This window comes from Trematomus bernacchii, unplaced genomic scaffold, assembly GCF_902827165.1.
Source record: "Trematomus bernacchii unplaced genomic scaffold, fTreBer1.1, whole genome shotgun sequence".
In the NCBI taxonomy this organism is placed as follows: Eukaryota; Metazoa; Chordata; class Actinopteri; order Perciformes; family Nototheniidae; genus Trematomus; species Trematomus bernacchii.
This window is the reverse complement of record NW_022987840.1, coordinates 703,382-829,529: the sequence shown is the minus strand read 5'-3', so window position 1 is coordinate 829,529 and position 126,148 is coordinate 703,382. Positions and strand designations below refer to the sequence as shown.

Here is a 126,148-nt window from a genome sequence, read left to right as displayed (position 1 = left end):
TCTGGTGTAACAGTCTTTTAATGGATGTGTTCACATGTATTGTATACAACACATCTGAATGGTAAGGTAAAGTATATGTTTGATAACCTCCATGCCGTCAAGAAAGTTAGCAGCTCCAACTATAATTTAAAACAGCCATTTCCCTTTGTTGTGTTATTGGATTGATGACATTTGAAATTAATTCATTGAGCATCAGGTCCTAAAACAAAAGTCTCCCTAAACATTTTGGTCAGGATTCTCACAGTGAAGAGGAAAATCCTAAATTACCTCTGAAATAATCTAGAACGCTGAACAAATCCGAAGGTACAGAGCCAATAAATCATGCGAGACATCCTCCTCCGTCCTTGGAAGGTGACAGACAGGAAATTAATAGTCTGATATTATCAACTAAATTCAATTTGGCATTACGCTGTCTCTTCACGCCACTACCCTGCCTCCTTGTTATTTATGTTGTAAATTAATCTTGTGATGAATACTCCAAGAAATATCCTCTGGATACATGACATTGGAAAGGTTGTTCCAGTTTATACATGCTAATGGTAAGCATAGTGGAAATGATCAGACATTATAGTTTTTTAATATACTCGTGTGTTACTGACTGCTGCATGTGTTTCTCTTAAAAACGACAGCCGATATCGTAACTTCTGATTCCTTCTTCCTCTCTGATTAAAACTAAGTTAGATACTCATTCATGGAATTCACATGGCTCTCTTCTGTGGTCATGTTTGGCATGCTAACGTGCTACGTTAAAGGTAGGGTAGGTAAGTTTGAGAAACCGGCTCGAGATCGCTAGAAATTGAAAATACACAACCGGAGAAAATCTGCCACTTCCTTACAGAGCCCCTCCTCCAACACACACGAACGCGCACATGACCAATGAGGGCACGAGATAAGTTTGTGCACAGATGGAAGGCTGACAGGCAGGTAGGCCATCCAGTTATTTTAGACGGGCCGGCTAAAATGATTGGTTGTACTTTTTACAGTACTACGGCTTCCACAGATGACATTTTTTTATGGATTTTTTGTCAAAGCACTTAAGATATTCATTGCTATCGGGATGTTAAGAGCATTCCATGGAATATAACAAAAAGTGTATCTCGAGCCGGTTTCTCAAACTTACCTACCCTACCTTTAAGTGTGAGTCACAGTGCCTTACAGCTACAATACAAGCAGCAGCTGACACGTTAAACTCATTTCCTAATTCAGATAATTGAATGTAATGTGAGTGCAACCCCCTGAGTCCCCTTTTTCTAATGAGCTTTATAACACAATAGCTTTAGGATTGTCCGGCTAATAGGATGCAAACTTTTAGCTTTGATCAGACATAATGGTGCACACCACTCAGTCAGTGTCAACGTGGCTCATGTAGGAAACTGATCTATTTATAATAGTGAGAGGACTGTCAAGGTTACAGTGTCTTGTCATTGTTCACACTAGCAATGGAAATGTTATCCACAGTTCCCATTTATTCTATTATTATGTATTCATTGTTTACACTAGCAATTGAAATGTTATCCTAAAGCTCTCTTTTATTCTATTATCATAAAGAAATGTTTTAACTTCTCAGAGACATTACATTCTCTAGTCTTATTCATATGGCTGGGGGATTTATGTATCTCTATATAAGGAATGTATGTTTGTGTTGTCCTTAGTGTTTCTCTGTTCGTACTCTCTTGTATTCTACAGTAAATCCCTCTCTGTTCTGTCTGGGGGTGAGGCTAAGCCACTGATAGGCAAATAACGAGGACTGCTGTCGGGGGATTTTGGCAGACTCTTGGGGGGGATTGAGGACGCCACACAGGGAGGCCCAGAACCTCGGAGATTACTAATCTCATCCTCTCTTCCTTGCCAGCTCCCATAGGACGGGTCACCCCACTGTCCTGGTCTCAACTTGCGGCAACACGCATAGCCATTTCTTGCTTGATTTGATCAAAAATGCAGAGGTGAGGTTGCAGCATGAATCAGACTTTTATTTCCACTCTGATACTGTACATCAAAAGTGGCTCTAGTCTTGAGTGCACCACCACTTCGAGTGCTTTTTCATTTCTTCTTTGATGTTTCTTTCAAAATGTAAAATAAAAAACCGAACTGACAAGGTGGTTGCTGTGTTTCTAAAACTGAGGTCGGTATGAAGTGTGTACTCACATGTGTAAATGCCTGCAGGTAATCACGTTTACTAGATACACACATATCAGGTCATTGCCATTCTCCTCATTATGTTCTTGCTTTAATTCTTCTCCCTGCCATACAGTTTTTTGACACTACAGTACAAGTGTGCAACATGATCACAGAGCCGATAATGAGAGTATTCTTTGCATTGCTGTCACTCCCCTGAGCGTCGATGACACTGATACTGTGTTGGAATTTCGACATGTACATAAATAGTATGAATTAGTCTTGGATTACCTCACAGGGGCTTCAGACTGATCAGGATTTGTTTACATAGAGTAGTTGTCATTCACAGATGTTTTTAGGAAATGTTTTGCCAAATACATGGCTGCGGTATTTGTCTCCCTCAGGACACAGAGGAATTTTGTTATCTTTATCACTCTCAGATGGAGCAAGGAATTACCTTTAAGAGATAAACTGCAAGCCATTAATGTCATGTTATCTCTTTTGTTCCACTAAACCTTTGAAAAAATAATGGCCTTTAAATAGCAGCCAAAGGCGATACACCACTGACACAATTAATGGAGAGCTTTAATGGTCACAGCTGGACAGAAATATTCCCTCACAAGTGCTGAGGCATATAGCATTAATCCTGTAATCCAGGGAGGTGAATTAAAACAACTAATCTTATGCGTGTGTGCATGTGTAAAGAGCATGTGTGTACGTGTGTGTGACAAAGCTTCACTGCAGCATGACCTCAAGACCTTTCACCCCTTTTTGTTATCTCTGTTGTGTTTCTGACACTCTGAAGAGAACCCATCCATAGGACACTGAATCAATGTTTTTTATCACAGAGGGCTGAACTTTGACTTTGTAGCATTATTGAGACCTTTCCAAAGGTAACAAAAGTTTATGAATTTGCACCCATGTATTAGAAGTGGAAAGTATATTGCATTATATAACTTTATAATATTTTATGAATCTTTGTCCCCCGTTCCAAATTGTTCCGGATTGACATACCTCAACAACTATTGGATAGATTGCCATACAAGTTTGAGGAGATAAGCATGTTACAGAGAGGATGAAAACTACAGAGTTTGGTAACCCTATCACTTTCCCACTAGTGCCACTATGAGGTTTACATTTTTGTGTTTTTAACAAAATATTATAGCCAGTACAACAATGTAATTACTATTACAAAGTGCCATCGTCTCGTGTATCGAAAACATTGGCCAGATTTCCATGAAATTTGGTCCAGGCAAACACATCCCACTTGGTCTAATTTCTTGAAAATACTAGCTGTGCGCATTATGCTTAATGCAAATTAACCAATGTTACTATACTAATATGCTCAACTAAGATCATGGTATGCGTTATACATAATTTTAGCAGATTAGCATTGTCACTGTTAGCATGATGACATGCTGAAATAAGCATTTTTTCTGCCTTAAAGGTGGGATAGGTAAGTTTGAGAAACCGGCTCGAGATCGCTAGAATTTGAAAATACACAACCGGAGAAAATCTGCCACTTCCTTACAGAGCCCCTCCTCCAACACACACGAACGCGCACATGACCAATGAGGGCACGAGATAAGTTTGTGCACAGATGGAAGGCTGACAGGCAGGTAGGCCATCCAGTTATTTTAGCCGGGCCGGCTAAAATGATTGGTCGTGCTTTTTACAGTATTACGGCTTCCACAGATGATATTTTTTGTCAAAGCACTTAAGATGTTCATTGCTATCGGGATGTTAAGAGCATTCCATGGAATATAACAAAAAGTGTATCTCGAGCCGGTTTCTCAAACGTACCTACCCCACCTTTAATACAACCAGAGAAAGTTTAGAAACTTAGCAACAAAGCATCTGTGAGAAAGCCATGCTGCAGACTTGAAGTTGTTTTATTCCTCTTTTATTTCCTTTTCCCCCCTGTAAAGCACTTTGATACTTATTTTTTGAGCACTGAGTTAACTTGCTTGCTCAAGAGCACGGTGGCTCATGATAACTGAGCAGTGCTGCTGGTGCTCTCTTGTTTGGCCAGTTTAACCTCACTGAAACTTTGTCTGTTGTAGTGAAGGTTTCCCTCCTTACAAATGGACACAGAGGTCAAGGGAAGGCACTACCCTCTCATTCCAACTCATTCACATTTTTTCTAGCTCCGCTATTTCCCTCCTCTCTCTCTCTCTCTCGGTCTCTCTGTCTCTCTGTCTCTCTGTCTCTCTCTCTCTCTCTCTCTCTATCCTCATTGTGAGTTGTCATGGAAATGAAAGCACAGGGAGGGGGGACTTCTATTATTGAAGCAGTTGTGGGATTGGTAGTGGGCTGGGAGTTGGGTATAGTGAAATGGAGCGATTCATGCACTCATAAACAGAGAGTGCGGTGGAGCAGAAGGGAGGTGGAGGGGCTGGGGGTGCGGGAGAGAGAGACGAGAAAAAGGAGAATAGAGAGGGGCCCCGGGGGTGAGCGGAGAGAGGAGCCAACTCCACGTGTTTTGGCCCTGCTTCTAACTGATAGCACGTTTTTAGACCATTACGTCATGGTCTGCCAGGCTCTCCGCTGTTTGAGACATACTGCTGCAGAATCACATTCCTCATACAAGACGGCGGAATAAGCCCCTGGCAATGCCACCTGTTGTTGGAGAGGCCAGGAAAAAAATGTTCAAGGAAGATCCGTGCAAGAGGCGTTTATGATCAGTGGTGGGCTGTGTTAATTACCGTCTACATTGTATGCCGTATGGAGGAGAGCAGTTTAAAGTAATTAACCTTAAAATTAGACCTGACATATCCACGAACAGACCCAGTTACGTAATGGGTTGACCTTGGACACAGCAAATGCTTTCTGCTGTTTAATCGACCATTTTGGGATTGTAAGTTGCCTTAAATAAAAACAATTGTACATTAACAATGTCGTTATTTAAAAGCCATTGAATTGCTTTAACAAATATTATATTGGTGTTTTTTTCAAATAAGTTGTTTTTGAACATCAAAGTCCGTTTATGTGTGAGTAATATTTAGTATGTGAGAACAATATAATGTCTCATTTGGCGTTGGTAGGAGCTCTACAACAATTGAAAAATAACCCAAATGATTTAATTATGGATGCATGATGTAATGGATGCATGGATATAAAAAAAACATTGGGGCGCTTGACCCATAATGACCCTCTGCTGCTTCGGTTTTGACCATTATTTTCAATTTGTCCCCCAGAATATAGTACAAAACTGCTGGAGGAATTGGTTAATGATCTTTTACTTGTGTTTTTTGATAGTTCCAACATGAGAGACAGAAGTGGAATGAAAGATACTTAATCAGATTAAATCCTCCGGTCTTCACAAAACAATGTAGAAGAAGTCTCCACATACAGTGCTTTATCTGCAGTACAACATTTTATAAGGCTCTTTGATGTTACACTTACAATACATCAATACCTCCCAGCTCAAGACAAAATCCCAGTCCACAATGAGAGGCGGTCTAAATTCATATGATTCAGACTAAACACTGCTCTTTTTCCCAGCACCCTAGAGAGAAACACAAAGAAACAGTGAACGCTCCCACACTCTGTCTTTCCCTACCTCTCTGTCCGTGCTTACACACACACTTTTTCAGTGTGACATGTGATTTAATCACACGACAGGAAACAAAAGGCATGACGATCGTTAATTATAAGACTCTGAAGCCTCCCTACAGGTGCAGTTGGCCTTTGACCCCTGCTGAGTTGAGACACTGACGTAACCAAAATAGTGTTTTGCTTTCTGAAACCGGACAAACTGAACCAGCAACTGTACTGTAACACAGGTCATTGAAATGTTATGTGCAAACCCGTCGTTGCTGAGTGTCTTCGCTATAGATGAAGCAAGTGCAAACAATCATTTTTCTGCAGTAAATCCATCAGAGTTAATTAGCCTTGTATCCACCCGTCCCTGATGCTACACCACCCTTGCTACCTCAATGCTACCATTTGCTAAAGGCAGTGATAGTGTATTCTGAAGTCTATAACATAGGCTGGGTCTATGTTCTCTAGGGACACTCAGAACATTCCTGCTATTGTTGTTTCATTAGCAGGCTGAGGGTTACCCTTGCTATTCACAGTGGCTGACCTCTAGACTCACTGGCAAAGCTGTTGATGACCATGCTCCTTGGAATAGAACAACAAGAGTTTTTCTTTTGTAAAGTGATGGTGCAAAATGTTCTGGTAGCTGCTAAAACAATGCTAGCAAGTCTTGTTGGTGCAGATTAGCTGCTTGTCCTTTTTCTTTTGAAGAGTCACCGTCAGAATTGTTTTTGAAACTACGCATTGCCCTTTAATGAGGTGGAGCTCCGACATGCCAATGGCTGTGAGCACACTTGCAAAGGCTTTTCCTATTGGTAGTGGAAAAGAGACACAAAAGACGACGCATTAATGTGTATCTTTATCACAAACTGTTTCATTCTGCAAAACTCTGAAAGCACATGCACCATCTCAGCACAACATGTTGCTAATGGAGGATGACTGTGTTATTTTCTCCTATTTGAATCCACCTTACCTTGAAGGGCTCATTAGCACAGCACAGTGATGTTCAAGACTTTGAGGCATGCTTTTATCTAGAGCCATTTCATTTTCCTATCAGACTGCTAGCTCAAGCACCTGCTCCCATAGTTGAATAGTAATGCGTTATGTAACACTTGCACATGTTTTTGAAAAATCTTCTTTTTGGTAAGATATAAATTATAAAGAAACTCATTAGCTATATAGATGTTTGGTTTGGTATTTGCCTTGACCGCTCAATCATATCAAATCCCTTCCATTTTCAAATCAAACTATAGTTGTTTATTGTGTAAGATCAGTATGCTCAAAAAATTATATAAATCATGTTGACATTTTTCTTTATTAATTTTGCTATGAATTTTATTGTGCAAATGTGTTGCATTTTTTATATTTTGCAGAAAGTAAACATAATTGTTTGTGCCTAATATAATTATGGACCTAATATTAAAATAAACAAGACATCAAGCTCACAACAGTAGTATGCATGTGTGCACAGGTGTTCATGTGCAAGTGTGTGCACGTGTTGGCTCAAGAGCTGGATATAGAGATGAGTATAAAAAGGATGAATGGATGGGGGGTTTCAATGCATTTGCTTAAGATGCAGCACAAAAGGTCTAAAAACATGCGTCTGCAGAGCACTTGAAAGGTTAAGGAGATGTTAATGACCTCTGCATTTGTGCATTTACCTAAAATGTGAGCAAAATTATTTATAAAAAGCAATAGAATCATTTCTAAGAGCAATCAAGTTTAATCTTTCTTAATTAAAGTTTATTTTCCTATGGGTATTGGCTGTACTGTATGCGTACATCACTGTTTACCACATTTCAGCCCTCTTATCATAAGCTCAAATTGGTTCTTCTTTCTTTTTTTCACAATACAACAGATTAAGTTTTTGATAAGATATGAAGCCATCGATCTTTTGTTTGCACTCAAAGACGCTTCCTGTTCTTCTTCAATCTTTTCGAGTTGAAAGGAATGGAAATGTACTTTTAACTGCTATTTTTAAAAGTAGATTAAGTACCATGCTGGACTGTGATTAAATTACAGATAGATCTTGAATCAACAGCCCATAATTATTTTAGGGGGACTGGGATCTTTGAAAGAACATTGATTTGAATCATAGTGTGAATTGATCAAGGTCAATTAAGAAGAATGTCATAACAATCCAACGTAGGCTTTGATTTAAACATTAAACAATCACTATTTCGGGTTTTAATTATGCCAACAACTTTCAACCACACACTCCAGGATACACCCAACCCCCCACCTCCTTCAACATCCCCCACTTTCCAGTTGCAGTGACAGGTGGCTCTTGGGGGTTTGGGGGAACACGACTCAACAGCTGCACAAAAGAGCTCCACTGGGGTCCTTTTGACAGGGTGTCCCCTCTCAAGCGTGCCGATCAGCCCCTGGCCCAGCCCCCACCTCGGCAGATGCTCTAAGAAATCTACAGGTGGTAGACGAGAGACACTGTGATACTTTTTAACTGGGTCGAGAAAAAAATACTAATTTGACGACTCAATTGTAGCTTTATCTTGGGTGGAGTAACTTGTTTAACACATCCATCATACAAAAGATAAAACCTGGCTGACAGGAAAATCTAGTGTTCTCGTTATACTGAAATAACATCCAGTAACATATTGAGTATCAGTTGTAGAGAGTGGGAAACTCAAACTAAAAGCATTTCAACATACATACAGCAGACATACATTTCAAACATGCCTGTAGGCTAGAGAGTAATACTTGTTCTGCTGACACATTGCATCCACTTTTAAAAATAACTTTTGAATGTTAAAAGTTCAACAAAAGTAGGATACAGACAGTGATATGATTTATCTTTCAGATACTAAAATCTCAACTTCTTCCCATGCTAAATAAAACTGAAGAGAACAGCTTGGTGTAGGATGTCCTGGACAAACGTCTACTTAATGCAATTTAGACTATTGTTGCAGACAATATAACAAGCAAACTGGTCAAATCTATGTTTTTCAAGGGGAAGATTTATATTGAATGTGAACTATGAACTGGCTGGGTGTGAGAGCATTGTAGTTTTTTGTAGGTGTGGAGGAACCGATTAAAACAGAGGGGAACAAGTATTCTTTTCACATACAATATCTGTTTATATCAATGCAGTCTTCCATAATATAATAATGTAAGCAAGCCAGTAGTTAGTAATTACTGTAACCGTCTTCCACAATGTCTATTCTAGTTAGTATTGACTATGTATGTTAAAGGTATGTCCCGCTCCCCCCTCTCGGTAATGGTACAGTCCGACTCTGAGGCCAGTGAGGGACCATACGTGCGAGCAGAGCATCAGCTGTGGTGTGTTGGAGAGTGAGAAACTTCCCTCACTCCTCCTCCCCTGCTTTCTTTCTCCTAAATTCCCCTCGACACCTTTTTATGTAACTTCTCTCAGCGGCAGCCACAGCCACCACCAGTGCCTCCATTAACAGGTGGGTACTGGCTGTGTTTTTGTTTTTTGTGTCGTATCGTTGGTTTAACCGGACGCTTTGGAGAGGTTTCCTGCTGGTTCGTTCAGGACTTCGGGTGCAGCTGGAGCGACTCCACCAAGTTTCCCCCCCATTCTGCCTGAGGAATGATAGCACTGCTGGAGAGGACGAACCGAAACTCGCATGTTTGAATGAACAAAAGAACAGAAAGCGAGGATATTGCAGCCGAAATGGAGGAACTTACCCTACAAGGAGCAACATGTAAGTCTTATTTCACTGTAGTTACATTTAACAATAGTTGCATCTGGAATAAGAGTCACGAGTGCATTGTCATTCATGTCCTTTGTCACATTGTAACAAACATGTTGTGTCTTACTAGTTAACTTCACAGTTGCCTGGCTCATTGAGAGGTTGATAAACAGTGTTGCGGTTAAGATAAATGAAGAGAGTTCCGGGATGAATTTATCTGATGCATTATGAATAATCCATTAGGAGGTGCGGATGCAGACAGTCCACACACCATAAAGCTAATGCAACCTTGCTGTTGTCCACAAGTTTAACACCAAAACCTCAAACCAGCTTTTAATCTGAGTGACACTGAAGTATTAATGATGATGAAGAACAGTTTGCTGACCGATTTGACGAAGAAACACAACACCGGTTTGGTGATAAACTGATCACTGATGGCTGTCTCTTACAGAAAATGTTGCCATTTGTTTGCACTGAGCTCAGCCTTCAGGGTTATAACAACACAATTTGCACTAGATGAGGTAATCTGACTTGGACCACCCCATCCCCCTCCGTATGTTTAGCTCACTACTAACATGATGCAGTTATAGGCGGTCTTGCATCCCTTCCACTCTCCTCTTTGCTGCTACTTTACCTGAGGCTGTTTTTTTCCAAATGCAGTGACTAGTTGTTGTAGCACAGGTGCAGTCATACAGCTGGTGCAGAGATGCATCAACAAAAAACAAATGTTGATGTGATGCTCAGCTCAGTATCAAAGTGCAGAATATAAAGTCTAACTCACACTCTGGACAAATCTGGTTCAGTTACTGTTTTATATGTGCAATATACAAAAATGTGATCCTGTGATCAAGGCCAATGCCAAGTCTGCTCCACCCAGTAAAACAAATGTCTCAGTTTGAGACTAAATGAAATACCCATGGTGGAAACCTGCCAAGTTGTTCTTACACCCAACATTGGTTCAGAAGTTTGACTCTCCATGCAGGCATTGTGTAATGACAAGCATCTAGAAATAGAAGAGGACACACAATGTGACCTCCTCCTTCTGACAACACCAAACTTCCTTCCTGCTGACAGGGGGCTTCATGGAGGGAGGTCAGCTTGTTTTGGCTCTGCATCAAGCAGCAAGAGAGACCGTCTCCACCCCTTTTCGTGGGAATCTTGACCAGTCGACTGTAACGTCTTTAAAACAGCCATATTCTAAATAACATAACATATGCATGACCATAAAGCGGGGAGGGGCTGTCAGTGTTGTGACTCATGGCAGAGGCACTGACATGGCTTTTGTTTCATGTCATGTAGAGAATGTCAGCTAGACCGTTGTGCTTCCCATGTTTACTGAAAATTGTCAAAAGATGTTCTCATCAGTGGTCAAAAGGTGTTTTTATCAGTGGTCAAAAGGTGTTTTTATCAGTGGTCAAAAGGTGTTTTTATCAGTGGTCAAAAGGTGTTTTTATCAGTGGTCAAATGGTCATCAGCGTTCCAACACTCCTTGTGCGTACCTCAAAGATCAACATTTGTCTCCAGCTGGGTGTTTCCCCCAGCTGTACATATATAATAATAATGACATTCTGAAATGAATATCCCTTTATCTCATTATTTGCTCTTGACGAAGATTTTAAACTTTTTATAATACCAGGGCATTATGCACATATACAAAGCGGAAGGAAGAGTGCATCCCATCACTACACATCTCTGTTAAAAGACATGTTTTCTTGAATATTCTTCACTTTTGAAGACATTTCAGGCATTAGAGGAAGCTAACTTGATCTGTCCCGCTTAAAAAAAAAAAAAGCCCTCTGACTGGAGCTGCTGAAAGCCAGGCCCAGCATCGGGGAAATCTGCTGTCAGGATGTATGGAGAAGATCTTCTAATCCCTCTTTTCTTAATGCAGGCTTTCTTCTGTCCGTGCTCTCCACTCTGCCACTCTGTTATGTCGCACTCTTTAATCTCCGTACCTGAACAGATAAGCTGCGACCAGCTGAGAGGAATAGAAACTTTCCTTTTTCCTTCTTAAGATTTCCCTTTTCTTACATAATAAGACACTAGGCGTATATAACACTACTCATATTTTTTTATTTCTTAAATCAGGATGTGTAGAAGAGACTGAGGCTATGTTTTATATTGTTAATGTTCCATTATGCAAACTTGCTTTTTTCAACAATAAAAAGACTTCACCACGGCAATATTGTGGATATAGAACCTCAGCAGGCTGACATGGGAACATATCACAGTGTAGGTTGTCTATTGTGTGGGATATGGGAGAATTCTGCAGCCTTTGTTTTCAAGCCTTCACTGTAATGAACAGAAACTGCTACACATCTTCAACTGCAGAATTTGTTATGTAATCTGGCACATACATGCAACCGCGTCCCATTTTTGGAGAGAGGGCTGTTTGTCTTTTGTAAATTAGCAGTGGGCAGGATCCCATGGGTCCTCCTAGATTCACTGACTTGTGACGAAACCTGATAACGGCACAAACAAACATTGTTTTTGCTCAGGATTAGTTATGAGCAATGCACTGGTTAAGTGTTTGCTGAGAGGTTCTACAGAAATATATTTTGTATGTTAATGACGTCTGAAACCACTCACGTTTGGAATTTTTAATGAAAATTGAATATGAGCGGGGTTATTTACTTCCATGGAGTGCAAAATTGTTGCACACCGTCAGTAACTCCATAGATATGAGTCTTTCTGTACAGGTCAAGCAACACTCTTGGTTATGCCAACAAGATGTACTGTTCTCTGGGCTGGAAGATTTGAAGCTTCGAGACATTTATCCAGTGACATTTAGCATTGAATATCTCTGTGTCAAATGGAAGAAATCTTAATAATAATAATAAATTCAATTTATAAAGCACCTTTCATTGCTAGCAGCAATCCCAAGGTCTTCACACAAATGAAATTCATCCCACTGTTCCTGCTGTTTTTTAATCTCATTCATATAACTGGTTGGTGAACACAAAGGGAGACCAACCAATGTGTGGGCTCCATCCTGCATAATCCATTTAATTCAGTGTTTGTTGCTGCAATCAGAAATTACTTTGTCAGTCAAATGGCTTTTCAAGGCAAGCATGGCTAAAAGGATTAAAGTGGCAAATTGAATATCCACAGTTACCACACCCTTTCAACTTTTCTTTGACTGTGTAGATTAATTGATTATTCGTCTAAAGCCATTTCAGGCTTCCCAGTTCCTGCATGTTCAGATTTGTTCAAAGCCCACATTCAGCACATGTTATAGAAGGGACTTGCCTTGTACCTTGAAGAAAGAAGGGGAAAGAAACATCTGAGTCACAACGAATCGACTGAAGTCATGCCATCACTGCTGCGGTGTGGTCTGCTTGAAACCACAGTGCAGTTTTTCGACAGTGTCACATTTTTCAGTCGTTTTTTCTCCTCTGTACTACAGCTCATTAGATTACAAATAAAACACTTGGGCTGAAGAGCTGAGTTGCAGCTTTCAGGATGTTTGAGGGTTTTAGGCTGTTCATATTAGATTGAACTGTGTTGATGACAGTCATAGAACTGCAGTCCCAATCACTCAGTATTTTAAAGTGGAAATGAAAACGCATAGTCACTGTTCTATTCAAATCCAATATTTTTTAATACAGAGCTAAAACTCATGTCACTAACCATTACCCAAAGCAGACAATTGATATGCAAGTATGTTCATATCACTCATGCTTATAATGAGATTATATTGTGTATAGATAAGACTTCATATTGGATTATGCACATATTTGCAAGCTTTTTTGCATACATGTTTATTACCAGAATCATTATGTAAAGCCCTACAAAATGTATTAGTCCTACTTTGCTGTTCAGTCCGAGGAAATATGAAATACAAACGAGAGAAGACTGAAGTTATATAGAAACAGACGAACACCAGAAGAAGGTGACATGCTGTAAAGTTACAGGTGAATACAAATGATTGAACTGCCTTCTCCATATTTCAACTCCCCACATAAAGGAGGCATCATGTCAGTGCCGCTCCACTTTGTAGCACCCAGATGGTGTAAATCACACCGCCCAGACACTGACCTCTCATGAGGTAGTCTAGAGATCTCTAAACCAGCACTCTGGAAAGGCTAATAATGTAGAGAGCCTTCCCATTAACCAGCACTCAACGTGAGCTAACTCTCAAGCCTCTGCATTATGCTAACAGGAAATGGCTACTATGAGAAGTCAATGTGTGCATGCATCTTCTGAAATGATGTGTGAGGTCCTTTAACAATAACAGTGTTTACTCTGAAAACATGGATTAAGTTAGGATTAGAGTTGAACTTGTCTACCCTTGAACCACCGCTAACCAACTCAAACCACATGGTAGCTCAAACGAGTAATGTTTGCATGGTTTTGCCATAAAGGTTTTGTATCGTGTCGCTCAAATGCTGATGAATGACAATTCATTGCTATAATCTCATGTTCTCTATGACTTGTTCATTATGCATTGTGATGCTGACTATAGTCATTCACTCACTTTCTATAGACCGATTTACACGTGTAATTAGTCACACTGAAAATGACCGGGGGCTACAGTCGCCTCTAAAATAGGCCAAAGACATTTGTAACTTCAGATTTTCCCCAAAGAACGTGTCTGGCTTTTTAAAAAATGTGTTTGAAAAATGTATTAGTGATGTATGACCTGTCTTCATCTCTTCAGCTCCTTTGGTCTTTTCCTTTATAACAAGACCATTTGATATTTAATACAGTAGATCATTCAGAAAGCCATGACTTATCAAGGACCACCTGTGATCACTTTGAACTGAGGGACTATTGTAAGTGTGTGTTATCAAATGTGTTTGGTGCAAAACATATTACCTCTCCGAATAGCCCAGTCGGCACAAAAGGGATTCAAAGAGTAGCGGGATATTTTCGGATGCTTTGGATATGAGATATAAGTTCTAAGTGAGCATAAGATGTGCTGTTGGGCAGATGCTGTTACCTTTTAGACAGTTCCAAGCTAGCTAGATGTTAGGGCTGCTCAATTAATCGTATTTTAATCGCAATTACGATTTTGGCTTGCAACAATTTTTATTTATTTAAACATTTTTTTTTTTTTAATTGTTTTTTCAGTTGAATTATACTTAAAGTTCAGGGTAATCAACTGTTAAAAACATACTGTTCACATTTTTTTTTTCAATAAATTGATTTTTTCAAAGTAAATGGATAATCGTTTTTAATAATCGTGATATCAATTATTGACCCAAATAATCGAGATTATGATTTTTGCCATAATCGAGCGGCCCTACTAGATGTTACTGCCTGTTTCCACTCTTTATGCCAAACTTACTTGTTTCTCAATAAACTCTTAACAAGCAAGCGAGTAAGCATAATCCCCAAATGACAAACTATTCCGTTAATAATTTAAATGGCCAGATTCCTTCAAAGACAAACTAACAGATCAATAAATTGACTGCACTACAACATAATGAAGCCAGATAGATGTGAAGGTTGTTCAAATCATTGGAACATGGAAAGGAATGGCAAGCTTATTTTGTTCACTTTACGCGAATGAAATTGTTTTACATAATGCATTAAATACAAATAGAGATTGAGACAGTGGGACAATAATGAAAAGGGTAGAATAAAGGCATTTGATGCTGCACAGCTGCAGCAGCTGGGAAATTATATAGTCACTGATTGCCCGAGAAACATGCCGTTCTTACTTCTAATCCCTCCTCTTTTTTTATAAAACATGAGAAGCCCATGAAATCTTCACATGTGCTATTTGGGAGGAATCTGTTTTCCTTACCCCTTTCTGTCTTTTTTCTTCACTGTGTCACACGAAAGGAAGGCCTCGATGCAGTGTTTTAGCCTAAATATATATTCAGTCAGCTGTACTGCCCTTCTCCCTGGGACATTAGAGGAAGGACAAGAAGAGGGAAGTCTGGATTTGGACCATGTCGCTTGTTCCTTCAACCTCCACCAAGTCTGTAAATATCCCAGTCTGGCTGCTCTGCGTTACAGTTACTGTCACCAGACCTATCGGCTAATATTAGACCAGTCCCTGTTCAGCTAAAGGGCATTTAACACTTTGATCTCATGACACATTCCCTGGCAGGTGTACCATAGACCTATGTCTCTATCTATTGTGTGACCCATTTCATTTGAGTTACTATGCCTGGTTTCTAAGATATGTTACGATCATGGCATATAGGACATGTCTTGTTGTTGATGGGTTGGAACTCAGGGAGTGAGGGTGAACATTTGGCATCGTCATAGTCACCTATGATTATGAAACCTATGATTGGACCCTGCAGCCAGCAGAGAGGTTCTGGGTTTTTGAGTGGGGAGACACAAATCCAGTTAATGATAACCGTTGGGTGTAATTGTATGTTGAACAGACACACAATTACAGCATGGGCCTCATTTTTTTTTGCTTAAGGCAATTTTTACGAAAACAACCATATTGAAGCAAAAATGACAGCTCTGTTAGCTACCTCAGACAAGGACACACACACACACACACACACACACACACACACACACAGTCACTGCTCTTCAAGAAATATTCCCATTTATTTTACCTATTTTTACTAATTAATTCCAATTATGCAGAAAAGGATCACTTCACTCCTTTGCACCAGATTTATTGTCATTTTTGCAACATAGTGTTACATTCTGTAGTCCTGTACAAAAATGAAATTAAACTAGGTTAATAGGGGATTAGTGTTGCTTTGGAGTTGCATTGCTTAACATTCATCATTGGGAGTGCTTACCTGGCTAATCAAAGGACATTGAAACCCATTGTTTGTATGCAGAATATTTCAGTTGATGATGGTGCATCTGTGAAACATTGTTCTTTTTGTCAAGCAAAGTCGGCATATTTTGAGGAAACTAACTAGCCTTACATTTAAATCAAAGGGTTTAAATTATTCTGACAACAATTGGTCCTTGATAGAGCCCCAGTAAACCCCACCATTGAGACCAGTGAAAATTAGATCATGCTGTCACTTCCCAACCCCCAAAGGGGATATGAAAAAGGTTGCCAGGAGCGACTGTCTGGTATGTCTGTATACCCATTCCAGTTATGAATGGCAACTTGTGCGGCCCAGACATCCCTCTTCTTCCTGTGATGTCATTGAGAAAAGCTTGAATCTGTCTGTCCTTGACACATGGCCACTGGCCCGGCTGTCTAGGATACTTACAGTATGCATTTATGTTGGGGCATGTTCGTAGCCGCAGCAGAAGCAGGGTCCCAGGGGAGCTGCTGCTGCTAGGTCAGATAAACGAAGGCTTTCATCAGCGCGGGGGCTTCGGTGCTTACGCCGCTGCAGGAGAGAGCAGCAGCTAAATGCCAGGCATTGTTTCAGCCCGGACCAGGTGATAGGATGGAAGCTGTAGCCTTCACTGACAGAGACATCGGTATTCATCGGCCGATTGGCATGCAGTGAAGGAATGCAGTCGTTCTGAGTGACTTCAACTATGTTGTTTGTTGTGCAGAAGTACTGTTGACATTTATTATGAATCAGACATCAGCTGTAGCCTGATGAGACGCTTCACCAGTCTGACTCAGATATCCTTGACCCGTTCTTAATTCATCCGGCCTGCAATCGATAAGTCTTTTGAAAAAGAATGAAGAATTTGAAGAACTGATGAGTGGTTCAAATCAATGTTGTTGAAGTTGTGTTCATGTGATAGTACATTGAAAAAGTTAGGGTTGTAGGACTATTCATCAAACACATTTCTTTTCTTGAAGACTTATCTTTTAATTCTGGGATGTTGTTGCAGACCTTCTTTAAAATATTAATATTGTTAAATCAAGTAAATAAGTAGACCGACCAACAACTAAGATAAGTCATGTGTTTTCTCAGTTGTATCATAACATCATCTCAATGGCTTTTAAATCAATCAATCATTTTGATAAGCAACTAATAATTGAAGTAGTTAGAGCCCTTCGCTTCCAGCTTCTGATTTGTGAGGTCTACTTTTCTATTTTTTATTAAGCTGTTAAATTTGAACTGTTTACTTTCTCTCATGATCACTTTTCAAAACATTTTGTACATCAAAAGTACTACTTTGAAACCTAATAAATAGAATAATGTATAATTAAAAGGATAATTTTAAGCCCTAGTTAAAAGTAGCATGGTGTTATTAAAGTGCGGTTTGTGTGCTTAATTTAATGATGTTTATCTCGGTCCCCCTCTAAAGTTGTAGTCCTCAGTTGTTTTCACATCTAATGAAAACTTTGCTCTTTAAACACACACGCAGGGCCTGGTTTGGCACAGAGTCAGTGCTTGTTGTTTACACTGCGCTTCCTGTGTGTCTGGGCCCTCTTACATCATCCCGTTGGGTGCAGGAGGGACACAACGGGGTGAAGGGGTGACGGGTTAGAGGGGTAAGCGATGAGGTAGTTCATTAGTCCTCTGGCCCATCCCAAATGAGATGCAGATCCATTCTCTGTGTGTTTCCAGAGTTCCTCTTTTCTTTTTACGGGTTGCCGCCCTTTTCCCTTTCCACTCTTTTCATTTCCCATTCTGGGTCCCCACACTGCTTCCTCGCCTCTTGTTTGCCTCATTTCCATTTTTCAAGAGAATGTGCTGCATTTCCTCCCTGCTCACCAAGATTGGTTTGTAAGATTAGGCCTACTTAGATTTAGCATTTAGTATGAATGATTGCATTATAAACCTTTATTTATGTGCAATATATATATATATATATATATATATATATATATATATATATATATATATATATATATATATATATATATATATATATATATATATATATATATATATATATATATATATATATATATATATATATATATATATGCCGTTAATAACTAAGCAATATATACCTGGCTGCTAAATACTAACGCAGCGTCCACACGGCGGCGTGCGTTGAAGCTTGCCGGTGGGCGTGTCTGAAACTCGACCAACAACCAATCACATGAATCTCCCGCCCCGGACACACAAGCACGCGGTTTGATTGGCTAGTGCTTGTACTGGCATATGATTTGATTGGCTGACGCTTCCGTCATTCAAAGTGAATGGGCAGAAGCGTTGAAGCTTCAACGCACGCCGCCGTGTGGACGGGCCGTCAGAACTGTTACAGGATGTGTGTTTTGTAAATTGTGTAACTTTCTATTTTTAATATATTTCTTATTATATCATAACTTTTTTTTTAGCTTTAATACTTTTTAATGCATGCACCATATGTAACATATGTAACATTAAGCTGTCTGTGGCTCTTTTTCTGCTGTAACAACGTACATTTCCCCTCTGTGGGACTAATAAAGGGATTCTGATTCTGCTTGTTGGTGGTCTTTGCATTCACTACTTAGCATCGTCTCATGTCTTTGGTAGGAGACAGAGACGGTTGTGCTTAAGAGAGAAGCTTTTAGCTTCATAAATATTCAATGTCATGCCCTATATTTTGTACTCTGCACTGTGGCGAGACATTGGCGGTCCTCTGGATGTTGCATTGGGAATGAGCAGCAGTTGTGAGTTGTATCCATTATGACACATTACTATCATACCATCAAGATCATTTTAAATCCTCTTTGTATTTACTTCACACTGAGATATGCTTGTTTTTGTGTCAAGCGGTTTCACAATGATGTTGCTTTTTGGAGCTCGTCTCACCCGAAAGTATCCTCCCTGAGCTGTGCACACTATCATAAGAATGTGCTGTCATAGTTTGCTGGTTCTGTCATACAGTGAGTCATGTGTTTTGCTGTGCTGTGGCAGACACAAGCTTTTCTTACCCTGACTCCGTGTCCTGTGAGGTGGAATGATCAGGTAGAAAAATAGCAGCGGGTTATATTGTCTGAACCTTGTCTGATCCTTTAGTCTGTATAGCTGTGTGTCGATAAAAGTGCTTCCTATTATTTTTGCCTCATGCTGTTCCAAGGACATATCCTCCCGTATCTATGCTTCCTTATGCGTTCGTTAAACAAATATATGTCTTATTTCTTGGACATACATATTCATACCCTTCCTAAGATAAGTAACGGCAAAGCCTCTGGTGCCCTGCAGTTTGGGGGGTGACTAAGTCTTTTGAAGTGGCACTGGGGCAGAAGTGTGGCTATTTATAACCTGCTCTAACAAAATAATATGCTGTGAAATTGGATTTGAGCTAAATCACATTTTGTGTGGCAGAATTACCAGTTGTCCCAGTTTTAAAGTGGCTCTTTACTCACAGTGTCATCAGCCTTACTGTAAAGTACCAAATCCCTTTGTGCTTGCGCTCTGAAAAGTGAATGTGCAATGGGCTTTGCAGAGCCTGGGGTATTTTTCCAAGCCAACATTTGAAATTGCAGACCAATTTTTTACCCGACATGCTTTCTCACTGGGAAATGTGCTGTGAATCTGTGCTAATTACCTGCTGATTCTCAACCTGCCATTCTGCTCCCACACTGTGCTCATGCATGCATGCAAACACCCACTTCAGCAGGGGTTCCTTTACCATGTCTGCTTACTTTTACATATATCTTATTCCATTGTATGACTTTTGCATTTAAAAGGGCTCAACTGAGTGCCTGAGGCTTTGTTTAAAACCTAGAGGGGCCCCATAAAGAGACATTATGGGGTTAACCAAGCAGTGGTGCAAGGTGACAGTGTGATGTTCAATCAATGATCACGCACAGCATGGAAAGATCCTGAACCTCCTCTGACCCACTTTGAGAGGGCTCAAAGCTGTCACATACCCCTCTTCTATAGGAAGATAAAACAAAGCAACCATGCGATGACATCACTGCTTTTAGCGGCTCTACATGTTGATTTACTTACTACCCTCATACTAGTACAATCTCATACTAATACAAAGCTTGACAATAAGGATTGCCAAGTAAAATGCCACGTCAGGCTAGCAAATTAAGCCACCAACTTGCCCAAACATTTTTTAAACACATCCCTTTTCCTGGAGCTGGCGATAGAAGTAGCTAAGGAATGAACCGTGAAAAACCTTCAAAGTCCCTCAAAATAAATGTTAGCTTTTGAAATGCTGACCAGTGTCTGTCTTGTGTTTCTCCTTTGCCTTCTATATATATAATAAGCTCCAGCAAAGTGTTTTTCCATGTTCAGGCTTGATGGAGACTCAAGCGTCTCAGGGGAAGTAGGTATGCATTGGATTATGAATATGAATAATGTAAGTGATGCGACAAAAGGGTGGCCTAATGGCTTTTGGCCGGAGTCGTCCCCTCTTTATTGCCTCTGGGAGGCTGGGGTGTAAATATGGAAAGAAGGTGATACAAGTGTTACACTGATAGACCCCTCTGCCTTAGGGTCGTATTAATATAGTAATGGAATAAGGCTTACATCCCTGTTTCTGCAACCAAGTAATTGTATTTGTCATGTGTACAGTGTAGTTATGACAATGAAAATCGTAGGTCACAGGCTCCTCCAACAGTGCAACACAATAAAACAGATTCAATAGTAAATACAATAAAATAGAATATAATAGAAACGGAATGATTACAGACATAAACACTTTGTAAAATGCTAACTAGATTATGTTATCAGCTTGTCTGAAGTATTGCTCATCGTGTTTTTCTCCATGACAACAGGCAGACCTCAGAGTTCATGGAGTCCTGAACAGATGTTGTCATTGCATTCTGTAAATCTGTGCAAATATTACTTAAGCATTCTCCTCAAATCCCAAATGACAATGTCCAAATCTTGTTTGCTGTAAGAGGTCACTGTGTACACTTGATTCTGTAATGACTTTTCCAAATATACTCGTTCCCATCACTTTATGTCAGCCCAGGACAGGCACAAGTCCCCGAATCAGAGCCACTAAACTTAGCAAACTTTGTTCTTTTATGCTGAAGTAGCTCCATGGAGGTTTCCCCAAGTCATGTTTACATTCAGTGTTCTTCATCTTGTAATTGTTGAGGTCTGAAAATGTGTTGAATGTATTCATTTTCCCAGAAACAATGTTGGTTTTCTATTCCAAATGGTGCTTTGTTTACACCCTTGTTTTCTGTCTTACAGTCTTCTTACTCCCTGCCGTTGTTGCCACATTGTTGGGGCCTGTGAAACATACCGGCACTTCACAGGGTACCTTTAAGTACAAACTGAGGTTGAAACTAATTCAAGAATAATTTGTTAAATATTTAATGAATTATGTCATCAGAAAATAACTGCACGATAATAGTTATGATAATCAAAAAATATTGTTTATCAAGCAAAAATGCCAAATATGCACAGGTTGCTGAATCTGAAAGGTGATCATTTGCTGCTTTTTGTATCCAAGTAAGTTCATTTTCTTTAGATGTTGGACTGTAGGTTGGATAGAGAGTATTTGAAGAACTCACCTTGGGCTTTGGAAACTCATGGCAGTGTTTTTACGATTACTTCTTTTGCAGTTTATTTAGCTCAGATTCTATGATTCCTTGCCATTTAACTTTCCTTCATATATCGTACACTCTGTTCTCCCAGCGGTCTCGTAGCCCAGACAGTCGGGGGCTGCATCAATCAGCCCTTGTTTGGGTCCCTTGCTACGCAGCAGCAGTCCTCTCCCTCAGCTCCCATCCCATTTTCCTCCAGAGAGCTTCAGGTTTCATTGGTATTCATAGACAGTGCCACCAACATACCAGAGTATGTTACATTCCCATTCTCTCCATCATTGACAGTATAGATCACAGTGATTGTCTGACTAGTCGCCCACAGTGCTGACAGCCAGCTAATTCTTCGTGGCTCGACTTCTCAGGTGCATGAGGAACTTTCACTGAATGTATGTGAAGCAAGACAAAACCCATCTGTCAGAACTGCACTTTCTCCCATCTCATCTAGCCCTCAGGGATTTGTAAAAAGAAATGGTATAAAATGGCATCACCTGGGCAGTAGCCCAAGCATAACGTTTTCTTAGTAAGGATTTACTCAGTAACATGGACAAATATGTCAGCAGTTTAACAGGATTTACTAGTTGGCTGCAAACCCTGGGTGCTGTGATGTTTTTTTTTCAGTCGTAAACAATTTTAATTCAAATGTAATCCCTGAATACATTACTGGCTCCTGCTCACACTCCCCACAAAGTCCTGTTACAGAACTGCACCTCCTCTGCTTTCTGTTTATCTCGCTACATTCCCCCTCCTTCCTCCCCTCCTCTTGCTGTCATTGCAGTGTTTTGGCCTCTGTCCCGTTGCCATGAAGAGACCACAACAATGCCCCCTCTCTGTCGAAGCACATCGCTGCCCGAGGAATGCTTGTTTAATAGTGGCATGCTTCGGCAGGGGAAACACAATGTCTTGCCTCCCAGCTGCACTGGTTTATAGACTCATACTGCTGTTCCCTCTGATCATCAGGCTGCGTCCAACTCAGCCTCATCAGTAGCCATTTCTTTTGCCATGAGACCTGATATCACACTGAATATTACTAAGCATTGTAGTTGTCGAAGCGAGATGTTGACCTGTTTATTTGGCATCAGCATATCTTTCTCTCAAGAGAGCAAAAAAAAAAGTTTTGCTTGTTGTTCTCAAGAAGATATTTATGGCTTAACAGGCACCCTGTACAGTTGCATACTCTCTAGAAAGCTATACTCAATTGTCTTTTAAGTTGCACGGCATTGGTCTCGCTGCTCATTGGTTCTCTTCTACGCAAACTTTTGAATAGCGCAGCATTTGAAGAGTAAATCTTCCGTGCATTCACTGCCTCAGTGTGACAGCCCCCTACTGTCTGTGTTGTTTTTAGCCACAGTCTGAATAATTTACAGCGTGTTGCCCCCGTGTTTACCTTCAGAGACTATGCAGAAGAAACCGTACTCCAACATGGGTGTACAGGGAGCGCAGGGGTACAGTGCTGAGTGGACAAAGCCAAGAGTCCCTCCCATGAGGGTCTTTGTCTGGCCGTCAAAGCCTGGGCAAACTAATGTTTGAGTAGGAGATTCAAGTTTAGCAGCGTGCCAAATGTGAGTCATGGTGCTGTGAGTGAAGCTGCTGTCCCAACAAACTAGCCCAGCTATTCTTTTATTAAAACAACTTGAACAGGACCTGAACAGACTCCCATCAAGTAGTTTTCATCAAAAAGAAGTGGGACTATTTCTGGGAAGATGATCACTCTGATTTATTTTACTAATCAATTCATTTCATCTTAATAAAATCACCAGGATGCCAAAAAGCAATTACTGTGCTTTGTTCCGCCAGGGAGTCAGGGCATTTGCTCAGGCCAGTCTGTCGATAAATCAGTCGCGCAGAGTACAAAATGGTATTAGGCGTAGAGTTTGAGGGGCTGACTTAAGGCTTATTATCTTGTGCTTCTGAGCAAATGATGTAATCCCTGCAGCAGATAATGTTGCTTAACAACTGAAAGACACATTGTACAGAAACACAGGAGCTTAGATTGTTTGTTTGGAAGTGGTCTGTTTCATTATGTGTCACAGTTCTAATGTGAGTTATTAAAATGAGCAATTTCTAAAAGAAAACTGTATCCACCTTGTAGCCATGGACTCCACCCCGCACACTTGATCCATCTATGGCGGAAGTTTACGTCACGAAAATACTTCACAGGCCTTGTTGTGAAAGGAATGAAGACTGACTGGTTGGCTTCTGTCTCTGCGCTTGTCTTACCTTTTACCCTGACTCACTTGTTTTTCTTCTTTGTCTTTCTCTTTCAACAGCTCCCCTCTCAGATCTTAACACAAACCCAACCAGGCCTGACCCGGAGGGCGAGAGCAGCCCCCCGATGATGGACACCGAGAGAATGGAGTGTCCGGTTAAGAAAGAAACAGACCCTAGATTGACTACCCCGACAAAATCTGACGTCATCCCTCGAACACCTGGGTCACCTGCGTCTCCTATGTCCAGGTTGAAAAGTCCTAAAGGTAAATAGAAATGTCTCTACTTGTTTGACTCGTATACAGATCAGTTGCTTAAAGTTGAAAGCTACATTTGGCCTGACAAGAAGCAGTGCTCTTATAACGATACATTTACATCTGCAATGGGATTGAGTTAGGTCAGGTCTCTTGAGGTAAAGTAATGCTTCAGTATCTGAGGTATAGTGACCACATGCTTTCAGACGTGAAGTCAAATTCAATAGTGTTGCTGCAGTTGTTGGAAAAAGCATGGAACAGAAGCTGTTACGTGAGAACATCTCTGCTTTGGGCTCCAAGATTTTAGTCTAGAATACAATTTGTTTATGGACAAATGAGCTTTCTTTGTAAGTGGATAGCTAATACTGCAACACAGTGGTCTGTAATTAAAGGTGGGCTTAATGACTAGCCAAGTGTCCCATTTAGTTTGACCTGTCTGTTGCACCCTAGCCTTTCCAAAATGCCATCACTTAAAGTCCTTGGAGCCTCTAGCCAACAGCCCATGCAAACTCTAAGGAGCATGTTTGAGGGGTTTTGGAGTTTAAGCCTCTTTTCTCTGTCCCCTTTATTCTTTATCCATTAATCCATTCAGTGTGGTCATGGTCTTTAGTCCCTTAGAGAGAGGTGATGTGGATAAACCCCCCCCCCAACAACTCCCAATACTTCCAGTTTGGAATGCTATCAAGACTTGTATGATATACTATTGTATTTGTATATTCTCTAATTAAGAGAGATATGCAATAAGTCCATATTCTGCTGATTCCAAAGTTGACCTACATTTCCCTTTTGTTCTTCCAAGTTCATTTTCCAATGATTTTGTAAAGCGCTTTACTTGTGAGGTTTTACACAGCCCAGCGCAGTATAATGATGATTAAAAGCAATTTGTTGCCCCTAATTAGTCAACAGTAAATTCTAGGAAAGGTCTGCTAAGGTATTTCAAACATTGCTTTGTGATAGCAGAGATTTGTTTGTGTCCATGAGAACCTGCTGAAGTCATTGAAAATGTGAAAATGAAAGAAATCTTGTTCTTTATTATATCTTAACCGTGTCTATTGAATTTGCACAGGAGAGTTGTACGTCACATTATACAGTGTACCCTGCACTGCTCCTATTGTACTGCAATTTAGAGGAATTACACAGAGCTGTCATTTTGAGTGTGTGCACAGTCTGGAGCCCAAACATTGCACCTCACAGTATTTACTGGGCCAGTCTGTTTTTGTCTCGAAACCTTTGTGCATGTGACGTTATGATTAACATGGTGGTGAGTTACAAACAGGAGCACATCACACCCACCAACATCGTGCACATGGGCCACAGTCCTATAAATATCAAGTGGGTCAGAGGTTGTTCTTAGGGAGAGCTGCATGGCAGATTGTTTTCTTGTTTGTGAATCACGCCTCCTGCTGTAAGACATCGCTGAAGGATGAGTTCCTTTGTTTGATGTTGAACATCTGGTCTGAGAAGATTGAGGGGGATGATTGAAGGCTCAAGAAAGATCAAGCCAGTGCCAGTGTATACCAGTGTTATTGGTTGTAGTACACAATACACTGAATATACCATATATGATTTAACATGGTAGATAAATGTTTTTTTTTAGTTAACCCTTTTCAAGCTAATTTAATTTTTTTGGGCTACAGAAATTAGTTGAAATAATTGACAAGACTTGCATAAATGGGGAAACACTTTTATAAAAGCATGCTTTGGTTAAAACATTTCTGGCTAATTTTGATTAAAATCTACTTTTTAAAGATTCAGAAATGTTCGAAAAATTGCTGAAACTAGACGTGTAGAATTTGAATTGGATACAAATTCCACACGTCTAGTTTCAGCAATTTCTTCTACTGAATGAAATATTTGTGTCAACTTTAGTAGTAAATATTTATTTTTGTTTATTCTTTGGAGGGTGAACAAAGGCACAGTTCACCTTTGTCAAGTCAAAATGAACCTGAACCTGTTATCACCGAAGGTTGCATTTTGAATTCTTGAAATGGTACAGTTCAGTGTTTGATTGCATTGCTGTTTCCTATGAGTGGATCCATTGCGTAGGAATGTAATGTGTGAGCTGTGAGCACACCTCAAGGATGTCACAGAGAGATATATGTAAGTGCCCCCCTGCAGTCATAACATATCACATTCAAACATACACCCACCCACATACATATGGCATAGGAGATACTGTATATGGGCCCTGCCACATGCTGCAGCTTTTATTTGGATAAGATCGTATTTCATAAGAATTTTTTCCCCAAGCAGTTGTTCTTTGTGCCTTTTTCCAATCCAGAGAATAAGGCACACAGCGTCATCCTTTGCTGAACATCAGTGGAGAACATGTTGACATTGCCACTTTCCTGTCATTGTCTTGTGGCATGCATTTCCTACTGGTGACATGTAATAGTTAAAAGCTTCTGTCCTGCTGATTTGCAGCTTTGAAGAAAAAAAATGTATTCTTATTCTTAAATGTTTGTCGGTGGGCAGGAATCACTGTGGACTCAGGTCGGTTTTGAGTTGAGGGCGATTGTAAAGGCAACATAGATACGTTGTTTAAAACATATTTTAGTAGCTTTCTGGGAGTTAAAGGTGGGGTAGGTAAGTTTGAGAAACCGGCTCGAGATACACTTTTTGTTATATTCCATGGAATGCTCTTAACATCCCGATAGCAATGAATATCTTAAGTGCTTTGACAAAAAATCCATAAAAAAATGTCATCTGTGGAAGCCGTAATACTGTAAAAAGCACGACCAATCATTTTAGCCGGCCTGGCTAAAATAACTGGATGGCCTACCTGCCTGTCAGCCTTCCATCTGTGCACAAACTTATCTCGTGCCCTCATTGGTCATGTGCGCGTTCGTGTGTGTTGGAGGAGGGGCTCTGTAAGGAAGTGGCAGATTTTCTCCAGTTGTGTATTTTCAAATTCTAGCGATCTCGAGCCGGTTTCTCAAACTTACCTACCCCACCTTTAAGTAGCTCATGTGTTAAATGGGTGTATGTATTCGTATGCCCCTGAATTGAATTGATTCTATATTGTATTCCAAACAATGGATATAATACTGTATCTGTGGTAAAACTTGTGATTTACAGCCCTAGTATACTATTCTCTATTCTCTTTTCACCCCATAGTAGTTATGTAGCTTTGTGGTAACTTACTAACTTTGATATTTTCTGCATAACATAAGTCATCCTCAAGGACTGGTTCCAATTAGGGTGAGCTTAACTAACCTGCTTTAATTTAGTTCTTAGTAAGAGCTTTTGAATCTTCTTAATTGCTCATTTATATGGAAGTATGTCATGAATCTCACTCGGTGAGGCAAAACATCCTGAGATATTGAATTTCTCTCAGGATGTGATGGTGTTGCAGATCATATGGTACTCTGTTTGTTTTGACCTGCTAGGAAACATGAAGATATGTAAATATGTGTTAACTATTCCAAATCAAATGCTGTGTGACTGTGATCTGATGTGGCTAAATGAATTTGACTCGATGTAAGTTTACAGTATGACTCTTTACATATCCTCTTCTTATTTCTCCTTCCCCATCCATCTCTTCCCAGACATCATGAAGTCAGAGGACAGGCAGAAGCTTGCCAAGGAGCGGAGAGAGGAGAAGGCCAAATATCTTGGTAAGTGGAAACTTTGGGTGGAAGGAGAAGTCTGTTTTAAAAGGAAGAGAGCTCCCCCTAGTGTTGGGGTGAAAGTGGTTGTTTTATATCTGCAGTTGTATTTCTACTGTGCTGCTAAAGGCTGCAGATGGCATGCACACACATAGCACAGAGAGAAGAAAATGGTAGTTTGGGCTAGTGCACAAAAGTGACTGAAATCTGAAAAATCCAAACCACAAATGTTATACAAGACGAGCGAGCTTCCAATTTCTACATGCATGCTGAATTTCAATAAGCTGTTTCAAAATGTTTGCTAATTTTATGCTTTTTTGACACATTATTGCAGTATCCTGGATCAACATATATTTATACAATTTGACTTAAATGGAGATATTCCTCACATTGACAAAGATTACATTATTTTATCCAATTGAATTAATAAAGTGAACTATTTTTGCAACTTTTTGCTGTGTGAGGAAAATCTCCTATGACTTTAATATCTGTTTAGTCATCACAGCAAAGCACATTTTATCACAACTTGAATTGATGTAGTTATATCAATTGGTGCAAACGTTCCTTTAGTGCCTTTCCCTTGAGCGTCTTAACACGGCTGTACTCTTTTGCATCAGATGATATTGCATCTCTCTGCCCAAGTCTTTATTTTCTGTTGAACACACGGCTGTCACTTTGTCACCTGGCCACACGCTGGTCGTGCACTGCTTTGCATGTCTGACAGTTGCCTCTGCCTTCTCTCTCTCACTCCTTTCCCTCCTGCAGACGAGCTCAGCATGTTACAAGGTAAGCCACTCACCTATATGTATGTGGTGGTGGTGGTGGTGGTGGTGGTGGTGGTGGTGGTGGTGGTGGTGGTGGTGATGGTGACCCATTTTAATCATTGTGTTACATTTGGATGTCTCCGTTTGATTAGGTTTAGTAGTTATAACTAGAGTTGGGCAATAAACCTTAGTACCAATATACAGACATTTGGATCAATTAACAAACTTGCTTATGTCGGTATTTTTGTTAATGTCTTTCCATAATTGCTGTAAGATGCATTTGTTAAAAAACACATAATACCACCTTTTTTTTTAAATAGCAAAGCAGCAGGCAAAATAATGAGTACTAATGCTTCATTAGTTAGGCGAAGTTGTGGCTTATTCATAATATGAGCTTAGAGAACAGATATTGCATACTTGCTGTAATCAGTGAACCCCTATAGAAGGCCACAAAAACGTTAAAAAAAGTAAATAAATTGAGTCACAATATTGAGTTATGTTAATATTGCCCAGCTCTAGGTTTCATTCATTTAATCCCCTTGGTGTTCCTTCCTTCAAAATCATGAACATCATGGTTGTTTATTTTTCATAATCATACAAATGTCCACTAATTGCAACCTTTTTTCTCTCTTAACATCATTGGAGTGTCTGTAAGATGAATCATCTAAACATAGAATGATGACGTAACCATCTGTTCATAAATGTTATATGATGTTATTTAGCAATAGGGACTAATCTCAGAAAGAAAAGAAGTGTGCCCGGAGATTGAACTTTGAACGTTTCAACTTCATCCACATGTTCCATCTGCAGACACCACAGAACTCCTTGGATTGTGTGTTTAAAGATAACACGTTTGAACCACATGCCGCAAACCTACTATGATTACTATCTAACTGAAGAAATTGGAGGTTTAAAGACACGTGCATCCAGTTTTATCCTGGCTGCGAACTTACATCTAAAACCACTTTATATTGCCAAACACAAAATCACACAGTTCAGAATGTTCTGAAATAGGAAAGAAAATCTTAATTATTGTTCACTTGTTTAGACACTACATTTTGGCTTGGCTAAAGTATTTTCACAATTTTTGCGCAGATGTTTCTACTGTGTATTTATGGTAGTCTTAGTTATAGAGTTATAGACCAGACTAAAATAGATTCCAAAAGTTTATTTTAGTTTGGGTAAAAATTGTTAAAATAGAGTCAATACATAATATATAGAGTTTAATTGGGTTTACTGAAAGTTATATGAACATTTTCAGAGACACTTAAGGTCACATTATTTATATTATCTATATTATAATGCACAATAGCTGCCCACTGCTCCTAGTACTAGAATCCTGGTACTAGGATGGGTTAAATGCAGAGAACGTGCTCTGCATGTGTGACTATTAAAGGTCCCATGTCATGGCCATTTCTACTGATCATAATTCCATTGTTGAGGTCTACTAAAATGTATATTGTGCAATTTTCCAAACTCACATTGGTTTCTCATACAGCATCTCTGTATAGTATGTGTGTTCACTCTCTGTCCTAAACGGCTTGTTGGAGCTCCTGCCCCCCCCCCCCTTCCTGTGAGCCCAGTGGCCGTCTGCGAGACAGCGAAACCCAGCCCGAAACCAGCCCGAGCACACACACACACACACACCCGCAGCCTGGCTGGGAGTTTGTGTGTGTGCTCACACACAGACTCATAGCCTCGCCACGTCCCGCCATCTCAGGCTGAGAAATCGGCGGAGCTGCAGCTGAGAAAAGATTGAGTGTGTGTGTGCGGACTTAACGTAACGGATCTGCGGACGTAACGTAACGGCTGGACCAATCCGCAGAGCCGTTACGTCACTATACCCAAATACGTCACTGTACCCAGGAAGAAAAAGAGAAATCTCCAACGAGGCGTTCTGGGGCAGCATAGACAGGTCTTTTCTGTGTGAGAGTTTTACTCTCTACAGGGTGTACTTTGAGGGTTTGTGACTCTGCAGTCACATGCATAAAAAGCTACATAACACACAAGGGGACGGGTAATAACCAGAAAAGCATGACATGGGACCTTTAAAGAGGGTTTCATCCCTCCGATTCTATCTATCTATTATTATTACTATCATTATCATATTTCTGCATAAAACTGAATTAACTCATCATAATGATATCCAGTATATCCTCACATTACACTGATTTCTTTGAACTCGTACATTGAGCAATGCTTCATTGTGTAATCCAGCGCTGTACTGGACAGCAGAGAGATGAGTTTGACACACTTCAGCGTGGATCAGTCTAATTGGGCGATCACTGGGGCACGCCAGATGGCACGGGTCGGATCTAATACACTCAGTCAGACCAGGATATAAGACAAGATCCTGCCAAAGCTTGTGTTTACAATATCAGCTTTAAAGAAATCCTGGTCAGTAAGACTTGGCTTATCAACGATCACCTGTGGTATAAATAGTTTAATAGTAAAAGTGGTCAAATTAGAAACAGCCTTATATCTTTTGGTACATTAGTGCGAAGCTTGGGAGGACATGTATCAGTGAACTGGCTGTGACTGCACAGCAGCTTCTCTCCTGCCTTGACAGTCTAGTGGGATGATATAAATACTTAATGTACCCGGGACAGAGCAGCACTCTGCTTATGACTATTTCATCATCTTACTATAGTTGGTCCCGATACTACTTGTCAGCACTGATCACTGTCTGAAGAAACTTGAGGAGGGAATTTTTAAAGCGATGCTAGTTTAAGATATTCAGGATTGGACATCTGTTTATCAATGAACACCCCTGGTATAGATGCATAAATTACTGATGAAACATGGCGCTGAAATGATTTAGACTTCCTCTCTTAAGCCCCAAAGCACCCAAACAATTTCTACCTAATTTTCCTCTCTTCAACCAGCACTCACGAAAAAGTTGAAGGAGTACAATTCAAGTATTCAATCAGCGAGTGTCAAAATGTAAATGTTGTGGATGTTGACAACAGTAATCCATCCCAGCCTTTAACATTGCATGTGTGTGCAGTGGAAGCAGTTTCCTCCTCCCTCTGCTCTCATCACAGCACAAGTAAATAATGAAGCAATTTCCACAGCCTTCTACTTCCAAGATTGTATCACTGGAAGGTAACGTTTAGGCTTTTCTCATATTGAGGCCATTGGGCTGAGATGAGCTGAGATACGCACTGCAGCAAATGTATTTTTTAGCTGCAAGGTACTGGCAAGCAGTGCGTCAGTAAAACTCAGCTACCACCCCCCCTCCTCTCAGATAAAAGCCGATCTGTGCGCCTCCCAATAAATGTTAACTCCGCTAGCCTCCAGCATCTCTGCAATGATCCGTCACCGTAATCTGAAATCCACAACCAGTTGCTTTTGTTGCATCAAGTGCTTGAGAGAAATAAGCCTCGCCTCCTTGCAGGGGCTGATTCTTCATGGAGGTTTTGCTTTGTAGTTTAAAGAAATATGGTGAGTTGTGTACAGAGAGGCAGCTGCAAAAGCCTCCTTTACGCCTTCTTTGAATGGCTCAGGGACAACAGGACGATTTCCATATCAAAGTGTTTGGTTTATTGAAACTGACGCGGAGGCTTGATGCGATTAGTGAAGTATAAAAGTGTCACTTCAGAAGTGCTGTATCTATCACACTTGGCTTTATGCAGTCTTCTGTGGAGAAGTCAAGTAATTGAATTTATTTTTTCCTAACACAAAGTGAGATTCAGGTGAAGGGCGACATATTTGATAAAGAAAGCTTTAGATGACTTGACTCTTTGGGTATATTCTGAAAGCGTCAAACTGGATTGTCCTTGAAACCCCTCAACCTCTCAAAAGATGCTTTCAACAGATTTCACACTGCTCTTTTAAGTCACAACTGTAACACACCCTTCAAAGAGAATGTGTGCTATACCTACAGTATTCTGAAAAGGCAGGGTAGAGAGACAGACGGCTCCTTTGTCCAGCGCGCTTTTGACAAAATGTGACTCTCCTGACCACCTTTTTCTGCCCCATCTTAGCTGCTAAACAGAACCAGTGGCTGGAGAAGGAGGAGAAGGCCCGGCAGCTGAGGGACCAGCAGCTGGAGGAGCGCCGCAGGAGGCTCGAGGAACAGCGGATCAAAGCGGAAAAACGACGGGCCGCCCTGGAGGAGAGACAGAAACTAAAACTGGAGAAGAATAAAGTAAGTTTACACCAGATTATTGAATATAATCAATTTGTATAAGACATTGTTGTATTAATGGTGACTAATTGATACCCAGAGGTGTCATTTCAATGCCATCCCTCACTGGAATGGGTGCGGATCGGGGTCAGTTGCAGATGAGAGGATTTAGATTCAAGGACACCTAAGCCAAACTGGGTGCTTGAATCCAGGCTTTTATAAGATGAAGGATAAGCTGTTCCTCCCACTTGCCTTTGATGCTTTAGACATTTCAAATAACTGATATCTGTCCCCGTTTCTTTTCCAGGAGCGCTATGAAGCGGCCATCCACAGGTCAACCAAGAAGACGTGGGCAGAAATCCGCCAGCAGAGATGGTCCTGGGCCGGAGCGCTGAGCCAGAACTCCAGCCAGAAAGAAAGTGAGTACACTCAAATATACTTGGAGGACATGCTTTTAATCACTGAAGAAGATCTGACACATTTTAGCTAATGTGAGGCAGTGGATGGAAGTTATCCTGCTAGTATCGCTGCAATGTAGGATTTTTAACGTACACCTAATCTGTCTGTTGGGCTATTATTTGTCCAGTCACACTCCTCTGCCTTAAGACACCATGGTCTGGCTGCCACAGCTCTTTCCTAGCAAGCGAGTAGCTCCTTAAACATTACTTGACTATTGATCGCATAAAGTGAAACATTTATTGAGCTGCTTTATTGCATCAGTTGCAGTAAGCATGGTTGGAGCAGCAAATTGAATATGTTGTCTAATAATTCAGTGACTGCAGAGGTGAGGTAATCCTGTAGAAAATATGTTTGAACAGTTAAGCTTGATGGATGCTTCTGCCCTTTGTGCCATCCCCCCCGACTTGAAGCGCTAAGTCTGAAGAGTCCTGACTTCTATTTTATGTTACGCAATCTCCTCTGCCATATGCCAGGGGAATTATTGACACTCTAATCAAACTCTCTCTCCCGGCCTCCCTCAGCAGCAGGCCGTGTGTGGGATGATGAAAGTAAACAAGCGTGTGATGAAATGGTTTTAGACCGCTGGATGTTATTTAGGAAATGTTCAGTTCCCGAAAAGAGCTTACTGCCTTATTGTCTGTTTAAATGGAGACATGGAAAAAGCGATGGGTTAATGCTTTAATACAAAACCTCCATTACAGTGATGTTCTCTGAATCATGTCTGACGACATTTGGAAAAAGAAGAGTTTTCATTTGATTGCAGTGTATTAAAGGGTTATATAATTGGGATAGATGCAAGTATTGCACAAGGATGTTCTCGAGGGTTCAAGGTTTTGCCAGCTTACATCCCCCACCATCAAATGAGTTTCATTTTCCAATGACTGGTTTGGTTGTTATGGTTATTTGGAGTTTTATTCTCCCTAGTGCGTGTGTTGATAGCTTAGAAAGGTGGACATAAAACGTTCTCTTTAGCGTGATTGATATGTTTTTGGGAATTAGTGTTTTTGTGAAGTTGGTAAAGGTCTTTGTTAATGTTTCAAGTGGGAGTTTGAAAAGAACCTTGAAGGGTAATTGCACACAAATTACATAAAAGCTATAATACATAAAATGTTGCTTGGTGTGCTCAGATCTCTTAAATTGACAATGAGCTCATTTAAAAAAAAAAAAAAAAAAGTTGCCCTCGTTACTCCTGATAACGATACAAATGTATTTTAATCGAACATTTCCAAAGTTGCAGGTACCAAAAACTAAACTACATTGACATCAGTTGTATTTAAGGTGTTGCAAAAAAAAACACTTTGTTATTGTTAATTCTATATAAATAAAGTATAGAGTTTATTCGGTAAATATCAAAAATGGTAACTGATAAAGTGTGTTTGTTGATGAACTGTCCCTTTAAAAATAGCTTTTGAGGCATTTAGAAACATTAGAAATAATCTTTGACAGGTTTTGTGTCATAGATGCCTGACTTCCCCTTAAGGCTAACTGCAGAGAACATATGGTGTACCGTGTGCGTGTGCAGTGGAAGTCATTACACACACAGTGAGCACACAGGAATCTGCTTGAATGGGGGTTGCTCTGGAAAGCTCACATTACAATTACTGTTGCCTTTACAGTGTGTGGGTGTATGTTTGTCGAGGCATCATTCGAGCGTTACACGTGACGCCACAGAAGTCCCCCCCCCCCCCTCTTCCTCTCAACCATGTGTGAACATCTGTGTGGCGCTCTCTTGGCTTCCTAGGCAGATGCTCACTGTCAACGGTCAACCTGCCCAAACACGTGGACTCTGTTATAAACAAGCGACTGTCCAAGTCCTCCGCCACGCTCTGGAACTCGCCCAGCAGAAGTAAGAAAAACATCTGGAACGCCCTCCCTCCCGTTTAATGTGTCCATCACACCGCCAACGCCAACACCTCCGAACCCGTCCATCATTGTCCTTTCAGTTCTTCCCCTTCCTGTGCTTGATGGTTGACAGCTGACCCATTTTCATCTTCCCAAACCTCTATGAGTTCTTGTTCCTTTGGGTCGTGTTGGTTTTTTGTTATGCATGGTCATTATGGGTTTTGTGCAATTTTCGTATTTTGTCCTGCTGTCTTTTTGACTATCCTTTGGTTGGTTCATTGTGTGGTTATGGTCATTTCATGTCTTTGTGCAATCAAATGGATCCGTTTGTGCTCATTTTCATCAAACAAACTGGTTATGGCATGTATTTTATATTGTCTTGAATGCTATATAAGTTGATGTTATGGAGGTGGGTGTGATTCCTTGTTGACACATTTCTTTGATTCAAATTTGCCTCTCTCAATCAACCTTCTCTTCATGCTACGGATGAGTGCAGCTCTTTTTTTTTTATAGCTCTTAAGTTAACCAGGTCACAGTGTACTCCTGCAAATAAGGAGAAACTTGGGGGCTTGAAAAAAGTAAAGTCAGTGAGTGAGTCAGCATTTTCAAGAGATAATGCATTCTAAAAACTCCCTGGAGCAGGTACTGTTCCTCTGTGCTGCTGGAGAAATACAGATAGACAAATAATATTTCTCTCTTGTCGCTCCCTTCTCTTCCCAAATTAAATGACACACCATGTCATTGCAGAATCATCTTTATTCTACACCCTAAAGCCAGAGAGGGATCTTTATACCCCAAATAAATACTGATGAGTCTCCACTGCTCTTGCTCTCATGCTCAAGGCTGTGGTTATAAATAACTGACTCAGTGTCTAGACAAGCATGTCAAATAAGTCTCTCTCTTGGGTGGTAATAATACGTTATAGTAGACACATTTACTGCGCTCACTTTCTCTCTCCTATAATCTGTTTGGGTGGTGATGAGATGTCTTATTGGGGTTTCTTTTGTAATTGATTGGGTCGTTATGGCTTGTAGATATACTGCTGCATCAGCTATAACAGGATTAACCATTTCTTTTCACTTCATTTTGGTGATATTCTTTGGACTTAATCACTGTGTCTGGGTAATGAAGGAGATCTCTGCATTTTTCAGAACAGAGGACTTCAAGTAAAGAGATGTATTAAAAAAAAAACATGCATTTATCAATCTTTTTCTCTACCTGCAGCACGTAGCCTTGCACTGAGTCCCTGGGAGAGCAGTATAGTGGACCGGCTGATGACTCCAACGCTGTCTTTCCTCGCCAGGAGCCGCAGTGCTGCCAGTGTCCTCACTAACGACAAAGATGGTAGTAAGTTGAACAAAAAGATAGGAACATTAGCTTAATATCTGTCTTACTGTTAAAGGTCACCTATTATGCAAAATCAAATTTTCCATGTGTCTTATACATAAACATGTGTCCCCTCTGTGTATAGAGATTCTGAAAGTTTCAGGAAAAAAGATTGGCTCACTTTTTGTCCTGATCCATTTATATAAAAACCTGTCTGAAAATGAGCTGATCAGATTTTGGCCACTTTATGATGTCATAACGATGTTTTGGCTTGTGTGACCATTAGCCAATCACCAACCAAGGTACTCCCCCCCCCACCTTATCACCTGAATCTCCTCCTAGAGCACCATTGTGTTCTTTTTAACCACATTTCTCTCAGAGGGGCGTGGGGAGGGGCTCCTTATTTTCATCTAAAGTAACAGACAGAGAATCAGCACTTTTGAAACAGGGCTGAAACGGAGGGGATTATGGGATGCTACAATGCATGATCTGTTTGGTATTTCGAGTCAAACACTTCAGAGACATGTTTTGTATATATATCTGACACCTATAATATATTGATGAAAAACAGTATAATAGGGAACCTTTAATGTTTAAATAGAGCTCATTATGTGGAGGTGAGCAAGCTTTAATTATACATCATTCTCCTCCACAGACTCTCCTCTTTGCCCTCGTTCGGCCTCAGCCAGTCCCCTCACCCTGTGCGCCCACCAGCCCCACCGCCGCTGCTCCGACCGCTGGAGAGTGACGTCCAGCACCCCCGACATCACCCAGCGCCAACACAGACGGAGCTCCACACCTGTACGTTTGCCTATCTAGCTTTTGCCATGTGGTTTCATTCAGTATTACGACTTACAAGAGTGCTGTTATCTATCAAGAGTCTCGGGAAATGGAAGCCATTTTCCAGTATAAAAGCATAACAGTCATAACATTTATAACAGCACATTATGTTTCTACGAGTGGTTTTACTATTCACCTGGATCTCACTGGAAGTTTAACAGCGAGATTGTTGGATCGTTGTTAAGAAACTATTGCCAAGAGAGTAAAACATGGCCCCGGATCAGACTTCCTCTTTTCCTGTACTCAGTGTATAAAAACCTAAAGTGTACAGTATCTTCTCTTATTTGATTTTTTATAATAATTTCATGTGTTTTATAAACGCACATTTAAAGATTAAAATGTGTTAACCCTTTTTTCTTTTTCATCCTTTTGTCATACAGATGGATAAAAACAAGAAAGAAAAGAAAGACAAGGAACGGGAGAATGAGAAGGAGAAAAGTGCTCTCAGTAAAGTGCTTAAAAAGAGACAGTCTCTACCAAGCATGAGACACAGAGCTGATCCAAGGTAAACATACCGTTTATTTCTACTTATTTATACAATTCATCTTTGCTTGTAGTTCATTTCAGTTTAAAATCTGGCAATTCATCCATATGTTTAAAGTTGCATGTGCAGTAAATCAATTGTGAGATCAATTGCAAATGTCTGGTTACTTTGCATAGCCTTAAAACCATTCTAATAATCAGATGAATGATTCTCTGCTGTTTTAATATTTTACACAGAGAGGGTCAGTCAAACGGTTGTAAACAAGGCTAACCTTACGTCCCCCTGACCCACAGCTTGTTTGTGTCCAACAGCTGGTTCAGCCATGTTTACGTCTGCATTATAATGACTTCATATTTCATGCACTGTTTGAGCAAAGGCATTGAGTGAAGGATCCCAAGACGAGTGGTCACTTCCTCTCCTATCCCCAGGGCACTGAACTAAATGACATCCATGACAGAAGGGATGGCAGAGGAGAGAAAAGTTCCTTTGACTCAACAAGAAGACAACAATGAGCTTGTCAGAGCTGTCAATGGCCTCAGTGCCAAAGGGCTCGAGGACAGAAACCTCTCTTTCAGCGTAAAGGACATGTTTCCCTCCAAGTGTTGCATGGCCAGTCTATAGCTGGGTTACTGACTCTGAATGCCCTTAAAGGACGATGACGCAATGTTTTGAGAGCTTTGCTGCTAATAACCCGTGTACTGATGTCATGTTTCTCCAGGACATGCGTCAAACAACCTTTTAGCCCATATCTAGAGGACTTATGCGTCCAACCCGGTGTCAATTCATTAGAGAATAACTGTTGATACATTTTCCATCATTCTTACAGTCCCAGTCCTTTATCAAGACAAAGACCATCATCCCCCGCCACGCCTAAGGGCAGAGCCGGCTCTCCCAGCCCGGCTGCCTCTCCCAAGCCTCCCGCAACACGTGGAAATCCGTCGACTCCTAAAAGTCGGCCCAAAAGAGCCAGGACCCCTGCCAGGGTAGACCACCGCACCTCCTCTCCCGCCCCCCTTGAGAGAGTGAGGGAGCCTCGCAGGCCCTCTACTCCTGAACACAGAAAGAGTGAGTACAAAAGAGTTTTGATGGCGGTTATTTGACTGATTAGATTAAAAAGCTCAACAAGCTTGCTGTTCATGCTCAGGAACTAAACCTGCGTTTTGATTGAATGTGTTTGATAGTTTTAGGTGTATAAAAGTCCCTGCTCAGATAGTTGTACTTTATGATGGCTCAGGTACTTTGTGAATGAAACAGAGTACTGTATTGTTGTTGTTGTTGTTGCTGTTAACCCTTATTGTCTGACTTAGTCTCTTTCTGTGAGTGGCCAGATGAATGAATCTAATGGGAAAAGTGATCAAGCCTCGAGAACATTTCTTTGAAGAAGCATTAGGAAAAGATGACTATCAAGCAGGCCATGAATATAAAGGGGATATAATGAGTGAGCCACACACAGCTCCATGGTCTGGATCATCATCACAGCCTTATTATGTAAATTACCCAGGCTGAAGCTGTGGCTGTTTACCATTTCCAGTTGCTTGAGACAGAAGGTTTCACAGTGCATGTGAAGAGTGAAGGCTGTGGTTGCATGTGTTATTTATAATGATATTTATTTTTTAAGTCATTCATTGTAGGGAAGCATCAATAATGGGATCAAAGCGTGTGTTAGGTTAGGTTACACATCATAAGATCGGAGTATAACAATCATTTCCCCCTGTTTTAGGCTCCCCTGTGGTTCCTGCCATCACAGTAGCCTCAGCTTCTGTCTCCCCCCATGTGTCTGGCACGCCAGTTCCAACCACAGCAGCCTCACCGTCACCGGAGCCGCTCCATTCTGCTCCGTCTGTCTCTACGTCATCGCCTTCACCCTCTCCATCACCCAAGCCCATGGCAGGCACCAACGACGCAGAGGAGGCGGGTCGCATCCTGGCCGAGAGACGCAGAGAGGCCCGAAAGCAGAGGGAGAGGGAGGAGCAGGAGCGCCGCGAGCAGGAGGAGAAGGAGAGGTCAGCGGGTTTAAATATGACTCCAAACACAACTGAACACAGTGCTGACTTTGCATAGTCAAATCTCTTTCAATGACTCTCACTTTACAAAAGATAAATTACATTTTATGGCCTACATTAGGTTTAATCCCAAAGCTGTGTTCCCACTTACGGTTTGGGTCTCTTAACTACACTCCACAGTTCTGAGAAACTAACTAAATAACCATTATTAAAATTCACATTTGCCATATAATCCTCTAATATAGGGCTTTTGGACAAATGCTGTCCAAGGTCTTTGCTGTGGTTGTAACTAAATATTTGTAAAAGAGATTTATTGGTGTAGAATATTCTGCTGTAGCTGTTTTTATCCTACTAAACAAACCTCACTGAGTACATATAAGTATTTCCCGTGTAAAAATGAAAACACGTGTGCAAAACTAAACAGGAAGGCTCCATGCACTAACACAGCACACGTATGTCAGAATGAGAGCTCACTCAATACTGGCTGTGATGTGTGAGAGCATGAAGAATTGGATAGCCTGTTGGCTGATTCTAACCACAGCAAGTCCCTATTTACAGCTTGAGAACTGATGCGATCTGTCGTTGGCGCTCATACTTCCAATTGATTCCATCTCTGGAAACGGTTTGGTCTCCGGTGGCTTCTGCTTTAATGCCAACTTAGCAGAGATGTAAACTAAAGAGGTCATCAGTACACGTCAATGGAATCATTTACATTTTCTGATTGTTTACCCCATTCGAAGGGTTTGGCACAGGATCTAGTGGAAAATACTTACCCTCAGCGTTATGCCCACATTCCTTAGGATCCTGAGAGAGGAGAGAATGGCGAGGGAGGTAGAGGAGAATCGACTCAGGGAGGAGGAGTCCCGCGCCATGGCCGTGGAGCAGCGAAAGAGGGACGAAGCTCAGCAGCTGCTGGACGAGAAGGAGGCTGAGGAGAGGGCCAAAGCCGAGCAGGAGGAGAACCTGCGTCTGCAGAAACAGGTATATTGTTGACTGTCAACACTTAGCATGCAGAGAAAGCTGGAAACAAATGTGAGGTTACTGAGGTGTAAACTTGGTTCAGTGGTCTAGTTAGTCAGATAAGAAGGACAATGCAAGTACATAAAGCCCATACTTAAAGCGACAAGCACCACTACTGTGACATTTATTACCACCTTTTGAGTAAAGGTCAACATCTACATCATTACAAGGCACTTTGCCCATCACACCACTGAATGATACGCTCTGCTATCTTTGGCAAACAACGTTAGTGGTGTTTTTAAGAGTATTTACCGTTTCAGTTCAGCTGCTCACCTCACTCGGACCTTTTTAGAACAGGGTGCTCCTGTCCAGTATTCTCTACGTCAGCGGGATGTTGTATTCCTTTAACGGCAAATATTACTCAGAACTAATGAGCAGGTAGCTTCAAAGAAAGGGCCCTTTTTATTTCTCAGTTTGTCAAATAGCCATTATAAACAATATTGACTCTGTGTGTTGGTGTTGCCAGGAAGATTGAGGAGGAGATTGATGCTTAATTAGTTGAAACTGATATCCACTGAAAAATAAATTGGCAGTTCATCACAGCATTTGTTTATCCTGTAACATGATCAGCGCTGGCACTGTCTTATCTCTGTGGTATCTAGCGCTTACGCTTTACCACCCCCTTGTGGTTTTTCACAATAATAGCATTTGTGGTTAAACATGATCTGATTATAATTATGCAAAGGCCCAAGTATTGTGTTTCGCTTTGAATTGTCCTCACCAGGCTGTAAATGTTGGAAATAGATCTTTTTTGGCTCGAAGGTATAGGAAAATATCCCCCTTGTGGTTGTAAACAATAATTGCAGAGAGCAACCACACCCTTGTTACGTTAAAGGCATGTCATTTTGGCTGAGTTTTTTTCCCCCCTTCTGCCGGCATTAAAAATGTGGTTGGAATCTCGCCTGTGTGCTTCAGAAAGAAGAGGCTGAAGCTAAAGCCCGGGAGGAGGCGGAGAAGCAGCGTCTGGAGAGGGAGAAACACTTCCAGAAGGAGGAGCAGGAGAGGCTGGAGAGGAAAAAGGTAGGGCAACACATCTGGCCTGCCATCATTGTCTATCTGCAAGGTTTTGAAGTCACCCATGGCAAAAAAAAGCAACTTTCAAATATTTTAACCTTTTGGGAAAACTGCCTCATTACTGCTCTCAGAGTAACACACCATTAGAAGGAGAGCTTATTAAATGATGGATTACATAATCAGAGGTATTATATTCTGGGGTATGTTCATTCTGTAGTCTGCCTTTTGACATGATAAAAGCCGTCTTGAAATGCGATTCTCTGAAACCGAGATGAATGATGTTTCTGGCTTATGCTGGAATGGTTGTCTGCGTGCCATGATTTAATAGAGCTTAGACTGTGTGTCGAGCATGGAGCTATATATAAACACTAATAACAATGAAGAACTCCCTGTGCCAGTCATCAGGGTGTGGATGTGTGCTGATGACCATCTACTCAAGTATGCCACCCACATCTCCAGAAGGCCTCTGCATGCGGGCTAAGCCTTTCTTTCCCCCCCTCCTCATCTTCTCTCCATGTGAGAGCGACTCTTATCGAGGCGTGCCAGATCTAGCTCAGCCATCCTGAGCCTGGCTCTGAGCTGGAATAAACCCACAGGAACAGCATGTCCTCTGTCCCAAAAGACTGCTTTGTACTGTACCACACTGTGCTACCACCAAAACGGACTAGCCCACTCTTATTATCGCCTCGACAAAAAAACGAGTTTGCTATCACCAGGCACATGTGGTTTAAAGTATCCTGAGAGGCAACTCGGCACATTTTTTGACAAAGAAGAACCTTTAGTTCTCAGTTTTGCAGCCCAACTAGATGCCAAAGCCATGAATGCGAGCTGTCCATGAATCTTGGATCGACAACATTTTTCACTTTTATGACTGGCAGCTGCAGTTATGGTGTCCCAAGCTAACTGTGTTCTCAGATGAGGGTCGCATCAAACTTCTGCGTTCTGTGAATACAAATGATCTGCATACAGTGCTTTTGATAAACCTCCTCCATTCTACTGTTCACTGCTGGACCTTCACGCTGTTGTTCCAGCTGAATACACACGTGCTGCCTCATAATTATTGACACAGCCCTCCACCTACACAAGAGCCTCAGGTTTTACTTGTTGCATTAAATTCAAGCATAGATAATAGAAGCAATGCACAACGAAATGTGAAACAAGGTGTGTGTGCTCAGTCTAGTCCACTTGACCTAAAATAACACATTTGTAACAACTTAAAGTGGACCTATCATGCTATATTTGAAAAATATATTGTAGGGCCATACCTATATAAAACATGTCTTTGAAGTTTTTTTTTCAAAATACCAAACAGATCATGCATTTTAGCCATGCCTCATTTCGCTCTATTTGCTCTTTTCCAGCCCTGTTTTTGCAAGGGCTGATTCTGCTTTTGTGGCAGACTACAGCGCCACTTACAGACCTGGCATATGTACTACAGCGTCTCCAGCGCTTTCGAGTGGTCTCTCATTCCCCTGATAGGTGGAGAGTTGCCCATATAGGCAGAGCACCCCTTTTCTGACGTCAGAAAAATTCAAATAATAATCAGCTCCGTTGCAGCCCCGTTTTTAGAGATTTGGGTATGGAGGAAAAGAGAGAGGGTTGTGTTTTCTGACACTTGGTGAGTTCACCGGGGACACATATTCATGTATAAAAGACGTACTAAAGTGCATTTTGCATGATAGGTCCCCTTTAAAGTGTTTTTCTCTACATTTTAAAACACATCTGTCCTGATCCCTTGGTGTCCCGAGTCCCCATAACAAAATGTTTTACAAAAATACAAAACAGTTCTGTTATTGGCTTTCTTTCTATGTTGCATTTCCCTGAGACTTATTCCTTCCTCTCTTTTTTTGTATTCATCAGCGTCTGGACGAGATCATGAAGAGGACACGCAAGACAGATGGAGGCGACAAGGTACATTAGTCTTTTCTTTTTTTTAACCAAAACAACTTGCCATAACTGGACTTAACAATAGAAATGACTGACATGATCCCCCATCTTCACAGAAGGAGACAAAGTCCTCGCCTCCCACAAACGTCAATGACAAAGAGGCAGAGAGCAGCAAAGGTAAGCAGAGCATCAGTCAGCAACCACTCCACCCTCTTAAGAAAAATCCTTAAGTAATGGAGGGAAATCATTACCCACTACAAGCCTTTCATCTGAAGCAATCGTCTACAGTAATTGCCTCAAGTGATTTCCCATTAGTGTGTACACTGTGAAGGGGAGAGTGGATGCTTTGAAGCCGGACTAAGAAGTGCATTTCTAAAAGTTGAACTCTACAGCAAGCATATAATAATTATTTTAGATGAACATTTTTCATATCCCACGTATATGATAGTTCTTCATGACACATAACAGCCGATTGTCTCCTTTTATCTGTTCCTTATGTTAAGATAAACAAAATCACAGGTACTTGTGTTCTCATCTCCCATGTGAGTCATCCACGCATCTGAACTTTTGGTACAGAATTTGATTATATCACTGCCTCATATCCTGCACAGCTGCAGTTTAAGTTCTTCTTCTCTGCACAATAGGACCCATGTGTTAGCCTGTTGTCCAAGCAGTGGGACTGAGGGAGTAAGAGAGGATGAGTGGGATCATGGCTCAACAGCCTGCTGCAGTTATCAGACATTTACTCTGGACACAAGTGTTAATATAAGGAAGCTGAGGCATAATTCCTACAACTACCAGTTATGGAAAATTAGTTTTTCTTTAAGGCAAGGCAAGTTTATTTATATAGCACCTTTCAACACAAGGCAATTCAAGGTGCTTTACCAAAATGAAAGACATTAAGAAATAGTGCAGTAGAAACTTATTATAAAATGGCATTTAAAAGCAAAGATAATAATACATGAATAACAAAGGTACATGAATAAAAGTTACAGTGCAGTGTGAGATATGAATATATCAATTTGTCGTGTGTGTGAGAGTGTTGCCAGTTTGGGAAGGGAGACACGTGGGAGGGGGGAGGGGAGGTTGTCAGTGTTTTGAAAAAAATGAGTGGGGAGGAAGTATGAATTGGTACTATCTCATTTAAGTCAAATTGTGTTGCCAATTAATGTATTGGTGTCATGAAATATTGAATGTAATGTAATTCTACCCTCACTCATCCTGTTGAAAAAATTAAATTATGATTACATTATGAGTATATCAATTTCAAAGCAGCTGCAAACAGAAAGGTCTTCAGCCTTGATTTAAAAGTATCAAGGCTTAACACAACTATATAAAGAAGAATATCACTTGCACATCATCCTTTTGTTAGCTTCCATGTCACATACAGGATATTAGTAAGAAGAAGGGAATCAATGTGGTCTGGGATATATGCTGTTTGTGGCAGGAAGACATTAGCGAGCCACTGATGTGGTCGGAGGCCTGGCAGGCGGGCCTTAATCCAGTCAGGGGTGTAGAAACTCTCCCAACCACAGCCATGTCCTCAGTAGAGCAGGGTTAAGGGGGATCAGGAACACACAGGAAGGATACCCCAGGAACATTTGGCATCCCTTTCCTTCCTTTCAACATTAGCCTGACACAGTTTAGGCCTGATCCTGCAGGGTATTGTTGGATGCTAAATAGCTGTTTTACTTTGTTTCCCCTCTAGCATCTGCTGAGTATCAGCCAAAGCCAGAGGTCAACCTGTCCAATAACAAGACAGAAAATGGACAGACCAACATCAAAGAAAGGTAAACTAGTGATATTCTTTGTGGATTTAAACGTTTATTTGTGCTCAAGTTGATACAAGACCACCACGAACAGTATACAACTTGAGTGCCAGAGAAATCCCCATTCAAGTTTGCAGGAAATGTTGTAAACTTCAAGGTAACACACGAGCAGCCACACGATTCAGAGCACAGTAAACAGTTGAAATACTGGGAGATATTTAGTTTCTTAAAGTGTTTACTCTTTGTATTTTAACGACGCATCTCGGGGTAGCTTCCAAGACTCCTGTGAAGGGTTCGGTGGTGGAATGACTCATTTGTTGCATGAGTCACTCCCACCCATCATAACCAAAACCATATTGTGCTTTGTGTGTCCCCTCTCCAGCAGCCCCTCAGTGCAAGTGGTCAATGGGGTCCAGCCCTCGAGACATGAAAATGGTCTGTCCTCAAAAGGAGACGCTGCCCATTATGAAGATATCATCCAGCTCGCAAATCATGGCAACTCCACCAATGGAGCTCGGGATAACTCTGAGAGCAGCATGGCCCCCGAGCCCATCCTCACGTTTGATAGTGAGGAGTCATTCATGAAGAAGACCGGCCCCATGAAGCCACAGCATGTTGCAGGTACAAACTGCTTTACGACACACAAGACAGGCCATAATACAAACATGATGTCAAGTCATAAAACATTTTTTTAATTTACATTATGTTTTTCCACGGTTCATAGGTTTAAAAATAAAATGAAAGTCAACTTTATTGTCAACCTTTCAGTTTGTGTGAACAGACAGAGAGATCGAAATACCGTTTCCCACAATTCCGAATACAAAAACAAATATATATAAAAATATATGTATGCAAATATGTATATACCTATATATACACAATCAAAGACACATTTATACACATGCACACATTAAGACCTAAATAAAAGCACAACAAAAATAACAGTCACTTCAATATCTTTGAGAATGTACATTAGTGCAAGACTGTCCATAGCAGCGTAACATGTTCATTATTTAAATGTATGGTTGCTTTCCAATGAATTCTGGCCAATAAAGCTGTTTTCAGTTTTATGCTAAGCTAAGCGGCTTTACACTTGAACTTGTTATCGATCTCACTTTCACTTTGAGAAAAAAGTCAAATTTACAGAACTGGCAAAGAACTTGAAAAAAATAATAATCTAGCAACAGTATTTTAGACTAACTAGATTAGCATAAACTTCTAACAGAACTTTAATAACGTGCTTTCAGTAGCCTCAAAGAGAATAAAGGCATAGCTTGTTCAAGGTACAGCTTAGAAAGGGTCTTGCTTTGGCTATCATCCAAGGTGTCAGAAAACAGAAAAGGGCTTCATTGATCTACTAAGGGGCAAATTCCCAAAACATGATTAAAATACAAAATTCGCACAAAAACTTGATAACATTCTGTGTCCTTACTGTAAGTATTCCGACAGCCACATTTTGAGTTGAAGGGTCTGGTTTAGCAAGTACACGTGCGCACTACATTTAAAGAAGCAGCAGATGAAGCCCCGGCTTATTTAAAAACCACGTGGGGTCTTATTTGCCCTGCGGTGATTTTAATGCTTGGCCATGTTAACATTACCTAATAAAGACTGCGGGACAAGGCACCAAACTAAGTGCTGTTGTCTTTGGTACAACGACAGCGAACCTGAACTTGTGCTGCGTGGACGTGCAGGTCGTCTCCCCAGAGAGGGGGGGGGGGGTCCGCCCTGGTGTGGCATGGACACTCCATTTTCACTCCAGGGCGTTGGAGATGAGATGGTAGAAATAGTGTAAGGAAGGGTGAGGAGAAGCGGGGTATCTTTATACTGGTGACAGCTTTTATTCAGCAGCCCCACTGACTTTGGCTTGAACCCAGTGAGGAATTCCTAGAATAGCCGAGGCAATGAGGAGACCCTATCCACAAGTGCTACACTGCTAGAGGTTAGAAACAGGACCCCGGAGCAATTAAGCAGCAAATCGCTCTTCACTCAACCCCGCGTCAGCAGCACCCTTCCCCCCCCCTCCTCTACAGCACCCTTCCCCCCCTCCTCTACATCTTAACCTTCACCTGTTGGCCTGAACACCAGCCAGCAGCCATGAATACTACCTAAAGCAAACAGAGGACGTTACCTTTCCTAGCCCTCTGACGTCTTCCTAGATCTTACTATGTCTCTCGCATTAAGGCCAACTCTTCCATAAGAACTGTTCCCTCTTCTCATTTTCACTCTTGTAAATGTTTGATACGTGAGACGCCTTTGACCCGGGGGTACATTTATGATGAGGGTTACGATGAAGTTTTATTGAAATGCGAGACTGATTTAATGTAATTCCTTGAGTCGTCAATTTATTTTAAGATATACTTCTTGGGTTTATTTGAATGTTCAGACTGAAGAGGATGGCCCTGCTTGCCTCACATGTGGCGCTGTCAGTCAAATAAATCTGTTACAATTAGCGTCATCACATGGGCTGCATTAGACTAAACAACTTAAGGCCTTTCCATTACCCACATGTAAACATACAGCCACTGTTGATGAGTTCATGCAGCATGTTAGACATCCTTTAGCATTTCGTATTGTCACCAGGTCTGAGGTTTACAGACTCGTATCAAACTGTGTTACTCTGTTAGCATGTGTTGATAAATCCTCATATAATGCTGACCTTTAACCCTTTCCTCTGTGTCCCCATCAGAGGTTCTGTGATATGCTCCAGTGTGGAAGTGCTCGTCGCTAAGGCCGCTGACCTTTCCGTCGCCCCGGCCAACGCTCGCATGGGGGAGCCCTGTGACCTGTGCCAAACCTTTTCTACGCCCCTAAAACAAACACATCCTCTCTGAAGACGAAGAGGGCCACAGAAGACGACGACCACGCATTGGGGTGCGAAAGCAAAAGACTAAATGGGATGAAAGGAGTTGCCGCATGCAACACAGGTGCATCACTGTTTGCTAAATATCTTATGTGGCACCCATTCCCTCAACTGTATCACCCTATGTACAGTAAAGTACAGCTGAGTAATGATTACTATAGGCTGAAGTGTTTTTTCTTTCTTTGTTCTTTAGTTATTTAACTGAAAGAGAAATATAAAAGACTGGGTACATTCTTGTGAATAATGTAAATTAACTTTGTGTGATGGACTAAGGAGGGACTCTGTAGATTAAAGTCATTGTAATGCTACTCCGCTCTGAGTAGCTCTTTAAGCGAAGCCCAGGTGTCATGCATCCTGGTCTGTAAAAAGCCACCTGTAACCGTTTTTGTAAAGTTAAAATGAAAAATCTGGAAAAGATTTGAAAATGCAAGTTCACATGCAACAGCTTCTTACTGTGTGTAGTAATACTGTCTGTGCAAACCTCAGCTATGATTGATTGTACACAGAACTGGATGTAAAAATGTGTGCAACCCTCACTATGAAGTAACCAGAAGTCATCTAAGGTCAAATCCCTATGAATCTACTCCACTCTTAAAAACAGTTAAATCTGTTTTCTTTTCTCATGTACAAAATGACAACGTTTTCTCTCATTCTACATTGAGATTTCATGGAGTCGTGTATTTGAAATGCTGGTGCGTGTATATGCTATAATTATTTTTGATGTGCGTTACAAGGTCAGTGGGAGCTCTCTTAAGTCTTATTAAAGACTAACTGTCCAGTCTGCCGTCTCTCGATTTGTTTTGAATAACATCTGATGGATTCAGAGATTATTTGTGGTACAAAATAACAGGATACAGATGTTCTGAATTCAGTGTCAAATCTCAATGTGAACCATGTCCTGTCATCTAAAACAGGTGTGGGTATTGATCATCATTTGTTATTCATTTGACAGTGTGGGAATGTTTTGCACTACATTTTGCCTCGTTTACTCTCAAGGCTCAATAATAATGTGACTTTTCAATGTGAAAAACTCTCACGGATAGTCTCGGACGGTGCATTCTAAAAGCAGGAAAACCAATTTAGAGATGGTACCAGAGGGCCTTTCAGTTAATGGACAAGGCATGTGAGTTGGCTCAGATGTCCATTTCACTTTGGGTCTCTTTTTACAGAATCTCTACAGGGGGTAGATGTTTCTCTCACTGCTGACCCCTTTTACTATATACCAGTTTGCCAGAAGGAGACCTGGCATACAGTTTCAAGCCTTCCAGGCAGCTCAAGTGCATTACACACGACGATTTATGTCATGCCACACTGATCATCATGTACAAATTATGTGATTGAAGTGACTTATAGCCGCTTGTAAAATGTAACAGTTATGGAGCCCAATAGGACGAGGGGGCTACAGTTTGTTACTTTAGACCTGTGATGTACACACACACTCCCAATGGGCTACATAACATTTAAGCACCATGCAAAAGCTCTGTGTGCAAACTGTGTTTTAGCTAACTAGCTTTGAGAGGAAATGCTTCCATCAAAATGAAACGGAGACGGAAAAGGATGACTTGCTAAGCTTCATTAATGAGGAGACTTTACAAGCGTGTGAGAACGTTTTAAAGTAAGTGAGAACTGCATTTTCTTAAGTTGTTAACGTGATGAAAATTGTGTTATTTTATTTATTTCTACAATGCTATTTTCCCTACAAATTAGCCTTCAAATGCTGGCTAGGTTTTGCTGAACCACCAGGCTTATTTTGCAGACTGCCTTACTGGAAATGATGTGTAAAATGTAAAAATATTGGGGAATTATGACCATAAGATTTACAAATATATCAACACATATCGCTCACAGTTTGAATTAGGCAACAGCCAAATGTATTTCAAAGCTTCCATGTAACGATGTAAACCCCCGCTGACACATTTGCCATTTTTAACCACCTGATCTCACTGCTACTTTGCTACTACATATGTACACATGCTGTTAAAAGCTGTATTCATCAACCCCACCAGAGGGTGCAGCCCTGCAGGGTGCTGGTGATCGACGTATTAAATATCTCTGGATTCATGCCTACTCTGAAGTCTGATACAGCGGCCATTGCTCACAGGAAAATGTAAATGCCTAAATAAAAAAAAATATATTTATTTAAAATTCACATTCTCTGTAGATTGTGATGCTGTCGAGGTGCTAGTCAAGCCTTGGTAATGTGCGGTACTTCTCCGAGGGGACTTGAGGATTAGTGGGCACTATTTTTAGGGAGGTGTCGGCCAGGCAGTGCACAGTTACAGGCAGATTATTGCCAAGAGTCTGAAAAAAAAAAAATCACACAGGATTGGAAGAAAATGTTACATTTGTGGTTGGGAAGGGTGATCCAAAAGCTGCTACTGGCCAGTTATTATAGACTCTTTATGGCAGTTAATGTTACTGGTGGCAGTCCTGGGGTAGCCTAGCTTACGTAGAAGGGCCCCCCCTCCTGTTTTCATGCCACTTTGATTGATAGAGTATTATCTCCTCAGTCTGGAAGTGTGCTGATGTGACATTGGAGGTGTCACTATCCACGACTATTCTTACTCTCCTCTTTAAAGGTGAATAACTTCTTGTTAAGGGTCACATAAAAAAAAAAAACAGAACTAACCACATCTTGTTGAGGGTGGTGGGCACGCTGTCAGTCCTTTGTGTTAATGTAATGCAGCCAGCCTCACTGTTGTTTCAGACGTACATCTCAGCACTAGAAGACTCCGAGGAATCTTCCAAATGTTTCAGAATGGCAAGTGAGCCCGCTCCACCTCCTTTTAAAGATAGGGGGGGGGGGTCAACACTGGGTCACACTTGGGAGCCCCACACCAGATAAGACTACCACCGCCACAGTTATACATACACTACAACCATCAAAGCGCAACCTCTGCTCAGTGTTTATGCTCACACACACCCCCTCCTCTCACATTGAGCCATCGTTATCTGCTCGGCAACAGGCTCACTTCACACAGCTGCTCTCGTATGGCAGTACATTAATGAAAGGCCATGTAACAAACCCACAGCAAAGACTGTTTCTTGTCCCCCCCCCCGGAGCTGTCAAAGCCAGGCAACCTCTAAGCTATTCCGACGGGAGATGACAAGATTTAGGAGCGACCCCCATCAAAAAAGGGCCTTGATGCCACAGCGCTGCCCTCAGAGGTTGCTCAGAGAACCCGAGGCCTCACATCCCATCAGGGTGGTCGCCGGGGAGCAGCTGAGTCTAAAGAGGCAGCTGCTGGATCATTGTCACTAGCAGTCTCTGGTGTGGTGGCTCTTTGATGAGGGCCTTCCCCAGTGTCTGATGTTCCACCGAACCTCAAGTAGCCTATTTAACGAGTCTGACCTTAGTGCCGTCACATTACTGTTATCTGAAGGCATGCCATGTTTTCTTTGGGTACATAAAATCATGTTCAGAGAAAGTGGGAAGACATTTATTGGGAAAGCAAGCATCTACTTTATGGGTGCATGTGCTCGGCGGTTGATAGGTATTACGATTCTTTTGTTAACAGCTATTGCAAAAGTCGTAAATACATACGTGACAGGGGAACGCAGCATTGTGTTAAATGTTAGCTATTCAAAGTGAAAGTATTCAAATGTATTGAAGATGATTAATATACAAATGGTATAACATAATAAAAATGTAATATTTAGTTTTAAAAAACTGTTGAACAAACTCACAGAATAATTTATATATTATGTCAAAACATTTTTAGACAACATTTTATATGACTTTTTATTTTTTTGACATTCTTTACTATGACTTTTAAAAATGTTTTTTGACAAACTATGTTATGACTTGTTATGATATTTTCTCATGATAGTTTATGAATTTTAAGCATTTTTTTCTACATACTAAACTACTTTTATCATGATATTTGTGACAAACTATATAATGAATTTTCGATATAATTTTTTTGACTTCTTTTTTGGATACACTTTGCTGTGCCTTCTTTTAACGTTAATGACAAACTATACATTGACTTTGACATATTTTAAAATGTTACAAAAATTGATATTAATACACTACACTATGATTTATTTTCATACTTTCAAAATACGATACTATCATTTTTTATCGGCATACATACTCAACAAATAGACACTTATCGTGCAAAGGTATTACCAATATGCCATAAACAAAAGCATAAAAATTCATTAAAATGTCTCTATGCTCAATTAAATTGTAAAGTGTAGTTCGCCATGTAATGTCATAAAAATGTCATATATAAAGAAAAAAGGAAGTACGTTTATACAGAGTGTCACAGAAATGTAATAAAAACAAGTCACAGTATATTATGTTCTTATAAAAACATAGTATTGTATGTCATAAAATGTCATTTTAGATCACAAAAAGAATTCACCCTGACATGTATAATTCACTGGATAAATAAAAAAAGTTTGATCCGTGGAGATAGTTGAAATAAAAAGAACAGGAATTAATTCAACTTTAGCACAAAACTCCAAGACAATCCATTCAATAGTTGTTCAGATATTTAACTTAAAAAACAAAAATGTCAACCTCATGGTGGTGCTAGAGGTAAATTCAGTGTCTCCAGTTTCAGTAGTCCTTATCATCTGGGGACCATGAATGTCTGTAAAAACATGTCAGGGCAACCTATCGAAGAGTAGGGACGACATTTCAGACCAAACTGTGGACCAACGGACCATTCAACATTGCCTCCGAAGATCAGCGCCATTGCTTCGGCTACTGGCTAAAAAGCCGAATAGCAGACTGCACCCAAGAGGTTTCACATTTAGACCACGACGCGGTTTTAATTTCACAGATCTGTTGTCTCTTCATCTTGCAGCTGACAGTTTTATAGCATCACTGCCAATCAGCACACAGAGGACAAGCGGCTTCAATTTTGCCAGCTTGCACTCTTGGTTATTTTCAGTTCATGGGATAACTCAGAATTAATCCCGGTTGCACGCTAGCTGCCAGTAAGGGCCTTTGGATTGCTCAATTTTCTTTTTGTTCCATTTGGAAAGAAAAATATTAAAAACAGGGGTGGGCTCATTACGAATAAGGAGCCAAATATGTGTAAAGCAGAAAGGAGATCTACTCTGGCGTTGGCCCGTGTTAGTATTGGCTCAGTAAAGTAGAACTCCTATATGATTTCTGTCACTGCTGGACTGGCACCACCTGTAGTGTCTGATGTCTCTGAGAAGTATATCCTCTCTACACTAATATGTTGTGCCTTGGTTGCTGTGACACTGTGGAACATCACAGCTACAGGAGTCGGCCACACACACTTAGATTTTTCCATTGGGAATTTCTGTCCGTCTGATTTAAAGTCGGTAGCCTTTCTTGAATATAAAGTAGCTTTGGAATTCGAAAGCATTTTTCTCACACTCTCTCAAGTACAAAAGCTATGAACCTCAATATAGCAACATCACATATTGTGTGAAAATGTATGACTAAGGCACTGAATTAAAAAAAAAACATGGGTGGCATTGCCGCTCTTTTTCAGATTGCATCCATTTGTCACATTGTATGCGGGTGTCTGGATGTTTATCTGTGTGAGTGTGATAGACTAACATCCAGAGGGAGAATGTGTTTGAATTTGTGTTTGCATTCCCACATATCTGTTTGCATGTGGCTTTATGTGTGCGTGTACATACCAAATGTGTTGTCTTTGTGTGTGTGTTAGAAAAAGGTAGCCAGTGAGTGTGTTTGCACGACACATGAGAGCAGCCCTCTGGGACCCTGGAGAGCTGAGGGAGAGGAGAGGGGGGGGGGAGGGAGAGGGGGGTGAGGGGTGAGGGGAGAGGGGGAGAGGGACAGTGGCCCTGAGATGTCAACACTATCAGCGTGAAAGCATTCTAGTAGTGGAAGGAAAGTAGAAAAAAACAAAACAGTGACACATTTGTTTCACACCACACTGGGTCAGAGATCAGTCTCACTTAAGCGAAGTGATAGGGGCGTTAGTGAAAAAGGAGAGTGAGAATTAAAAGACATTTACATAAACTGCCAAAAAACACCAGGTGAGAAAATGTGTTTGACTTTTGGATGCTCTTGATAAAAGCACCGTTCAATAAGCGACCAACAAACAAACATTTGTTCATGCATTTGTATGTCTTTAAAATGTAGACAAGGTGTGGCTGTTTGCTTTTCACCAGTATTTTTCAGTAACTGGTTCTCTCAGGGAAACAAAAATAGCGATGCCTGAGTGAGTGTGAATAGACGTGTTAGGGCACCTGCACAGTTGTTTTTAGCGCCATCAGTACTAATGCTTCCAGTAATTGTTAAAGAAATGTGCCAGAAATACACAGAGTATTTTCATAAAAGAAATTGCAAATTCAGAACGTCAAAGAATAAACAAATGATGTGTTTTGTGATGTTTTGCGTGGTGATTATAAATCCATAACACAAATGAATAATTCAAGTATTATTCATAACACAGTAACAAAGAACAGTTCTTAGTTCAATTGTAATTGTTATTCATGTGTTGCTCTGAAAGTAGAGTGACACTTGCTGTATTAACTCTACTGGGGGAAAATATACAACCTTAGGGGAATGATTAAGGTTATTGATATTTTCCTTCATTTTTCAAACTAAGCAGTCTGCGTAAAACAGGAAATAGTTACCAGCTGTGTTACTGCGAGACTTATACTGTATAAAAAAAGAGAGCATGTGTGTACCTGTGTGATTCAGCTGCATTGAATGATGACAAATATGATCAAGCTAATATGCACACGTTTAACAGACACTAAATAATGTTCTAATCAAGTGTTTATGGCGCTATCATGAGTTGACATTTGAGTCTTTTTACGTGACTGATCTGTGAAGAAACCAATCATTGTCCCGATTTATGGAACATCTTCCCAGCTGGGACGTCAGACACAGCTGTTTCTCGCTCTGAGCAGTGGAAAGTCCCCGTCTGCGCATCATTGTGCTCATCTCTTTCTCAGTTTCTTGCTCTTTCCTGCTGACACGCGAGAGGAAGCAGCTCCCCACCAGTGTTAACTGTCTGGGTCTCTGGTTGGTGTGGCAGCGTGCGACTGAGCGTTTTACTGCCGACCTGTCTCTGGGCCGATAACTCAGAGTGATTCATGGTGTCTGGAGGTGTCTGCACTGACCTACAGTAAAAAAATGACGGGCTTCCTCTCAGAAGGACAAAAAAGGAAATTGCATTATCTCATATCCTAAAAATATATAATGTAAAAAATGATGCATTAGGCCTTTACGTCCCCTAACCCTGTATGCCCTCACTCTGCATGTCCCTTCACAACATGTCTTTGACTTTAGGAGGAAATCCCGTTCAAAATTAGCAGTTCGGAGCGCGAACTAAAGACACCTTTGAACTGGAAATAAAGAGGTAAATCAAAATGGTTCCAGACATATCGTGAGCACACAGGATATATGGATATCACGGTACAACAACACATATCTTAACCACATGGTGCTGTATCTGAAATGCTTAAGACATACAAGCTGTGAAGTTAACTGCCATGTATTCCTCACTATCCCAGCTGCACGTACTCCACAATTAGACCACAGCAGAGACATTTAAAGCAACGTATACTGATGCTAGCAGCTCTGTGAGTAGACTTTAAAATGGCTCATTAGCAATTAACACCAAGTATGGTTAATAGGAATGTAATTAGTTTTGCAAGTATAAAACATACTATATTTGTTTCCAACACACATTTGCCAATATTATCACTTTGTATTGTATCATATGACCAGATGTTGACGCTACATGAAAAGTCAGCAGATAGTAGTAGAACTATCCTTAGGGAGACAATTTGATTGTAATAAACCTCATGGCAATCCATCCAATTACTGTTGAGACATTTCACTATAGTTGTGATATTATAAAATAAATTGACTTGACTCAACTCTAAATCAACACATGAGAACCAATTTAAGCTCAGTGTGTAAGACTCTGGAATCCATGATTTTCTGCATGTACAACATTTCAGAATCAGAATACCTTTTTTTGCCTTTATTTACACAGGTGAATCTCATTGAGACACAAGGCCTAATTCTCAAGAGAGACCTGTTCAGTGGTAACACCGCCACACAAAGTTACAGACAGACAGGACACTAAACACAGAGGCAACAATCAAATAAAACATTGTAAAAAGTAGTCAGATATAGCAGGTGCAAACACCCACAGATGATTTCTCCAGCTTTTTAAAAATGTGTTTAAAATCTGTGATGGGTATCAAACTGGTCAGCTTAAGTTCCTGCTGAAGTGTGTTCCAGGTCGAGGGAGCAGAGTATGATATGGCTTTTTTCCCAAGCACCGTGCGTACTGACAGAGTGATGTAATTTTGAGATCGTAGGCTATAGCTGTACTGTTTGTGTGATATGCAAGTGGATATGTAGAGGGGCAGCAGTCCAAGCATAGCGGTATAGATGAGTTTGTACCAGTGCAGTGATCTGCGCATTGATAGTGATGTCCAGTTGACTAAAGAGTACAGCGTGCAATGGTGTGTGAGGGGTTTACAGTTGGTTATGAACCTCAGAGCCCCATGGGAAACAGCGTCCAGCAGATGAAGGGAGTGAGCTGAGGCGTTCATGTACACAACATCCCCGTAGTCCAAGAGCGGCTGTGAACATGTGGCAGCTACAAGCCGTTTCCTAGCACCGTTTCCTAGCACAGGCCTTGTTTCTAAAAAAAGAATCCCAGTTTTACTTTCAGTTTCCTTAAAGGGGACCTATCATGCAAAATGCACTTTTGTACGTCTTTTATACCTGAATATGTGTCCCCGGTGTTCCAGGGAACTCACCAAGTGTCAGAAAACACAACCCTCTCTATTTTCCTCCATACCCAAATCTCTAAAAAAGGGGCTGCAACGGATCTGATAAAAACTGATCCAGATTTGAACACTGTCCTGACATCAGGACGGTGGCGCTACGGCTATTGGGCCAACTCCACCAATCAGGAGGAGACAGCCACGGCCATTGCCGTTCGAAAGCGCTGGAGACGCAGTAGTACATATGCCAGGCCAATAGATGGTGCTGTTCTCACAGAATCAGCCCTTGCAAAAACAGGGCTAAAAAAGTGCAAATTGAGCGAAATGAGGCATGGCTAAAATGCATGATCTGTTTGGTATTTTGAAAAGAAAAAAGTATAAATATGCCTTATATAGGTATGGTCCTACACTATATTATTATAATATAGCATGATAGGTCCACTTTAAGAGATTGTCAATATGAGGTTTAAAGCAGAGGCTTTCATCCATAGTGATGCCGAAGTATCTGTAGGTTTTAACAGCTTCAATGGGGTTATGCTGTGCAGACATGATGCCTTTAATCGTCCCACAGAGGGGAAATGTACGATTCTTAGCAAAGAGCCAAAGGTAGCTTAATATCTAAATATGATAACAAAGTAGAAACTACTCAGCGATGAGTAGGAGCACTGTAACAAGGCTGCCACTCACGCGGTGCCGGAAGCAGAAAGCACATCACAATCAATCTGAAAGCTGATGAGATATTCATGTCTGGACATAAGTGGTGGAATGATTGACAGACCATTGGCATCCCATATCATGAAGATAGCAATATTATAAATGCCTCAGAGTTAGAGCTCTTCAGTTTGGACAAAGCTCTCTCAGTGAAACCTGAGGTATTTTGTCTCCTCCATCCTCTCAGACCAGCACTAATGAAAAACAAACAGCAGCTGTCCATCAGGGTCATGGGTCCTTTTATACCATCAGGAAGGAAACAAAATGCCTGCCCCCTCATTTCATATTTGAAAGCAAACTAGTAGAGGCCTGTTTTAGTTTCTTAAAAACATTAGCCACACTAGGACTTTGACCTGGAGTCATCCATTTGCTCAGCACCTCTGTCAGCACCCTGACCATGTGCCCTCTGATCTCACATTCACATTCTCATTATTGGAGTTTGTGTAGCAGCTGACCAAAAGTCTACAGAAAACGATGTCTCCTGCTCCACCATGTTTAAGCAATAAGGCTCCATTTTGCATAGTAAAGTAGTGTAAGGTTGCATACTGCCTAATCACTTCCAGTGGCTACAGACTGCTTTGGTTTAAAGAGTCCTGTTTTTGTCCTCACGCTGAAAATGCCAAACAAGGAAACAGTGGCTGATTGTTGGCATCAATAAAGCCCTGAGGTTGGTATGGAGGGGGCAAGCTAGTTTCTTTTTAATTTGCTTAGGACTTGATTTTATTCATGATCTTGTATAACTCGGAACCAAAAACAATCGGTTCAGCCAAGACGGACCGCAGTGTGCCAGAGAACTGGTGCCACACACACCTATATACAATACATACTATATACACACACACACCTATACACACATGTTCTTATAGAGGCATCCTTAACACAGGGGTACATAAGCTATTCAGAGAATCGGGCATTATGAGCATTGTGTTTTGCTTTGTCAAAAAGTGAAGGGATGGCTGTCAACATCTTTTGTGTAGACCGTGCACATTGCAGTGATTCACGAGGAGCACAGTGTGTTCCCATGTGATAAGGCCAACACCAAATTCAAAGCAAGAAGTAGGGGATTCAAGTTTATGCAAGCTTCTAGCATGTTCCTACCCTGGGTGCAGAATAGAATCGTTTTATTTTTAACTAAGCCAACTATTACCAACACACTCGCATGGCATCCTTCATCAAAGTCAGGAGGATGCAGGAATTGATTTAGCACCCTGTTGTGTCTGTTAGAAATCAGTCCAAATAACTTGAATTGTTGTTTATTTATTCCCCTTTTAATGGATGATAAAGCTATTTCTCCGTTTTGCACCAAAGATAATTGTCCTTTTCTGTCTATTCATTATTTCCCTTTAAAAAGACATAGAAAGAGGAAACCAGAACCAAGTCCTCTACATGTGTTCTTCATCTGGTGTGAAAAACGCACAAAATCAAAGTTTTTTTTAAATATGACAATCACAGTAGGAGCTTAGGGATGGTGGAAAAACAACAACTATGAGAACACTTTGATGGGTCCGTTGCCAGGGTACTTCCTTATTTTGCAAAGCCAAGCACACAAGGATCATAAAACAATATTTCCAAAAGACTTGTATAATGACGAATGCAGAGAACAAGTACAACTTGTGCAACATCTTGGGTTTAATTGGGGCCGAGGGAAAAGGAAACCCAGTTTCAGAACTGGAGGAAGACCACATTCATGTTTATCTGCACATGTTACAAAGCCAGATCTCTTCAGATACATTCAGAGAGATGATTCATAGTATGGTCGAGTTGCATTGGGCAGATGACCATTGCATGTTTTGGCTCCTTTTGGCCAAATGTGAATTCACACACAGTGTTGCATAATACAATAAAAACCAAAGATTTCATAACTTTTTTTGCAATATAACTACAAATGCTTTTACTTATTGTGGCTATAAAATGTTGAGCAACAGTTGGCAGTGTGTTGATTTGAGGTCATAGAAGAAAGGTATTTAATGGATGCAGGGGTGAGACCATTTAAGAAAGTCTGCGCCCTTTAAATGAACCTGATATGTTTTCATCATTGAAAGCTTTAGGTTGTTTATGAGAGGAACAATTTCAGAGTGCCTTGCGAGTTTACAAAGGTTTAGCATGTCACCATTTGCTATTCCTGAAAGCCAAGAGCTTTCTCAGCCCTGCAGCCTTGGATGTAATGCTGACAGACAGCTCTCCCCCCCCCCCCCCCCCCCGCCCCCCTCTGCCCCTAAACGGTCCCTCCTCAGAGCAGCGAGGAAACTGTGAACGTCCCGGCCCGTCGGGAGATCGAAGTTGTTGGGTGTGTGTCAACAACAGTAGGAGTGATGGAACATGTGTGACAAATGCGGCTGCTCTTTGCATTATGTTCAAAAGCGTGAACATACAGACCGTGCATGTGTCTGCAGCTCAGATCAGACAGAGAAGGGGAAAAGGGGGAAATACAACACAGCCCAAATCTTGGAGCTTAACCAAAAGCCACAAAAGTAGGTCTGGATCCAGCTTCTAGCAGAACAGAACAGAGCAGAACAGAGGGCCTATTCAAACCATTTTCCCTGGCACCAGTCTGAATGGGCATAAAATGAGATCACTCCCTTTTAGCCATCACGTAAATGAAAGGAAATCATTTAACAAGTAACTATTTTTCCCTCTTCAGAAGCAGAAGAGCCTTATGTGTCTTGTAGTTGGATTGAAGTTATACATATGAAGGTGCAGCTAAAATGTGTTTGGGTTGAAGCAGATGCAGACTCATTTTTTCCAGGTGAAGTTGTTACTTTTCGGAAGTGAAGGGGACTGGAAATATTTCAGTCAACACAGTAAGAGCGGAAGAATAAATTGACAGTGTGACTCCACTTTGACCCTTTTACACGCCTTCCTTCTGTCGCTCCTGGTTTTTTTTAAATGTCTTTGAGACTAGAGGACAGTCTGTTCAGAATGTGGACTCTCTGAAAACATTAGATGGAACTCATATGTGCACTTTAGAGACCAAAACAACAACAGAGGAAGCATCACAAACACATGTTCCTGATGAAACTGAGAAAACAGGTGCTCGCTCACAACCTAGATTGACTTCCAGGTGTTCAAGCTAATTGTGATGTGTTTGAAAAGCTAGAATAAAATGTAAATCATTTGATCTCCCTCGTCCAGACAACAAATATGTCCCACAAATGCTTGCGGCAAACACAGATACGTTTGTGAATAGACAAACCACATAAACCATGTAATTATACCTATAAACACATCTATAATGCATACTGTAGTGTACACTCAGTATCACAGTACTGCAGATACTTGAGAGACCACATTATGGTTTAGTATGTGAAATGTACAACTTGGATAAGTTCTTGTCCAAATGCATGGCAAGGTGTCAATTATTCAGTGTGTTTATTTCAGCAGTTGAACTAGGGTGTTAGGGTGTCAATTTAAAACAGTGGTGAGCATTGAAAGGTTTTGAATGTCTTGTGCAAATTAAGACCAGTAAAAGCCGACAGAATAAACTTTTTAAAACTGAAATGCTATATCTTTGAGACTGTTAAGGCAGGGGGAAACTTCTGAAGCTTGGATAACCAAAACAATGTGCACAAAACATGTGAACAGTACAGGTGTAATATTGAAGCTTGGAATAATTTCAGCATCAAAATGAGATCAGATGCTTTAAAATGCTCATGGAGGAACATACATATGTCCTTTTTTTGTTAAAAATCAGTCATGTATAACGTAGAAAATTCAGTTACCATTTGAGTCACACGTCATTTGGGATAATTTTCATCAGGAAATAAGGTTATTAGTTAATGTTCACTCACAGATACTGCTTGCAACAAACTGCACAAACAACATGGTGTTTTAGTATGTGATTGATGGTAACATAATAAGGTTTAAAAAGGGGTTTGCTTGGATTTGTTTCCGAAAAATACATTTATTTAGCATTTTCTTCTGTCAATGCAGTTATACATTTACACATACAATTATTTTTGCATGTTTAATTTTGTAAATGTTTTGTTTCGTGTGATCTCTTGCATTTCCTCATTACAGGCTTTCAGTTTGAATTTGACCTATAGTTTACATTTGATTGTTTTAGTACTATGTGTCTCTTGCCTCTGAACCTGGCCAACAGACATTTTCCATTGAGGTCAAAAGTTACTTTTCAACATACTAGTTAAAAGAAGTATGTTTGGATTGCTCCAGAAATTCAGGAAAGAGCTCACATTTGCATTATCTCTGTTAGACAAGTCATGTGGAACAAACTGATTCTTTGCATCGACACAGATTCATGTCCTTTCATAAGGTCTCTGTTGCACTAACTCTTCTTCCTCTTTCCATGAACAAAGAGACACTATAGACATATCCATCAAAATGTCTAATGTATTTACTTTTTCCAATGTGTCTATTTCCATGCCCAGAAAGTTGATATATTTCTGAAACCAAGCAAACCATGAAGTGAATAACATTTTAAAATACAATGTGTCTTAACATTTGAATTACATTCACAAGGAAACACTTTAACAACCTGACTGATCACTTATAGCTACATCATTAGCTTCTAAATTAGGCGTCAATCTTTCTTAGTATCCCCGGAAAACCGCGGAACAGGAAATGAAATTCATGAATCCATGTTAGACTACATGTGTATCAAATTAATGCTTTTTTTGTACGCCTTCAGGGAAGACTGTTGTTCTCTGGGAAATACTTACTTTCAGTTAAGTAACACAGCGAGAGGGAATCAAACCCAGATGGGAGTCTGGCTCATCCCAGTGGATGGGAGCCCTTCCAGGAAAATAAGTGATCACCAAACTGGATATTTCTTATACTTTGGTTCTTTTGTATCAGTGTGATGCCCCGTCTTCAACAGAGCTTCCACTAGTGCAGTTTATTAAGTCAACAGACATGTTTGATTGCCATAACCATCAGGGGCGTGAACATGCGAAGACTGGAAACAAACTGATCTTCTGTTACATTACTAACAAGTTCCCTCTATTCTGCATTTTAAACGTGTTTTTCTTCCTGCTAAATACAAGCAGTCATCGATATTTGAAGAACAGCTCATTACATGTCTGATGTCCATTTCATAATGTCAAGAGCATTTGAAGACAGAAAGACAACTTTAAAGCACAAAGCTATTTAAAATGTTTTTCATTCACTTACCATAATGATATATATATCTGGATATAGACTTTGTTAAGGGTATTTCCTTATGAGAATTAAGCTAAAGCAGTAAGTGTTTTGCAAGTTATATGTTGAACCAGCCCAACAAAAGCATGGATCTCTTTTGCCATTATTCACAAGACATTCATCAATTAACAATAATGTACCATATATTAATGGTTTGGTTTTAATGGTTGTGCACAATGTAATGACAAACAGTGCAGGAAGCGGCAAAGAAAACATTGGGCTTATTCAAATCCTCTAATATTGAGTTGATTAAGGTCATATAATGGCAGAAAACGTAATAATGATATCGACTACACATGACCAGAAGACACACAATCCAAACCACATTTACATATCAATTAATAAAAAGGTTATGGTCTGGGTAAATGTACCTTATTGTCCTTAAACTTTGTAGAAAGTGCTGCATAAGACCAGCCATCGCAATAAATCACATATTTAAATAAAACGCATGTGCAAACATCTGCCTGAGATACAAACAACCTGCCGATTAATCACAAGCCTTTCACTCTGTTAAGAGGTGCAGAGGTCAAGGCATGTCTAAAAAAATAAACCCTTCAGTACATTAATTACACACAACCAATCACGTCTCAGTTTCATGTTTAAAAGGCTGCACGAGGTGCCCATTGATGAGATAACTGACAGATGGATAAATGAGTGTTAATAACAATAGTGCTTACACAAGGCAAGGCAAGGCAAGGCAAGGCAAGGCAAGTTTCTTTATATAGCACCTTTCAACACAAGGCAATTCAATGTGCTTTACAAAAATGGAAGACATTATGAAAATGGCATTTAAAATCAGTCATTAAAAAGAAAAGATAATAAAATAAACATTAAAAGAAAAAATACATGGATAAAAGTTAAAAGTTACAGTGCAGTTTAAGATGTGAATAGTTCAATTAAAAGCAGCGGCAAAAAGAAAAGTCTTCAGCCTGGATTTAAAAGTAGTAAGAGTTGCAGCGGACCTGCAGGTTTCTGGGAGTTTGTTCCAGGTCCCCTTGTACCTCTTTCCATCAGCACATACTGTTCTGCTGAATAGTAGAAAGCTATTTGGACTAGGGTTTGGATGTTAAACTCATCCGGTAGGCTATAAAACCAGCTAGTAATCCCAGAATGTAAAAAACGCTCTATGGCAGCTCTATAAAAATAGCAAAACAAACCAAAAACGGAGTCTCGGAAGATGGAGGCGCGAAAACGACATTTTCCCTGGATTAGTGAGGGTTAAAGTGGCCATAAAATGTAAGTGGTAGTGTTGTTGTGTGTGTGTGTGTGTGTGTGTGTGTGTGTGTGTGTGTGTGTGTGTGTGTGTGTGTGTGTGTGTGTGTGTGTGTGTGTGTGTGTGTGTGTGTGTGTGTGTGTGTGTGTGTGTGTGTGTGTGTGTGTGTGTGTCATTGCGAAACGTTGGCAGATATGATGATTTCCCCCCTGACCTAACTCATTAAATGTCAGTCCTGAGCACTATGTCGTTACTCCTCTGGGATTAAACACACTGAATAACAATTGCAACTGTGATCATCTTGTTTTGGAAACACGGCTGACACTTCCCTCACATGTTAGCATTGCATTTTTAAAACAAGTAAAGGCTTTCAACTCCTTTATGATACAGTCACCAAAACTATTTATTACGTCGGAACTTTAAAGATGTCCAACCGAGAAAGTAGTTCCTTAGAGAGCATGTGGGTACCTCATCAGAATCCTAAATCATGTAGAAGATTATTTGCTGAAAACTCATTAGGTTGTAAAAGGCACACTTCCAAAATGTCCACCCTAACACTCAGCCACGTGGCATTGATTAAAGTTACTGCTTTCCTTCCGTCTTAACCAACCACAGCTAGGGCCTTGTTAGTGGTTTCTGTCATCAGCAGCAAGAGGTCGTATGAGGCCGAGAGGAGTGGGAGTACAATCGTTTCTGTGAAAAACTGTGTGACAAATCATTTGAAAAATATATATCATTAAATCAAAACAGGAGTGTTCACATGCTTTGTAAAAGATGAGCAGTATTAGAGTAACTTTCTCAAGTCTTGTTGACTGATCGAATCTTGGTAGGTTCTTTGTCTCCAACTATACTTGGTACTATAAGTATTTCAATTTACTCAAAAATAAATGTGTAGCTTTAAAAAGGGACAGAGATGGATGTTCTGTCTCTTTAACGCTGTACGTAAATGTAGCCTGAGGGTAGTAACACAGTCACTAAATTCAGTCAGCAGGAACTAATGTCTCCATGGTTGCAGGTTGTGCTCTTGCATATCGTTGTAAAACACAGCATCCCATTAAGGGCTGCTGTGTTTTGGAAGTGGGCGCGTGACCAGCTGGTCACTGGTTTTAATTTTTAAACTTTAAACTTTAAACTGGCTGAAAACATGTGGGTTGACATTTTCACGCTTCCTTTCCAGCTACTGTTGACATGTCTCTAGGAGGGCTGCTTTACTGCACCAGTGGAGATGAGTACAAGACTGTGGTTGTCTGACAGTCCCTGAATATGACATTTGTCACTGTTCAAAGGAGAGCATGACTTTGAAGGGAATATGTGTGAAAATCAAAGTTGTCCTCACATGAACGGATGAATACAGTAGCAGTAGGGGACAAACTCAAGTTGACGTTGTGGCACAGGAATCATTTAATGTTGGGATGACAGGCTAAGTTGGCACATACCTTCTTATTCATTCTGCTTTATTTTGGTTGTAAAATAGTTACTGAGGTGTATACAGCTGAAACAAACCTCATTTATATATTCAGGCCACAGTTTGTCCTTACTGTGCGGCCACATGCAACATTCAAGCAGCCAAAGTAAATGGAACATCAACACCAAAGAGAGTTTGAAGAGAGTTTGACAGGGTTTGAGCTCAAATGCTAGTTCTGTTGCGCAGAACGTGCAGAAAGAGCAACTTTTTAGAGCACCTTTGATTTGTTATATTAAAGTTGAATTGAAGAGATGGTTTACCAAAATTACGAAACATGATATTGATGCTTTCTTAGTTAGTAATGCAGATAGTTTTAGATGTATCCATCTCGGTGTGCTCTCAGCATTTCTCCATACCAGTAGACAAAAGCAAGTACATTTGTATTTTTATTTGGCTTCTTCTCCTCTATAAGCTCACCTTCTCCTATGTAGCTGTTGACGGATTAACCAAATACCTGCTGGCTGAATATTTGAAGAATTATTGAAGGCAGACCTGGCTTAACTGAAGCTGACAAAATGATGAAGAAGTGTCGGAGGAGGCTTTTCGTCTGACCTTCTTTCATCCACCCAGTTCATGTTGAGTGGGAAAAATGCAGCCCCGTCAGTGACTGTAGGCTTTAAAGTTCTACAGTTCACCACCCTCATAGCAGAGGGGCCAATGACAGGCATCTAGTGTCCAGACAGTGGCGAAACACTGCATGCCTTGACAGACAAAGCTTCCAAAAAGTCATTGTGTTCTGGCCACAACTATGACTGTTTGTGCCGCAAGCTAAATGTTCAACAATAGATCAAGATGACAGCTACTGTGGGAAAGCCTCTGGTCTTGACATGCTAAATATGAAGTGCCTGTAAAATGTACAACAAAAACATTTTTAGCATGTGTCGGAAAAATAGACATATGCCACACTTTTCAGACAGTTCTCAGTCTCTACACAAGTGGTATTGGCTGGGTGCTTTCCTCTTTAACCGAAAGTGACTCACTGTGGTCTTCCAAAGCATTCCTCTGTTGCCCTCCATATCCTGAATGCCTTTTTTGGAGACTGTTAAATGCAGCAGATCTTTTAGTTTTTATCTAATTATATGAAAATGATTGTGTTTTTACTTTCTTTGTGCATCATTTGTTCCCATTTCCCTGCTGGAAGTAGTGCACGTTGATATGAAACCCTGGCAACTGACTTCACTTAATGAACTGAAAGTTAACTTAAATTGAATTTACTCCAAGAGGCAGTGTTATTCTCAAACAGAACAGAGGGGGTAAGGTTTCTTAAGCTTTGAATTATATGACCATGTTTAGTCTTTCCAAGTTCTGAAGAACTACCAAGCATAGCAGAAGTATTACTTCATAAATTGAACAGAACTCAAGGTACTGGGGACTATAATAACATGTGCTCCCATACAATGACCACTCTGAACCATGTAACTGATCAATTATGTGATCTAATGAAGCAGTGTTTTTAACCATTTGCATCTCCTTACAGTAACGGACCGTCTACACAGCAGCGTTAAAAAAATCTTGAAACGCTTCTGCCCATTCACTTTGAATGGGGTGACGTCACTTTCCCTCACTTTTCGCCGAACTGCATTGTGGGCAGGCGAGCGGAGATTTTCAGGATTTTCAGGATTCAAAGTTGAACAATGTTCAACTTTTGAGGCTGAGGTGGAAGCGTCAGCCAATCAAATCCCGTGTACGCAAATCTGACAGTTCAAGCTCTAGCCAATCAAACGGCGTGTATGCTGGGAGAGACATACCGCAGGTCATTTCCTCATATTCCAAAAAATGGAGGAGAAATTAGCGGTAGCGAATCAATCACCCGGTGCTTTATGACCAGACCTACCGGGATATAAACCGGAGGAGCCAGGCATGGAGGGAGGTGGCAGAGACAGTGGTATGTTTTCGCCTGTTTGGGGAGTTTATATCCAGTTTACTTCAAACTTTTTTGCTTCGTATGTCGCGGGCGGGAGATTCATGTGATTGGTTGTTCGCAAAAAATCCCCAAGCTTCAGATACGCCCACCTCCAAGATTTTTTTAACGCTGCTGTGTAGACGGTCCGTAAGTAAGAAAGTATTTGTTATAAAAGTAAGTCCCTGTGGGTTGTTTGATGTATCTGTCTCGCAGTATCTGGATAGCAGTAGTGTGAGTAAGCTGTAAATGGCGGCTCTAAGAATCTGAACACACTCACTGTATTACGCAGTTGCAAATGTGACCTCCAGGGTCTGGCGATACACCCCGAGCGTCTACCTCTGGGACATAAAATATGCCACCCATTCATTGCCATGATTAAGTTACGGCTAAGGAAGATGACCTTTGAAAGAAATGCAGCCCCATAAATGCCAGCAGGAAAAGATCAACAAATAAATATAATTTATATGATGTCAACTATCCCTTGTTAAAACAATATTCCAAGAGCTTGAAATGCCCTCTACTCATTCAAATTAACATAATGAGCTCAACATATGCTTACTTGCACTATATTTGAACCTTCTGATTGCACAAGATCGTCTTTAAGCGTTCTTAGCCACCCATGGTGTTATGATATGTTTTTGCAGCAGAAGTAAATTAAACATATAACTCTTGGGCCACCACAGAGTCGAACTAAGGTAAAAGGAAAAAACTGCGCAGCCTCTCAGGTGACAGGGAGCCAAATGTACGTTTTACGATGGAGTCTGTAGCCTCTTTCTCTGCTGCCTCTCTCCTGATTATGTTCTCAGGTTTCCAGTGATCCATTGGAACGCTAACTGTAAGCGAAACCGTTGACAGCCTGTAACACTGAGTGACAACTCAGATAGATGGGGCACCAAAGGTTGGCTGGATTTGCACTGGCACTAATTTTATCCATGGAAGACCACAGATAGAAGGTACGCAGCACGAGAGTGCACCTGTGTTGGCATCTTCGTAGAAAATAAAAGTGTGCATGCGTGAGTGTGTAAAGCAGGTCAGCTCTTCGTCCTCTCACCTCTCGCAGCCGTGTTGACTGCAGTTGGGGAGAGGAGAGCTTGTAATGTTTTGTATTGATGTAGCAGATCACAAACTGCCCTCCACTGGGAGTGAGCGGTGGAGAGTGGCAGCCTCAGCTGCTCTGAGACAATCCTCGGGCCATCTCAGTAGGCCTTAGGGTACGTCTCCTTTGGGTTAGAGAAGGTGCAGCTGTGATGGAAGCTAAAGTGTTTTTCCTTGGCATCCTTAACTCCCATGTGCTTTTTATACACAAACAAATACATGTTGTGTTGAGGGCTGCATGCAAATTCTGTTCACTTTAACAAGAACTCTGCGTAAAGTTCAAGTTCTTATCATTTATAGATCTTTGCCTCATAGCTTGCCCGAGGTAAAGGAAGTATCTTAACAATAAGTGTGCTACTCAATAAAGGAAGCTTCCTCTTTTATTGAGATCACTTATCTGTGTTTGATTACCATCAACTGTCTGCAAAGCGTGATGCAGTGCTGAATGTATTCTGTCGGCACAGCGTAAATGGAAAATTCACTTGTCAGCTGCTACAGAGCCTGAATCCCACCACAACATCTGTTTTATAGCATCTCTGTGGCAACATATTGTCAGACTTGCCAACGTGTTGCCATAGTCACCTTCTACACCTAAAGCATAATAATCTGGGATCCCAGACAGCCAGGCTCACTGCTCCAACCCTCAGTAAGCTGATAGAATCAAACCTGAGAAGCCGTAAAGCAGCAAAGGGCAATTGACAAACTGGATCCCGTTCTCCAGTTTGCGAGGTATTTGGGGAGGTGCCACATGAGGGGTCGTGTGGCCTTAGACCCCGACTCAGTTCACTTTCTGGTCATTTATAAGTCATCATTAGCTGAGGGTACGTCCTCAACACCTGCTGTCCCTTCCTCCTGAGTTAAGTTACAAAGGGATCCATCAAAAATCTAATCACATCGGAGAGAAAAATCTCTCTCCACTCACCCCGCCTGGCAGTTCAAACCGGTCGTGTATTTGGCTTAAGCACAACATATTTCAAGTCCCCCAGGTACTGATTCATCAAAACCTCATACATGGAAACCTTGAGCCCCCCCCCCCCCCCCACGTATATCCCCTCTTAACTGTAACTCCAACTGACCCAGCTGCCGGGTGCGTGTTGGAGCAGCGTGTACGGCGAGGGGACCTCTTTTATGAGACTGCTGTGCTGCATCGTATGGGATAGTCTATTTAGGTCTAGGCTTCTGGCATGGACTCTAAGTAGGGGCTTAAGGACCACATTTAGTTGAAAGAAGCTCTGCTGGGAAAACGTATCACTAGGGTGGGCAGTGTGTGTTCACCCTTTGTGGTGGTTTTTATTATATATTGAGATATTGGGAGTCTAGGGAGGAGAGATGAAGACACAGCAGAGAATGTTCTGGAGGGATTTGATCCAAGCGGTTCGGTTCCAGAAATGGAAAAGCAACTATCTTTTAGAACAAAGAGAAATAAATTACTACGCTCCATCTTCAATATGGAATTTATTTTTGGACATGCATGGAGAAGTTTTCCCTAAAATGTGGTTTTCAGTAGCCGGGGGGAAAGAAAACTATGAGTGACTCACAATAGGAAAGTCAAAAGCAACTCCCACATTTTTCCAGCTGATTTCTGCTGTGTATGCATTGCATATAATAATGTATATTGATGACAGTCACTCTTCTCGTGTTAGTTACAGTATGTACTTTAGGCTGAAGAAAATAAATGTGCAAAATAGATTCCAGTAGGAGTAGCTGGTGTTTGGATGCTGTGCCTCACATGTGCTTTCAATGCTGAAAGGTAACACACTGGTCTCTTTGTTCCAAAACAAAGTCTTCCTTGCTCTGGTATTTATTTGTAGATCCAGTAGCTTTATCATGATCCCCTAATATAAAAAGTATTGCAAACTTGACTTTCCATCAGGATTAATAACATTAAATGTTCCTGTATTTTAGAAGTATCAAATCCTGAAAAACGTTTTATTTTCTTGTTTAAAACTGTACTGTATATGAATTATTGTAATTTGTGTAAGTACCATCTGTTGATGTCATCTCACACTGTGGTGAATTAGTTGATGACATGGATAGACCTATATTACATTTAAAAAAATTGAAATCGGTATGTTGAAATATACAAAGGTCTACATTTTAATCTGATTATGTCTAACAAAAACATGTATGATTTTGCTTTGTGACATTGTGAGATAAAGACAATGTAATATATTATATGGCTCAGCTCGATGTGCTTGTATAGGTTTTTACTTACAGTATTGAAGGCTATGGATTTTCAATAAATCAAATTAATTACACAGATATATAAGGAATAACAGATAAAAAAAGGCAATCTAAGAAAGTTCATTGCGATTTTAGAAGAAGATGATTCAAAAGTCTGAGGTCTGAAAAAGGCCTCTGCAGAGGACAATACTTTCACAGTCAAAATTATTCTGTGGCTTAAATCCCAATAAATCTACTGGTCATTAAAGTAGATTAGAGTACAATAAAATCAAATGTAATTCAATAGTCCTTAAATAAGAAAAACCTGCGATCACATGGTCATAATGTTTGATTCTGCATTATGACTAAATATTTGTATTTACACTTTTGTGTCCACAACCTTTTATAAAACAGTTGCTGAAGCAAATAAGTTAAACACGCTAGTCTTCCTCTCAGTCGCTTCAATGAGTCCATAAACAACTTGTGGCAATAAAAAGAAAAAAAGAAAAAGTTGGTCCCAGACAATAAAGCCTCTTATTCTTGGTGAAAGAAAGAAAAACAAATTCATTATGTTGTCTTAGATTCGTTATAAACACATGTATACCAGGGACAGACTGTCCTTGATATTTAATTTCAAACACTTGTAAAGCTGTGCCCCATTTTTATGACTCCCATCATTTGTCTACTAATCAAATGCTCATAGTTCTCATAATCAGAGCTTATTTTAAAGCCCTGAGAAAGCAGCTCCTTCGTTGGTTCCCACCTTTCTCTTCTACTGCTGACGTCTGATGGGTGAGGGTGGGATTCAAACATCTAGAAGGCGATAATGGGCTCTGGACAGGGGTCATGGAACCCTCTGGAGCCACAAGCAGCTGTCTCTTATGTATCCATCTTTTGGACCCCCTTGGGTCAGCTGTGTTGACAACAAAGAGGACAACCATCCATCTTGTGCAGGACAGGTGTCTGATAACCTGACGCTGATGGTGACGGTAAAGAGGATGGTTGCATAGCAAGTGTCTTTTCACTTTCTGGCCAAATATGATAATTTATCGGGTGAGAAAGCTGGACTCGAATGAAGGTACCAAAATGAACTACAGATGAAACCCCAAAATACATATGATCGTAAACACTTTGTGTGACGGAGATACAAGTGTTTTAGGATTTATAACCTTCGAACAAAAATCTAATTGAACTGAAAATCTAATTTTCTTATTTTCAAGAAGTGGAAAATGCAAGCTCTGTTTTGCCTTAAAACAGTACTTTTTCTTTTCCTGAAGTATTTCCATTTTATACTCATTTGTACTTCTATTCCTTACATTTTAGAGGCAATTATACTTTATTTTACATATCATGAGTATATAAATACAATACATTGATACAAATCTATGTAATGTGAATATCTACTTTTGTCTCCAATATTACATTTTCTGATAATACTTATTTTTACTTTACAAGGCAGATTTCTTTCTTGTAACTGAGCTTTTTTATTGTTGAATTACACTTACACAACCCAAGCAGAGATCTGGAAACGTAACCCACCTAAAATCTGAGCTTTGCATTGCCAGGATATAAGCAGTATTTCCTAAAAACATTAAACTCAAAGCATGCGTTTCAACTTTTCTTTTGAAGTTGACCTCTGGATCCTAGTGTTCGGTGGAAAAGCTGTTAAACGGCCAGTTGAATGCCAGTGCCAGGGTTTCATATTGTAAAAGTGAGTCGACACAGAACTTGAAACTAATGTGGGATTTGACACAGACTCATTCTGCTGAGTCATATTGAATACAGCCATGCAAGCAGAGATGATTCAACAGCATGGAGTGGAAAGGATTTGGTTATTTTATAATAGACAAAAAGAGTGTTCATCAATAAAACAATAGAAGCTTTGTTTTAAATAGTATTTATTTATTTAAATTGCCAACAGAGTGCATTTAACATGAATTAGACATTGATTCCGCCAAAGAAAGCAATTTAAGAAGAGTTTGGCTCTTCAGAATGATAACTGCAACCAGATGGGAGTTTAATATGCAACAGGATTGGCAAAGAAAGGCCTAACAACTGCCTGTTTGTATTCACCAAAACTGCCTCTGAGATTCAAAGGTTTTACAAAAAGACATGCCTTTTGTTAGTATATTTGAGAAAAAGCTTCGACATCCATCTCAACAAAAATCTAAACATCCTGTGACTTATTTGCAAAGTAATTATCCTCCATAATAATGAAAAAATAAATATTGGAAGGGTTATTCCAGTAAATGTGTTTTAAAGTTTCATTTAAATATCTGAGAAACCAAGTACTGTCCTATTAAGGCAACAACATGTGACTCGAGGTCGTCCACAGTCCATCAGCCATGGGGGGATTTAAGGTGCCGTAATTACTTAGAAGTAATGATAAAGCTCTGTGTGTTCAGGCATGTCAGCAAGGAGACGGACAGCGCCAACAGGTGGGACGGATATAAAGTAGGAGGGAGTATGAACCCTTTTATCCCGGCACAGAGGGAGAAAGTGGTGTCAGAGGGATCGCCCAAAATAACCTGCCTGGTGTCTGGACAGTGGCGATATGATGGGGGGCTAACAGGGGAGAGATGGATGGGAAGGGGCCACAGGGCAAAATGTAGATGCTTAGGCAGGGGCCATCTCAGGACTGACTTTCAGTAGACTGTGTCAAGGTTAAAAACTGGCTAGTAATCTTTTTTAGAATATGGTTTATACTGCTTGTAACTGAAAAGTGGAAGGTTGTGACTTTAAATACAAAAAGAAAAAATATTTGAACAGGTTTGCATTCAAACATTCGCCACACAATCAAAAATCCTTAATTGGTCCCAAAGCGGGTACATTTACAAAAAGCACATCTGAAGATGATGGTAAGTTTTTTATATTTATTATTTAGTATTTTTTATTTTAGTATTTTGATTATACAATTATATCAACAATGTCAAATAAAAAATGTAATTTGTAAAACTGTTTAAACTGAGCTTTGATCAGATGATGGCTTTAGATGGAAGGAATTGTTTTTAAATATCATTTGCTGTAGTGTTGGGTTAGCTTTATGGCCTTTTCAAACGAAGCAATACGTCACCTATAGGCACTTGTTTCCTAGGAAGTAGAGTACTTAGTTATGCGAGAGATTTGTATCTCTGACCTATACATGTATGAAAAACATGCCACTTCCTGTTTAATCTCTTGTGCATCTTCCATCCACCCTGATGCTTCTGATCTACACTTTGCCTACTGCAGCTGACTTCTTTTACTGTGTCACTTTACAGCTCTAGTTTTGAATTAATTAAATTAGTATATTCCGTGGTACTTGCAGGATGTATCAGTGGAATCTGCAAACAAAGTCAGGTAAGAGCAAATGAATTTCCAATGCAAATACACACTTCTGTGGTTTTCGCCTGGAGGGACAGGGAGATGAAACATTTCCTCGACATCTACATGTAGGTGCGTGTAATAAGCAAGGGTATGGGAAAAAAGTACATACCTTCTGCTACTTATGCAATTGGTCAAATAACTGACATACAAAGGAGTCTTTTTGGTTAAAAAAAAGAGCACTTCTTAGGTTACAAGTACACTCTGTAGAGACGCTCCCATCCCCCTGCAGATAAGCACATAATTGTAAAGCCACATGAATCTAACATTAAGCTTCTGTTAATTCAGCACAGAATACTTTCTTATTGCAGCTTTTAACCCTTGTGTGGTGTTCAAAAGCTGTTACCGTTCATGGTGTTCGCGGGTCAATTTTGACCCATGATTTATTTCAGTCCAAAACACACAGAAAAAGAAAGACTATCATCCAATATTGTTTTAACTACATCATAACTAACTTATAATGCATTCATAACCGTACAATCCTGTTGGCCCAAAACACATTACACCACATATTGCACACGTGCATATGTGAGTTCAGGTTCAAGTGTTAGTGTACATATTCTTTGAGAAAGGTGGAGTTTCCGTGGGGGAAGGGGGGCAGAGGGAGGGGAGACCAGGTGCATGTTGCGAAAAATTATTGTTACAGTTGATGAAGGGGGTGGGGGAGGGGTGTCTAAAGTCAAAGATGAATCTTGATTGGGCCAAATTTGACCTCGAGTCACCCAAAACAATGCCGCTGGGTCTCCCCAGACCCGAACACCAAATTATACACTTTTTTTTTAGAGACCTTCAGACTTGGCAAAAATGGTCAAAATCGGTTTTGTAGTGTTTATATAGCTGTTGTGGAGGATATCATGAAGCCTCGTTCCGATAAAAAAAACTAGAGCATAGTTATTATATCATTTTAACTTGAAACGGGTCACAAGAGACCCGAACACAACATAAGGGTTAAGAATATTAACACCCTATAAATGTTGTCTGGTCTACATTAACATTTAAAGGAATAATTAAAGGATCAAAGGTCCAAATACCAGAGGATGTCTTCACTTGAAGTCGACTATGTCTACACAGAAATTAAAAATAATAGTTTTTTTCCAAATCATATCATATATGTTGTCGCATTTACAGAGAGAGGAGTCTCTGCGATAGACTCTTCTGTTTGCTCCTGTGTACGTAGTGCAGATCTAATCATTGTTTCTTTGTGTAGCAGATTCCAAGGGAAGGAAAAAGAGTTTACACAGAACCCACACGAACTTTACCCTGGACCATAATGAATGAACTGTAGAAAACCAGACGATAAGAGATCCTAGAATTGTGTCTTTTGTGACTCCTAACTGAGAGACACCATTCCTGACTTTAACACAAACAATTCAACAGATGCAGTGTCAAGCTTCTCCTAAATGAATGGAATATTATTAAAGATCATATCAGATGATTTGTTATACAGTAAATCCTCACTCCAAACTGAAAACAGTCTTTGACAAAGCTTCACTCTCTAGGCAGCATTTCAATCATTTACCATAATATGTAACTGTGAATTCAAACACTTTCATGGCCAAATAATACAAAGTGTTTGTATTGTTCCCCAAAATAAATTCATGGCAGGGTAGAAAAGCCTTTGAATCACATCATGAGTCACTGAAACCCTATAATGACACCCATGCCAATACAATTATGTTCATGGGATAGAAGACTGGTGCCGCCAGTATGAAATAGTTTAAGAAACTCTTAAAACTAAAGATGACTAATATAAAGATTTGAGAATGAGTAACAAAGGCAGTTTGTTTGAGGTGAACTAAACACTGGAATAAATACCAGTTTAAAAAGTCCAACATTCAAAAATGTATTCAGTAAAAGTACACATTTTGCACAAAGCTCTATTTCAGAATAAATATGTTGTATCACTGTATTATACATTGGAGCATTCATTTTTTCATTCCAAATTGCATAATATAACATTTGGAGCGGGTAAAGGATGAGCTTTCTTTTTCCTTTTAAAAAACGATATATACTGTACACTGCCGGATAGCTTCTGAATTTAACCAAGGGATCAATAACGGATCAACTGGGTGGAAGTAGCTTAGTCTTTATTGAGTCAGCTTAGGAAGGTTGGCTGGCTCAAGTCCCTTTGAGACTTTGAGAATACCAGTACACCTCTGGGCACTGCCGAGTTTCCACTGAGCAAAGCATTGAACCCCTATACTAGAGGATCTGGAAAAGCCCGCTGACATACAGTTTTCTTCTATAGAACGCAGGATAAACGCAGGATCTAAATGTGTTTGCGGTGCTTTATGTGTGACAACTGAAAGTAGATTATTTTGTATCACATTATACAACAGAAGTTAGGTAATAAATATAGCAGTTTTAAAACCACTCATGGTAATCATGTCCTAAGTAGATGATAAGAAAAAATCCATAAACACTCCTATTTACTCTAGCACAAATGATCTGTAACTGTATTCAGAGAGTTGAATGAACCTAGTGTTTCCACAGGCTTAGTTACAAAAACAACTGCGATCTACTAGAAGTTTGTATTTGTATTACCAGGCAGCCCTACATCCATGATGAAGCTGCTGACTACTTAAGATCATTTCCTGTTGAAATACACATTTAGTGGACACTTTATCAGGTACACGTACAATGCAATGAAATCCAATACAACTGTTCTTCCACTACAGTTCACTTCACTTGTTATGTCTATAGTGTTCAGATCTTGTTTACACTCTCATAAAAGGTGTTCATTCAATTATACACGTTAGCCTTGAGGTAATAGTAACTGTTTTTCTGGACGGCATTATATTGACATTGTTAACTATAATAATTAACAGCCCTCGTGTATGTCAAAAGGCAGGACAACAAATAGAAACAGCTCTGTAATGTAGTCCAGTGAAACATTCCCTTTATATGACCTCAAGATTAAACACATTTGTACCCTTTTTTGCCGATTACATAAACACTATGGGCCTTGAAAAAATACCAATGTTGTAGCTAATACAGAGGCAATAAAAAGAAGGCTAAATATATTAGCCTTATAAAAAAAAAATGACTTTAGCGGCTTACAGTGAGCAAGGTGTTAGCTGGAGACGAGCCAAAAAGAACAAGGAAATCATATTTTGTTATAAAACAAAAAGAATTCAAGAATTGCACAACACCACGATAATAAATGTGTCTTTTCCCTTTAGAAACTCAGTTACTAGAGTGACTTTTAAGCTATATGGCCTCTGTTTTTAAAAGTGTTACTAGGCTATATTGTTTCAGTTCTTGGTTAAATCGTCAACATTTGGTTTGGAGTCAGACCATCTCTTTTTATGGATATGAAATGTTCCTAAAAATAAAATGAACTGCACACAATCTACTTCCACACTATCAACTTTAAACGACATAAAAATATCTCTGTCCTGGAGTTGTAGTTTTTGTCCTTTAATCCACGGTTGACTGAACTCCACTCTGCGATGTGTGTGTGTGACAGTCGGCGGAAGGAAACGTCAACCTCTGCCGCGCGCGGTCACGCCCCCTTTCTCTGTACACCGCAAACTCCGGCCGACACACACACGTTCAACCTCACACACACATACACACACTTGACTTTAACTACGCACAGCACAGACACACAGAGGAGCAGGGAGAAATACTCTTTTCTGCAATATTACTCGGTTCTGCCTGAATGTGACGCGACAACACTGAACGACAACGCCAACCGGTGAGTAGTCTCTTCTTTCACGCATTTACTGGGCACTCATATGGTTTGGAATAGTTGAATGGAAAATAATTTCATGAAAGCAACATGTAAAACGAGTTGTCGCGCAGCACACACGTCCTCAATGCTTAAAAAGTCACTCAAAGGCATCATTTGTCGCGAAATTCTGTATCGTAAAGACATTTCTGCACACAACTTGGGAAAATATCAACAAGCCATCCTTCTGAATGCTCTCCCAATGTGATGTCACTAAACTGATATATTTTGTATTTTCTATTATATCTCCGCTTGATTGATGCGATAGTATGCATTATGATGGACATGTAGAAACTCCAGGATGATGCAGTGTCTGTCTATCCATCTAGTATGACTCTACCGGCTTTATTATATTTGCAGTAAGGTGTCTCTCAATTATGTCATTTAAACTACTGTAGTGAAAATATATGTGAAGTAATGGTTAAATAATTGTATGGAAGCTCAGTAGCATAGCATTGTGAACATTTGCATCTTGAACAATGTTAAATGGACCGTTCAGTGATTTCCAAAGTGGACCTTCAGACCACCAGAGGCATCAAGGGGGAACTCAGTATAAGAGTTGTTTAATTTCACAAGTTGTTTTTAGTGGTTAGCAGAATGACTGTGAATGACTGGTGATTGCAGGTTCCACCCAGTTGCCCATCCACCTACTGTAAGCAGCTAAAATCTTGAAACTAGCCCAACATGGCATGTATAGCAGCAAGAATTGACAGTTTTCCTGTAAATGCTCATCAAAAGGTACAACGAGAAACTATTTCTGGCTTCCAGTAACAAATACATTACATTATCATGCAATTTCCTGTTGGGCTACCAGATCCTGCTTGAGGTTGATCCTGTTAAACAAACACAATGAAAAGGTGTGCCCACATTTAAATGTGCTGACACTTACTGAAGTTGCCTTGAGGACAGTTTGTTTAACTTGTGTCCATGCTACTTTCTTTGTGAGGATATTATGATTATTTAATCAACTTTTTGGGTGTGTGTGGCTTGGAATTGTTGCCAACATTGACATTGGTTGTGCCATTTCCTTTGAGAATACATTTATATTTCTGCATTTTAATGACATTTACAGGCATCGCTACAGCAGAAATGAAAACATTCCCGTTAAACAACATGCCACTCCTTTGAAAGAGATTAACACCAACTGCTTCATGCAGAGACAGGAAAACACAAACAACAACGGTACACGTTTTGGAAACATAGCACTATAATTGGCCAAGCTGTTCCCAGCTGACTAAAATAGAGCGAACCTTTAGCTGATGAGTTCCCCTTTGTATGCTGCAGAGTTCCAAAAACGTTGTGATGACAGACAACTGAAAAGCATGTCGGTGTGAGGATGCCTCAGTAACACTCTGCTGTTTGGGGGTTCTCAAAGCAATCGTGCAGTGGCCGATGCTAACTTATATACACTTTTGATTGTAAAGAATAACTTTTGTTCAAATATAATTAAATGACCAAAAGATTTTTTTAAAAACATTCCAAAAACCTGCTCACAATAGAGTGGTATTGAACTGCCTGGAGTTAGCAGCAACTAGTCATTAAGCCAGGTTCAATGCCAAGCTGAATGGTGTTCTCATCTGTCATTGTAGGTGATAAGCAAAGAATAATGTTGCCGGACCTCTCTGCATAAGGTCAACCATTTGTCATCAAGTGTCTGCCTAGCAGTTTGAGTAGCTCCCTGAAGACAAACAAAACTAAGTCAATACTCATTCAGACATATCTGAATGAATCAGGCTTTTCACATGACTTTTTTAAATTTGATACCCACAAAGGAAACTACAAGGTTTATCTTGACTTGAACAGCTCTGCCAGTGGCCTCACTATCCATTAACTGCCTCAGCATACAGTATGAAGGGTCTTGAGGGAACACTAAGAGGGACTGCCACATTTCAATAAGCAGAGATTGTGCCAATGACAGTTGCTGTGGCTTTTCTGAAATAGCGAGCAGGGTTTCTCGGGGGCACATATAGATAGCAAATGTGATTCCAGCTGGCGCTCTGGCATCCAAGTCTTAATGGTAGGGTTGTTGATTGAGTGTTTCTTCTCGTACGCTTTGAGCTGTGTATCAAGTTGCGTGACCATTGTTGATCAGAGCTACTTTTGCCGTTACATGAAATAAACAGCTGATAAGGATTACACAGCTGTCACTCCAAGGGGCTCCTAATCATGTGTGTGTTGAACTTGTATCCATGTAAAGAGCATCATCAGTTTAATTTAGTTTTACTATATCAAATACATCTATTCACCATTCTGTGTTTTCAATGATAAAGAGCTGCTATTCTAGTTTTGAAAGTTGTTCCTATAACTGAGTTGTTCCTTGTTCAAAAACCACAAGTGTCTATTACGATACCAGCCGAACAAGTTTGGGAGGATATATTTGTGAGAAGGGATTTTCTTTGGAAAAAAAATCATTACGTATTGCAGACTCGTACACAGAATGCAACTAGCATTGGATAATCAATTATCACATAATTAACTAACTTACAACGAAACCCCCGGGGACAGGAAGTCTGGACTTTAAACCAGGAAAGATGTTTTTTTTCTTGGTGTGGCAATCATTGACCTTATCAGAATCAAAAGATTTGAAAATGAGCAAATTGGTTCCACTGCCTGTTTTTAAAGCTCAGATAGGTGCAATGATAATTGATACTGTTGGTACTTGTCAATGTCTCTAGGTATGTGAATGTAGCCCTGTAAATACAATGTCCTTTTGTGTTATCTGTTGTTTTATGTTCATGTTGTAACCTACTTGCTGCCATGTTGGACAGGTCTCCCTTGAAAAAGAGATTGATGATCTCAATGGGACCACCTGGTTCAATAAAGGATTACAAAAAAAAAAAAAATCATAGGATTAAGAGAACAGTTGAGAAATGTAATTGCCAGAATAGTAAATGTAACTTCAATGGTTGACATACACATGGTTATGGTTGGCATTTGATGAAGTAATGTTATTGTTTGGATGTGTTAAAAGTAAGAAAGCAGACATCAGGGACAAATGAACTAGAAGTCCTCACAACACAAGTATAGTTAGACACGTGTTAGTGCATGTGTGTCAGTAACTCCGTTTTGTGCTCAAATCGAGTAGTGAGTGATTAAAGAGCGAGCTTACCACAGCCTTTTAGAGAGGCTGAAATCTGGGTGATTAGGCTGCCGACCACACAGCGTGAGGCGGACAGCTGCAGCTGGTTATCAATCGAGCTTTAGAGAAAAGCTATCGAAACCTTTAAATTCCCCCAACTAGTTTTTAATACTGAATACGAAAGACACGGAGGCACTCCCTTATGGGCATGTACTTTACATACAGTCATAATGCTGTGCAATAGGTCACCATTGTCATTGGGTGCGCCTGTGTATTGTGTTCGTGCAAACGGTGTACGAGTGATGATATCTGTATGTATTTTAATGTTTATTGTGTTTGTATATGTACATGTATGCAGAACTGCAGGACGGAGACCAGAACAAATTTCCTTACGGGGACAATAAAGTATATAGTATCGTATCGTAATGAAACGTTAGCTTTGTGAAGCTGTCTTGTATACAGACCGTTTCTGCTGACGCCCAATCAAGACTATTTCCAGCCATTTGTTGGGTGTAATTGCATTACAGCAAATGTAGAATAAGCCAGTAAAGTTTTCCACATCCAAGGCCCACTTCCTCTTCAATATAAAGCAAAATTAGGAAGGTTGTTACAATGTATTTATTTTACCGTTGAGCTACCATGTGTTGGAAAGGGGCACATCTGAATGCCATTCTTAAAATGTGCAGAGTAGGCTGAATCAACGGTCTGTTGCGGCTAGACCTTCAGGAAATTATTCTCTGAAAGCCAAAAACAACAAGCTGCCATGAATAAGAGGAGTGGGAAGTTCATATAGCACGAGGAGGAGGTGGGGGAAGATCCATTTCAGGATTCTCCAAAATAGTATCTAAGATGCACACTTGGACCACCATGTGATAGCGTGCGCCGGTTTTTTAAATCCCTGTCATGTGTAGTAGGCAATTTCCTCCTTCCAAAGTCCCTGAAGAGGACTTTCATAAGGAAAGATCAATGATTTGATCCCTGGCATTTACCATACCCCGAGGATCATATGTCCGAGATAATGCCTCGTGGACCTTGGAAGGGAATACATGCTATAGAGACCAGTCAAAAGGGACATCCTTTGAAGTGAAAAGTATCCTGAGGTCTGACTGCAGCTTCATTTCAAAGTGAGCATCTCTCTAGAAGCAGATTCACAGCATTGACAACATGCAAATGTAATATTGTCCAGTAGCCACGGAGGAAATAAACTATTTTTAAGTATCTCACTTTGGATTAACCAACTCACAAGACTACCAAGCAGTACTACACTAAACCGGTCTTATATTTCCTGTAAATACTTCTACATTTTTGGTACTTTGCATTGTATTTGACAAGCCTATACCATAACGTTGTTTTTCATGACTTCCTTAAAATGATCAGTTTAGCTCAATATTTAAAACCACATATCTTACTATCTTTAACTGTTTCTTGTTGTCACTTTCGCAACGGCTGTTATGTAAAGTTGGGTGTAGTTTACACGTTTTTTAAATTACAGTATATTAAATAAGGATTGTGCATTTAAGATACTGAATGTGTGATGAAGTTGTGAGGCTTAGAGATTAAGGACACGTATATGTATGAGTTTATTATTTAAAGAAATGACATGACATCATGAGACTGACTTTAAAGTAAAATACAAGTCATACTATCTTTGTTCACCTTATTTGGAAACTGTGTGGTCTTTTAATTCATTCATAATGTTTCTGGTGATTTACTATATCCTCTGCAGTGTATACAAACTAGTGTTACTGATATCTGTATCTTTGAATTGAATTGCTGGCTCAAAGTAGGCCGATGACTGACAAAAGACAGCCCTCTATGCAAATGATCAGAGACTAAATAAAACGCGTTCTGTTTGGATGCCCATCACTATTGCCTTCTTCCTTTTTCACAGCTGTTCGGTTTCTTCTCTCAGCTTTTGAAATCTCTCTCAGTTGACTCATCTCTGTCGGATATTGTCTTTCTTGAATGTTTGACTCTTGGCTCTCTTTAAATGTTTTCAATTGTTGATACAATTGTTAACTCAAGAGGATACATATTCATTCTTTGAAACCAGTGGCTTGAAAAGGTTACTAAAAAAGACAAGTATTGTTTGCCAAATGTATATTTGATTGAATCCTAACTCGGTTGTATTTCTCTTGTGCAACAGTTTGAGGGTTGGCTGCAGTGATGTCCAGATCGCCAAAATCCGCCTCGAGGTCTCGGAGCCGCACCAGGTCCCGGTCTAGATCCCGCTCCAGCTCTCGCTCCAGGAGTCGCTCCAGATCCCGATCAAAGAAGCGCCACTACCGGTAAAGTCCCCTTTTATGAAAAACAAACAAATATATTTTTGCTATTGGCTGCATTGTGTTTGTGTAGTCCATGCCTCTGTGCCTTTGGGGATTCTTTGGAGAAAAAGGTCTCATAGTTTGTATGAATGCCATAACCCAGCTAATGCTTAAGGAATGAATGACTGATGAAGAAGCAGAACAACTAGCAGCAGGTGCAGCAGGCTAAGTGCCGTCTTGTTATGCACAGACATCCTTTATTTTCTGCTAAACTAATTTTCCACTCAAACTATCTAGTTAATCCTGTCCTGAGGAATGGACAATACAATGTGCTTGTAAGATTTGGCATGGGAAAGATGCGTGTGCAGTTTAATTTTGACAGTGGGAAAGGCACCAAGCAGGTCTGTGTTCTGTTAGAATAATCTTCTCTGGTAGCTACATGATCTTTTTTTATTTCCATCTGCAAGACGTTGTCTTGTCTTGGACTTTTATGACTTTGGTTCTCATGAACTCACAAAGCTGGTGTAGCGTATAAATGGATTTGGGTCGGACTCAAACTCTGGAGTCGGCTTCTGTATCAAGAGGAAATTGATGTTTGAGAGAGAGTTCAGCTGCCGGTTTGTGAATTTACTTAAATTAGAGTGAATATTATTCCAGCTTGCACTGCATGCAACATTTCCATAATAGGCTGCCTCTGCGCCATATCACAATATTTATCAAGCTTTTAATCAAGAGTGCAGCATTTGTTGTTTTGCTTGATAAAAATGTGGGGTTATCTGCTGGCTAAACGGCGCGTTTGTAAGAGAAACGAAGGCTTCACTCTGATGCCTTTGCTGTTCCTGGCAGAATAACTGTGGCATGGCAATAAAAGGCAAAGGCTGCTCATTTCCTGGCAGTGTGGCAGCACATTTTTAAAGAATTGGCATTAAGCTGGACGTGGAAGGAATCTAATGTTTTTTCTCATACTGAGCACACCTTACACGTAGGCAAAAGGATTTGTGGTCACACACATTTACATAAGTTGTATACAAACACAGATTCAAATACAATAACCCAAAACACACATTTTATCTCGCTACATCTTCTGGGCAAATCATCTCCAACCTGTCAACAAGTCTGACTACATTTGGAGTTCTGTTGTTTATGTTTTTATGTCTTCACGTGGAACCTACTGCTGCAGGTCTCCCTTGAAAAAGAGATCAATGATCTCAATGGGATTTCACCTGGATAAATAAAGGTTTTGAATTGAATTGAATTGGAGTACTCTTGCTTGTGGGTGTTTTATTAAAAATCTAATTGATGTGACGAGCTACAGTGATTCTTGCTGAAAGACTTTTCAGATGTGGATATCTGCAGTATGTTGGTGTCAGGCTATTAAAAGTCTCACTAAACTGGTTGAACAGCCCGGCAAGCACAGAGGGAGGATTGGAGTAGACGTTTCTTTTTTTTTTTCCATGCTCCATGTGACTCTCTGCTCCACCAGTTGGCCAGACGAGATGTAGTATCCGTAGCTCGCACTGTGAGAGAGCTCAGTGCGCTTCTTTCTTTACTCACTCTGTATTCCAATGCAAACACACACTAGGTGAGTCCTATGCGTTTTTAGCCTTTGTATATGGTTTGCACATTTATTTGCATGTAGTGTGGTGCTGTTTTGTGCTGTCAATTTAAACTGTTGTTCTGCAATGTACTGTATAGTAGGCTTTGTAACCCTAACTTCTTAATATACGTTCCCATTTCAGTACGTTTTTTAAATGAAAAGTATAGTAGGGACACTGTCTGTGGAGTTTCTTTTTATTTAGTGACAGTTGTAGAAAAGTTGCAAAAGAAGTAGCTGTAGAGAAAATACTTTAGTAACATGGCTAGTTTGACGTCAACACTAGATTTGCTCCGTTGATATATTCCAAAGTTATGTTGAAATGCTTGAAGAATGCACGTTGGGCTGGTTAAACCACTGTTGTAAAGAAGAGAACATACTGTCTCGTTGATATCATCTTAAAACTGTGTTTAAGATTCATGCTAGTGGACGACACAAGGCTTTTTATCAGAAGTGCAGGAGAGCCCCCATGTGGCCGAGTGTGTCCCTGCAGCCTGGCCAGAACCACAGTGTGAAGTCTGCTTTCTCCATGCAGCGCTCCTCATGTGGGCTGTTTGGTCCCTACACATGTTTTATCAATTCCAAACGACTTATGGATGTTGGATGCATATTCATGTGAAAATGCTTTATGTGTTTTATATAAGTGTGTGCATGTCTGTTGGCCATTGGTTCACCAAACTTATTTTGCCATCTTTTCTGAATGGCAAAATAAGTGTTTCTTGTTGTTGGTGTATCTACAGCATTTGGCTTTAAGTGATTATTTCTATGGTTTTACTGTCCCAATCTTTTATCAGTGAAACAGCCAGTCTGCCTGTATACGTGTTGTATGTTTGTTTTTTACTTTCAAATGTATTTATCAGGTAAAACACCACAAACAACAATCATTCAATTCAATAGCTGTCATTTGCAAGCACAATATCATGACCAATGATTATCATTGTAATTATGATTATATACACATCTGTCTACGACGCCTCAAAGATTTGAATTAATTACTGACCAGTTTATACTAGAATTGTCTTATTTTCATTGAGCTATATCATATCGTCATGTCACTATAATGTATGCACCGTCTGCTAGGGCTGCTCGATTATGGCAAAAATCATAATCTCGATTATTTGGGTCAATAATTTATATCACGATTATTAAAAACGATTATCCATTTACTTTGAAAACATCCATTTATTGAAAAAAAAAAAATGTGAACAGTATGTTTTTAACAGTTGATTACCCTGAACTTTAAGTATAATTCAACTGAAAAACCAATACAATTTTTTTTTAAATAAATAAAAAATAGTCGTTTTATTTCGATTATGTTGTTTTCATAATCGTTGCAAGCCAAAATCGTAATTGCGATTAAAATACGATTAATTGAGCAGCCCTACCGTCTGCTCAGAAAATGTTTGTAAGAGAGACTGCACTTGAGCGATGTAAAGGTGGGAGATACTGTTTCAGATAGTGCTGTATTAGATTGCATTACATTCCTAAAAAACTACACAACTACATTTGTGTTAATCTTTGGAAGAAAAAAGGCAGTAACTAAGTTCTTTCTTTACCCTCTCGCTTTCGTTCACAGCTCCAGGTCTCGGTCATGGTCAAGATCTCGTTCTCCATCTCATAACCGGGAGAAGAAATACCCGAGGGGATACCAGAACGGGCGTGAGTTCCGGGGCTACCACCGCGGCTTCCGGAGGCCGTACAACTTCAGGGGCCGGGGGCGGGGCTTCTTCCCACGCGGACGCTACCAGCGTGGCGGCGGGGGAGGTGGCTACAACAATAACAACAACTTCCGCCCCAACTGGAAGAACTACAAGCAGCAGTACCCTCAGAAACAGCAGCAGCAGCAGCAGCAGCAGCAAAACCAGCAGGAGCAGGAGCAGCAGCAGCAGCCAAACCATGCACGAGGACGCTCTCACAACCCCCAGCAGCGCTCGGGAAGCCCCCCTCATGGTCACTCCCACCACTCAGACCAATCCTCCTCGCCTCTATCCAGACACTCCCAGCATTCGTCCTCTTCCTCACACTCCTCCTCTCCCAAATGGAAGCCAGCCTTGTCGCTGACTAACCCAAACGCCAAAGATGGGAAAGAGGAGCTCTCTGTCTCCAAGGAGGCCCAAAAGGGAGGAGGGGGAGATGAGGAGACAGCGGAGCCTGTGGGGGTGTTGGCAGGAGAGGCCAAAGAAAGCGCCTGCAGTGGGAAAGCTGAGGGGAACTGGCAGGGTCTTAGTGACTGCAGCCCAAAGAGAACCAGCACCCTGGCGAGCTATGCTGTTATTGTTGGGCAGAACAGCCAGTCTACCAACCAGTCTAGTCCTTCCCCTAAAATCACAAAGGACATCAGCAATGGCGCCCCCTCCTGGAGGATGGTGGGTAGTTCCTCCTCGACAAAAAAACCCTCACATGAAGGTCTAAATCCAATGCTCTCCAGCTTTGACTTCTTCTCCAACGAGGAATACCTGGATGGAGATAAAACTGCCATCTCCATTGCCTTCAGACAGTAAGAATGGTTTTACTCTTTTAATTCACTTCTACTTATCAATACATGCAAGCTCAATAGATATACAAACAAATTCATTGTTTGAGATTTAGGGGGATTTAAAATATGATACTTGTCAACAGTGTTTTTGAATGAAATTCTGCATGTGTTTACATCCTTTTTTCCTAGATTTAATACTCAACATGTTAGTAAAAGCTATTTGTAAGGCCTCTTATGACATCTGTTCATATAATCGATTGGTTTCATTTGTTGTCTCCCACGTTGCATGCCCAGTTAGATGCAGTTCTTTATCTCTTTGTCTTTCTTTAGGTTTTTGGAAGAGCAAAATAAAAAAGCCAAAGCTCTGGAAAATGATGTGGAAATGGAAAAAGGGAAAGTGAATGGAAAAGCACCCACAAATATTTCTGACTCAGTGTCAAGAAAATGCAAAGAGGACAATGGTGGTGAAGTGTCTCTGAACAGCTTTCTGAAAGCTTCTCCCTTTCTGTCTGCTGACGGCGAGGAAGAGGAGGAGATGATAGTCAAGCCTAATTCAAAGTCACTTCACAAAGACTGGCAAAATGGGGAAGAGTCCTCTAAGACAAAGATCAGGGTCACTCACTCAGCCCGGGAACTGTTTGATGAATGCTTTAGCAAATCGCAAAATGTGAGTTATTCACAGGCTGCTAACTGCGACCTTGACTCGGTAGCAGAAGATGTATATCTTAGTCGAAAGCAGGATAGAGTAGCGGCAATTTCTGCTGCCCTCGCTAAGAGGGAGATGGCGGGACATTTTGAGGAACTGTCACCAGACATGGCAGGTAAAGCCAGGAAGATGACAAGCTCTCCCTCCATCCCATCTCCTGCACCACCACCACCAAGGAGGAACCCTGACGTAGAGCTCAGGGGAGAGGACACTCCTTTCATGTCCTCAAGAAAACAGGAACCAAAAGTAAATGTCAGAATGGATTTCCTCGGAGAGAGACTGATGAGGTGAGCATCGCATAATGATTTCTGCTCCCATACTGGAGGTCAGACGTCACAACTGATTTAATTAATAGATTGGCAAAAAGAGCATTTTCTGCAACAGTATCAGCTAGGGCTGTGCGATTATGGCAAAAATCATAATCACGATTATTTTGGTCAATAATTGATATCACGATTATTAATTGACTTTGAAAACATCCATTTATTGAACTTTAAAACAAATACAAATAATAATTTGAACAGTATCTTTTTAACTGTTGATTACCCTGAACATATAATTCAACTGAAAAACCAATACAAAAATAAATGATACATTTATATTTACATTTTAATAAATAATATCAAAAATAATACATACCAATAAACAAGATCAACAAATATTTTGGAGCGCACTTCAACAAGCTACTAAACATATGTAAATATGATAAATACAAATAAATTAGACTAAAATAAATTAGATCAAATATGTTGCAGTGTCACAACCAAGCAAAGCAAAATAATCGTTTTTTTCGATTATGTTGTTTTCGTAATTGTGGCAGGCCAAAATCGTAATTGCGATTAAAATACGATTAATTGCACAGCCCTAGTATCAGTGTTTTAATACAGTTTCATGTGATCTGAGAACTGTTTTCTGTTTATATTAAACCAAAGCAACAGACTAAAAACTTTCTTTTATCATTTTCAGCTCTGATATTTTAGCTGAGGAGCGACAGTTGTCCCAGGATCTTGTTCAGTCCTCAAAAAAGGATCAGGAGTTTCGCTCTATCTTTCATCATGTTCAGGCTCCTCAGTTACAGAGGAGTCCTTCTGAGCTGTTTGCTCAACACATAGTCAGCATCGTTCACCACATTAAAGGTAAGTCCGCAGTGGAGTAATCTAATCACACGACATGCTTAATACGATTATAGTAACTGCTTGTACTATCGCATCTGGGTTTGTCTATTTAATGTAGCATCAGACAGACACAGAAAGCACTAACTTCTGCTGTTATTCATGTTTCCCTGCACAGCTCAGCACTTTCCATCCCCTGGAATGACTATAAACGAGCGATTCACCATGTTCCAAAGACGAGCTGCAGAGAAGGAATTGATGAAGCCAAGAAAAAGCCCAGAGATACACAGGTAGAGTCGCCTATTGAGTGACCCTCTCACCTTCAGTGTGCTGTGGCTTCACCCCCTCTTTTAACAGCTTTCAGGTATTCCTCTCACCTTTCCTACCTGAACATCAACACACTATCTTTGCTTTCGTATGCTTGGTGGAGGTCCGTCTTTTTCACCCAATTTTTCTTTTCTTTGTCTGTTTGTGTCGTCCCTGCAGTTCAATGTCGCCAAGTTTGTCCTTGTGGCCCCTGCACTATAGATCCTGTATTATGTGCATTCTAATATCTTGTCTGAATTGTTTTTCTTTCTCACAGGAGAATTGACGTTTCACCAAGAGCTTTTAAGAAACACTCTCAACTTTTTGAGGCGATGAAAAGCTCAGAGGATGGCACTTACAAGGTGACTGAATATTTTGCAGTATGAATTATGTTGGAAAAGCAAACAACAGCAAGCAAATGAGCAAGCCAGATGCCTTTAGACTGCACTCTCTGAAAGCCTGTGGCCTTCCTTGAGGGAGATGCACAGTCTATGAAATGCAAATGCAAAATAAGGCACTTTGACTTTGTTGTTTGTTATATGTCACCTTCACACATGGTGAATTGCTTAGACTGTGGGCAAAAGCCTGACCAAGGCTAATGAATCATATAAGTTCAGAAATGGAAGTCACTGTGCCAAAGCTGTTCAAAGGACTCTAAGAAATTGTCTTCGTAAGTATTCTTTAAAAACATTAGGAACGGAAATGACCGACAGCAAGCACCTTTATGCAACTGTGTTTACATTTACATGCCTAACCTTCTGAGTAAACCCTCACAGTATTTCTTTATTGACGAGCATGGACACTTATGGTCAAGCATTTGTAAACATGAGGGGTGAAAACTACTAAAACATTGAACCTCAATTAGCATGAACAGTCCTATCTTCTTTTTCTTCCCCATTGTTAAAGAACCATACTAGTCGTTTTGCCATAACTCAACTAGGAAGTGTGTACACTTTTAAATGAGTGTGATGATACATTTGAAGTGACTTGAATCTTGTTTGAAATAGGCAATACATCACCGTGAACATTCAGGGATTGCTTTTTAAAAGACTTGGTTTTAAAATACCTGAAAGAACCATGTCTGTGATGCTCTGATGTTGAAAATACGGGAAATGGAAGTCATGTTATACATGGAAGACAAAGAAGCAAGGATAATGTGAAACAATGCTGGACCATGTGTTGCTGTAGTGCATCAGATTCTTGGAGTGGAGCCTTGGATTCTGGACTTTCCCACGAGCATAAATGCACCAGTAAGGAGGATTTACAAATATACCCTTCTGACCAGCTGACCATGCAACCCCTTGACTTTAACACAAAACACAGCTGACTTAAAGTGGACCTATCATGCTATATTTGAATAATATAGTGTAGGACCATACCTATATAAGGCATATTTATACTTTTTTTTTTTCAAAATACCAAACAGATCATGCATTTTAGCCATGCCTCATTTCGCTCAATTTGACAATTTCTAGCTCTGTTTTGGCAAGGGCTGATTCTGTGAGCAACAGCACCATCTACAGGCCTGGCATATGTACTACAGCGTCTCCAGCGCTTTCGAACGGCAATGCCGTGGCTGTCTCCTCCTGATTGGTGGAGTTGGCCCAATAGCCGTAGCGCCACCGTCCTGACGTCAGGACAGTGTTCAAATCTGGATCAGTTTTTATCAGATCCGTTGCAGCCCCTTTTTTAGAGATTTGGGTATGGAGGAAAATAGAGAGGGTTGTGTTTTCTGACACTTGGTGAGTTCCCTGGAACACCGGGGACACATATTCATGTATAAAAGACGTACAAAAGTGCATTTTGCATGATAGGTCCCCTTTAAATATTGACGGTGATGAATTGCCTATCTGAAGCAAATCTAAGTATTATGAAGTTGATTTGTTTACGAAGTTAAAAAAACTGCTGTGAAGGCAGAACATCTATCCAAAACATTTGCTTTGAAGGATGGTTCAGATTTTAAGGAAATCCTCAACATGCAAAACTACTGCTTTGGCCCTTTAAGTGCTCTGGAAAGTTCTTGGTTTTATTCATGCCAGCTGGCTGTTACCAAGGTTACACAGCCCCCCCTCCCCCCCATACCTCACTGTTTAGAGCCGACTGATAGCAGCTACATGCTAATCCAAAGTCTATCCACGACGTTGTGTTCTGTTTTTGATTTGCTCAGGACGGCGTGGATAAAGTGAAGGAGGACCCAATGGATCTTCGTTTGGATATTGAACGGCGTAAAAAATATTCCAGCCATGACAGAGAGTATAAACAGGATCGGGGAAGAGATGTGGGAGAGTCCCCTGATTCTAGTAGAGGGAGATCTTTGGACAAGTTCTCGAAAAGCCGCAAGAGATCAAAGTATGTGCAACTGCCGTGTTATGTTTTGAAATATCTACACATGTTTTCTGCATGATAAACAATTGGCCATGAAAGCTTTTTGAATGAACCATTTCTCCTTCTAGGAAAAGTGAAAAGAAGCGCAGTCGCTCAAGTTCATCTTCTTCCTCCTCGTCTTCTAAGTCCCAAAAAGAAGATTTGCCCCATGGCAAGTCTGATCCCAAAGAAAAAGCCTTTGACAGAGGCAGACTGGGTCAAACGGAGTCAACGGGACCAGATGAAGGAGGAAGGCCTCGTGGAGGATTCGTAAGTTTAACACATGATGTTGGATTGACGGGAAAGCAGAGATCGGAGCAATGGCTGTGTCAACTTTCACTGTACATGTTGACTTCAATTCATACATTGATATGAATTCAAATGCTGATTTTTTTTTTGCCTTATCCTCTGTTTACAGCAAGTCCGAATACGAGGTCGGAGCTGGAACGGAGGCAATAATCAAGGAAACAGTTCACACAGCAACGCCATGGCAAACATGGAAGTAGACCCAAAAGCTGAAGACTGGGACCCGGAGTTCACTCCCAAGAGCAGAAAATACTACTTGGTAGGGTTGATATCCATTCAGCCTTCCCATCTTTGTTTGAATGAACCACATGGTGTTGTATAATCTATAATTCAAGTTTGGAAATGACAACCCTTTATCCTTTTTCTCTCAGCACGACGACAGAGAACGAGAAGCAGAGTGCAAGTGGTTTGAAAACCGAGGGCGCGGACGGGGAAGCGCCTCGCGTGGAAGAGCTCGATTTATCATCCGCAAAGCCACTGGAGGCCCCAACACCAACAGCCCCAAAAGGGCCCATGATAAGTTCCAGATCAACGGGGAGCAAGGCAGCGCTCAGGAAGAGGAGAGACAACAGGACCATAAAGATGGAGGAATCGAAGGGGAGAAGACTTGAGCAGAGAAGCAGGATGCTGAGAATCTCAATTTTCTTCTTCGCTTTTAAACAATCTCACTTTGTGATTCTACACAGCACAATGGACTCTTTTACGGCTCTTTTAAACTTTAAGATTCTGACTTTACTTTAAACATAACAATTTTCCACATAAGGATATAACTCATAGCTAGTAGATGCACTGTTTAAAGGGTGAATTGATGTTTCTCATAAAAATGTGGATTTAAGTTACATATTTTTAGCTTTTTACGGTTAAGTGGAAATGTTCTGTGCGTCAAAAAAAAGACATTTGTATTTTTGAGTAAGAGAAAATCACATCCTAGATAAAATTAGCGTGTGCCTTATACTTGTGCAACTGAATAAATGTTTTGTGAGTGGGTTACAAGATTAATAATCTCTAGAAAAACAGGCTCTTGCTTTGAGCTGTGTCTTATCTGGATTAAAATTGCAGTAATAAAAACACTGTAGGTCATGTTGACATAAGAACTTCATTGTTCGGTCAATGCAACACTCTTCAAAGACCCTGATCTGACATGGGACCAAACTGTAAAGGGTCAAAGGTTATGCTCTACAATCCTTCTTTGTACAACACCCAACAGATCAACACAACTAGCTGGCTTATGTGTTTCTCATTAAACATTTTAACATCAAAGTACGTTACAGTAGCTATTTGTTTCATCGTGGATAACACTAATCAATGTATAATATTGGTGGTGATTATACTCTTTTCCCAAACACATAATTGTACTTGGCTACGTAGAATTTCCCCATATATACACCGATGTGTTTTTCATTTGAGCTTTGAAACAAGCCAATGATGATTTAATCACTTATGTAAGTTGTGTCCAACGGTGTCAACATTGTGGGAGAAACGCTCAAAATGTGCATTTGTTTAGAAAACAGAAACAGAGTAAAAAGAGTTATCATCACTAAATGACTTGATGTCTAGAATAAGGCTCATCTGTGTTTGGACAACTGCCAATATTATTGAATTACATTTACATTTCAGTGCCTTGCTGTGGATCCGCTGGTCTTATTTGTACAATTCAGGCCAACAGATTCGGATTCACATTTGACTGTTTTAAGTGTCACCTGCTTTGAGAATATTGTTTTTTTTTTTAAAATAGATGTTGATAATGTTTTTTCTTCTTGGAGACTGTAAATTAAAGAGACACTGATTACTTTAAAGTCTGCCTTTGTATGTTTTTTGAGCAATTTAGGATTATGAATCAATCAGTGGCCTGATGCATGTCTGCAGCTACAGGTTCATCTGTTTTAACAGTGATACCAGAGAGGTTTAACATATAGTAAACAAACAGACAAGTTAATACATATCTAGAGAACAATACAACTGTACTTGCTGTTTGCAAATGTCTATTAACAGCCTGTATTTAACTGAGAGCCCCAGTCACAACACCCAAATTGTTTCTCATTGTAAACAAATGATTGCATCAGCTGACCAGGAAAACAACTACATGGCTTGCAATTGTAAGTCCTCCGATGACACTGCCATCTTTTGTTTCGAAACAAAATTATTCAGACATAAGCACATGCAACCACAAGTTCAAAAACCCTGAATCACATGTTCTGCCCTCTGACATTTCTGGGTTACCAAGTACAAATATAAGACATACAAAAACTCTTCTCGTCCTTATTACACAGAGCCTCTATAGACAGTGTTAAATAAGTGAATGATATGCACAATTTAGATATTTGCTCTAAATGCTTGTTTATTTGGAAATAAGGGCTTTAGTCCCAAATATATATCAGTTTTTAAACCTTTTTACCACTTATTTGGCTGAGCTGTCACTCAGTATCACCAGGAGAAAACCTTTACAGGACAAAAAGAGAATATCCTCAATGATTAAAACGAGACAGAGAAGTCTCGCTTACTAGCCTTCAACAGGAAAGATGAGAAAGTGCTTGAGTAATGACTAAGCATAGTGACACAACATGTTTAGTAAAAGGAAGGGAGAGTGACCAAAGTATGAATCTTTCTTATAAAATGTGTGTTGTTACTTTTATCCGCTAAGGGTTTGTAAAGTGCTGTCTTGCATACCCTTCTGCTTTCTATAACTGTCTAGCCTCTTTTCCTTTAAGTGCGTACAAAAACAACGTTACAGATACACTCACACACTCCCATACACATACAAAGATAGTTGAGTGAACACACAGTATGGAACTGTACGAAAGAACACTCAGACCTGCATTTAAGCTTAATTGTGCTTCCTGTCAAAGCTGACTTTGTCTTGTAATATTATTGTGCTGACATACATTGTCATGCTCTATTCTAAGCCTCACTTATGAGCTCTGTTCTTTCACTATAAACCTGTCTTACCTGTTTACCCCCTTCCCTCCCTCCCTCTCTCCTCCTTCTCCCTCCATTGCACTCTCTCTCTCTCTCTCTCTCTCTGCACTGACCCATCCTACTTCTTGCTGTTGACTTGCCTTGAATAGCCTCAGGAAAAGTTGCTCAATGTTAATGTTTGACAAGTAGGAAGAAGGACCTTGGCTTCCATATCTCTGTCTCAGACAACACGACCACACTCTTTCAGTTCTCCTTCTACTCAAGACTTTGTTTGCTTTTTTGTGGACATTGCATATTCAAATTCGAGGGAGAAAGAAAGAACGAGATCATGGGTGAGTCGGCGTTAATACTTATTCTTACATGGGTTGACGTTTCTTGCTGTTTTTATACTTCTAAGCTGTGTGTTTAATGGATAGTAAAACACAAAAATGTGAAGTAATGAAAATATTGAGTTGTTTTTTGTCTGCTCCAAATGGTGGTGATTTTATTTTAAGTATCAAATTGGCATGCTAATGTACTAAAGTCGTGGTACTGTGTATGGATAGGATTGCATGATTTGCATGAATTGAATACATGTATTAGTGTCTGCAAAAATGTTTTGTATATACACAGAGATTATTTAATGAGTGCAGGAAAACCTTTGATTCTTCTGTAATTTGTTTATTTTTGAGCCATCTGATTGACATTGAAAACATGTTTTTACATAATAAAAGGATTGATACATACTGTATGATTGATCTGTAATCATTTATATTGGTTCAAAGCCCATTCCCTTGTCTAGCCTCCACTACTTAGGGATGTTAGACTTGGTTTTCAAATGTCAGGACGCATCAGTTGTGAAGCCGGCACACCAGCCTTTGTGCAAAGAGTCTAATTTTCTGCCCCATTTGCCATGCCACTGTAGAGGTGCTAGTGCTGCTCGACTTCGAGGGCACCATGGGAGACGAGATCACAGTGAGGATGGGGGATGTGGTCAAAAACGTCACAAAGTTCAGCGAGGAGGGATGGCTGGAGGGGGAGCTGGGAGGAAAGAGAGGCATCTTCCCTGCTAACTTCACCAAGGTCTGTTGACGCTAAACAGCCTACAGCTGACTGTTACTATACTGTGTGTTTACAGTTAACCAAATATCCTAAAAAATGCCTTGTTTTGGTTGTCATTACAGGAGGTGCCAGTAAATTTGATAGGCGACAGCAAGAGGGAACCACGGAGCCTCAGAACAAGTAAAATGCAGTTCAATGAAACTTATTTGCAACTAATAAAATGTTCTTTTCAAACTTGATTGTGTATAATACCTGTAGTTCTGCCTTCTGGCCCTGCAAAGGCACATTATGTCAGTCTATCATATATAAATATATTACATTTATTATAACTAGAACAATTATCATGTTAAGAAATCTGCACATACTGTTCTGTATGCAGTGTGAGAGTCTACTCAATTATCATTTTAAGAAATCTGCACATACTGTACTGTATGCAGTGTGAGTCTACTCAAAATAAACAATCAAAAAATGTGACAGTGCTATTCAAATCAGGTTGGTTTTCCTATTGTAACATTGATGGTTCACAAGTGTTTGAAATGGTGGTTGGTGGTGAATGGACTCAGCAAAGCAGTGCAGCATCAAGCACACTGTAAATATAAGTCAACCACATCCTCTCTGCACAAATCCTAATTATATTGTATGAGTCTTTTGGAGGGATTAGGTATGTTAGAAGATGTTAGAAGCATCTAGAGATTGGCAGTCTTTGCACTTTCCTGTCGAGACTTGACTACACTGCCTATAATCGAGCTATACACACCATTATTGAGCGTTAGCTTTCCCATCAGCTTCACCAGTAGATTAAACACTTTACAAATGTCTATTGATGTGGCTGGTGATTCTTTGTCTTTCAAGCAAAGAGGAAGAAACAGACGAGGAAATGCGAGGTTGAGTTTGCCTATAACGCCTTGAATGAAGACGAGCTGCAGCTGGCAGCTGGGGAGACGATAGAGATCCTCCGCGAGGTACAACTCCCTCCTATCGCTGCTCAAACACTCACATTCAAACTCAAATAAACTAACAATGAGGCTCTGCAAAACAGCCTATTATTAAGTTATCAGAAGCAGTGCACTTCCCTGCAAGCGTCTACATTGGCATTGTAAATCTGGGCGTTGGTTAAATGTTTGTTCAGCCAATTTCCCGGGCTAGATCAAGAGTCTTTCCTAAGGTGTAATGATTATTTGGGTGTCACACTCTCCTTATGTTTTTCCACCAGGGTGACGAAGCATGTTTCACAGAGAAATCACAGCTTTGGGGAAACACAAAGAGTTGCTTTAGAGTATTAAGAGTTGATATGGACATATATATACCCTGAAGTATTATCTTAAAACAGACTGGTTATAACTCTGGAATGTAAAGTGGACATGTTTGAGCAAGTGTTCGCACAGCCATACAATGTTGTCTTCTCACATACTTTCTTGTTGTACTCTGTCCCTCATTGCTATTATCTACATGACAGATTGAAGATGGATGGTGGATGGGGGTGAAAAATGGCAAATTGGGAGCATTTCCATCAAATTTTGTCAAAGAGATTTTTGTTTCTCCTAAAGGTGGGTAAAGCCAACAACTTTTGTTAACTTCTTAATCCTTTTTCTGGATGTATTGTCTAACAATGTACTCATTAGTGGTTTACTATTTTTACAGACAGCAAGTACAATGAGGGCAAGTCAAGACCTAAGCTCACAGACGCGGTCTTCAACAAGGAGGTATGTAATGCAGAAATATTGTTTCTGAAATGCATGAGTTGTTAACCTTTGACTTATTGTCCCTTTTGTGCTCACAAAGGGCATTTCTCAAAGGGCAAGTGTGAGGAACAAAGCAAAAACCGGTAAGTCATTTTATTAACTGCATTTATTTTTGTTTGCTCAATCACGGACTTAACACTAAGGGAACAGCATTTAAAAAAGCGTCAGCACAGATCTATTTATACCGGATGTTTAATTCCTGTACTTTTTACGGTAATGTAAGGGTTGGGTCAAACATCGATACTTGATTAATTACTTTAGAGATGCGTATACGTCAGAGGGGAGTATCCTCCAGGGATCAAGGTCTACAACTTTTATTTCCAGTTTGTCACTCTTCCGCACCTCTTCCCGGCTAATCTTTGAAGTAGAGGTGTTAATCAAAGCTGATAAGATTGATTGGTCAGCATAGTGTTTGTCACATACTCTATTAAAATTCATATTCTGGTTAGTAACATGTCATCTCTTCCCCTATGGCTTAGTTGAAGCTAATGTACTAGCACTTGGAATGGTTTGGCATAGTTCAAACTAATGTACCTACATGATTCTTGTTACTCTGTACCCTCCTGGTTGAATGCACTTATTGTAAGTCGCTTTGGATAAAAGTGTCTGCCAGATGAAATGTAATGTAATGTAATGTCTCCTCAGTGGTGGAGTGTTGCCAAGCCATGTTTGACTACAAGGCAAAGACAGAGGATGAGCTGGATCTAAAAAAAGGAGACACTGTTGTTATCCTGAGAAAGGTTTGAGCGCATTTTATTGTTATTCTCTGTCTAGCATGAGTTCCACTAATGTCATGCTTACAGACTCCTTTTGGTACAATTGCTTTTCTTGCCAAGTAGTTGACGGTGTCATATTGTTCATCCAGCTAAACCAGTTGTGTCACTTTCAAGGAAACCACGTACACACCATGGCACACATATTTAAGAGACAATAATCGTATGTAATCATAGAAGGAAAAAAAGACTTCCGAGTTACTTCATAATGACAAATACAAAGAAGACAGCTTCGTCTTCCTTGACCGCTTTGTAACCTCTTATAATGTGGCGTCCCAGAGGACTGCGATGTTTGAGCTTCTAATGTGACCCTTTCATCTTTGTATGAAGGAAACAGAAGATGAAGGCTGGTGGGAGGGAGAGATAAACGGACGATGCGGCTGCTTTCCGGATAACTTCGTCATGCTGATACCACCAATGGACAGTCTGCAAGTGAGTTGACTAAACCACAGTCTAAGAAATATCCTTGCGACTGGACCTTCCCTGAATTCAAGACTTGACAACCGCTACTATGAAGCCCTGGACATACTTTATAGTAATTCATATCTGTGATACTTTTTTATTAATCAAAATGGCTCAAAATGCAGAGTACATAATGCCACTTGTGCAGCTGGCTGGTATGTGTGTTACTTTAGCAGCCAGTGTGCAGTGAGTCAGGGTCGTCTATAACATCCTCTGTTTTGGAGTTACTCACTGAAAATTCCCTTGGTGGAAAAAAAGCATGTCAAATAGAGATGCCTTTATTTCACACGGGGACGTACTTGCCAAGCTGTTAAGTTTTCCGTTTCTCCTCCTCTAGTCTGGGACCACAAACCGACCGCCCGCACGCAACATCAACAACGAACTGCCAGGTAAGAGAACAGCATGTATGTCGCCGTACAGGAACACACACTGTTTGACTTTAGATCGGGGAACCAGGCTTCTTGTAAAGAGCTCTTCTTCCGACTCGTGACTTCTGGCTACAGCGCTGTTTGTCCTGGCAGCGAGCTGACAGTCTGGACTGTGAAGGACTGTTGTTTTAGCAGATGGAGAAAATGGAAGCAGTATTTGTAGAGTGACTTTTAGCATGTGGTACACTGTGAAAGCAGCAAAAATGCTAATCAATGTTGTTATTTCAAAGTGCTGCTGAAGCAATCAGAAACTCTTCAGTATCGCTCTATATAAATAGAGATTCAGAACATTAGTTGATCATACCCCTAATATTTATATTCATTCATATTTACTCATTAGTGGAAAGTAACTTAGTCCATTTGGTACATTTACCAAGTACTGTGATTTGAGGATGTCCATGTTGTGCTTCTTCAAACCTCTACTTCATCACTATTCAGAGGCAAATATTCTACTTTTCAGTACTATTTTTATCTAACAGATAAAATGACTGGTTTCTTTGCAAATTCAAAAAATATAATCAACCAATTTATTATGATACAATTGTAGAGATGAAGTTACCCAGCAGTATATTAAGTGGTTACAGCTTGCCTCAGCTCAACAAGCAGAACAATTCAAGTAATGCTGAAAAATCAATGCATTCATCGTCCAATAATAAAATGCATATGATTCCGAAATGGGCCATTCTGTACTTTCGATACGTTAAGAATATGTTGATGCCAATAATCTCTTACTTTAACTTAGTAAACGTGTATCTTTACAGGGTGGTATTGCTATCCTTACTTAAGTTAACTATCTTAGTAATTCTAAATAACACAATAACATTTTTATTTTGGCAAAGAACACGAATACACTTTGCAACAAAAAGCATGTAAAAGTCAAATCTCTCACAGGCAGGATGTGGCTTACTGTCAAGTTTCAGCTGAGGAGTGCTGTCTGTGGTGCAAGTTGCAAATTCTGCAATTTATTTTGGTTTCAGCGAAACAAAAATGTTCATGTAGACCTCCAACTTCTTACTCAGTTTGGAAATTTAAAATGCATGCTCATCAAAACATTTCTAAATAGACAGGCAGGTGAAACAGCACCACACAAAGTGTTTGGCTACTCAAATATGTCCCTTAAACTAACTGAATATCGGAACAGTCTCGTCATTTTTAATGCCACCACTTTCTTTTCCACGCATTATCACTCACAAGATTTTCACAGGAAGTCTCAGACTGTAGCGAGATGGGGGATGGTTAGACTGGTCATGTGACACAGTTCAGGAGTCTTGGAGGAAACAAGGGGGGCGGAGGGGAGCTCTGTACACAGATTTTCACAACCAGCCCCAGCAGCAGCACTTGAGCTGATAAGGCTGTGTGGATGGTTTGCTTGAGAGGGATTGTTGCACAATGCTTTGAACATTTAAGGTAGGCTTCCTGTGTTCTTACTCGCTCCGTTAATCATCTACGAGACTAAGCGTGTTGCAAAGTATTGTGCTTTTTATTATGGCTATGTGTTAGAGCACTTGGATTTGGGCTTATACTGTATGTATTAAATAGAGCTGTAACCAGGTTGTTCTACATTTTCTGTTTCAACTAAGCACTTGACTTGGCATGGCAAACGGGAATCTCTCACATTATCTTTAGTTCACTGACGCTTCATAATTCAAGTATCTATTCTCGCAGTCTCCAAGGCACAGTATTTTTCTATGAGCTGAGGCAGAGTCACTGTCCCTGATGCACTTGTTGAGAACCCTGGGAACTGGAGCTGCGGAGCTATTGGTTACAGCTGTGACCTGGTTTGCTCCAGTGATGTGCACATCTTTGCCTTCCCATGCTCATAAACGAGATTACAGTTTAGTTGAGAGACCAGTCGCATTTTTTTCTCTACCACTTTAGATCATATTGCTTTCTGGGGTAAACAAAGGCAAATACCTCTCTTTGACTAATAAAATATGCCAGCGGCTTTTTACTAGTGGATATACTCTAGTTCACCTAAGTGATGGAAACAACAATATATTGAGACGAGTGGTGATGTCAACGCAAGCAGAATGGACACATTTAACCAGAACTTGCACATACTACTGGCAATACACTTTGTATTGACTGCAGATATGCTGAGCCTGCATGTTTTTTTTTTATGTAAACACCTGCTCCATATTCATATTGTTACCCACTTTGACACCTGGGGCCGTAGTAGCAGCTTTAATGTTGTTGCTTAACATTTCTAGGCTGGCAGGTAGACTTCAAATGACATTATTTTTCGTACTAAATCCAAAAGACTGCTTTATTTTGTGTTGAAAATTAAATACTTCTAATATTCCATCCAAAGCAGGGCTGTGTTGATTTACATACCAAATGCACCTTTGTGGTAATGGTTAATTTACTACTCTTTCAGTAAACATAGAGGCCTCAGCGATGGACAAGAGTGGTCCAACAAAGACAAAAGGTATAAACAGCAGTGACGTTTACTAAAATTGTGACACACTCCTCTGAAGATAAATATTGTTGTAGATTAATGTGGTCTTGCTTTACAGATGATAAACCAGAGGTCAAGGACCTGAGAAGCAATCCTCCGATCAAAGTCAAGCTGCCGTCCATCAACAAGCCCAGCCCGCCTCCGGTCAAAGACAAACCCAACAAGTTCTCATCCAAGTGAGTGATGCCAACACATCTCTGATGACTAACCACCATGCATAACCACTAAAGACTTACTAGAGAAAATGGCTTCCAACTCAAGGACATGAAAAGTGATTCATTAGCAACCTTTCTAAAGCAAAAGGCCTTTAGGAAATGTCAGGAACACTTTCTCCTCTTTGGTCTGGCACCGGGAGCGGAGCCTTTAGATCTTAAAGGTTTCCGTTGTCGCCACCAGTTGCCATGGTGTCCTTAAAGAATAATGCCAGGATGCCCGACCTTTAGCGGCTCAGTGGAAACTCTGGGATGAGTCAGATCGGGCCTAAACAGACGAGAGCAGCCCATTTCCTGTTTCCTGAGCAAAACACACACACACACACAACTAAGAAAACAAAACAACCCTGTCTTGAGGGGGCAACTAATGGAGAAGAAACAAAAAAAAATGTTAGCAGAATGGAAACCTTTCTAGCTTCTTTAAGAATCGTTAAAAAGCTTCCATCTAACCATTGTACGATTTACTTAATAATTGTTCCCCAATTTAGATGTTTTTCTATTTTGTGTATTGTATAAACATTATATGAGTTGAGTGGTGACTTGAAAATAATTCAAATAATTCAAATTCAAATGTTTTATTGTCATATGCACAAAGCTACAGTGTAGAAATGGCAATGAAATTCTTCTGACACGAGCTCCTTCAAAAATGCAACATATATAATCAAATACAAAATAAAAAGTAGTGCAAAAAGTCTATATACAAGTAAAAATGCATATGTGCTGTGAAAGTGAAATACTGTATGTGCCAGGATAAAATAAGACAGAGAGACTTGAAGTCTTCACACCTTCACCCATCAGTGGAGGAAACTGTAAACCACATTCAACGTTTCTTTTTCTTCCTACAGCCTGTGCACCATTTTACTTTCACTAAAGAAGTCATGAGAGATGTTTTGAAAGATTCTCTCCCCTTATTAACTTTAATCAGAGGTTGACATCTTTCTACATATTGTACAAATGTGGTCTTTTTTCCAATAGAACCAATGGCGACGTGGCTCCTTTGTCACCAAAACAACCAGAGGCGAAACAGACGGACCAGTTCGATGGAGTGGACGTGCAGACTGATAAGCTCTGCCATCCCACAGCAAACAGAGCCAAGCCCCCGCAGAGGAGACCCCCGTCAGGCCTGGTTACAGCTGCACACGTATGTCCACAATAGTGACAAATATTGATTTAGCACAACCTTTCACTTGAACATACAAAGGAAGTGTTACATAATGAACACTTAACCTAAACCTGAGCCGCCAACACTCTGCTAAACCACATAGATGATGCTAACCACCATTTCTGTAAATGATCGTTGCAACACAAGAGTAGCGTTGCAGCCATGATGCAACTCCCTCTGTATCTTGTGCATTCTTGAAAATGTTATTTCTTTCTTAAAATGTAACTGAACATATTTAGTAGTACCTTACTGCCGCTTTTTACTTTGGTGGCATGCTTTTCAGCGATCCAATTGCAGTTTTTCCCAGTAATAACTTGCAATTCAATACCAGTTAATGCCATCCAAACTTTGCCATGATTGGTAAATGTTAGGGCTTTCAAGACTCATTTCATAGACTCAACTTTGTTTAAAAAAAACGTTCTGAAGTCTCTTACAATGGTTGCAAGGAAAATCATATATTTATATCTCTACAGGAAGAGATATACATTTAAACACCTTAACTCTAAATAGTTGAGATGTGTTTTCACGAACACTAGCAGCAATAAGATCGGGCCTGATCTCTAAGGGTTTTTAAAAAAAGGTTACAGGATCCTTTAATACAGGGGTGTCAAACTCAAGGCCCGGGGGCCAAATCCGGCCCGCGACTTCATTTTATGTGGCCCCATAAGAGCTTGCAAAGAATATAATATGTTTATTATACGGTTACATGCTACTTTACAGAAGCACATTGCCCATAAACTACATGTCCCACAATGCATCTCAATTTTCTTTTCAAAATATGCCTTTTTTCTTAGAATTTGCCTTTTTCTCAGAATTAGATTTTTTTTTTCAAAATGTCACTTTTTTGTTCTTCCAGAATTTGGATTTTCTTTTTAAATCATTTTGTGACATTCTTACTGAAGAGACTTGCAATTATTTTCCCTAGACTTAATTATGAAGTTATTACCCTATCCGATAATAATCCAATGCAGAGCCAATAATATAATATAATACATTATTTTATATATTAAATATTTATATATGTATTTTTATATAGTCTTAAAGTTACAACCGGCCCTTTGAGTGCAACCATAATGCTAATGTGGCCCGAGATGAAATTGAGTTTGACACCCCTGCTTTAATAGTTGAATAGTTTGTACTTGACTGTTTAAAAGACAGATCTAGATGTTAAATTGGCATACATCAAGAATGAAAGTGCAAGGCAGATTTTAGACATTATTAGTATATCTATGTTTGTTATTTATGTATGGCTAATTGTCTTTTTCAGGCTACTGACCAAACAGAACCAGAATTAACGCCAAAAAAGTTTCAGACGGACAGATTACCTGGCTTGCAAAAGGTTTGTGACATTGATTCATTTCTTGATACAACACAACCCATGTGATATAAATAATGCAACCTCACTAGTTTGAATGTAGCTCTGCTTCAGTATAAAGTATATTGTGTGCGCTGTGCCTTTAACATTTTATTCAGATAAAAAATCAAATAAAGCCAAAAAGTTCATTGGTTTGTTCAATGCCACCTTAATTCATTGTAGGGTAAAGAAAACCTCCTGCCATCTCCTGCAAAGCCGGATCATTGGTCCAAGACGCCGCCTCCGGTTCGACCCACACCACCCAAAAAAGTTTTGGACAGCAAAACAGTGACCCATAAAGAAGAGCCAACGATGTTAGACCTGCAGTCGGAGATCAAAGAACTGAGGATGTCTCTGGAGCTGCTAGAGACACGACACGAGTGAGTAGTAATCATTTAAAATCTGAGCAACTGATTTAGTTTCCTTGGAGAATATTAAGGCAAACATCAAACAGTCTTATTCATCTTTAATCACATTAGGACTTTATAATTTCTCTAACTGAGAATGTGTGGACAGAACATACAATCTTAATTTTAATTTCTGGTGTTGTTCGCAGACACTGGCACTCACAGGAAGTGGCTAATCAAAACCAAAAGAGACAAATACAAACTGCGTACTTGCCAGGAAAACAAAATGGACTCCATGTTAGATCTTTTGCATCTCTTTGATTTGCTTTGATTAGACACATCAGAGAGGCCTGGTTGCTCAACAAGAGCCAGTTATGTGCAGTTGTAGACACACGATTTCCTGAACTTGTAAAGCTATTCAGATCTCTCAACATGTGATATCAAGCAGAGGAGTTTTAGATTTACAAAAACATTCATAAAAGGAATGAACAATTTATCAAAATTCTTGCAAAATCATAAAATGGTGCAGTGCATTATCAAAATCAAAGGAAGTTTAAGATTTGTTTAGGGAACAATATGTCAAACTATCATAACAAATTAAGTATGGGGGTGCAGCAGAGGTTGGCATTCTACAGACTTAATAACAATTTTAGATTTATTTTGGTATTATTTATAGTATTTACATTTTTGCCAAACAGCATGTCTGTAAAATATATAGATATTTATGCTTATATATTTATGTATTTGTCACTAGTGATCAAGGTGCTTATTTGAGTGATCAGAATCAAGGCAATTGTGGATTTGATCTGATATATCCCCACTTCAAAAACATTTTTAAATTAATGTGTATGATTGTATGCCTTTGATTTAACTAGTAGTGTACATGTTGACCTTTGTAGACAAACCCATGACTGCAAACTCATTTGTTTCTGTTTGTTTTGATCAGCCGAGACATGCAGGAAGTGAAAGAAGAACTGAGGGAGGAGAGAGACAAACGAATGGCACTGCAGGTCAGTGAGGCGTGCTTTGGGTTTTGCAGTTTGACACAAGAAGAAATGATACTGAAGCTGTGGTTCATGGCTGTGGTTATTTACTGTTTAAATGTCTTTTCCATACAGGATGAAGTACACAGTTTGAAGATGAAGCATTAATCCCAACAACAGGCTGTGACTGCGCTGTCTGACACTGTGCCATGCAGGCTTGTGTACTGCAAGTTTAAACAAAATGAACAATTTTCTAACATAAAATGAGAACGGAGAAGACAAGCAAGCTCTCCCACGGCAGACAAAAGTGTGAGGGCTAAATTAAAATATATAGTTGGACATAGGATTAGCTAATCCTGCATTGAACTGGAGAGAAATACTTTTAATGATGTATTATTAAAGTTTTTACATATTTTTATGCTGGAAATCAAACGTGTAAAATGGGTTACTGTTGGCTGCCAATGAATGTTTTACATTGTTCTGATTCAACTGTCCCTTTTATTACAAACTGTTATTTTAACATTTACATCAGAATATATAATACATGCAGCTGTATATAGGAGGAAATATTGTGATGAAATATATAATTTGAAGTCATCCAAAGGGGTTTTGTTACTTGAATGCTAATACTTGAAGTACAACTGTGAACAAATGTGCAGAAGTGCAGGTGATTTTCAGACACCAGAATGTAATGTTGCATTGATCCACTGGGTGGCACTGTGTGACTAATACATATAAATAAGTGTTAAACTTGTCAGTGAGTGCTGGATTGGTGAAAGTGACCAGGCAATAGTGATCTCTCATTAGAAAACAAAAAGCATATATCATTCAGAACAGTAAAAATGTTAAGACTCAAACAAATGGCTGATGTTAATTGATGTTGAGATGCTTCAGAGGTTACTCTGGTAACAGAGTTTGTGGTCAGCTTCAATTTTGGCAGTTAAGTGAAAAAGGCGTCCTGTGTCACTGAGAAAAACTGACTCACTATGAAAACTTTGAACATTCGACTCATTGCGATGGATGCAGAGAGCGTGGGAGAGAATTAATGAGAAATTATTTGAAACCCACCATAACTTGAATGCGTTTAACACCAAACCATCTAAAGAGCATAAGGCGTATTGATTTGATTTCTGCTCCAAATGGTGGCGGTGGTGGTGTGCTAATGTCTAAGCTTACTAGCGTTGCCCACTGTAGATCACATCTGGACAACATCTGGAGCTCATCAGGGACCGGGTGCTTCTGAAACTTCCATGGGAACATACTATTTTTAAAAACTGCGTTGAATAATGGTCATTGAGGGCACATTCCCTCTTGGACATGGGGTTGAAAAAAGTATCAGTTGATATTGTGAAAATGTTGCAAGATAAAAAAACTGAATGTCCAGTTTGTAAAGCCCTTGCACACAAGTGAGGCTTTTACTTATTTCACAAAAATTCAAAAACATCAGGGATGATGGCTGCTGCCTACACTAAGGCTGCTTTATACTATTATACCCTATAAATCTGAATTCACCACATGCAAATATTTGACTGAGTGCAGAGTAATATAAGAGGAATGTAAGAAAAGTGAGATTACTGAGTACTGGAAACTGAGTGTTGAGAACATAGAGAACATTTTGGAGCTCAGAGGTCATATACAAAAAAAATCCTCTGAGGTAATATTAGAAATGGAGAAAGAGGAGCTGACGAAGAACAGTGCGCCTCTGTCAAAGAAAGAGCTGGACACACACAGAAACATGATCTCATGGGAAATGGCAATACATCTGCCACAGACGGACTTAATATAAAATATATCATAATCACAAAATCATAATAGAAATCATATTTGTATGTGCTACTCAAAAAGGTTTATAATGTGGCCATGAGGATAAAAATGTTATTAATAGAGAAGTGGTTCTAGTAGTTACTATCTGAAAAGGCTGGTTTCTGAAATCAACCAAAGAACCACAGTCTGTGTTGGTCTTTGCAGAGATATTTCCCACGCCGTGTTGTGGTTTCGATTCACAGCTTGCCATAACTGGTTTTCCTTCATGTTGATGTCAACTTGATGTCAACTTGATTTTACTGATGTATTGTCTCAGAACTATAATCAGCATCAGTCTAAGATAGGATGCCTCTAATTACATGTGTGCCATGATTACATCCTGTCAAATGAAAACCATACTCTATAGAAAATATTCAATCGCGGGTCGAGTAAAACATAATTTGGGTCCTATTATTTTGGAGTAGACGCCATTCACAAGAGGTTTATACAAACTACAGAGCCACCTCAAAGAGTCCACACCATCAACGCCACTGATTTCTGAAACACTGTGACCACATCAGGGTATTTTCCAAGACCAAGCGTTCAGTGTGGGCGACATCTGAAAAAAGATTTGTATTTTGAGGACGACTCGAGCGGAAGTCCTCGGCCTGCCCCCAACTTAAACCAAGAGCTTCCTCCAAGCAAAGCTACACCAGCCTCATTAGGACGTAAGACTGATGTTTCTGGCTTTGGTTTGGCTAGCAAAAATACATCTGGACACATGCATGCCATACACTGTCTATTTTGTATATTTTCCCTTTTGTATAGCTTTATTGACATGCCAAGAATTCATACTTTCACAACTTCCAGATCTCCAAGCCACCAATGATTGACTTGTTCCAATGTCTAATACAAACACTCACACAGTGTGGGCAATTAATCAATGTTCTGTAGGTCTATATTGGCAGCCAAACAATTTTCCATCAGCCAACTCACAAGAAACAGATTTATTATGTGAATGCAGAGTTGATATTGGCCTCCTCAGCTCTGACCCCATTAGAAGTCAGAACAGCAGGGTTTTGGGAGTGAAGATAATGCTTTACCCACAATACTACATAAGATACAGAGCTTTGTACTAGTATGTGGACTCTATGTGTAGGCCTTTCCCCTGCAAGAGACAACAAATAGAATAGCACGGCACCTGGTTCCTGAGTGGAAATTATGAAAAAGTGCAACTCCAATCTAGGAGTTTACAATCTGAAAAACTAAAATTGGTTTTGCTATTAAATGTTAGCAGTATTAAGTAGCAGCAGCAGATCCACATCAGTACAATGAGGAGATCATTGCAATGTAACAGTAGAAGAAAGTTGTCCCATAAAAATAGCTTAAAAAATGTATCTACCTGAGACAAATGTGAAAAAGATAAAAGCCATGCTGTGTTTCTCATTCTCAACCATTACAATATAATTGGATCATTATGTAAATAAGCTGTGTGCAATATGTTTGCAAACCAGAAGCCAACTTGTAAGCCAGAAGTACCACTGCAAAACAATGGCAACATCATAAAAGGAAACATGCCACAAAACCAATTAAGCCCCTATAAAAAGAATCAAAGCATCACAAATGCACATGCCAAACAACCAAGAGGAAAAATGAACTCATACTGAAGAAATTCAGTTATTGGCAATTACGACCAATCCAAACACACGTAGCATAGTTATCAACAGCATACTGTACGAGTAAAACATGGAAGCCAGCATATTTAAAAACAGCACATTTCAGCAGCATTAAAGAAGACATTATCACCCAGCATACACAACATCACGAGTGCACATTCAGTTATAGCAACACAAAAAGCACAAGAGTGAATGTAAGCAGCCAGCAGACTCCAAGACATGCAAAAACAACAGCAGAGACAAGAGGGAGACAATTAAGCAGTGATTTGAGCTAAATGCTAATGCTGTTCAAGCTCAAACCCTAACAATGCCAGTACAGTAGGCTACAGCACAGCTGAGGCGGATGGGAATGACAGTAGTTTTGCAGGTAGGCTATTTGGTTGCAAATCTAGTTTTTTTTAAAGTCTAAAGTTTAAATTTCATAAAAGGTCAGGCTGCTTTGGGAAACATGAATACCCATTAAATTGACCAATAGCCTACCTGTCCACAAATGTCACACTCATCCTGCTGGTGACACTGAATACAAAATAAGGGGTTTACCAAAGATATTTTTGATATCTTCAATGTCTGGGATCCATTAATTAATGCCTGACACAAATTATTTGCCAATCTACCCAAAGGTTGTTCAAATATTTCACTCCAAATCAAAACTGTAGCTAGAACCAGAGCACAAGTTATGGGTTCATTACAACTATGAAGATGCATCCCTTTGGGAACCAGGAATGTCTGAGCTGTTCAGATGAAAATGCTCACTGGATAAGTGAAGAATTTGACCTGCTGGTGGAGGCACTAGATAAAAAGTCAGGGAGTCAAGCAAGTGGAAAAGAAAGACATGTATTATCTGGGATTCTTGAAAGGGCTATCTGTATCAAATGCCATGGCAATTCAGCAGATTTTACTCAAACATGTCAACCTCATGTTGGTCAGGGGATCACCAACATCTGTAGGATTAAGCATTTACGGAACATGAATGTCTGTAAATTACATTAAATGCATGGCAGCCCATCCAATTTGTTGACATATCAGTCATGGAAGTGGTGGATTGACCAATGTACAGCCTCATTGCCAGTGTCATAAAAAGCATTGCCAAGCACATCATCAGGAACATAACAAGGCATCCTTCACCGTACAAGTAGCAGCACCTACCTTGGTGAGGCTGCGGTCACAATATCAACATGAAAACTCAAGACGTGTGTGGAGGACGGACAGCAGCCATGGTCGACGAAGACGGGGGGATAAGCGACGCATTTCCGAATATTTAATCGATAAAACCGCCCTGAAGTAACTTGCAACATGGTTGGACTTTACGTGATAAGTGTGTCAGGTGCAATAGTAAAAGCAGCAAACAGGTGTCCCAGGTGTTGACAGGTTAAATCGCCCGCCTTTACACTAAGGGTGCGCTTGATATATGCTACGGTACAGCCCTGTTGTCTTCCTGAACTAGCTTTCAGACTAACCTCAAATATCAAGATGTTTTTTTTATTTTCCTAGTATCTCATTCTCTCTGTTATCAGGATATCTTCCTTTTACAATCATAATGTCTGAATCGACTAGAGCCTTGTAAACACATTGACTGTCCTCTTGAAGCTCTTACAAATTAAACACTAGGCAGAAAAAACAAATTACAAAAAATGACCTTTCCATTATTCTTATTAGCAAATGTTCTCTCTCTCTTTATCTTGATTATAAATCAATGGCCTAAAGGTACAAAGAAAATGAGCTCTGTTAATATCTGAGCAGTATGAAGAGAAACAACAGCAAATGATTTAAGCGTAATACTTTAATTCTGTCATTTCCTTTGGTGGAATCATCCCTGAAAACACAGACATGGATTTAATGAACTCATAAATTATAGACTCCAAATGTAATTGTCTTGACATTTTGCTGTGTATTCTGAACCCCCCCAAATTGATTCATATGTGCTTTTTTAAACAATTTAATTTCCTTACACAGACACCGAGAGTATTTTCTATGTCCCACAAACTCACCCGTCTAGAGGACAACTGTCCTGACTGCAATTAAAAAAACATCTTCATAGCAAATTACAGTACATACATTGTCCTTATATGCATCCATGTTCCACTTATAACATACATAATCCTATACTTGTGTGCATTTTTGTCATTAAGCGCCATACATTTGAATAGACTGACTACTTCAAGTGTCATTCAGCTCCCACATTCACACTACATATTTTCCATATGGAATGATCAGTCCTTAAGACACCTGTTGGTTAAAACGTCATGTAGTCAGTTGAAAATAACATTGCTACATGGGAAGTGCAATATCACATAGTTCATCTCTGTCAAAGCTGAGTATTGTCCTATCAAAAAGTCACATCACTGTTGTCCTGTTTCCATGACGTGGCATTGTATCCAACACAAGTCTCACAGGCTTCAGGGACATCGGGCCCACCCAAAGGTCTCTGCCTGTCCTTCACAGAGCTCCCAGTGTTTCTCTTGAAGCCTCATGTATCTTAGTAGTAATGCACTCTGCCAATAGTCCCTGTTCCTGACCCCAGGATATCAGGCTGGCCGTTCCTCCAGATCTCACGTATGATGCGCTCCCTCTCCTCCAGACGCTGTGCCCGCTCCAGCTCCTCAGCCGAAGTAAACACGTTCACACTCAGTGTCCCGTTTGATTGCCCGATATGATTACCAACAGGGATTTCTGTGCTTGGCAAAGGGATGGGTGCCTCTACGTCGTCCCCATCTTCATCTTCATCGTCCTCGCTCTCTTCGTCCTCCTCACTGATGTCCTTTAAGGGTTTTTTCTCAGGCGTTGAGGTGGCGATGTTGGTCCGGGGCTTGCAGGAGATGCGGATGACCAGAAGGCAGAGCGTCAGCACCAGGCCGAAACACACTCCAAGCACAAAGTAAAGGCCGAAGCTCTCTGGGTTTGCTAAAGAAAGGAGATCAAATAGAGTCAAATGTTGTTACTTAATTTATTTTTGTTAGAGATCACTAACAGAGAGTATTATTGTGTGGCTGCTGCAGTGTGACTTACCTTTTATGTGAGCATATGCAGCTATGCTGTTGCTCAGGAGGTCCATTTCTTTTTTCTTCACATCCATGGTGATCTTTAGTAGATTTTTTCACACCTGAAAAACAAAAAAATTCAATGACACATCTGACGTTGGCGTACAATGCAACTCAGCACCATAGCAATGCTTTTTCAGGTGCCGAAAGTCTTTGAACTATTTCCCAAGCTTCCTTCCTCCAGTGTCACATTCTCTGCAGCGCCTGGATGTCAAACCCACTGACCACGGTACTTCTTCATATGCCTTCGGTGGGTTGGATGAGGCCTCCAAGTGTCAAACAAAAGCTCCTCTGTGTCTTTCTAAATACTGGCTTCATCTGGGATCATCATAACGCGTTTGGCACATGGCACTCTGCCTCTGCTGTTCTCTCTGAACCATGACAGCCCTCTATAAAAGAGGTCAAAAGTCAATTTTTCAAGTAGCCACAAAGGACTCCTTCCTGCCTGATGGGACTCCCAGATCAATTTGTGCAGCCCCGAGGGAAAGAGCAGTTTGTTGTTAAATTGATGTGTTTTGTTTGGACTTTGTGTCCCTGACATTTAAGCTATCTGTCCTCCTGGCTTCCTGTCAGTCTGAGGAGCTCTATTGTGGGTTTTTTAACCGTTCCCGTGTGCGGCCGTGACTTTTTACACTCCCAAGGAAGTCTTTCTTGAAGTAAAACCTTTGGAGCCGTGCACCACATGAGGTATAAGAACAGTTCAAGTTCTTTCTCCTTCTCAATCTGTTTTCTGTTTTCAGCAATTATATACATCCTCTGTGTCACCTTGAATCTACCTCTTCACTCAGTAGCTTTGTTTTTCATCTGACAAAACACATTTATTTCATATGCCTGCATTGAATACCAAATTTCCTCTGCTAACCTTCCTCGACTCCCCTCCTCCTCCACCCTGCTGCCCTTTCCTGCTAACTCTGGTGTTTCTCCTGTGCTTTGCCATTCTGTGAACATTTTCCATTTCCATGTCTTGATGACATCACAGTGTTGCACCATGAAACACGAGTGTTGATGGCAACAGAGGAAAGGCCAGTTAAAAATAAAAGGAGGTGCCCTTTAAGCTTCCAGCTTAATGTTAGCGCTTTTCCCGTCTAACATGTGCTTTGTGTTTTGCCTGGCTGGAAGAAAAAAATCAGTTCATCTGAAATTATGATGAACTCTGAAGCCGCACCACTCTTACGTGTGCACACTTCTCTTAAGTCAAGCCACATGTCAAAATGCCTTCACACAGATCATGTGGATGTCCTCAAATTGCACAATCCACATGTTTGTGTTCGAATGTATCTCCAAGTTCACCCACTAATAACCTCAGTGCCGGATTTATATCAATAGCTGAATACCTCAATGATTGATTCTGCATTTGTGCTTATTTGTTCATTTAGAATTAGTAAAATGCAATCATAAAACCACACACATGTAAACCATATGGCATGTGGCTCACTAATGAACTTTAAAACACAGCACACATTTTTCTGTAAAAGCACAAGTAAACAGAAAGTGGAGTGTGGATAAAATGTAAAAACTTACCACAAAATGAAACTTTGAAGCACGTCCTCAATCCCAGCTCATAGTGTAATGAGAAGTTGGAGAATGGCTGCAAAATGATCTCTCTCTTTCTCTTTCGCTGTGCTGTTGGATCGGGGCCTGTGATCTTTGGTCCTCAGGCTAAACCGTTCATTTGGCCACCCTGAGACAAGAGCAAACACACACATAGACGGACGTCAAGCCACATTAGATCCAAACTCAGGGGGGCGTCTGCAATGCAAACACTGACAGGCCTATTGCAGGATACACGGTCCAGCAAGAGACTAGAGGCAGGCTTTTCAGTTTTCACTGCTTCAACTGTCTTGAGCCCGTACGGGTTCAAATGCAAATACCACAAAAAACACAGGAATGTACGTTCCCTGGCCACTTTATTAGAAACACCTATTCAGTTTAATGGAATATAATAGAACAGATCTGATACATACTCTACATTGAGGATGATTTAAATGGTGCTTTCAAGGAGCTGCTTATTCAACCTTATTTAATTTTAATTAATGAGGTAGTAGTTGGTTTTACCCTTTTTGCCTCAATATCTTGAAAAAAAACAGTATAAAATAAGTACCTTAACTTTTTATCTTAATTTTTCTCCAAAGTATTCTTTATACCACGCATCTGTGTTTAAATACATGTTGTACTTCAAATCAGATTAGCCGAAAGTAATGTGTACACTATTTGCCTTTTTGGAGACATTTTATTTTTGTTTGGTTTTTTATGTTCTGAATGTGCTCCATATCTCAGCATGGTCCTGAGCCATATGAATAAATACAAAAGAAAGCAGAATCTGAAATTTCCGCGTTACGCCAATGTTCCTCCACGTCTCTAGCAGCCCAGAGCAAAACACATTGGCAGAAATCCTACAACACGAGCCCAAGAATCACTTTCCTTTTCTCAATAAAAAGCCTATAATGTGTGGGGGGTTAGTGCTTTACATGCCAGGTGGGGGATCGGGGGCTCTGAAAAATGCTGTGCTGTGAAGTTTTCTAACTTGTAGCCGTGAAAAAGCTCCTCTGCCAGCTGTAGTTGGTTTAACAGAGCCCGTGCTTTCCAGGGCAGATTTGGATCTTGCTGACTCTTGGCTGATGCTATGTACACTACAGAGCGCCTGACCTACAGCGCTCGGGGCTAAGTGACAGAGCTGTCACTATGGTAACAAGTGTTCCAGGCCACCCCCTCGGTCCCCACGGGAGCCAGACGATGGTGCCTTTGTTTCTGCAGTGCACGGCAGGGATGGACCTATGTGATGTCTTCCTGTCGAGCTTCCTTCCTTTTCTTTTCAATTATGAATCATCTCCTCGCTCCCGCTGAGCCGAATCCCTCCCCACTAATGGAATCTATACATCATTATCCAAGCAGAGCAGGAGAACCTGGGCTTTCAATGAGATATTTAGTTTTTGTCTCAAGGGTAATTAAGTGAACGGCTCGAATGACTCGAATGACTACAGCCATTCCTCAAGCCAAGGTCAAAGCCAGCGATTGGACACCTTCAGTACAGTAACCGGCCTCTTCTCGCACAGGAATGCAGCAAACCTGAGCTTCATCAGCTCTCGGCGTCTGTTACTGGTGGTTCATGACAACTGGAGACCTGTTTAAAGCCTATCTAAACACTAATTATCCTTCCCTGTTGTTTTGTTGTGTTTTTGTTTTACCTAAGAAGGAAATTATTACCAGACCTTCCCCTCCCCAGCCATGTACTATCCCATGACTCAACCTTAAGTCATTTTCTCCAAGTGACCCAGTTTGCTTTTCTTTTGCAGATGTTGCCTTACCTAACAGCCTTAAAAATGAAATTTTAGTTATTACAAAAAGAAGTCATGCATTTGCAATTTGTTCAATCATTTGGAACATCATGTTTTACTTCAATCTGAATTGCAATATTAGCTGCCTGGTAGGTATTATAAATAAAGCAACAGTCCTCAAATGATAGTTCCTGACATAATCACATATTGACAATAACAAAAAAAGCCCACTCCAAATTACAAATAGTACTTCCATTTGGTATAGGACCATCGCTTTGGCAAAATAAACAAACAAAAACGGCTTCTCACTTCCCTTCTCACTTTTTAGGGAGTGCTGGCTGGTGGGAGTATTCACGCCAACTGCTCTGTCATAGAAGTGAGAAATGTCAAGAATAAAAACAACATATGGTGTTGTTGTGTCGCCAACCTGCATTAGATTTAGTTTTTTCAAAAATAAATTCAAGGCAATTGTGTTAGTACTCATCATTTATATACTTTAAGACACACTTTCCTTGAGCCATTCATTATTTTGTTCCAAATAATGCTCATATATCTTGTCTAGCCTAAACACTTCAAATGATCTAGCCAACCAGCATGTGTCTTTGTGCCATGTCTTCGCGCCTGTGAGGTTAATGTTTAGTCTTATTTTTTGTCCCTTTTAGCTTATCATTTGTCTTTCCTGGCCTCATATCCTGAGGTCAAACACTGAGGCGTCCCCTTCCTGAGTCCCTTGCACGCTGCTGACTATTCATTATTCACTTGACCAATCCTGACCTGCCTCAAACTGTGCAAGAAACCATATTTTCATCTCATATTAAATCAAAACAAGTATAATCCCAGTAACAAGTTATTATTGTTAGCTCAGTTTAGTCCCCCTGAAAACTCTGTCAGTCAGGGATGAGTTGTTTATGTATGGTCCCAGCTGAAAGTGTGGAAGCCAGCATAAACACATCATGGCGTGGTGTGGTGGCCGCAGAAGAGGTTAAACACTATTCCTGACTGACTGACCATTGTTTGCTTTGGTTTGGATTGAGGAGCTGAGTGGAAAAAACCCATCATGGAGTGGGATATTTTTGTTGTCATCCACTTGGAGATAGACCACAATGGCCCTTCCTTCCCACAGGGTGTGTCCCTTTCCGCAGAGACAACATCCAGGTCAAAGCCCTCTTTACGCATGTCCAGTGTCTAAATTAAGAAATTGTGACAGGGCTGTAAACAACTGACTGATTCCTCATCTGCCTCCATACAGGGGCAGAGCTCCAAAGCAAACGCACTTTTCCCTAGATACTTCACCAGTAATACTTGTTTCATAAACCATCCAACCGCAATACTTCTCTTCCACAATGAAGAAATCAAAGGCATAATCCTTCAGTGGAATTTAGGCAGGGAGTCATGCCACATTTGATTTAGACACAGAAGATGAAAAGTTCAGTTTACACAAGGGAGAGAGTGAGTGTTTTTTCCTCATTGTAATGACACACGTCGAACCGCAGAGGGAACAAAATATTTTTAATACCTAGAATTTCAGAGCGACCGCAACAATTCCTGGCCCAACGAATGGTCTTTCTGTGATCCGCCTGGGACGAAGCTTTACAGAATGTAATCACATTTCATTGTTTTTAAATGTAAGTCCACACACAGACTATATCTGGTGAGGGGTTAGAGTTATGGCACACACTAACACAGTGTATTTGGTCTTGATTATGTTCATTACAACGTTCCAGCTTTGATTCTGTGGCTGCTACTGAAAAAGACATCAGGACTTAACGACGCATAGCATCAAACAAGCCTATCCGGGTAATTTACACTCAGCTTGCGAAACACATTCTGAAACTTTGCGTGTTTCCCTTAAATAAATATACTGAATCAAAGCTCGGCCTTGGCTCAGTTTTTCTCACATTGAAGATGAAATTCTTTCACTAGCTGACGTAAAGGTTAACAGCAACCTTCGACCTGCCAAAGAGTCTGAAACTTCATCACAATGGTATCCACTGGATGTCTCTACAAACGATTTATCACACACACCTGTAATCAAGCCAGAGAACGGTCTCCAAGTACTAAAACATAATCGAAACTCAAGCTCTGCCTCAAACCAGCAGCGGTGCTTTACTTTCCACTCAGTAAACAGAAACATTGTCCAAACAAACCAAGATCTCTATCCAAAGCGTCTGTGAAAGCATTCATGAAGGTCCACAGGATAAAGGTGATTTCTTGTGGAAGCAGCAGCGAGTTTTCTTCACATCTAAGAAGGTTGCAGGAGGCATTTCTGGAGAAAGTAAGAGCATAACTTCCCAGTTCCTCTTGACATGAAGATCTTGGGTTTCAAGCTGTGCTAAGCATTAGAGCTGCTTCCTCCTTGTCAAGGCCTGCCAGAGTGTCTGAGAGGAAAACTCTTGCATTTGGAAACAGGACAGGCATGTGGTGGCCTTCAGGACAGAGACGTGGAGCACCAGGTCAGGTTGACCTCTGTGGTTCTGAGTTTGCAAATACCTACAAGTTTGTTTTATTCTGTATAAAGAGTTGCTACACTCAAAGATGGGATGAGAAGCAGAAGACGAAAACGCCGAGCAGGTTTCTGCCAAATAGTGTCCAGATCTTGCTGTGCATTTCATTTGCAGATGTTTGAAGAAGACCCTGTGTGTTCAAATGCTTGCCTGTTCCTTTCTTGACATTGTAAACAGCCTTTGAAACCAAAGTCCTCACTTGCTTATTGTGGAGCTTTCGACCAAATCACACTTTGCTCATCGTTGTGGAACAAGGGAACTTTCACTAATGAAGACAAGCATGGAAAAAGCAAACAATTGTGAACTGCTGTTTCCTAAGTGAACAATGTACTTCCAGTCTCGACTGTCAAGCAGACAACAGAAATAAAGAAGACCTTTGTCTACATCTGCTGCTGATGAACACATTCTGTAGGCAATACAAATCCAAGAAACAAACACATTTAAAATCATATTTAACCTTAATCTGAACTACAATGTGCTGCCAGCTGCAGAGAGAAAAGCTCTAGCATGCAAAGCTGTGTGGGTCTTAAACCTGTTGTTTGTGCAGCATTCAAACTTGTACATGTTACAATCCATTATACGAGTTGATCTTATGCAAACGTCTTGAATATGGTTTAGTGTTTGATATAAAGCTGAAAGAAAGCTTTGTTTAGTCATGGGTTGTTGTTTCCAGCTTAAGGCATGGACTTTATTTGACATGGACTCAATGAACAACAGCTTTGCATTCAAGGACAAAAAATGTTTTCCTGGAGTAAACACAGAATTGAATCAGTCAGGCATTGTCGGCACGTTATTATTTGACTTTATAATCTAAACTTTTAAACAAGGGTAGGGCTGTAAATCCAACATGCCTCAGTATGCCAATGTGACGCCAGTCTGGCTCAGTAGTTACTGCAACCCTTGGCCCAATGAATCCCTGTGTATCCTTATGTCATAAAAAGTGAACCACAGTGCACTGCTCGTCCAGTGAAGAACATATTTTGTGGGCTATGGCAGGTAATGGAAGGTAATGGAGATATGGGACTGAACTGGGGGTTAGGGCAAGTGGTTAATAGCACACAGATGTGTTCCTGATGTGAGGTTGAGTCTGCATGCTTTACTATGTAAATCAAGAGGAGATATCTCCCATGTACCATCTTCCTACGGTCATTATCGCACTACCAATCAAGCAAATCAAGCAGTGCTCATGGCAGTAGGAAGCCACATTGGGACCACAGCTGAGTGTGTGTTGGCCAACAGGGTTTATTTGTGTGTGACTGTGTATTGGTAGTCCCTGGTTGCCTGTGTATGTTCCTGCAGGTTGAAATGGATTCATATGAACATTCCTCCATGATTCTCTAAAGCGCAGTAGGCTTTAGATCATCTTAAACTCAGAGCTCCAAAAATAGAGCCATGATCTCACCCTTTTCATTGATCTGGGCCACCATCCAGCAGCACGCCAACGCCACATACTGTATCAATTACATGGACCCTACGGATTACTCTGTGACACAAAACACGTGTTTGCCCTTTGTATGATTGGGTCCGAAGCATTTTCTCTGCACAACTCATGAATGTGGTGAGGCTCCACGAGATTTAAGAGGTTCAGAATTGTTGTTGTGACATGAACAACGTTGTGTAGTGAAAGGGAAGGCTGGTGCCTGTTTTCAGCTATTTAAAAGGCCTGTATGACTTCTACAGACTTATATTAGCAACCAGTAGTAATTACAAAAACATCAACACTATTGTCATCTGTCGTGGTTTTTCCTTGAATTACAGTGGCATCCTATTTTTACGATAGGGTTGAGTAAACGCGCCCTTCAGGCCAGATCCTGAAGGAAATGTTAGCTGAAAAGTTCCTCATCACATGGGAAGATGATATAGCAATAAACAAACGCTTTGTGAATGGTTTATTGTGACTAAAGAATGAAATGTCATGTGAGGGTTGTCGATTTAATACAGCATGAAGTCTGGGACTAACCTAATTGTGGTTCAACTCTCTTTGGGTTATCATTAAATAAACGACAATGCACCATATATAAGTTATGGTTGTAGTAGAATAGATCTAGTCTGAATGATCTTGTTCAACCAAATACTCACATATAATTCAAACAGAATCTTTGTTAGCTCAAGTGGATTTGTATGGGTAAGGGTTGAGTGTGTCTCTACATGTGTGTGCATGTGTGTACCCGAGAGAGGAGTGTAAGCTTGGGTAAACCCACTGGATTTAGCATGTCAAAAATCTGCCTGAGCCTAAACAGCAGAGGGTCTGGACCAGTGAAGCTCCTACTAGGAAGCAATAAGCCCTGAGCCCTGTAAGACATCAGTGGCTTTGCTAAACACAGTTTGTGAGACAAGTCATTCATCAAACTCCCTTTTCCCCATTGGTAGTGGTAATGGTAGTGAGATTAAGAGTTGCGGTAAGCAGAACATACGTTGTTGTCATTTGTATCTTTGTGTAGATTCATAACATTCCCCATCAACATTTTTACAATGAGTTTATGAAGAGGGTCAACCAAGAAAAGCCTTAAATATTGAAATGCTTTGCCGCCACATTAAGATAATGAAAGACATTGTGTTTCAAGCCAATTTATTTTTAAAGCAAAACAAGTATTCTCAGTTTTACACATTGTTTAATGCCTTTGGTGTTTTATAGGAATTAGAAACACATAACATTTCTTTTAAACTGGTTTACAAATACCAGTAACTACAAACAATAGTATACAGTGAGCAGTGGTAACAATTACATTTAAAGAGCCATGTGTTTGAATGGACCTCTCTGTTCTGGGAAAGAGTGCTTCAAAGAGATCAGCTGATGATAAGCTGATCTGGGTGAATGGCTGCATGTCATTGGCTAACTATGCGACACAAACTACATTTACACAGTACTTCAACTTCCCATACATACATTCCTAACAATGTGTTTATGTGATATTTGTTCCTATTGTTATTGTGCTAACTCATCTCCACTATGACAATATGACTGTCCTTGATCTCCAGTAGAAGCTGATCCGAGTCATGTTCAGTGGGACTTTTTGAACATTGGAAACATTTTCTGCCACGGCACTGGTTGCTGTAAGTTATCCACTGGGCTGAAGTTTTTGTATATGGTTGGGCTGAACTGTAAGTAATACAGCCATGAAGTGTTTCGGGGTAACATGAAATCATTACTTATTCTAATGTATGTATGTTACAGCTTTTCCATTTGCTCTGTTTGCACTAGCTTGCTGCACAATGCTACAAAGCAGAAGCTGGCCAAGTGAGCTCTTCTGTAGGTCCATGTCATTTTAATGTAATAATTTACATTGAAAATAACACTTGAATAAAGAAATGTTCCCCATTTTCTTGAAAGGAGTTTTGTTAATGACTTCTCACTGTGTTAAGCTGTCTCCCTTAGGTTGTTTTCGCTTGACTTATCTCCGCTTTGTGGAGTCTGAAACTTTCTGTATCTCGCCCTGCAAACAGATTGGTACCCTGGGAGTTTAGACACGCAGTTCAAATCAGAATCTGACCTCTGACCCCTGGATAAATAAAGTAATTTAACAACCATTCTCAGGACAGATAAGACAGGCCTGCTGATAAGTGAGTCAGTTGGGTTTTGTAAAGGAAGGAAAGGTTAGTCTGCTGGCATGAATAGCTCCAAGAGGTCACACAGAAGTCAACTCTTCCCAGCCTGGCCTTGAAGCATTCAAACTCATCCTATAGGGGTTATCTGATTGACTGGAGGAGGCACAGCTGAAGTGCTGCCAGCCCACTCAGATTGTGTCAATTAAAGGAGACCCCTGAGAGCAACCCAGCCCTCTCCAGCCACCACCCACCACCTCCCTCTTCCCTCACCTCGCTCTCCCCCTGATAAGACCTGCTGACCACAAACGTCCAGTGGAGAGAGAGAGAGCTATGGGAGCTAAGGCATATGGTCAACTGCTGTCCTGCATGAATGTTTCTATGAGTTCATGTATAAAAAATGGGGGAAACAGTTAAACAGAGCCAGTTGCAACATGAGAGCACTTTTCATGCCTCATTTTGGGATCCATGCAACTTCTTCCACCTCAGTTGTCTTTGATTACATGGCATCTGCTTCTTCAGGTATAAAAAAATGTATTCATTTCATTTCATTTCATTTCATTTCAAACCTTTATTTATCCAGGTGTATCCCATTGAGGTCATTGATCTCTTTTTCAAGGGAGACCTGCTCAAGTAGGTTCCACATGAAACATTAAAACATAAACAGAACAACAAAAGGACATCATACAGCATCATTACAGGGATTACAATTTACATAACTATCCACATGAACAGGTACCAACAGCTTCCGATTGAGTAGCATCCAACCGAGCTTTAAAAACATTTAGTGGCACCAGATTGCTCAGTTTCCATTTCAATTGCAGACTATTCCAAGACAGTGGAGCTGCAATACAAAAAGCGACAGGATGTTTGCTTTTATTATAGCAAGGTGACAACTAATTAATCACCACAAGGTTAGCCGATAATGTGCAGCTGCACAGGAAAGCCATACCAGGATTATCCTGTCCAACCATAAGTGCTGCATCAGCTCCTCTTTGGCAGCGCTTCATACAAAACATGCTGAAAACAAACACATTTAGCAGGACCAAACTGTGATGCATTGACACTGCTTGGGTGGATGTGGTTATTTGGTTTAGTAATGGACTGATAATGAAAAAATAAATAGTAAAAAACTATAATAAGATGTGGTTATTACTTTAAAAGAAAGCCAATGTCATGGCTTCATCAAGTTGCATACTCTGCTGTTTCCAAAACTCATTAACTTTTCTGTCCTATTTAACCCTGTTTTGTAAAATGTAAACAATCAAAAGCAAGAAACTCATTTAATTTGATGTAAGCACTTACTAGAGCTGCTGCGATTGAAACCAGATATCTAAGTTTATAGCAACTGGAAGTTTTCCCAGACACACGCACCTCTAAAAAAAAGCCTGCCAAACTATAGTTTTAGCTCACATGAGATTCAGAGCATTAAAACGTTCAACTACAGAAAAGTTGTGCTTCACTGAGGTTTCTATGGAGCTGGTTATACACTGAAATAATCTGTCAAACTCACCGGTCTGTTATGACAAGGTCCCTCTGACACTGTTGAGTCCACACAGAAAGCTTCAGGCAAAATGCAAATCTCAGCCTTCTTTCCCTCCAAACTTTGAAAGAAACAAAAGCATTACAAGCAATCCTGAATCTTTCACTTTGTTCCTGCTGTGGTCAAGTCCTGAAGAGCGTGTGTGTGTCTGCCTGAGCCTGTGTGTACAGAGTCTGGGGAAGAGGTGGTAACTTCCTCTCAAAGTTGGAGACGGAGTGAATAACAGAGTTTTCTCTCTCCCCGCTCCAATCCACAAGAAGCAGGAAAAGCTGTCATACTATCCCCCCTTTCACATGGAAAAAAAGAAAACAGAGGAACAGCCTAAAAAGGGCAAGCTCGAGGAAAAGGGGAGGGAGGAGAGCAGTGGGGGGGGTGTGTGTGTGTGTGTGTGTGTGTGTGTGTGTGTGTGTGTGTGTGTGTGTGTGTGTGTGTGTGTGTGTGTGTGTGTGTGTGTGTGTGTGTGTGTGTGTGTGTGAGAGGAGCTTTCCCTCTGTTGTTAAGGAAACAGGCAGAGACCCACTCAAGGCAAATTAGCTCAGGGTTTCCATGCACAGTTCAGCGTGACAGAATTACAACAGCAAATACCGTTTGAATACATAGCTCATGTGTGTAGAGTGTGTTTTTTAAAGAGTTTTAAAAGAATAGTTTATAATTGTATGAATGCACTTACTCGCTTTCTAGCTGACACTGATGCTGAAGGATGTATGCTAAATATGAAGCTAGGGCCAGCAGTCGGTTTTTAAGATGAGCTACGCTAACTAGCTGCAGCCTTGTAACTCCATTGAGTGGTATTGATCTTCTCATATAACTATTGGCAATAAAGCGAATAAACATGTTAAACACATGTCACACATTTCCTCCAATATTTACATTTGATCGTGTATACATTTAGAAATGCATCAATTCTCAAATCAAATCAAATCAAGTTTTATAGCACATTTAAAAGCGATTTTTGGTCGAGCCAAAGTGCTGTACATGTAATAAAAACACATTACTACAATCACAATTCTGGTTATGTTAGCCATGGGAGAATAATACAAAGAGAGTCCTTTAAAGTAAAATACTATTTATCCTCCTGGTGATATTGTTCCTAAAATATAAACACTTGATATTCAACTTCTAGTCTCTATCTGTGTTCATTCAATATAAACTACAATATGCTGATAGAAAATGTCAGAAGAGAGAATATCTGAAGTCGCAAAAGGTTGTCTCATTATAAGTCCTATGCTGGCATGATGCATTAATAAGATAAATACTTTTCTAAGTTTGAAGACACTTTAAGTTTTGAATTGTAATTCAGAAGTGTCACGGCCATTTGCAACTTATTACTAGAGTCACGTTCCATAACCATAAATAAAGTGAGCTATAGTGAGAAGGATATCATTTCGGTAAAAGCAGCCTCGCACAGAACATGGTAAACATGTAATCACAATAATACGTCAACTCCCATGCTGGAGGAGTTGACATACTAATTGCTAACAGCTGCGAGCTGAAATATCTCTTCTGGTGGATTGCATCAATGATCAACGACACAACTGAGGCAGACCTGACAATAGTGATATTTTTCCAATTTAAGGATGTTGTATATGTCTCGATAATAATACTCTGAAATCATGCTTCTTATAATTTGCAACCCAACTGTAAGAGCGGTTTACCATCTGAGTAGGCACAGCTGTAAATCTTCATGGCCACCAAGCTCCGTCTTGACGAGATGTTATTAAAGCCATACGTTTGGAAGGGCATCGTGACACTTTTCATTAGTGTTGCCCAAACTGTTCCTGGGAAAATAGGGAAGAACATCTGAAAGCAGTGAAATCAATCGTTCATTTTAATTCATGACAGGGTCAACGTTGGAGCAGAGCTGTTATTGCGCTACACCCTGCTGGGGCTTCAAAGAACATTGTGGTCTCCATCATAAAACTTCTTGCTAACCTGAGCAGCCCGTTTGTGAGCAGCCACAAAACCTTGTGATAAACTCACTTTCATTGACATTGCCTTATGGACCCATTGGCCTTTCAGGATCATCACTCCAAATAAAACATCCTCCCACTGCCACTTTCTCGAATTTCTGCTTTCCTCCATTCCCTCATTAAAGAATCCTGGATGCAAACAGGACGAAAAAGAAAGCAGAAGGCATCTCTCCAATATCAACCCTGTCAATTCGATCAATGAAGAAGTGGCGGAGGGGGTGAATCAGGGTTTTTTTTGGAGGGAGAACTGTGTCCCTTGAGTGCCTGGATTTAAATGTTTTTTTGAGCTGATCACATTCCTGCCTGGATCTCCTCATGGCTGGCAGATGTCCACCTGTCCCTGGGGCTGATTTATACTCCAACACTGGGTTTGTCTGATGAGGCTGGATACGTTAGGGGCAGAAAGACAAAGGAAGGCAGAAAGAAGAAAATGCAAACAGGAGAGAGGTGAGAGGAGGTGAACATCGACTTCTCGAAGAGAAATGAGAGCAGTTTAATTACAGGCCACCTACGGCTTTCAAGGCAGACTTTTCCTGGATCATGTCAGACAAACCTGTGCATGCCAGTGTGGAGTTCAATGTAAATACACAGTATATCATTATAAGCTGCTGCGGAGGCGGAAACAGGGAGGGATATGTGTCTGATGACCGGGGAGAGTCTCTGCAGGTGGGAAAGGATGAAGGTGAAGGTGTGTGTGTTTGTAGATGGAGGGGGATGGTGGGGAAGTTTAAACAAGATAGCACTCGTTCAACAAAGCCCGCTGCTGGGGTGAAGTGCGGGCAAACGCTCTAAATAGCTTTTATAGGAACAAAAGCCAACTACCGTCTTTAACCAAGATTAATATTTACAGTGTGTTTCATAAGAGAGCCGCTCACCCACTCATTTTCCAAAGGTTGCCACACAGAGCCTTTGTTGGTGATCAGCGCTGTTGAGATGCCGTGTGGACGAATGGCGCACGGAGACCTTTGATGTGGGGTTGACTTGACTGGCTGGAAAAGACGGATCACAAACCTCAGAAAATCAAGAAAATAAACACTTAAACTCAAGTTGAGAAACTGTAGTGCAAACACAACACAATCCACCGAGAGGAAAGCCGGGTTTTTTTCGAAAGAAAGCTTGGAATTTCATAATTAGCGTGGAAGAATAATAATTAAAGCTTTGACTTCCT

General features: G+C 40.3%; 4 protein-coding genes across 13 annotated transcripts; 3 read left to right on the top strand and 1 right to left on the bottom strand.

The window, feature by feature from the left end:
• Positions 1-8,964: 8,964 nt before the first annotated feature.
• Positions 8,965-48,869, top strand: map7d1a (MAP7 domain containing 1a). Of its 7 annotated transcripts, none has more exons than XM_034112694.1 (19): positions 8,965-9,341; positions 23,892-24,095; positions 27,632-27,700; positions 28,457-28,477; positions 32,442-32,605; positions 32,892-33,003; positions 34,785-34,889; positions 36,110-36,229; positions 36,867-37,012; positions 37,432-37,556; positions 38,362-38,600; positions 39,256-39,538; positions 40,339-40,519; positions 41,474-41,578; positions 43,433-43,483; positions 43,576-43,636; positions 45,168-45,249; positions 45,611-45,849; positions 47,915-48,869. In XM_034112694.1, exons 1-19 carry the CDS (start codon positions 9,272-9,274, stop codon positions 47,923-47,925), a joined length of 2,388 nt encoding a protein of 795 aa, XP_033968585.1. In that variant the 5' UTR covers positions 8,965-9,271; the 3' UTR covers positions 47,926-48,869. The 7 variants fall into 7 exon arrangements, with proteins under 7 accessions (XP_033968585.1, XP_033968584.1, XP_033968582.1 ...); XM_034112693.1 differs by having other exon boundaries at positions 36,110-36,232; positions 45,614-45,849; XM_034112691.1 differs by having other exon boundaries at positions 36,110-36,232.
• Positions 48,870-77,395: 28,526 nt separating this feature from the next.
• On the top strand, positions 77,396-93,606 carry thrap3a (thyroid hormone receptor associated protein 3a). Of its 4 annotated transcripts, none has more exons than XM_034112619.1 (11): positions 77,396-77,570; positions 82,829-82,970; positions 86,117-87,037; positions 87,347-88,009; positions 88,689-88,858; positions 89,013-89,124; positions 89,418-89,502; positions 91,308-91,489; positions 91,594-91,774; positions 91,923-92,069; positions 92,182-92,421. In XM_034112619.1, the coding sequence occupies exons 2-11, from the start codon at positions 82,849-82,851 to the stop codon at positions 92,419-92,421; spliced, it is 2,823 nt and encodes a 940-aa protein (XP_033968510.1). In that variant the 5' UTR covers positions 77,396-77,570; positions 82,829-82,848. The 4 variants fall into 4 exon arrangements, with proteins under 4 accessions (XP_033968510.1, XP_033968511.1, XP_033968512.1 ...); XM_034112620.1 differs by lacking the exon at positions 77,396-77,570 and adding an exon at positions 82,564-82,747; XM_034112621.1 differs by lacking the exon at positions 77,396-77,570 and having other exon boundaries at positions 82,849-82,970; positions 92,182-93,606.
• A 1,263-nt stretch (positions 93,607-94,869) lies between these two features.
• Positions 94,870-106,545, top strand: sh3d21 (SH3 domain containing 21). The gene is made up of 17 exons (XM_034112711.1): positions 94,870-95,058; positions 95,631-95,788; positions 95,890-95,947; positions 96,620-96,729; positions 97,224-97,314; positions 97,409-97,470; positions 97,550-97,592; positions 98,155-98,249; positions 98,613-98,714; positions 99,082-99,133; positions 101,550-101,600; positions 101,689-101,806; positions 102,818-102,983; positions 104,272-104,343; positions 104,542-104,738; positions 105,652-105,715; positions 105,824-106,545. Exons 1-17 carry the CDS (start codon positions 95,055-95,057, stop codon positions 105,854-105,856), a joined length of 1,476 nt encoding a protein of 491 aa, XP_033968602.1. The 5' UTR covers positions 94,870-95,054; the 3' UTR covers positions 105,857-106,545.
• Positions 106,546-110,869: 4,324 nt separating this feature from the next.
• On the bottom strand, positions 110,870-123,243 carry eva1ba (eva-1 homolog Ba (C. elegans)). Its single transcript, XM_034112852.1, has 4 exons — positions 122,981-123,243; positions 113,667-113,826; positions 112,114-112,207; positions 110,870-112,008 (listed from the first exon to the last, which is right to left on the bottom strand). The coding sequence occupies exons 3-4, from the start codon at positions 112,178-112,180 to the stop codon at positions 111,584-111,586; spliced, it is 492 nt and encodes a 163-aa protein (XP_033968743.1). The 5' UTR covers positions 112,181-112,207; positions 113,667-113,826; positions 122,981-123,243; the 3' UTR covers positions 110,870-111,583.
• Between the last annotated feature and the right edge of the window lie 2,905 nt (positions 123,244-126,148).

Bases quoted from the DNA above. Each gene is read 5' to 3' on its own strand.
- thrap3a (XM_034112621.1), top strand. From the start codon at position 82,849: ATGTCCAGATCGCCAAAATCCGCCTCGAGGTCTCGGAGCCGCACCAGG. The intron at 87,038-87,346 runs GTAAGAATGGTT...GTCTTTCTTTAG, and splicing joins ATCTCCATTGCCTTCAGACA to GTTTTTGGAAGAGCAAAATA. The intron at 89,125-89,417 runs GTAGAGTCGCCT...TCTTTCTCACAG, and splicing joins AAAAGCCCAGAGATACACAG to GAGAATTGACGTTTCACCAA.
- eva1ba (XM_034112852.1), bottom strand. From the start codon at position 112,180: ATGGATGTGAAGAAAAAAGAAATGGACCTCCTGAGCAACAGCATAGCT. The intron at 112,009-112,113 runs GTAAGTCACACT...TCCTTTCTTTAG, and splicing joins TGCATATGCTCACATAAAAG to CAAACCCAGAGAGCTTCGGC.
- map7d1a (XM_034112691.1), top strand. From the start codon at position 9,272: ATGAACAAAAGAACAGAAAGCGAGGATATTGCAGCCGAAATGGAGGAA. The intron at 27,701-28,456 runs GTAAGTGGAAAC...TCCCTCCTGCAG, and splicing joins GGAGAAGGCCAAATATCTTG to ACGAGCTCAGCATGTTACAA. The intron at 45,250-45,610 runs GTAAACTAGTGA...TCCCCTCTCCAG, and splicing joins CAGACCAACATCAAAGAAAG to CAGCCCCTCAGTGCAAGTGG.
- sh3d21 (XM_034112711.1), top strand. The intron at 98,250-98,612 runs GTTTGAGCGCAT...CTTTGTATGAAG, and splicing joins CTGTTGTTATCCTGAGAAAG to GAAACAGAAGATGAAGGCTG. The intron at 101,807-102,817 runs GTGAGTGATGCC...TTTTTCCAATAG, and splicing joins CCCAACAAGTTCTCATCCAA to AACCAATGGCGACGTGGCTC.